At 43.0% G+C, this 144179-nt stretch overlaps 1 protein-coding gene and 1 pseudogene across 3 annotated transcripts; both read right to left on the bottom strand.

Moving 5' to 3' along the window:
• Window positions 1-44032: 44032 nt before the first annotated feature.
• Window positions 44033-143169, bottom strand: ANAPC1 (anaphase promoting complex subunit 1). 3 transcript variants are annotated; one of them, XM_025260581.3, is made up of 48 exons: window positions 142887-143169; window positions 140410-140646; window positions 139332-139493; window positions 135708-135759; window positions 135393-135493; window positions 134716-134798; window positions 133575-133648; window positions 131081-131226; window positions 130222-130442; window positions 129314-129523; window positions 126557-126652; window positions 124170-124260; window positions 124004-124069; window positions 119679-119813; window positions 118186-118323; window positions 117556-117616; window positions 115429-115616; window positions 110465-110539; window positions 105899-106167; window positions 102874-102965; window positions 101924-102072; window positions 98401-98479; window positions 97966-98002; window positions 97815-97885; window positions 95324-95502; window positions 93362-93576; window positions 91494-91612; window positions 89983-90254; window positions 87172-87406; window positions 82708-82799; window positions 81276-81410; window positions 81018-81100; window positions 79886-79964; window positions 79026-79100; window positions 73078-73154; window positions 72423-72513; window positions 72270-72323; window positions 71233-71426; window positions 66241-66327; window positions 64667-64784; window positions 63273-63350; window positions 62852-62919; window positions 61764-61902; window positions 59737-59823; window positions 58186-58281; window positions 56158-56356; window positions 49552-49686; window positions 44033-44407 (listed from the first exon to the last, which is right to left on the bottom strand). In XM_025260581.3, exons 2-48 carry the CDS (start codon window positions 140620-140622, stop codon window positions 44292-44294), a joined length of 5832 nt encoding a protein of 1943 aa, XP_025116366.3. In that variant the 5' UTR covers window positions 140623-140646; window positions 142887-143169; the 3' UTR covers window positions 44033-44291. The 3 variants fall into 3 exon arrangements, with proteins under 3 accessions (XP_025116366.3, XP_044781503.2, XP_044781504.2); XM_044925568.2 differs by having other exon boundaries at window positions 124004-124066; XM_044925569.2 differs by having other exon boundaries at window positions 130222-130421.
• On the bottom strand, window positions 119265-119363 carry LOC112578312 (annotated as a pseudogene).
• Window positions 143170-144179: the final 1010 nt, after the last annotated feature.

The raw sequence follows: 144179 nt of genomic DNA, 5'->3' as shown, positions 1-144179 counted from the left end.
CCTCTGTGAGCGTGTGTTGCAGATATATGCATGAAGGTCCCAGGAAGGAGTGAGGAAGGCGATAGAAATTGTTCCCACTGCATTTATCACATTATGTGTAAACTGTCTCAGTCCATCTGTGCTTAATATGAAAAGATGCATTCTACCTACAGAGGTGAGTCTAGCTGGTTATTTCAAAAATGGTAGTTCCTTCTCCATCCCCCTGCCCCCCACCCAGGGTAATGTTTTCCACCAAGCTGATGAATGGATAAAGCTATGGTACATATATATGATGGAATATTACCCGGCCATAAAAAAGAATGAAATAATGCCATGTGCAACAGTATAGATGGACCCAAAAATAGTCATACTAAGTGAAGTAAGTCAGAAAGAGAAAGACAAATACCATACGATATCATTTATATGTGGAATCTAAACTATGACACAAATGAACTTCTCAGTGAAACAGAAACAGACTCAGAGAGAACACACTTGTGGTTGCCACGGAGGTAAAGGGTAGGGCAGGGAAAGATGGGGAGTTTGGGATTAGCAGATGCAAGCTATTATAAATAGAATGGACAAACAACAAGGTCCTACTGTACAGCACAGGGAACTGTATTTGATATCCTGTAATAAACCATAATGGAAAACGATAAATAAATAAATGCCCTTCCTCTGTTTATTCCTTCCTTTATGGCCCTGAGGCCACCCCTCTAGTCTAGGCCTTTACCATGCCCTATGAAGATCACCACAGTACTATACAACGTCTTCCCAGGCCAGTCCCCCTGCCCCAGTATCTCTAAGAAATTAATTCATTCAGCAAACGCTTACTGAGAAGCTTCCAAGTGCCAGAACGGTTCAAAGTCCTGGTGCTAATCAGAAAAATAAGACAAGCAAAGTTCTTTGCTCTCACGTATCTCCTTAAAAGCAAGGAAACAATTCGCAAGAGTAATGTCAAGTGGTGATAAGTAAAACAGAAATAAGCAGGGTTAGTTAAGGAATAAAGAACGACAGAGGGTTATGTTATGGCAATTGCTCACAAAATGTCGTAGATAACAACAGGCTTCTAATCCTCATCACTGTAAAGGCAGATGAAATTCTTCTGTAAACTCCAGTGAGCTAGAAATTTATTTTAAAAGCTCGGGCAAGTCCCTGGAATAGAAATGTTTTGTTTAAAAGCTTTCCTAAACTTCGATATTTTAATAAAGGCCCCATGATATGAAGCTTATTTCTTGGTTATCAAAAAAAAAAATGAGGGGCTTTCCTGGTGGCTCAGTGGTAAAGAATCCACCTGCCAATGCAGGAGACACTGGTTCGATCCCTGATCTGGCAGATCCCACATACTGCAAAGCAACTAAGCCCATGCACTACAACTACTGAGCCTGTGCTCTAGTGCCCAGTAGCTGCAACTACTGAAGCCCTCAATCCCTAGAACCTGTGCTCTGCAACGAGAGAGGCCACTACAGTGAGGAGCCTGCACATGGCCACTAGAGGGTAGCCCCTTCTCACAACTAGAGAAAAGCCTGCACAGCAACAAGGGCCTACCTAGCACAGTGAAAAATAGATAAATAAAAGTTTTTTTTAAAAAAGGTGAACTTCCCTGGAAGTCTAATAGTTAAGACTCCATGCTTCCAATGCAAGGGCTGCAGATTCAATCCCTGCTAGGGAATTAGATCCCACATGCTGTTTGGCCAAAAAAAAAAAAAAAAAAAACTGATGGAGACAAAGGTACTATTCTTATACAGAGTAGCCCTGGAAAGCCTCCATAAGAAGGGACCTGAAGGGGATGAAAAAGCTAGCCATGCAGATATCAGAAGACAAGTGTTCCAGGCAGAGAAAACAGTGAGTGCAAAGGCCCTGGGGCAGGTGCATACTCTTTGATTGAGGGATGTCGAGCAGTCTGATAAAGAAGGAGAAAGTGAGCAGAGTGATCTGGGTTAGAAGTGAAGTTACAGAGGTACCACAGACCAGACCATGGAGAGCCTTGTAAGCCATAAAAAACACTAGGAATATCAGACTGAGAAGAATGGGGAACTATTTGATAGTTTTGAGCAGAGAAGTGGAATGACCTGACTTGTTTGCAGAGGATGCTGAGGACAGCCTGCGGGGGGTGGGGGGGTGGGAGGGAGGAGAGACACGGGGAGTCCGGCTGGGTATCACTTGCAGTGGTCCAGACAGGGTATAAGGATGGCTTTGAGTGCCAGGTGGAGAGAAGCAGATGGATTCTGGATATACCGCAAAGGTGAAACCAACAGAATCACTGATGGGCCAGGTGTCAGTTGTGAAAGAAAAAAAAGTACCAGAGATGACTCAGAGTTTTCACCTTGAGTAGCTGGGAGAATGCAGTGGTGGGAGGTGGGCTGCAGGAAGAACAGGCTGGGGAGAGAGCTCACTCTGGGGTGTGTCGAGTTCACCATGACTGAGGTCCAGGTGGAGGAGACGTAAAGCAGGCAGCTGGCTGGAGTGTCTGGAGTTCAGGAGAGACTCCAGACTGAAGGCTTATACAGGATGGAAGACAGTGTGTAGTTGGTATTTTTTTTTTATTTTTGGTCTTAAACAATAGTCTTTATTTATACAAAGCAGTGCAGAATGAGGCAGTTCCTCGAAGGGTGACTTGGAGCTAGAAAATCCATCCTGGGTGTGAAAGTGTTAGTGTTATAGGATAGTGTTGGTAAACCCCATGCTACTCTTTGTGACCATGGACTGTAGCCTGCCAGGCTCCTCTGTCCATGGGATTATCTGGCAAGAACACTGGAGTGGGCTGCCATTTCCTACTCCAGGCGGTGTGGGTATCTGATGTTTTGCATGTGGGTGCACGTGCGCACACACACACACACTACAGTGGTAATAGTACAGTTGACACGAACAACATGGATTTGAACTGCACAAGTCCATGTATACACAGATTTTTTTTTCAACAAATACACACTACAGTACTCCACAACCTGAGGTTAGCCGAATCCAAGTCACTAAGTCATGCCTGACTCTTTGCAACCCCCCGGACTACAGCCCAGCAGTCTCCTCTGTCCATGAGATTTTTCCAGGCAAGAATAGTGGAGTGAGTTGTCATTTCCTCCTCCAAGGGGTCTTACTGACCCAGGGATTGAGCCCATGTCTCCCACATCTCCTGCACTGGCAGATGGGTTCTTTATCTGGGAAGCCCAAATCCAGGGACACTGAGGAGCAAACTGAGAAGTCACATACTGCCTGCCAATCTCCTTGTCATTCTAGAAGCAGCCAAATATGTGCCTGACACTTGGACCACTGACAGAACAGAGATGTCTGCTGGTGGGCAGATGCAAGCCGACAGCCCTGAGAAGGAATGTAAAACCAGACTCAGCCGGTCACTAGACAGTGAGCAGAGAAGGAGGAGCAGGCTCTATGAATGAGCCTGGGGACCTCTAGCATGTTTGTCTGAAACAAAGCTTCAGCTATTCACCCCCAGAACCATCCTAGACATCCATTGTCCAAACGCTTGGAGCAGAGTCTGCTCATCCTCCAGCCTCACAGGCCCTCTTCCCTTCTCCTTCATGGAGCCTCCACCAGGCCAGTCCCAGCCCCACTGCCCCCTCACACCATGCCCACCCCACCCCCAGTGCCCGATTGTCCTCTGTAGGCGGGTCTATACTGGGGTGCTCTTTCTGCTTGACTCATTCCAACTAAGACTGTCTAAGCCCCGTGCTTCCCATAAGCACTGCTATAACCCTTACCCCAGGCTTCCCTGGTGGCTCAGTGGTAAAGAATCTGCCTGCCAATGCAGGAGACAGGGTTCAATCCCTGGCTTGGAAAGATCCCCTGGAGAAGGAAATGGCAACCCACTCCAGTGTTCTTGCCTGAGAAATCCCATGGACAGAGGAGCCTGGGGGGCTATAGCCCATGGGCTCACAAAGTCAGGCACAACTTAGCAACTAAACAACAATAACTCCTGCCCGATGGAGTCCCCCCATGATATCCCCTCCCAAGGGCAGGCTGGGACCTCTGGCTTTGACCACTGACCAGGCACCACTCATGTGTCATCCTGTACAGGAACTCTGTCTCTCTCCTTTCGAGGGTGAGAATGAATCTTTGTGTCCTGGCTTCCCTGGTGCTTGGCATTGCGTGGCATTCAGTGGACCTTCGTTCATGACGCTGATGAGAGCTGTGTAGACAAAGAGAAGGGCCATCCATCATGGTGTCCTCGGTGACCCCTGCCCCTAGGTGGCTGCCCCCAGCATCCACGGGCAGCTGCAGCAAGGGAGTCTGACAACAGGATTATTTTCTCTTCCTGATAAGCTGTGCTCAGCCCAGCACCCTCCTGCTCCTTATGAGAGAAAAAGCAGGGGCTTTCTCCTCCCACACCATTACTTCACCCCTCTTGGCAGCTTTGAATTTGGGCAAGAACAAGATCAAGTTCTCCTGGGGTCCCCTGCCCCCGTGCCCACGACCACCCTTCCCTCCCTCGAGGATGAAAGAGCCTTCCTCCAACAGCAAATTATTTCTAAACTGTATATCTTGTTTAATGCATTTCAAAATTGAAAGAAAATACTTCCCCCACAATTACAGTCATTTTGTAACTAAACCCCACAGTTTCCCAGCTCCTTCCAAACCTACTTATTTTAAAACAGAAAAACACTGCCGTTTCCCAACATGGTCTTTACAGAATAAACCAGGGTGCATAGAGGGGAGTGCTTTACTCTCCAGAATTGTCCTGGGACCATTGGATTAAAGATAAATTGTGTGTGTGTGTGTGTGTGTGTGTGTATGCACACACGTGTGCTAAATCACTCAGTCGTGTCCAGCTCTTTGCAACCCCATGGACACCAGGCTCCTCTCATCTGTGGGGTTCTCCAGGCAAGAACACTGGAGTGGGTTGCCATGCCCTCCTCCAGGGGATCTTCCTGACCCAGGGATTGAACCCACGTCTCTTACCTCTAACCTGCATTGGCAGGCAGGTTCTTTACCACTAGAGCCACCTGGGAAGACCAAAGACAAATTAAAAATCTTGAATGCTGTTCTCTTTCAGAGAGATTTTGAAAGCCAGGTTTTCAGCAAGGCAGCTGCTTGTGAACGTACACAGCACGGCAGGCAGGGCCCTTGAGCCCACGAAGATGATGGGAAAAGTTGACCCCATGAAAGACTGGCACCTAGAGGCGGGAGGGCCGTGTGCTAGGGATAGCCTCCCATCGCCACAGGGCCGATGCAGGGGCCTCCCAGGACCTTCTAACCTTGGGACAGGACCCCCATACCTTTTCTAACATGAGCTGTATTCCAGAAAGAGATTCACAGACTTAGAGAACAAACTTATGGTTGCCAGGGGGACAGATGGGGGGAAAGGATAATTAGGGAGTGTGGAATGGACATGTGCACACTGCTGTACTTAAAATGGGTAATCAACAAAGCCCTACTGTGTAGCACAGGGAACCCTGCTCAATGTTATGTGGCAGCCTGGATGGGAGGAGAGGGGGCTTTGGGGGAGAATGGATACACTTGTATGTATGGCTTCGTTGTCCATCTGAAATTATCACAACATTGTCAATTGACTATACCCAATACAAAATAAAAAGTTTAAAAATAAGAAGTAAAAGGCATGAAGTTCAGAAAGGAAGAAAAACAATGAGCTGAAGTCCAGAGGTTTGTGGTGTGATATTTCCTGGTGTCGACTCACTGTTCTCAGTGGGAAAATAGAGACGTTCCTCTCTTCCCACCCCAAACAAGGCTTTAGATGGAGTGACCCTTACCTAAACTTGACCATGGGTCTTAACCTCCATGTGTGTCCCCCAAAGATGCCTGGACTCCCACTCCAGAGCACTCACAGATAAACTAGGGGTTCAACAGCAACCACAGCTCAGAAATGGTGAAAATGTGAGGCAGCATCCTGAGAATTTAGGATAATATGAAAAATCCTTTTTTTTGAGGCCAAATTTTACCTAGTGATGAATAAGTGATGCTGTCTAAATGCCACAAGTCACGTGATCTGAAGACATAACAGGACCACAGACACAGCTCATGCTGCCATGAAATATGCAAGTTATTGTTGCATGAGTAGGATTTCGGTTCAGGAAGAGGAAAAAGTACTGGAGTTGGATTGTGGTGATGGGCTTCCCCGGCGGCCCTAGTGGTAAAGAACCCACCTGCCAATGCAGGAGATATAAGAGATATTGGTTCAATCCCTGGATCAGGAAGACCCCTGGAGGAGGTCATGACAACCCACTCCAGTAATCTTGCCTGGAGAATCCCATGGACAGAGGAGCCTGGCCAGCTACAGTTCACGGGGTCACAAAGAGTTGGACACAGCAGAAGTGACTTAGCATGCATGCACAGTGGCTACAGAACAATGTGAATGTACTTAATATCACTGAACTGTACACTTAAACATGGTTAAAATGGCAAATTTGAGTTATGTATATTTTAATCACAATAACAAAAATAATAAAATATTTCTAAGCTAAAACAAACAAACAAACAATAAGCTGGCTCAGAGTTAGCAATGAAGAGGAGGAAATATCCACTCAAACTCTTGGATCAACTTGGGTTAAATCTCCCTTTAACTTTTCAGTTACTTGAGCCAATACATTTTTTTTCCTTGGCCACATTATGCTGCCAGCAGGATCTTAGTTCCCTGACCAGAGATCAAACCCATGCCTGCAGTGGAGGCAACCACTGGACCACAGGGAAGTCCCGTAACTTTTTTTTAAGTCATCAAATGAATTGGCAAAACTGATTTCAAAAGAAGCAACCATTTCACACTTTGGAAGGCAGAAAGACATGATGTGCAAGCGGCTTCCAAAATACAGTGCCTGGGGTTTCCCTGGTGGCTCAATGGCGAAGAATCCACCTGCCCATGCGGGAGACTTGGATTTGATCCCTGATCTCGGAAGATCCATGTGCCGTGGAGCAACTAAGCCCGAGCGCCAGGAAACAAAATACAGCAGACAAACAGGATCCCAGCGTCCCCCAAGGGCTCTGTAAAACAGCCAGGCACTCAGGTCCAAAGCCAAGTCAAGTGTTTCGGGCCCATAGCTCTTTTTTTCAACTGGGAGTCAGTTTTCACCAGGTGTGAGACACAGAGTCATTGACCCCAAGCAAGCACTTAGCAGAAACCTTGCTTAGCCTCAGACACTTGTCATCTTGGATTTAAACTTGACCCAGCCTGCCCCCACCTCACATGAGATAAAGGTCAGGAAACAAAACAGTTCAGCAAGACATCACTTCCCACCTGATTTGACAGCCTCAGATATTTTTCCCTCTCGCCCGCAGGCATGATCTCAACAAGGATGAACTTGAAACTCTCATTTGAGGCACACACACAAAGCGGACACATGAGTGCTGGAAGGATCCTCATAAGGCCTGACTCATACTCGGACTGTGGCGAGAAGTGTTTGGTTCCCTTGGGAGGACAACACAGACATTCGTACAGCACTCAGAGTTCAACACTCAGAGTTCAAGACATCCAGAGATATGTAATCATCTTTTCCCTAAAAGCCACATACTTAATTACATGTGGGATCCGATAAACTTCTCGCAAATCATTGCACAGATAGAAACCCGTGGATGTCAGGAAGACCAGTTACATGTCCTGGACTATAAGTACCCATTTGGGAAACAAATTGTTCCAGTCACCTTGGAAAACAGTTAGGCATTATCTTACAAAATTAAACATAACATCTACCCTGGGATCCAGCAGACCCGAGAAAAATGAAGAGAGAAGTCCTCACAAAGACCTGTACGTGAATGCCCTCAACAGCTTTATTCCCAATCACCCCAAACTGGAAACACCTTTAACGTCCATTATCTGGTGAGTAAAGAAGGCGAGTGGTGGTACATTCATACAGGGCAAAGCCACCCAGCAATAACGAGGACCCACTGCTGACACCCACGAGGACAGGTTCAGTTCAGTTCAGTCACTCAGTCGTGTCCGACTCTTTGCGACCCCATGAATCGCAGCACGCCAGGCCTCCCTGTCCATCATCAACTCCCGGAGTTCACTCAGACTCACGTCCATCGAGTCAGTGATGCCATCCAGCCATCTCATCCTCTGTCGTCCCCTTCTCCTCCTGCCCCCAATCCCTCCTAGCATCAGAGTCTTTTCCAATGAGTCAGCTCTTCGCATGAGGTGGCCAAAGTACTGCAGTTTCAGCTTCCGCATCTTTCCCTCCAAAGAAATCCCAGGGCTGATCTCCTTCAGAATGGACTGGTTGGATCTCCTTGCAGTCCAAGGGACTCTCAAGAGTCTTCTCCAACACCACAGTTCAAAAGCATCAAGGACAGGGACAAGCCCCAAACAGATTCTGCTAAAGGAAGGAAGCCAGATGCAGAGACTGCACACTGTTTGATCCTGTGTATGTATTTTATTTCTGGCTGTGCTGGGCCCTTGTTGCTGTGTGGCGAGAGCTTCCCTTTGTGACGGCTTCTCTTGTTTCAGTGGGCCCCAGTGCTGCTGTTAGTCACTCAGTCATGAGCGACTCTTTTCGACTCCACGGACAGTAGCCCGCCAGGCTCCTCTGTCCGTGGGATTCTCCAGGCAAGAATACTGGAGTGGCTAGCCATTCTCTTCTCCAGGGCATCTTTCCGACCCAGGGATTGAACCCAGGTCTCCTGCGTTGCAGGCAGATTCTTAACCAGAGCCATCAGGGAAGCCCCTATCTGAAGTTCTAGAAAAGGCAAAACCATCGTGATAGAAAACAGATCACGGGGTTCCGGGGCCAAGGGGTGGGGGTGGCTGCAAAGAGATGGAAAGGGAGGCTTTGGGTGGTGATCACACAGCCACGTATGTGCAACATGTCGTCACTCAGGCGTGTCCGACTCTGTGCGACCCCACAGACCTAGCCCACCAGGCTCCTCTGTCCATGGGATTCTCCAAGTAAGAATGCTGGAGTGGGCTGCCAGGCCCTCCTCGATGCCCACCCAGAGATCGAAGCTGTGTCTCTTACATCTCCTGCACTGGCAGGTGGTTTCTTTACCACTAGGGCCACCTGGAAAGCCACATAACTACACACAATTACCAAAATTCATTAAGGCCACCTTATCTTTCACACAAATTTTATCTAAATACCTTTAAAAGTTCTTCACCTCTGTTCTATAAAAAATTGTGTCTACATCTCAGTCCCTGTCCTTCTTTATTGAACATGTTGTCTGCACCTCTGTTCCGGCAGAAGATTGTGGTTACATGGAATCAGAGGCCAGGAGGGATTCCCTGGTATCCCATCACTTCTAGAACAAGGGGGTCTGTATCAGGACATACCATCAAAAAGCCGGAATGGGACCCATAACCTGGACTCTGGGACATCCCTGGAGAAACAGACAGACGTAAAGCATTCCACCCCAGACAGATGCATTCCATCCCCCCACAGAGGAGGGGACCCCACAGAGGACAGGTTCCCCAGGGGGAAACATTGCCCCAAGGATCAACCCTGTGAGTTCCCGGACTGCCCAAGAAAGGCCAGCGTGATGGTTAGAGATTACCCGGAAATAAGACAAAGGACCCCTGATGAGCCATGAGCATCTGTCATTCAAGGGAGACAGATGAGTCTGTCAGAGTCAGAGGGAAGGGACACTGCAGACGTGAGTACAGACGTGTGTCACCCTGCAGGGCCTAGCCAGATTCTAGAGGACCAAATTTCTCTTTATTCCTCACTAGAAAACAGGCCAGGAAGCTGCTTCTTTAGGGGGCAAGCGGTGAAGGTCACCTGTGTTATTCTGTCAAAGGGACACATGCCCTGAGCCTGGGAAAATTCTTGACCAGGCATGCGAGGCACCCACAGCTGGTGTTTGCAGGTCAGCAAGCTGACCACACTCCCTTCCCCGACCCCACTGTCCTGGAAAGGTGTGGGCAAACCCAGGATGATCAGCACCCCTGGACGTGCCAGCCGTGGCTGCCAGTTTCTGTGAAATAACAAAGACATCAGCCCAGATTCTCTTAAAGCCCAAACCCCGAATAACACCAACCATGCCACAGCTGCCCCCAAATTAAAGGTTGCAACGGCCAGGCATGAAAGGACCACGGAGGCTCGCCCAGCCGTGGCCCTCGCTCTCTGCTGAACGCTGCCCACATTCCCCATTTCACAAGCCACAAGAAGGTGCCCGACCGTTTGCAACCAAACTCCAAGGAATTTGCACAAATAGAGGAGGCTAGCTAATGCCCCGACTCAGCAAAGATTCTACAGCCTTCGAGTTTCTCAGGCTCCCGGTCAGACGAGCTGACCTCACTTTCTGTCCTTCTTCCTCCCAAGGGTTGTGCTTCTCATCTTTGGGAGGGAGGCGGGTTCTCCACACTCAGTAACCCTTCCAGGAGAAGAAAAGGCCAGGCAGACCCTGCCCGTGCTGAGTTTGGAAGAAGAGCCATGACAAAGGGGAAGACATAACCTACAGGGGAAAGTGGGCAGAGTCGTTAGCTCATGAGTGGCCAAATGGGATCAGCATTGGTCATCCTCTCCTGCCTTCCACACCCATAGATACAACGAGTTTGCATTTTAAATCACCTGCCCCAAAGGTGAACTTCTCTCCGGCAAAAAGAGCTTCTCAAACACCAGCAAGTGTATCTCAGAACTGTGAACAAATGAGGACTTCCCTGGTGGTCCATGTGGCTAAGACACCCGAGCTCCCAGTGCAGGGGGCCCAAGTTGGATACCTAGTCAAGGAACGAGATCCCACATGCCACAGCTAAGAGTTAGCACTAAACATCCTACGTGCTGTAACTGAGACCAAGTGCAGTGAAATAAATAAACATTCAAAATAAATAAAAGAAAGTGAAGATGAACTAAAAAGCCTCTTGATGAAAGTAAAAGTGGAGAGTGAAAAAGTTGGCTTAAAGCTCAACATTCAGAAAACGAAGATCATGGCATCTGGTCCTATAACTTCATGGGAAATAGATGGGGAAACAGTGGAAAGAGTGTCAGACTTTATTTTTCGGGGTTCCAAAATCACTGCAGATGGTGACTGCAGCCATGAAATTAAAAGACGCTTACTGCTTGGAAGGAAAGTTATGACCAACCTAGATAGCATATTCAAAAGCAGAGACATTACTTTGCCAACAAAGGTATGTCTAGTCGAGGCTATGGTTTTTCCTGTGGTCATGTATGGATGTGAGAGTTGGACTGTGAAGAAGGCTGAGCGCTGAAGAATTGATGCTTTTGAACTGTGGTGTTGGAGAAGACTCTTGAGAGTCCCTTGGACTGCAAGGAGATCCAACCAGTCCATTCTGAAGGAGATCAGCCCTGGGATTTCTTTGGAGGGAATGATGCGGAAGCTGAAACTGCAGTACTTTGGCCACCTCATGCAAAGAGTTGACTCATTGGAAAAGACTCTGATGCTAGGAGGGATTGGGGGCAGGAGGAGAAGGGGATGACAGAGGATGAGATGGCTGGATGGCATCACTGACTCGATGGACGTGAGCCTGAGTGAACTCCGGGAGTTGGTGACGGACAGGGAGGCCTGGCGTGCTGCGATTCATGGGGTTGCAAAGAGTCGGACACGACTGAGCGACTGAACTGAACTGGACTGAAGAATCCATTAAAAAAAGAAGACGTGAAACTGATTTCTTTTTAAAGCTGTAAAGAGGAAAAAAAAAAAAAAACCAGAAACCTGAATTAAGTAGAGACAGGAGACCAGAAGAGAGCGCCCTCACAGCCTGCAGCCACAGCAGAGCCTGACGGGAGAACAAGGACTCCTCTTCGTTCCTGGGCACGGCATAGCCGGTGAGAAGCCACAGACGCCTATTTACTATAACCATGCCAACTGCCTCTTCACTTCTATGTGTGGCTCACCGTGGTTGCAAACCCCAAATTGCAATTCTCTGCAATAAACTCATTTTTGCTGGAGAAATATCTGGCCGTTTGTTTATTTCAGATCAACAGAACTAGTGCCAAAAACAGAGGTCGACTGACCAGGACTTGGGATGCATGTGCTGTGGGAAGCCATGACCAAAATGAGCTGTCCTCACGGCCTCCGGGCCTGCCCCTCACGGCCCCCGGCCTGCCCCTCACGGCCCCCGGGCCTGCCCCTCACGGCCCCCTGCAGCCTCCCTGCACCCTTAGTCTCAGCCCTGTCTCCCCGGCTATCATCCGGGCACTGTGCTGTCACATGGGTGTGTCACAAAAAAAGAATGAAGTCAGCAAACGGGATACTCCTGCTCCCTTTGGATAAACGTGCATACGCCGTGTCTCTGGCAGGGTTTATTAGATACAGTTAAGTCCCCTGTGTGCACATGAGTTCCTTTCTGAGTTCCTTCATAAGTCCAACTTCTTCATTAAGTCCAGCAAAGTTAGCCTAGGTACCCAACTAACACAACCGGCTATATAGGAGTGTACTGTAATAGGTTTATCATACTTTTTGCACAAATAATCCATAAAAAACAACACAGGGGCTTCCCTGGTGGTCCATGGGCTAAGACTCCGCGCTCCCAATGAAGGGGCCCAGGGTTTGATCCCTGGTCAGGGAGCTAGATCCCACATGCTGCAACTAAGACCCAGCGCAGCCAAATAAATAAGTAAAAGTAAAGATTATTTTTAAAAAACACAAAAAATAAGAAAACATTTTTAATCTTACAGTTCTGTACCTTGAAAAGTACAGTTGTACCAGCTACGTCACTGCTACTTATACTCATGTTTCCAGACATCCTGGGGTTAAACCAAAGATACTGTAGGACTGCACTGCATGACTGTACTCTATGCCAACAAAGACCCATCTAATCAAAGGTATGCTTTTTCAAAAGACCCATCTAATCAAAGCTATGGTTTTTCCAATAGTCATGTATGGATGTGAGAGTTGGACTGTGAAGAAAGTTGAGCAGTGAAGAATTGATGCTTTTCAACTGTGGTGTTGGAGAAGACTCTTGAGAGTCCCTTGGACTGCAAGGAGATCCAACCGGTCCGTCCTAAAGAAAATCAGCCCTGACTATTCATTGGAAGGACTGATGCTGAAACTCCAATACTTTGTCCACCTGATGCAAAGAACTGACTCATTTGAATAGAGCCTGATGCTGGAAAAGATTGAGGGCGGGAGAAGGGGACAAGAGAGGATGAGATGGCTGGATGGCATCACCGACTCAGTAGACCTGTGTTTGAGTAAACCCCGGGAGTTGGTAATGGATAGGGAGGCCATGGGATCACCGTGGCATGCTGCAGTCTGTGGGGTCACAAACAGTCGGACACGACCGAGCGACTGAACTGAACTGAGCTGATACAGTCCCGTACAGTAAAGTACACAAAAGCACAACCCCTTGTAGAGGAGGATGCAAGCACACAACTACATACAGCAGAAACATGGACTAACTCACGTGATTTGCGCCTTTGAAAATTTGCAACTTGAAGATTCAAATGTAGTGGAATTACTGTATTTCAAACTATAAACAGTTAACCGAGATGACTACTAAGAACCAAGTTATAAGCTTCCACTTAATAAAAACCATTACTCATGAATAACCCATTAATTATCAGCCAACAAACATCTTAAACCTTACAACGTTTAATGAATGCTGTGATTTGTTTTCATAATAAAACTGGAACTCTCCTGCTCTTGAATGAATTGTACCTGCCCTGGGCAGCCTGGCCATTGGCTGAATGCAGGAACAGAGCAGAAATCTGGGCAGAGCCTTCAGCTGGGAAGCTGAGCCCTTCCGAAGTCCAAGTACCAGTTGAGTCAGACAGTGGCCGCTCCTGTGTGGGGACTTATCGATGACCCGAGCGGGGAGGGCTGCCTCCCTCTCCCCTCCCCACTGCAGGGAGCACGTCTGCCTGTCTGTCTGCCAGGGAGTTGCTGTTGTCTGTCTGCTGGGTTCCACCAGAGGACCGAGGCTCCCAGTCTCACACCCTGACCTTGCTCCTCTCTCTCCCATCTCGTGCTAAGCAGACAGCCAGAGGGGAAAGAGTGAGAAGGGTGCAGAGAAGACTCTCTGACTCGCTTTTCGTTGTTTTCGCTGTTACAGTCACACAGAATGGCCTGCCTCAGAGGGCCCTGCCCCTCTGCCTGACTGTTAGAGAGCCTCTCTTCAGAACTTGTCCACCTGTGGATGGCAGGAAGGAAGAAATGAACACATCCCCCGCCTGAGGCTTGACATCCTAGAACTAATGGCCTTTTTACTTTGCTTCTTCACCTTCTCCCATCTCTGGTCTAGAAAAGAACCTGGCATCCAGACCCCAATAAGATGGTTATTTTGAGGCTCTAGCCTGCCCTCTTCTTGGTCAGCCAGCTGCCCGACTGAAGTCGTTTCCCTTGCCTCAACCCCTCATCTCTTGGATTCATTGGCTTGGCCTGCGGCAAGCAGGGTGAGCTTGGACCTGGCAACAAGAACACTGACAAGCACCTCTGCTTCTGTCCCAGAGGCCTTCTCTATCCATCATTGCATGCTAAGTCATTTCAGTCGTGTCCAACTCATGCAACCCCAGAGGACCCACCAGGCTCATCTGTCCACTGGATTTCCCAGGCAAGAGTACTGGAGTGGGGTGGCATTTCCTTCTCCAGAGGATCTTCCTGACCCAGGGATTCAACCAAAGTCTCCTGCATTGGCAGACAAATGCTTCACCATAGCGCCACGTGAAAAGCCCATACTTATCAATAGCTCGTCCAAACCTTCCCCCAACTCCAAGATAGCTATCCTCACTTTTGTTTTTGCCCAGGACACAGAGCAAATAAGTGGCCAACCTGGGACTCGGGTGCAGGCCAGCCCGAGGGCACCACCCAGGTCATCCACCACCACAGCCAGCACCCCGATCCTTCCCGCAGAAGCTTGCCACACTGTGCCCTGGGGTCTCCTCCTCCTCCGTCAAGCTCAGCTCTGTGGGGGCAGACTGCCTCTTCCTGACTTGTATCTGCCACAGTGTAGCTCTTAGGGGATGTGCAAGAAAGTTTTAAAAGTAAACAAATCTAGAAATAAGAGACTAACCCACCAACAGACGGCAGTTGACCCTCAGAGAATGCTGCGGGTGACTGAGGGCACGGTGGGCCAACACCTCTGGTGTTTCTGCTGCTTTTGGACAAATGGGCAGGCGCCAGGTTGCTGGCAGTGTTACTGGATGTTATTGTCGAGGCCTTGAGGCGTGCTGGCCAGGAAGAGAGCTTCAAGTTTCCCGACCTCTTCGGCCCCATCCCAGGGAGAGGCTCAGCAAGGAAAGAACTCCTGGAACCGTCCAGCCGTGTGTGGCAGGAGGGTCACACTGTGCAGTTCACAAACCAGCCTGCCTTGTTCCTGTCCCTAGAGGGCCTGCAGCTGTGCCCTCTTCAGCAGTGGCCTGGGGGCACCTCACGAAATCCCAGTGACCTGACATTGGGCCAAATGAAGCTGCTTTCAAGTGGGTCCCTGGGGTAGCAAGGCCGGACTTAGAAGTACCCACAATCGAAGGGCTCTGTGGGCGGAGGCTCCAGGAGGTGGCACGGGGGAGAGCTATCTATCGCAAGACCACCGTCATAAGAAGATATCAATCTGCCTAGGCTGCCCAGGTGCTGCTAGTGGTAAAGAATCCGCCTGCCAATGCAGGAGATGCAGGAGACATGGGTTCAATCCCTGGGCCAAGAAGATGCCCTGGAGGAGGAAATGGCAACCCACTCCAGTATTCTTGCCTGGAGAACCCCATGGACAGAGGAGCCTGGCAGAATACAGCCTGTGGGGTTGCAAAGAGTCAGACACAACTGAAGCAACTTAGCATGCACACACAGCCAACTCAGGAGCAAGTACTAGGAAAAAAAAAAAAAAAGAACAGTGTCTAGTGTCTACACACCAGCTCACACCCATTAGGATGGCTACTATCCAGAAAACAAGAAACAGAAATAACACGTGTTGGGAAGGATGTGGAGAAATTGGAACACATATGCACTGTTGTTGGGAACGTAAAATGGGGCAGCCATTGTGGAATACAGTAGAGCAGCTGCTCAAAAGATTAAAAATAAAACGACCACATGTCCGGCCATCCCACGTGGGAGCACAGACCCAAAAGAATTGAAAGCAGGTCTCAGCAGAGGTATCTGCCCACCCGTGTTCATTGCAGCCTCATTCACAATAGCCAAAATGTGGGAACCATCCAAGCATCCATCGGCAGAGGAACAGATAAACAGAATGTGGTCTACATGTGCAGTGGAGTATCACTCACCCACCAAAAGGAAGGAAGTTCTGACACCTGCTACAGGATGGATGAACCCTGAGGACACTGTGCTAAATGAAAGGAGCCAGACAAGAACAAGCCCTGTGTGACTGCCCTTACACAAGGCTTTTAGAGTAATCGGACTCACAGAGACGGCAAGTGGGGCGGTGGTTGCCAGGGTTCACGGGAGAGGACAATGGCGAGTTTAGGGTTTAATGGATACAGAGTTTCTATTTTACGAGAGGAAAACCTGGGGAGATGGATGATAGAGATGGTTACACTGAAGAGCAGCCAAAAATAAATAAAAATGTTAAAGTACTAATTTTTGAAAAAAATAAACAGTTGCTTTAAAAATGTATTAAATGCCACCAAACTATACACTTAAAGGGCTTCCCTGGTGGCTCAGAAAGTAAAGAATCCGCCTGTAATGCAGGAGACACAGGTTCGATCCCTGGGTCAAGAAGATCCCTTGGAAAAGGGCATGGCAACCCACTCCCCAGTATCCTTGCCTGGAGAATCCCATGGACAGAGGATCCTGGTGGGCTACAGTCCATGGGGTCACAAAGTGTCCAACACGACTGACCAAGTAACACACACATACACTTAAAAGGCTTAAGATGGTCAACTTTTTGCTGTGTATTTCACTACAGTGTTTTAAAGTGTCCACACATATTAAAATTGTTGGCGTTCAGTCACTAAGGAATGTCTGACCTCTGCGACGCTGTGGACTGCAGCACTCCAGGCTTCCCTGTCCCTCACTGTCTCCTGGTGTTTGCCTAAATTCATGTCCACTGAGTTGGCAATGCTATGGAACCACCTCATCCTCTGCTACCCTCTTCTTTTGCCTTCAGTATTTCCCAGCATCAGGGTCTTTTCCAATGAGCTGGGTCTTCGCATCAGGTGGCCAAAATATTGGAGTTTCAGCTTCAACATCAGTCCTTCCAATGAACACCCAGGGCTGATCTCCTTTAGGATGGACTGGTTGGATCTCCTTGCAGTCCAAGGGACTCTCAAGAGTCTTCTCCAACACCACAGTTCAAAAGCATCAATTCTTCGGCGCTCAGCTTTCTTTATAGTCCAACTCTCACATTCATACATGACCACTGGAAAAACCATAGCCTTGACTAGACAGACCTTTGTTGGCAAAGTAATGTCTCTGCTTTTCAATATGCTATCTAGGTTGGTCATAACTTTTCTTCCAAGGAGTAAGTGTCTTTTAATTTCATGGCTGTAGTCACCATCTGCAATGATTTTGGAGCCCCCCAAAATGAAGTCTGACACTCTTTCCACTGTTTCCCCATATATTTCCCATGAAGTGATCATTAGAGTAGCATTATCTGCATATCTGAGGTTGTTGATATTTCTCCCGGCAATCTTGATTCCAGCTTGGGATTCATCCAGCCCAGCACTTCGCATGATGTGCTCTGCTGCTGCTGCGTCGCTTTAGTCGTATCCGACTCTGTGCAACCCCATACACGGCAGCCCACCAGGCTTCCCATCCCTGGGATTCTCCAGGCAAGAACACTGGAGTGGGCTGCCATTTCCTTCTCCAATGCGTGAAAGTGAAGTCGCTCAGTCGTGCCCGACTCTAGCGACCCTGTGGATTGCAGCCTACCAGGCTCCTCCGTCCATGGGATTTTCTAGGCAAAAGTACTGGAGTGGGGTGCCATTAAGTTAAATAAACAAGGTGACAAGATACAGCCTTGACGTACTTCTTTCCCAGTTCTGAACCCGTCCGTTGTTCCATGTAAGGTTCTAACTCTCCAATCCTCACTGCTCCCTCATTGACAAATGACATTTTTTGCTTTGCTGTGATGTGTCTCCTCTTCAGGTTCACATCCATTGAGTATACATTTTATTAATGGCAGAATGAGATTCAAATCGACTGTCTTGCAGAGAAAACACAAACCCAAGAAGCAGGCAACTTGCCAGGACCAAAGGACAGGAAAGTAAGCCAACATCAGTTCGGGAAGTGCGGGCTCTGCCCCACAAGCCTGTCCTTCTGAAATCTGCCCTTGTTGGTGGGGGGTGGGGTGGGGGGCAGGAGGAGGGGCAGGGCAAGGGAGGACCAAGTTACAACCCAAAAAGTGTATTATTACTCTCCTTCCGGGTTCAAAATATTTCTTTTGATGAGTCACAAAGGTTAGCTGAGAGGCTCTTCAATTAAAAACCCACAGAGTTTTCCTTTTATAGACTGTCCTCAGGAGCCCTCTCGCTGAGCGTTTCTTCTGTCCTCACCCCGAAGGGGCAGCTGCTCTAAGCATGTGTGTTTGCAGAAATACCAGTAGTTATTGCATGTTCCTTTCCATGTCATTAGGCACTGCCATAAAGCCAAGCTGGGTTAGAAATAGACCTTTCCTTCTGGGAAAAGCTGAACGGTGGCCGAGCTGGGGGCCATGGTGTGTGTCTTCTGCCACCTGCTGGCCTCTGCTGGGATCACATAGCAATTGCCCGTGGGACGGACAGGGTAGGCAGGACGGTGGGGACTGGGAAACGCCACCAACCAGCTGTCCCACACTGGAGCTGATTTCCAGACCTGTACTCCCTAGCAAAGGGCTCCAAGCCCCTGAGCTAGTGTCTAAGAGGCAGCCCCTTGGGTCTCCCGCTGCCAGTTGAAGGGCACTCCAGGACAAGGGGAACTCACAAGACAGCATGACTCAACACCTGCATGTTTAGACTTGGGGATGAGGGGCGTGCGTGCCACTATGGTCTGCAACGTTATACAACTCGCCAGGTAACTTTTTTGGTGGGGGGAGGTCTAGTTGCTTTACGATGTTGTATTAGTCTCTGCTGTACAATGAAGTGAATCGGCTATACATACACACATATCCCTTCCCTCGTGAAAGTCCCTCCGTGCCACCCCCATCCCGCCCGTCCAGACACCGCAGAGCGCCCAGCCGCCCCCGGTGCCGTAGGCAGCTTCCCCGCCAGCCCTCTGTTTTACGCATGGCAGCATATAATAGGCCAGTGCTACTCTCTCCATTTATCCCAGCCTTTCCTTCCCTCAGCGCGTCCACAGGTCCCCTCTCTACATCTGCGTCTCTATTCCTGCCCTGCAGATAGGTTCATCTGTACCATTTTTCTAGATTCTACAATTAATGTACATTAATATACAGTATTTGTTTTTCTGACTTACTTCAATCTGTATGACAGACTCTAGGTCCATCGACATCTCTACAAAGAACCTACTTTCTTTCCCTTTTATGGCTGAGTAATATCCACAGTATAAATGTACCACATCCTCTTTATGCAATCATCTGAGCCCAGCAGTGCAATTTCAGTTCAGTTCAGTCGCTCAGTTGTGACTCTTTGCGACCCCATGAACCGCAGCACACCAGGCTTCCTTGTCCATCACCAACTCCTGGAGTTCACCCAAACTCATGTCCATTGAGTCGGTGATGCCATCCAACCATCACATCCTCTGTCGGCCCCTTCTCCTCCTGCCTTCAATCTTCCCCAGCAGCATTTGACAAAGGTACCTCTTCTAATCCTCAACCCAGCCGCATCAGGTTTGTTCTTATTTTAGAAGTGAGGAAACCAGGGCACAGAGGGGTTTGATCACTGGGTTAATTACCTTTCTGTTACAGAGAGAGAAAAGTGAAGCATTCTTGGCATACTTGTTGGGAAGCTGAACTACAACACAACTGTAATCCATTGTCTATTTTCCCAAGTAAACACACCAACATAATGATATCTGAGCATCCTCTTAACAGCTTGGAAGATCTCACTTGAAAGTTCCACAAGCAAATGAAGCATCTGTACCTTTGTAACCACCATTCCATCTCTTGGTTCACGTCAACAAACACGGGTTGACCCCCTTCTGGGTTCAACTACTAACTACTCCATCACTGACCTTATGATAGGGGGCACTCTTGAGGCCAATAAAAGTTTGGCTATTTCCCAAATACAGACTAATCTTAAATAATGAAACTTTGCCAACTCAGAGGATATTCATGCTCTGAAGCCTGTTCACAAAGAATTGGAGGCAGATCATGTTCTCCATGGGCTTCCCTGGTGGCTTAGAGGTTAAAGCATTTGCCTGGAACGCGGGAGACCTGGGTTCGATCCCTGGGTAGGGAAGATCCCCTGGAGAAGGAAATGGCAACCCACTCCAGTACTCTTGCCTGGAGAATCCCATGGAGGGAGGAGCCTGGTAGGCTACAGTCCATGGGGTGGCAAAGAGTCAGACAGGACTGAGCAACTTCACTTCACTTCACTTCATGTTCTCCTAGGTGACCACCAGGGGGAGTGGCTGGGTGGCAGGAGCCCGGGGCAGAACATCTTCCAGGGGCAGTGAGGGTGTGAGGGATCTGAGCCCAGGCCCTGAAACAGGACTCTGCTGGCACCATCATCCTGGTGGGCTGATATCCTGAGACCCAGCAAGACCCTGGGACTTCTGGCCTCCAGAAAGACAGGTGATGGGGCCACTGCAGTCACCGGCCTTCACCGGCCGCACAGACCTGCCTGGCGCAGAGGCAGCTGCAGAGGAGGGAGACTCAGGGAGAAGCAGGCAGGCAGGGGTAAGACAGGGGGCTCTTCTCTCATTTTCTGCCCCTCCTCCAGGCCCGCCCAGCGGCCACTTTCCTGCCTTCTCAAGAGCCATGTGTGAAAGCATTTGATCATCGCCGTAGCCAGGTCGGGGGGACGAGGACAGCCACCACGGCACCCCAGCGCCCCGGCCTGGTTCCCATGTGCCCACCGCCTGTGGCTGCCTGCAGCCCCCACAACCTGACCCAGTCCCCGTCCCCTCTGGCAGACCCACTGCGTTCTGGGCTGTGTCCTCCACCTTTACCTCCCACATTGCCTTCATTCGCCCACACTCACCGAGTCTTGGGGTCCTTGCAGTCGACCCCAGAGGTCTGCACAGCTGCCTTGTTTATCAGAATGCGCGCTCACTACCTGTTCCCTCTCTGCTCCATGGACGCACTGCCCCCTTGTGGGAACTCTTGCCAAATGCCATCTTGAGACCGTGATTCGCTTTTATGGTGATTTCTGGGTGCCGGCCTTCTTCTTCCTTTCCCTCCGTCTCCTCTTTCTTCTTCTTCCTCTTCATCTCCATCTCCTCCTCCTTCCTCTACAGCTTTTATAAGAAGCCTGCATGTAGAAACTGAACTCATTTCACGCATATAAATATTTTGCCCACCTGATGTGAAGAGCTGACTCATTGGAAAAGACCCTGATGCTGGGAAAGATTGAGGGCAGGAGGAGAAGGGGACAACAGACGATGAGATGGTTGGATGGCATCACCGACTCGATGGACATGAGTTTGAGCAAGCTCCAGGAGTTGGTAATGGACTGGGAAGCCTGGGGTGCTGCTGTCCATGGGGTCGCAAAGAGTCCGACACGACTGAGCAACTGAAGTGAACTGATATTAACCCAGGCACTTGACGTCAGCTCTTTAAACAAACGTTTTCTTAGTTTAAGTAAATAAAGGGCCAAATCAACTAAAACCTTGGTCTTCCTGCCCCATCAGTGCTTAACAGTAGTCAGAGAGGAAACAACTTTGTATCTGAGGAAGTGATGTCCTTTCTGACCACAGCTATGACCATGCCTTTCAGTGGCCCTCTCTTTGGCCCTGCTCACTGACCCTGTACCTCAGAGACCCCCTGCATTTCTGCACCCACTACACAGGAACACTGGACTGCACGGTCCAGCCAGCGCACTCCAGGACCGCAGCACAGCTTCGTTTAACCTAAAAACCCACTGAAGAGGGAACATTAGCATAGACCCAATCTCTATCGACAAGATAAAAAATACTTAACAACTTCTCTCAAACAGAAGTGGTATTTAGATTAATCAATATCCATAAATACATTTGAGCTTCTAATAAGTTATCCCATAAACACTGCACATTATTTCAAATTAAAATGTTACAAACTTCTCAAGTCATATGACCTTTACACTCTCAAGACACTCTCCATAAGTTACCATGGCAGCCCCTCAAGAGACATGTGCAAAATAATAAACACAATCCCTGCATCTTAGCAATTTAGGGCTTCCCAGGTAGCTCAAGTGGTAAGAATCCGCCTGCCAATGCAGGAGACGCAGGAGACACAGGCTCAATCCCTGGGTAGGGAAGATCCCCTGGAGAGGAAATGGCTACCCACTCCAGTATTCTTTCCTCGGAGAATCTGATGGACAGAGGAGCCTGGTGGGCCACAGTTCAGCGGGTCGCTAAGCGTCAGACATGACCTAGCAACTGAGCACATTAACAATTTAAGACGGTGATTTTTCACAATAATTTTAAAGTACATTTTAAATTTTAAAGTACATTTAAATTTTAAATCCCTTAAGCATTTATGTCCACTAAAGAGGTTGAGTACACTGGCCGGGAGAACTTTTGCCCAGCAACCAAGATGCTCTGTGTTGCTGTTCAGGCTTCCTCTCAGCAGGGGGCACTGTAAGTCAACCTAAGCACATCCTAAGCACCATTGGCGCCTGATACTCACCTGGCTAAGGTCTAAGGAATTTGCAAACCCATCATGCATCAGCCAATCCTCGCAGCAACTCTGGAAGGTAGGCACTGGACTGTGTTGGCCACGATCCCGTACTTAACGCCAAAGTGTTGGTCTAATTACATCCTGGGACAGCAGACCACGTTTGGGGCAGCACTTTCCTCTAAGATGGTCTCCAGCCATGAAGCCCTTCCACCTAAAGTGAAGGAACACATTTGTTTCTGTCTCCCTCTCACAAATCTGTGAAGGGAAGACGAGAGGGGGCCCGAGTAAGACCATACCTGTTCCCTGTGCTGGGGAGACCCGCTGGCCAGGCCTAAGAGGTCACAGAAGGAGGAGAAAGGGCTTGGTGGTCCAGGAGGGTCCTCAGACAGCCTGCTGTCTGTAACAGAGTTATGCTGAGACTTCCTTTTATTATTTTATTGAGCAGTGTTCTGTGCTTCATTTATTTTTTTAGAAGTCATCTTATATCTCTTCTGATTCCATGGATTGACAGAATGTGATTAATGTCACCTCTGCATTTTCAAATTTAAGTATAAAAATGATCAAATGAAAAAGAAAAGAAGTGTAATGTGAAGTTGTCAAGCGCTTTCAGTTTGCATTTTTTCCCCTAATCTTTTGATAATTTGTATTTACAAATGCAGCTTTCAGGGAAACCACTTCCTGTATTGAACAAAGTTTGTTGATAATATTACAAAGACTAGAAGCTCAAAACGTAACAGCAACAAAAAAGTTACTACCCTGGACTTCTGGTTACAGACAAGATGTACTTGTCCATATTCCTTCTGCTAAGAACAGTTATAAAACCTGGATATTATAGATGAAACATGAGAAGATTCTGAAAGGTAGAGAAGAAAAAGAAGATTGGATGAGGACCCCAGGACCTGAGGAACAACATAGCAGTAAGTTTTCCAGGTTCCTTCTTGACTTCTTATATCTCAGACTGGGCTGGAGATGCTAGCAACCTAGAAACACCAGTGGGTGCAGGCAAAAAGCCCCCCAAGATGTGCCAGCTCTTTTTAGTTAAAAGATCAAGAAGATAGTAGCCTAGCAAAACAGAAAACTTCTGGACAAAAACCACCTACTTCAGCCAAACACCATGAAAAACAAAGGGAGGGCTTAGTCCCACACTTGTTACTGAAGGGTGAGTGGAGAACCAGATCCTGGAGAAGGGCATGGCAACTCACTCCAGGATTCTTGCCTGGAGATTTCCATGGACAGAGAATCCTGGTGGGCTACCCTCCATGGGGTCTCAGAGTCGGACATGACTGAAGTGACTTAGCACACATGCACACACAGAGAACCAAAACATCCATCCTCTTCTGGTTGTAACAAGATGCTCTGGCGTTCCCTCCACAGCCAGGATGGTGTCAGAAAGGGCTGAGTGAGAGCCCAGAATTTTCATCCCTGCATGGGGTAAAACATGCCCCACCACTTGCAGCGCTGATGGAAGCTGCATAGAGATCCTGGGCTCTCACCGGCTCCCGGAAGTACAACCACTAAACAACTTACACAAAGAAACACACAAGAATGCTCTACCCCAAATTTGAGTTATAAAGTATACTAAAACAACTCACAGGAAGGCAGGAAAAAAAAAACAGAGGAACAAAAAAGAGAACAGGAAGGAAACGAAAGAGGAAATGTCAGGCTTAGCCCTAATATATAAATCCTGACACAAAGTGTAAATAGTTCATTAGAGAATGATCTTATGGTTGCCGGGGGTGGGGAAGGATGGGCGTAAGGTATAGTCAGTTTGGGGTGGACATGTGCGCGCTGCTGTACTTGGAATGGATCACCAACAAGGACCTGCTGTGTAGCACAGGGAGCTCTGCTCAGTGTCATGCGGCAGCCTGGGCGGGGCGGGAATCTGAGGGGGAAGGGATACATGTATGTGTATGGGTGAGTTCCTTTGCTGTCCACCTGAAGCTATCACAACTCTGTTAACCGGCTATACTCCAATATAAAATAAAAAATTTTAAAAGCAAATGTAAATACTCTAAATACACCTACTAGGGACTTCCCTGGCAGTCTAGTGGTTAACAGTCCATGCTTTCACTTCAGGGGGTATGGGTTCAATCCCTGGTCAGAGAATTAAGATCCTGCATGCTGCAAAGTGTAGTAAAAACAAACAAACATACTAAAAAGACAGAGTGGATTAGAAAACATGACCCAACAATATGCTGCCTACATGAAATTCACTTCAACTATAACAATAGAGGTAGGTTGAACATTAAAGAATGGAGAAAGATACACTTTGCAAAGATCAGTTCAAAGAAAACAGAGGCTACATTTATATCAAATAAAGTAGACTTCAGAGGAAAGAAACTTTCTCAAGAGAAATAACAGGAACTGTTATCTAAATGTTCCCAAAATACCCAGAACAACCCCAAGTTCTTTCTCAAAGTCAAATCTGCGATACTCGACTTGGGAGCCCAATTTCCTCTAACTGCCCAGCTGAGAAGAGAGCAGCTGAGTGTACTCTTCTCCCAGAAAACGGGCTCTTTGAGGAAAAGGCTCAGAGCAGACTGTGTCTCACTGAGGACTCCAGGTGGACCCCAGCTAAGTGAAGAAGCAAGACAAGAGAGGTGCAGGACAAAAAGAGGTGCTCCTCTCAGCTCCCATATACACTCTGGGGATCATACGTTAACAGATGTTGGTCTCAGATACATCAAGAGGGTGGATGGAGGGGAGATGGATGATTCAAGCCTCTTGAGAATAAACAGAGGTTTCCCCCAAACCTTTCATGGTTCAGGTCAATGCTACACGCTCTTTCATAAGATCTGCTCATCTTAGGGGAGCACACGCGGGTGCCCAGCATGGGGACCTTAGGGGAGCACACGCGGGTGCCCAGCATGGGCACCTTAGGGGAGCACACGCGGGTGCCCAGCATGGGGACCTTAGGGGAGCACACGCGGGTGCCCAGCACGGGCAGGAGGCTGCTGACCGTGCGGTCTGGGCTCACCATCGGTGGAGCTCTCCTTGACTTCAGTCCCAGCCAGGTGGCTTCAACATGTCTCCATTCACAATCTAAAAACAATCCCCAAATCTCGCTGGAGCGTCTGCCTTACACCATCCGCCCACTGCAAGAGACTGAGTGTCGTTCTGGGTCCCTGGCCACGTTCCCGAGGGAGATGTTCCTCCTCAGCCTTCAGGCAAAGGAATAGATGTTACCTTCCTAGTGGAAGCTGTGGCTTCTACCTTGTTCTACATCTTTATTCAAATGCTTTATTGGGAGAATGGTATGTATATGCCTTGCTGTGTGGTTCACAAAGGTATCTTCATGGTTATTTTATTATTGTACCTTCAGCATCATGGGCATTACCCGGCTCATCCAGAGTTGCTCAGATTAGTCAGAATGACTCCACTCTAGGACACTTGCCCCTCACTGTAGGTAGGGGCAGCACAGGCTCCATTCTGGGGGGAGCAGCAAGTCCCGTGGAATATGTTTCCATTCATCCTCTGCAGTGCCTATGTGAAATCATGGGTTCTCCTCAGTTGCTGACGGTGTAACCCCAACAAAGGCCTCCTCTAATTTCAGTAATTGAATATGACCTGGTCAGCTGAGAGCATGGGGGAGGTGGGGCGGGAGGATATCTTCATAACCCCTGATAGTGTGTTTCTGAAAAGTTGGTTGCTGTCTCAACATGCAACAGCAGCAGCAATGACCTCTATCAACCATGACTGCCAGGCTTCCCTGGTGGCTCAGTGGTAAAGAAGCCACCCACCAATGCAGGAGACACAGATTCAATCCCGTCTGGGAAGATCCCACATGCTGCGTAGCAACTAAACCCATGTGCCACAACTATTGAGCCTGTGCTCCAGAGCCAAGACCCACAACTGCGGGGCCCATGTGCCACGACTACTGAAACCCTTGAGCCCTAGGGCCTGTGCTCTGCAACAAGAGAAGCCACTGCACCGCAACCAGAGAGGAGCCCCTGCCTCCCCCAAGTAGAGAAACGTCCGTGCAGCAATGAAGACCCAGCCAAAATTAAATAAAATTATGTTTTAAAAATGAATGGTAGCATCCATTCCACAAATAACCATAGAGTCCCTACTGTGTTCTTCAAAGGGCTGCACAAGAGTCACCCTCCTGACTCCCTCTTGGACTCACAGTGGCAAACCCCAGCAGGAAGAACAGCCATCATCCTACCGCCAACACCAACACCTGCAGAGAGAGCCAGGAGGGTTCATAGTCACACCCTATCAAGGAAGAGGGAGAAGAGGAAACCCACAGACACTTTCCTAGCGTCGGCGGCCACAGAGCCCAGCTGCATCCTGCTGCTGTGTGTGTGTGTTAGCAGCTCAGCCATGTCCAACTCTGTGCGACCCCATGGACTGTAGCCCGCCAGGCTTCTCTGTGCATGGGGTTCTCCAGGCAAGAGCACTGGAGCAGGTTGCCATGCCCTCCTCCAGGGGATCTTCCCGACCCAGGGATCGAGCTCTCATCTCCTGCATTGTAGACAGATTCTTTATCATCTGAGCCACCAGGGAAGTCCATTCTGCTGCCAGCAGTCTCATAAAGATGGGAACACGGAGGCTGGTGCCACGGCGTCTCCACCACCACTCCTATGTGGGAAGAGTGACACCATAACAGGAAGGGTGGAAACAGAGCTGGCAGCGTCAGGAAGGGAAGTGGGGAGGACACGCTCATCCCTGTGGCCTCCAGAGTGACCACAGGAAGCTCCACGGCCGTCGGTGCCCTATTTAACACCCACCGACTCAATGGACCTGAGTTTAAGCAAACTCTGGATGACAGAGAAGGACAGGAGGGAAGGCTGGCATGCTGCGGTCCACGGGGTTGCAGAGTCGGACCTGACTGAGCAACTGGGCAGCAACAGCACTGTAGCCTAGCTGGAGAGGGATGTTTTGTTCTTGTTGTTCGGTTTGTTCATTTACTAGCTGTGCTGGGTCTTCATGGCTGCACTGGCTTTTCTCTAGTCATGGTGAGCAGGGGCTATGCTCCAGCTGTGAAGCACGGGGGCTTCTCTTGCTGCTAATCACAGGCTCTAGAGAGCAGGCTTAGTTGCCCTGAGGCACGTGGAATCCAAGTTTCTGGACCAGGGATTGAACCTGTGTCCCCTGCATTGGCAGGTGGATTCTTAACCACTGGACAACCAGGGAAGTCCTGAGAGGGAATGCTTTAAAGGAAAAGCATGACCCCGTCAATTTAGTCTTGCATAGACATGGCCTGATGAATCAAAAGAAGGGACTAGTCCCTGTCAAGCCCCCCCATCACCCTGCCCACGCTGGAATCCCCTGCTAGTGGCTCTCAGAGCTAAATCCTGAAATGCAGAGCCCCTGGGCAGGCTCAGCAGCTACTGTGTTCTGCATGCCCTCCACACAGCACTCCATTTTTTCCATTTGTTGCCATTGTTTAAAATATGCAAGATTTCACTTAATAAAAAGTCTGGTTTCCTGGCTTCTTTTAAAACATCATAAGACCTAGACTTGCAAGAGTAAGAATACCCCACCCAAGTCGGTGTGTAGAACCGGGGTGGGTGACGGTTGCTGCCCAGGACTGACACCCTCGCCAGCCCTCTGGGCCACCAGCTCTGTGCTGGCTTCCCCGTGGGGGTGCCGACTGGTCCCTGAAGACATGTGTGCTGGAGTCCAAGCTAGCGACAGTAACAAACTTGCCTCCCTCCACCCTACCTATGCTGGAGATTCCCAGGACAGAAAAATTTCCAGAATATAGAGACTCCATAAAGAAGCTTCTGCTCCTGTCCCCTTTCACCACCCTCCCTGCCCCCACCAAAAAACCCAAGTTGCCCTCCAAGAGTCGTATCTTTTGTGAAATCTGAAGAATGGAGGAAGCTTCAGGGAAGCTCCGGCTTCAGGATAACTGCTCTGTGGGCTAGAACGAGAGGTGGAGACCACAGACTCAACCCGAGTCAGAGTGTCTGGGTGGAGGAGAGAAGATGCCACTCTCCCCTCACCCTCCCACCCTCTGTCTCCCTCAACTCTGGGGAGGGCATGGGGCGCCAATCAGAGGGAGCCATGGCGGAACCTGTGGTCGCTGCACCACAAATCCTGGCAGCCAGGTGCCCCGTGGAAAGAACGTTTTCAAGGGGCCCGGCCTCTGCCACGTTCTGTGTGCGTGTGGTCCTGGGCTGGACCCTGGTGCGTGCAGGGCCACTGTTTTCTCACTTATCAATAAAGTGCTTAAGATGACTAAGTTTCAAACGGCTTTTAGCAGTGAACTATTCTTTTCAAATTGATTTCTCTACCAATCCCCAGTAAGCAAAACAGACACAGAAGATGAGCGGCTATCTAAAGCTGGAGGTGAGAATGGGGAGTGGCTGCAAATGAGCAGGAGAGATATTTTGGGGGCATAGACACGTTCCAAAATTAGATTGTGGTGATGGTCGTTCAACTCTGTGGAAATGCACTAAAATTCATTGAACTGTATGTTTTAAATGAGTTAAAATTATGCTGTGTAGCATATATCAATAAAAATTGTATACCTTAAACTTATACAGTGTAGAACGTCAGTTATATTTCAGTAAAACCAGAAGAAAAAGTGGTTAAAAAAAAAAAGAGAGGATGAAAAGGTAGCCTACAGATTGGGAGAAAATATTTGCAAATCACGTATCTTACAAAGGACCTGTATCTGGGATATATATCATAAAAAATTCTCAAAACTCAACAGTAAAGAAGTAATTCAAGTAGGAAAAAAACATGAACAGACATTTCACCAAAGAAGATACACGGATGGCAAATAAACACATAAAAAGATGTTCAATATCATTATGGAAGTGCCAATTAATTCCACAATGAAATATGGTTAAAATAAAGTGATAACCCAAATGCTGACAATGATGTGGAGAAAGTGGATTATTCATTTACTCCTAGTGGGGATGTACATGGGCTTCCCTGGTGGCTCAGTGGTAAAGAATCCGCCTGCAATGCAGAAGACGCAGGAGATGCAGGCTTGATCCCTGGGTCAGGAAGATCATCTGGAGGAGGGCATAGCAACCCACTCCAGTATTCTTGCCTGGAGAATCCCATGGACAGAGGAGCCTGGCAGGCTACAGTCTATGGTGTCGCAAAGAGTCAGACGTGACTGAAATGACTGAGCACATTGGGGATGTATAATGACAGGGCTACCCTAGATATGGCAGATTCTTACAAAACTAAATATGCACTTTACCATACAACCATGGATTACTACTAAGCAATAAAAAGGAATAAACTATTGATCTATGCAACTCATTAAATAGTTCTCAAGATAATTATGCAAAGTAAAAAAAATAGATCAGATTATAGTTTCCATTTATATATTTTTGAAACTAAAAAATTACATGGGAGTTCCCTGATGATTCATTGGTTAAGAATCCACCTGCCAGTGCAGGGGACATGGGCTCCATTCCTGGTCCGGGAACTAAGATCCCACATACCTTGAGGCAACTAAGCCTGTGCCCCACAGCTGAGCCCAAGCGGCAATGTCCATCTCCTGTGGTGATACTCTGCTACACACATACAAGTCTGTACCACTGAAGGAAATTTGTTAAAAAGGGTGTATAGTGTCTGTCTATCAGTTTTGACAACTGCATGTGAATCTACAATTATAAATTAAAAAGTCAAAATTTTTAAATCTTAATATATATAATCATGCTGCTGCTGCTGCTAAGTCGCTTCAGTCGTGTCCGACTCTGTGCGACCCCACAGACGGCAGCCCATCAGGCTCCCCCGTCCCTGGGATTCTCCAGGCAAGAACACTGGAGTGGGTTGCCATTTCCTCCTCCAATGCATGAAAGTGAAAAGTCAAAGTGAAATCGCTCAGTCGTGTCCGACTCCTAGCAACCCCATGGACTGCAGCCTACCAGGCTCCTCCATCCATGAGATTTTCCAGGCAAGAGTACTGGAGTGGGGTGCCATTGCCTTCTCCAATATAATCATAGCTAAACACAAATCAAGAAATGTAGTAAACACAAGAAAGGTAGAAAAAATAAACAACTTTATTATGGATATTCATCAATTTTTATCATTTTTGGATATGTGGATGTATCACTTTCATTTAGAAACATGGATTGGTTAGACAAAACACAAGCTGAGTTTCAGAGCTATTACTGGGGCAAGAGAAAGTGATCCCAGTGTTCAGCCTGGGACACTAACTCCCTCCTCCTGAGGCCCAGAGTCTTTTTCTTGAGAGTCTTATAAACCCAAAAGCACTTCCTGTCGGAATGGTGTGACATCATCATAAACTCATGACAAGGGCTCCGGAATCTCAGAAGCCATGGGATCCCGAACACTTGGCTACAGTCCGCGGTCTTCTCCTGCTGCTGTAAGTCTGCATGTTGAGTAAGGGTGGGGGCCTAGGTCTTGAGGGAGCCTCGTGGTGTTCCCTCAGGGTGGGCATCACTCTTTTCTGTACTAAGGCGAATCTTGGGTCCTGAACTGTGTCCTTCCAAACTGTCACAGGGGATGTGGAAGGGGTCGCCTGTGAATTTCCAGATGAGTGACTGGGATGCAGTAGAAATACAAATAGGTCTCAAGTTTGGGGTGCGGGGGGAAGAGAATCAGAGGGGATGTGGGTAAGAGGAGAACAAAATGAATCTGGGGGAAGGGGGAGAGAGAGTAAAGCGATTTCTACAGAGAACTTGCCCTTGAGAACCCTGGGCGCATGTGGACATCATTCAGGGGAACACTGCCCTCAGAGGCACAGGCGGGACTGGACTTCTGGAGGGGGTGCCCTCTCAATCAGCTTCCAGGACTGTTTCAGACGGGCTTGGGCCACTCTGCTCAGACTTTTGCCAGGCTTGATTGCCTGTGGTTTTATAGTGGTTCACAGGGCTTCCCAGGTGGCCAATGCAGGAGATGCCAGAGGTGGAGATTTGATCCCCTGGTCCAGAAGATCCCCTGGAGAAGGAAATGACAACCCACTCCAGTATTCTTGTCTGGAAAATTCCATGGACAGAGGAGCCTGGCAGGCTACAGTCCATGGGTCTGCAAAGAATTAAACACAACTGAGCACACACACAGGTAGAGCTGATAACATAGCATGAAAGGTGGCCCAGTTCGACCCTAATGGAAATGAGACTGAGGCTCAATGGTGGCTGCCACAAGCCATTCTTCCCTTGAGCACTGGTCAGACACGAGGTTTTTTAAGTATCTATTCACTTATTTATTTGGTTGTACTGGGTCTTAGTTGGGATCTAGTTCCCTGACAATATGGAACTCGAGGCCCCTGCATTGGGAGTGTGGAGTCTTAGTCAATGGACCATCAGGGAAGTCCCAGACACAAGTTCTAATCCCAAGTCCAAAGAGCTCTAGCCACAGTTAAGGAGCAGACCTGAGACAAATTACATCATTGCTTCCTCCCCTGTAAATAGGTAAGTTATATACTTTACCTCATGCCTCATTATAAGGACTGAATGAGGTAATTCCCAACCACTAAAAAATATCTGGCTTACTAAGCAGTCAGTAACTGTTAGCTACAGTTATTGCTATTTTAAATATTATTTGGTCTCACAATCAGCAAGTTAAGCAGAAACAAATGGCCTGGTCCAGGTCAAGTTGGTTTCTTTCTTTTCTTTGCTGCCCAGAAAAGACAAGATCCCTCTGAGCTCCTCATTGGCTGCCTCGGAGACAGCTCCAAGCCAACAGGACTCAGCAAAGAAGAAAAGGGTGTGCATGGAAGGGAAGGCAGGTGTGTGGTCATTCGCCCCCCTCTTTATCCCCCGTCTCTGAATGAAGGTGACAGGCCACCATGGCTCCAGCATCAATTCCCTGAACTCTCACGACTGTGCGTCTGCAGGGTGGGGGAAAGGGTGTCCAGGGAGGGGAGACAGGAGGCCACTCTCTTGTTCACTTTTGTAGTTATTAAAGACACCAATGACCAGAGAATTTCACATTTATCTCCATAGAGGAGTCCCCCAGGCAGAAAGAGCCATGGAAAGAGGCCCAGGAGCACAGGATTTCCCCGGCAAAGAAAGGTAATTATTTACTCAATTCCTACCCTCCTTTATGAGGATTCTGAAGTGGTTTAGTGGGTATAGAATCCACCAGCAATGCAGGAGACACAGGAGATGTAGGTTCAATCCCTGGGTTGGGCAGATCCCCTGGAGGAGGGCAAGGCAACCCACTCCAGTATTCTTGCCTGGAGAATCCCATGGACAGAGGAGCCCAGCAGGCAACAGTTCACGGGACGGCAAAGAGTCGAAGCCAACTTGAAACAACCGAGCATGCACACACGCACCCTCCTTCATAGATGAGCACAAAGTGGGTGATGGTCATTCTTATTCTTCAGATATCATATGCAAAGACCTCAAGGTGAGCAAAGCGAAAAGGAAAGAGCCGAGTATTTCCCAGGTGGGTCCCCCACCCTGACCACACAGGGTCCCTCCTCTCTCCAGCAGCTGCCGGGAATGGGAGCCCTCTGGCCTCCAGTCCTGCCCCTCTGGAGGCTGGCCCTGAGCAGAGAACCAGGAAGATGAGAGGCCGGAAGAGGAAGAAACTAACGGATGTGAAGGCAGGTATGTGTCCTTGGCTTCCCTAGCCCTCCACGAAGCATCAGTTACTGCTGAGTAACCACTGTCATCTTGCCCTCGTGGCGGATCTTGGGTGGCAGGATCCCGTCTTCAGGTGAGCTAAAAGGATGGACTCAGGACCTCCCAGGTGGGTCAGATCTTGTTTACACAAGAGTCTTGTGCTCACACAGAGTCTTGTTCCTGCAGCAGCCCACAAGAGCAGCTCCCTGGCCTCCCACCCCAGCTCCTCAGAAGCTGTCTCCGAGTTGAAGTCCTGGAATAAGAGGGAGCATAGGAGGAACATATGGACTGTCGATCACATCGAGGGAACCAAACTCAGGATGAACAAGAAGAGAAGACCTAGCTATCGTCCAGAAGACCAAGAAGCCTTCTACCGACTTCTGGGTGTGTGTTCTGAGCCAGTGGAGGGTCAGGTCTCTTCTTCACCGAGGATCCCAGGGCTCAGGGATTGTGGCCAAGACCCCCTGGGGCTTGGAGCTGAGAGGTGTCCAAGTGGTGCAGCAGCAGATCACCAGGTTTTCATGTTCTGGTTCTGCTGTGGTGCCAATGGGTTTTCCTCTGAGACAAGTTCTTGGAGGGAGAAGAGAAAAAGACTCATGGCTATGTTCAATGATCAAGACAGTTTAGGACAAATCAAGGGGGGAATTCCCTGCCCACATTTATTCCATCCAGTTAAGGTTTTAGAGATCAGTGATGAAAGGATCAACTAGATCTTGCTGCCTTGATGGTCAGAGTGGGAGGAGGCCCAGAATAATTACAAAAGTAAGTAATTTGCCAGTGACAAATGCAGAGAAGGAAAATTCTGGAAAGGCAGTGACACCTGAATATCCATTGGCAGGACTGATGCTGAAGCTGAAGCTCCAGTACTTTGGCCACCTGATGCGAAGAGTTGACTCAGAAAAGACCAACATCATCAGTGACACCTAGGGGCTTCCCAGGTGGCACTAGTGGTAAAGAACCCAGCTGCCAAGGCAGGAGACCTAAGAGACGGGTTCAAACCCTGGGTCAGGAAGATCCCCTGGAGGAGGGCATGGCAACCCACTCCAGTATTCTTGCCTGGAGAATCCCATGGACAGAGGAGCCTGGGGGGCTACAGTCCATAGGGTCACGAAGAGTCAGACAGAACTGAAGGGACTTAGCACACAACACAATGGCACCTAGAGACGGACTGTGGACAAGAGTAGGAGTTTTGTGACACAGATACTCAGGGAAGGTCCGCAGAGGTGACGTCATGACCTGAGGCAGGGCCCAGTGTGGTAGGTTAGGGATCGCAGGTTAGGGTTGACACGGACATGACACTGTCCACTAGCTGCATGCAGTTATTCAAGTTTAACACTGAATATTTAAACTTCTGAAGCTCAGTTTCTGGTTCTTCTCACCAGCCACATTTCATATTGCTCAGTAGCCACACATGGCCAACAATTACTTTTTTTTGCTGCACTGGGTGTTCATTGCTGCATTCAGGCTTTTTGTAGTTTCTGTGAGCAGGCTTCTCCTTGCGGGGGCTTCTCTTGTTGCAGAGCACAGGCCCTGTGCTCAGGCTTCAGCAGTCGTAGCACATGGGCTTAGTTGCCTCATGGCATGTGGAACCCTCCCTCCCAGAGCAGGGATCGGACTCGCATCCCCTGCATTGGCAGGCAGATTGCTGTCCACTACACTGCCAGGGAAGTCCTAACAGCTACCATGCTGGATAGAAAGATCTAGACCATTTTCATCATCACGCAGCTGGGAGCCAGGCTTTCGGCTGCTCCCTGTGTCAGGGAGGGCAAAATGACCCACGATCCCTCCATCCTCCCATCTGCACAAATGTCACTGTCCAGGGTAAGGAGTGAAGAACAAAGAGGATCTGATATTCTCAGGTCACCACTGGAAAACGGTGACCTCCAAGGGATGACAAGTGCAGCCCCCATGAGCCTGCTGGGGGCAGGTGAGGCCAGGTTATTATCTGCAGGAAGTGGCAGAATCCAGGAGAATGAGGGCAGGATGCCCAATGCCCCCCACCCCAGCTTGGGGGAGAGTATGAACTCCCCACCGCCCACACAGGGTGCTTGGTTATCAGATGGGGCAGGAAAGCCTTGCACAGTGTGAGGAAGTGACAAGAAATGTGGTGCCCAGAGGCTCAAGGCCATATCCAAGCTTTGGCTCCAGGAATACTGTGTTAAAACTTTGAGAACCAGGTTCGTATCTCTTTGTGAAGCACACTTATTAACTCCCATGTGTTGAAGATTAAATAACAATAGCAAACCCCCTGCGGCTGAAACCCACTCTCCCTGTGTCAATGGAAAAAACAGCTTTGTCACTCCTGTTAAAACTCTGAGCCTCCCAGTGGGAAAGAGAGTTGCCTGCACTCCCTGAAATACAAGAAGGGGGAGAGGTTTCCCGTCCTCCTCCTCCCTGTGAGCTGAAATCCCACAGCCCCACTCGCTGCTCCCGGGCCATCATCATGCCGCCTTTCCTTTGCAGAGGATCCGGTCATCCAGAGCTTCTTGGAAGCTGATATTTTCCTGAAGGTGTCTGACAAGGTACTCACAGCACTAACATGAGGAGGGACTGAGGGACTGCAGGGTCACCACCCCATGGGCGCAGGGACAGCGGACCAGGCGTCAGCCTGGGCGGAAGCCCTGGAGAGACCCACCCCTGGTGCCAGAAAGGAAGGACGGACAAACTGGCAGTGGCCTGCACCGGCCCTGAGCGTCTCCTCCCTGGCCTCCCGTTGCTGGCTCGTCTCCACATGTCAAAGGGCCAGGAGGCCCCCAGCAAGGCCCACCCTGGGTGGCTCTCCCACCTGGGCGGGGGTGGGGCACATGGCCCATTCAGAATGCTCTCCCTGCCATCCAGTCCTGGCCGCCCTCCCCTGCTCTGTCTCCATGCAGTACCTGCTGTCCATGGTGGTGGAGTACTTCGGCCGTGTGGGGCTGCCCGGTCACCTCTACAACAGGATCCACTTCTTCCTGGCCCTGTGAGCGCTGCCCGAGGGCCCCCAGTGGTGGTTCAAGGCCTTCAAGGGGTCACAGGGTCAGAGGAGGGGAAGGCAACCAGTCAGATCCTGGGGAAATGAATGTAGCCAGGAGACACCGCATGCTGCCCAAAGACAGAGTGACCCAAGGCAGAGTGCCCCAGGGGAATGACGGCAGCCAGAACCTTGCCCTGGGCTGGACAGGCTTGGTGTTGAGCGCCGTCCTGCCGTCTGGATCCAGGAGCCCCAGCCAATGGGGCTCCCCTGGACCCAGGCCTGGATCCTCTGTCCTGGACACTGGCTCCTCGGGGGGACCTCGGCAGCCTCTCCACTGCCCCCCTTGCCCTGAGGCTGGGAGTCCGCGCAGGGCTGAGTCCAGCCTGCTCTCTTTCTGGATGGCAGCTACATCGCCTCCGACATGGAGGAAGATAACCCCACGTCCAAGCGGAGCATCTTCCAGTTCCTGCTGGGCAGGGAGCACTGGCCAGACCTCTATAAGGAATTCCTCAAGCTGAAGGTGGAATTCTTCCATGCGATGGGGCACCGAGCCTGGGTCACCCCCGAGTTGTGCGAGGAGGTCTGTCGGGGATAAGGGCTGGGGGGCCACACCCGAGGTGAGGGGCTGGGCCCTTCCTCAGGGGGCTTACCCTGCTGTGCTTCCCTTTTAGATCCAGGCTCAGAACCCACATCACTGGGTCTGGAGTCGGGCGCGCCAGTGCGCCCCCTAGGTTCCCACGGAAATGGAGTGGGGAGTACAGCTGGTCCAAGTGAGTACGGGGCTTCCTGGTGGGGACAACGCCACCCCTCTATGCCCTTGCAGTCACCTCCAGGGCTGGTGGGCATGAGGAGGAAGTGCCACTGCGTCCCTGGATGCATGATTAGCCTAGTAAGCGCTCTGAGAACTCCCGTGGTACAGAAAGTAATTACTGTGTTTATATTAAAATTCTCCCAACGGATTCCACTACGGAATCATGAACTATGCTGTACAAGGTCCCAATCTGCATATCAATCTTTTTTCTTTTTCTTTTTTTAGGAAAACTCTTGAAAGTGCTGATCTAAGTCATGAAAACCTCTGCAGGGTTTTGATCTGAGTTGAAAATTTTAAATATAAATACATGAAAAACAGTGAGGTCATCCTTTCTGGAAAAGGAGCTATTACCCTGGTGGCTCTTGGGGGGAAAAAAAAAGGAGAAAGATTAATTCCAGCATGTCATCAAAAGTTCTGTGTGCTTTGCTCCCTGGGCTGGGTCCCTGAAGGATGTGGCAGGGCCTAGCCTCTCAAGGATGGAAGGAGCTCCTAGAGCTCTCTGGTGTTTGAACAAATAGGCTCACTGGAAAATACAGCAGCACACACATGGAGCCGAGAGGACAGCTGCAGAGACTCGCACCTGACACGCAGCACACTCTTCAGTATCTGTCTTCTTTGCCTTCAATTTCGTTCTTCTGTGTGGATCTACTTTAAGTGAAGGGAGACCTCCATGAAGGGCATGAGGATCCCCCCCCCCCCGCCTGGGCCGGAACAATCCTGTGAGCTGAGCCCCCACCCCGTCTCACTGCAGGGCGTGGCGGGGTGCACTCTGACCCCAGGAGAAAGAAAAGGAGAGACAGAGCAGGATGGGTGTGTTCTGAGATAAACCGAGTTTGGTATCAAGTTCCATTCATCCCCAGCGTTTTATCTGACAACCAAGCATATGTCAGGACACATATTCCTACCGTACATATCAGGAGTCTTAAAATTCCAAAGAAAACAGCACTTTTACCACAATAATAAACAGAGAACAGCAGTCACTGGGGCCCCTCCTGGGCCTGGCCATGATAAAGACAACGAGGGTAACGAGGATTCTCCCAGAGGCCGTCCTCTGCACACCCGGAGCTGCGGTCCTGACAGCCTCCTCACCAGGGGGCCTGCCACCCACCCTGACCCCACTCTAACTGGGGGGCCTCCTCCCCAGGCCTCGGGCAGCCTCAGACAGACAGAAAGCACTGGATGGGTCTCCAGCTCTCCGCAGGCCTACGGACCATCGCGAACTGAACCTGCGGCGCCAAACCAGCTAGTGGTATGATGGCCCCTGGCCTCCCAGTGGGTGTCAGCCAACAAGGCCCTGAGCCCAAGGGCCCTCGAAGGGCCGAGCAGTAACACAGAGGGGCCCCCAAGGGAGCCGAGACCGGAGCAGCGCCTCCATGGAGACTGAGGGCGGACGGACGGAGAAGGGCCGGGAAGTGCAGCAGCAGGCCTGCACCGCCGGGGAGGAAGAACCTGAGGAGGAGCCCAAAGAAATGCCCAGGCGATGAGGAAAAGAGGTGGAGGCGGGAAGGAGAGAAACCCAGAAGCAGAGAGCACGACCAAGACACCCGGAGCCAACCTGCTGGAGAGCGGCTACATCTGGTGAGACGGGACACTCCAGCTGAAGGGCCGAGGGCAGACACGGAGCACACGGGCGGGGGATCGAAGGCTGACAGTGGGAACAGAAGAGGGGGCTCAGCAGTGAAGAACCCTTCTGCCAAGGCAGGAGAGGAGGGCTCAGTACCTGGGTCAGAAAGATTCCCCTGGAGAAGAAAATGCAGCCCACTGAAGTATCCTTGCCAGGGAAACCCTGTGGACAGAGGAGCCTGGCAGGCTACAGTCCATGGGCTTCAAAGAGTTGAACACGACTGAGCAACTTTCACTTTCTTTCATATGTGCAGCCCCTTTAGATACAAAGTTTTATTACTGAGCGGCTGCTATACGGTATTACTGGGTAATTGCCAGACAGAAACTGTGAGCTCTTCATCTTTTTTTCCCATGAAAATGTCTAATTTTGCCAAGAAATTTCTGCTAAGGTTCCCAGGAACCTCACAGTCAAGTGTTAGAACAGCTGGTCTTGTAAAAAGCCAACTCCTTTCGGGTAGCAATACACTTGTTGTTCAATGCTATTTCATGAAGGTTTAGCATTTTCTTCGCGTCTTCGAACCTTCCAGAAGCAAAGGACCACAGTACTTCCAGCCTGCGACACCCAGTCAGTGCTTCCCCAGAAGGCCAAGGTGGAAGCAGCTGGGCTAAGGGGCGGTTCTCTATCCAGGGTGGCCACTGAGGGGCAAACCCAGAACCGACAGGATTGGACAACAGGCCACACCATGTCCCCACCCACCCTCCTAAGTTCAGTCCTGGGAAGCCTGATTCAAATGGGGCCAACCCCAGAACACTCCAGCGGCTCCGCTAAAAGGCCCCCCGGCACGTGGGAGGTAACCCAAGGCCTCCTGGAGGTCACTGCTAAAAGGCCCCCCCGGCACGTGGGAGGTAACCCAAGGCCTCCTGGAGGTCACTGCTAAAAGGCCCCCTGGCACGTGGGAGGTAACCCAAGGCCTCCTGGAGGTCACTGCCGCTGCAGTGCTGAGAATGGTGCCATCAGCGGAGCTGGTACGGGGATGACAGGATCGCAAAGAAACGTGCGGGTTTCAGAGACTTAGCTGGGCCTGATCATGCAAACGGCAAGTGAACAGCACTGGGAACTCAGGGGAGACTGCCAAGGGGCAAGGGCGCCAAAGCCCAGGGGAGCCAAGTGGTAGGCACTCTGGACAGGCTGTTTGCACCTGGGTCGTTACATCTGACATAGCATCACAGGGTTTGCTCAGGAGCCCAAGCAGAAAGGGTGCTGATAAAAGGAAGCAGATGGAGGGGCTTCTGGGGCAGAGGATGCAAAAGCCCCAGGGCAGGGTGCCACGCAGAGCTGGCATTAACACCCTGCAGCCGGGTGAGGACCTCCACCCTCTTGTCCACCTACAGCAGCTCCGCCTCCTCTCCCTCCTATAGGCCACGCTCGGCGTCTCCAGCTGGCACCTCCGAGGGCATTCTTCTTACCTGGCCCCCATGGGAAATGGGGGTGGAGGCTGAGGAGTGAGGAGGAGGGGGTGAAGATGCCCAGCTGACATCCAGGCACTGTGCAGGGCACAGGCGGTGACCCACAGGCTGGAGTCTGGAGGCGGGTGGCACAGAGCACACCCAGCCCTCCCCTGGGGATCTGCAGATTTCACCTGAGGGCTGGCGCTGCTCTCATCTGATCTTACGGGTGCTAATGACAGTGGATCTGCTCAGGATTCTTCCTTCTTCCTTCAACTCCAGAGTTCTACACATTTACCCAAAAATACCTGCCTAATCTCGGAAATGCTACAGTAAGTAGAATGAAAACATTCCTGATAAATGAAAGATAGGCACACAAATAAACACAAATGAAAGAAACACGAGTGGCCTTAAGTAGCTTTCAGCCACTGTCCCTGTGACAAGTCCCCCAGGAACACGACTTGCCAGGCCAGGATCCCAGCAGTCTGGGTTCTGAGTGCACACGGTCCACAGAGCTCGGCACCTGCCCTTAAGAATCGAGATGGCGCCACTGACTACAGAGACGAGGCGGCGGACCACACCTGACTGAGTCCTGGAGGGAAGGCGGTGAAATCAGGTGCTTATTCACAGATTTTCAGTGCTTTTACTGAACTTAGTATAAAGTTCTTTTCCTAAACTTGCTATTTCATGTTCTAACGTACCAAGGAAGAAATAGTTTTAGCTAAGAGAGAAACAGTTTAAGATGGTTGTTGTATGACTAAGAAAGCAGCACACAGACTAATTCAATAAATCTAATTCCAAGAAAATACACACAAAGACCTCTGTGTTCCCAAAGATGTGCAGAGAAAGCAAGAGTCATCTGCCTGCTTTTTAAGGTGTTCATAAAGTCTGCCTGGTGCAATAGCCAAGTAACTCACACTTCACCAGCCTCTTCCTGAATGTCTACTGGACCAGGAAGACGGGCAGTCGTGGACCAAGTTCTCTGTATGAACAGCATGGCCTGGGTGCCCAGGCTTGTCCGGGCAGCGACTGGGGGTCGTGTGGCCTCGGGCTGGCCACCTCCTGCCCTGACCCTCAGGTCTCAGCTGCAGAACAAGAGGCAGGACCAGGGACCACCCAAGGGAGTGTCTGGTGTAGATGCCTGACCGATGGGCTCCCCTCATCTGGAGCCTCCAGGTCTGGCCCTCTGAGCAGCCCCCACTCTGCACGCGCGCCACACTGCACACCAACAGAAGACGCAGCAAAGCGAGAGGATGGCGGACGGCCAGGTCTTCCTCGTCCACGGGCCAAAGCCACGGATGTGGTTTTAGAGGCTTTTACCAAAGAACACTTTTCGGAAGCTCGCGACTGCACTGAGAAGCAGCCACCCTATTTCAGAGTAGGGGGAGCCTGGTCTTGGAAGCGGGAAGGGACAGTCACCTGGGAGCTGTGGGAACCAGCGCGAGTGTCTGCATGGTGCAGGAAGTGTTGACACCCCCTCCCAGCCTGGGAGAGGCCTCTTAGGAGGCTCCCTTCCCACCTTGCCCCACTCCCTTCCACTGCTGGTTCACAACCACAGACACAGCAGGCGCAGGGCGACCAGATTCTGTCCCCTCTCCCACTGCTGAGCTGGAGAGATCATCATACAGGGAGGCTTCTCCCACAAAACTTGGTCAGGATGAGGATGGGGAACCCAGAAGAGGCCCGCAAACCTTATGAAGGAGGTAACAAAATCTTCTGGCTTGGTCTCAGATTGGCCCACGGCCTTCAGTTTCACCCAGCCCTCAGTGGTGTCTCCCGGTTGGCCCACTCAGGATGGGTTTGGCACGTGCGTCGCTTGGAGTCCTAACACGTCCCTTTCTCTAACAATTCCTTCTCCGCTCCATGGCTCTCGTTTCCAGCCCCCATCTGGGCTCCCACACCCAGGGGCTGCCCAGCAGGTTCACCAGCCTCACACCACCACCAGGCTGAGAGATGCAAGTCCCGCCCCCTTCTTGCCTCTTCTAGGATGTCAGGAGGTCCCCTGAACTGGGACATGCCGCTCTCAGCAAGCTGTGAAGTCGGCTGGTCTTCAGGCAAAGGGTGACAGCGTGGCCTTACTCAAGGAAGACCGGGCAGCACTCAGAAGCTCTGTGAGGCTTCCGCCACTGGCGTCCCTGCTCAGGCCCGGCGACCATGCCTCAGAGCTGCTCCCAAGTTCATGCCTTCACTGCTTTGTAAGGCATTGGAGGTAGGAGCACAGGTGTCAACATCCATCAGGGAAACAGTATTAATGTACTGTTTCTTTAATTACGTCCATCTATGGAGGCAGTGCCACACATTTCCACCCGTGTAAGCAGAGGAGATGGACGGACGGAACTAGCAGCGAGTGAGAAACCACATTATGACAGACGCCACCAAGACGCGCCAGAGTCTGGACCTCCCCTTTGAGAGAGAGCACTTAATGAGGTGGAGGAATTTATTTCCTGCCAACATACAGTAGCAGGAAGTGACAGGGGCCACTTCTGGGCCCACTTGGACCGGGAAGCATTTTTCTCCAACTCTTCCTCCTCCACAGCTATGAGGAGGCTAAAATGTCCTGGGTGGTGGTTATACTCTCGAGATTTTCGGAGAGCCCATGAACAGCTGGCACTGACTTCTCCGATGATTCAGGCATACTTACTCAGGAGTCAACTGTTCAGAACATCCTCTGTCTCCTCAGGAGGCCTGAGATATAAAGTCAATGCTGTTTCCAGACTGCAGCCTTCCAGCCTGCTGAGTCCCTGATAAAGCCTGATCACTGCTTCTGTTGACAACATCCTAATGACCGTTCTCCTTCTACATGACAATTCGTAAGTAACTCAAGTCATTCTTCAATCAGAGAAAAGCTTACAAGTTACAAACAACTCAGAGTGAAGACACCAATAGCTGCCCAGTACTGACTTCTTTAGGTCCTGGCTCAAATGGAATTTTCATAATCTACCCTTGTTTTCTTCTATTTTTAATTAGAAGAAAAACTTTTAAATGTGAAGGAAGCACATTTCAGCCTCTCAATTAGCCACTTCGCCCTTGATTCACACGTGAGGGTAAGACAGTAAAGGTCTGAATAGAACCACTATGCACACTTTTGGGATGCAAGGAGCAAACACCATTTGGGTTTCTGTCAAAATCTCAGTGGAAACATTTCTATTTGCTTTAATTTTAACTTTTAAAATTAACTGTAGAATCTCACAATTCAGGATGTGGAAACATAAAATCATAAGATAGACCTTGCAGCTTTGACTAGTTTAAGGTCCCACTGGCCATTTAAGGAGGCAGAGGGCAACTCAGAATCCAGACAACAGCAAGTTTTCTTGTTCTTAGTCCAGAAACCTGAAGCTGGAGACATCTTATACAAATACCGTTCCTCATCATCTAGTCCAGAAACTTGATGTGGGTGTACATTCTCTAAATCCTGGGTGGAAATGAACTTTTATTTTAAAATGTAATTTCTGAAGACATCTCTGTAGTGAGAATTTTGCATTTTCTCTCTTTAGAGCCGGATTAGTGCTGGGCAGCTCTTTACTAGGGTAGAAGTCTCTTCCTGCTGAAGACGATCCTTCATACTACGGCACTGTCGCAGGATGAGCAAGCTTACAACGGTGACACCTGCAGTTCAGTCCAGTCCAGTCGCTCAGTCGTGTCCGACTCTTTGCGACCCCAGGAATCGCAGGACACCAGGCCTCCCTGTCCATCACCAACTCCCGGAGTTCACCCAAACTCATGTCCATAGAGTCGGTGATGCCATCCAGCCATCTCATCCTCTGTTGTCCCCTTCTCCTCCTGCCCCCAATCCCTCCCAGCATCAGAGTCTTTTCCAATGAGTCAACTCTTCGCATGTGGTGACACCTTAGGAAATGATAAAAGCCCTTTGTTGCTGCAGAAAGTAAAATTATATAACAGCCTTTTAAAAAACAAATACATTACTGTATGTAAAACAGATAGCTAATGGGAAGTTACACAGGAAGCGCAACACAGTGCTCAGTGACAGACGGATGAGATGGAGCAAGGGTGGAGGGAGGTTCAAGACGGAGCAGGTATATGTATGCTTATGGCTGATTCACACTGTTGTATGGTAGAAGCCAACAGGATGTCGTACAGCAATTATCCTCCAATTAAAACTAAATTAAAAAAAAAAAATAGTGCACATCTCTGTAATGCCGCCTGCAAAAAACTGCCTTCCTGAGCATAAAGCCACTTTACCTGAATTACCAGAGCTGAAAGATACAAAAACTAATATACACCCCAGTGCCCACTGCTCTACTCTGAAAAATCTTAATCATCAAGAGTTTTGAAAACAAACCAAAACATTTTATTTACAAAAGTAAAACTTCAACTCATTTTTATATATCCTATCACGTTAATGCCAATAGCAACAGAGTCTCTGGGATATTTGAAACACTTGGATTTTTAAAATACACTGAGGTCTGTGCAGCTCATTCCCTCCAGCTATATTATAAAACTTAGAAAGGTTTCTTTAGCTTTGTTGTTTGGTCACATTTTTTGTGCAGAAGTCACGCTTCAGGGTAGGCTTACCACCAGCCATGATCACATAACCATTGGCTGTGGGTTTCCAAGGAGCAGAGGAGCCAATCTCAGCAAGGCCCGCACTGGCATCTTCAGCTGTTTAAATCTGAAGAGGAGTTCTGCGAAGCTTGTGCTCCCTGAAGAAATGGAATGGAAGGGAAGGGTCACACATCACTCAACAAAGTCAGCCTCTTTCAAGGAGCTTTCAGACACACAATCACTTTTAAAGTTGGTATTCTTCTCTTTGAAAACAACTGCTAAAAGATACTACTTACCTTACGGATTTCCCTCATACACTCTAGGAGATGATTTGATAAAAAACTTTAATTTATTCCATTCTGTACTTCTGAAACTGACTTATAACTATATGCGAAACAATACTATCTACATACACATATTATTTAAATATAATTAATAAATATGCCCAGTGCCTCCTTGGTGGCTCAAATGTAAGGAATCCACCTGCCAATGCAGGAGATGCGGGTTCAATCCCTGGATTAGGAAGATCCCCTGGAGAGGGAAATGGCAACCTGTTCCAGTATTCTTGCTTGGAAATCCCCATGGACAGAGGAGACTGGTGGGCTACAGTCCAAGGGTCACAAAGAGTCAGATATGACTTAGCAAATAAACATCAACAGATTTCCTAAGAGCTCGTTAAAACCAAAGACAGGGAACAAATGCATAAGAGCTATGAAAACACCTCCAATGTTCTGATATACTGTGGACCATTCAGACTTAATGTGACCATCACTATGGTTAGGTTTAAACATTCCTCCTGGTATCTGTTTTCTGTTTGCTCTGTCTGTTCTCTGTTCTCCTTTTCCTCTTTTGGACTGAGTACTTTTTATGACTCCACTATACCTCCTCTGTTGCTTACTAGCTCTAACTCTGTTTTCTTATTTCTAGTGTTTGCTTTTTGATTCATAGTATTATCTTTACCACGGATTACCTTCAAGTGAGATTACACCTATCCACAGGTAGTAAGAGCCTTATGGCTATACTTCCATTTCTTTCCACCCAGTCTTTGTGCTATGATTATACACGTCACTTTTCAGAATTTACAAACACCAGTAGTACACTGTTATTATTTTTATGAGTCAGTTATCTTCTAAAAAGTAGTTTGAAAGAAACAAACCTTATGTATATACTCATGTAGTGACCATTTTCTGCTCTTCATTCCTTTGTGTAGATCCATATTTCCATCTGGTATTATTTTCCTTCTGTCTAAAGGACTTACTATGACATGTCCAGTAGTGTGGGTCTGCTGGTTATGATTTCTTTCAGCTTCTGTGGTCTTTTTTTTTTAAAGATATTTTTGCTGGGTATAGTGTTTTTCCTTTGAGTTCTTTACAGATGTTACACCATTAACTTATCACTGGCCATGCTTCCTATGAAAAATATGCACTCTTATTTTTGTTTCTCTGTAACATGCTCTTTTCCTCTGGCTGCTTTTAAGATTTTTTTTGGACAATTTATTATATACCTTAGCGTAACTTTATGTTTCTCAGACTTTGGATTCGTTGGACTTCTTGAAACAGTTTTCACCAAACTTGGAAACTTTCCAGCTGTTATTTCAAGTATTTTTTTCTGTCCCTCTCCCCAATTTTTCTCTTCAGGGACTTCAATCTCTTGTAAACTGGATACTTGAAGTACCAGAATTTCTTCCTCCATTTTTAATGCTCTGTTCCCTTTTTTACAATTTTTTTCTTTTTGCATTTCATTTTGCATAGTTTCTAATGCTGTGTCTTCAAACTCACAATTATTTTATTCTGCAATGTCTAATCTGCCATCAATCCAATTCAGTGTATTTTTCTCCTCAGAAGTATAGTTTTCATCTCTAAAAGTTCAATTAGATTCTTTTTATATCTTCTATACCTCTTAATGTTTTGAAGTATGGAACAAAGTTATAATAACTGTTTTAATGTCCTTGTCTGCTAACTAACATCCACTGATTTCTCACCTCTTTCATTATAAGTTGTTTTCCTGTTCCTTTGTATGCCAGACATCAATGCGGGGTACTGGATATTTTCATATTTCTGTATTCTTGAACTTTGTTCCTGAATGTAGTCACACTACTTGAAAAAAGTTTAATCCTTTTGTGTTGTGCTTTTAATATTTTTTTAGGTGGGATTAGAACTCTATTTAGTTTAAGGCTAAATATTTCCCATTATTGAGGCAAGATGTTCCTGAGTAAGGCCACTTGAATTGTGAAGTTGTGGGAACAGGCCCTGTTCCTGTTGTTGTTCAGTCGCTAAATTATGTCTGATTCCCCGAGACCCCATGGACTATAGCAGGCCAGGTTTTCCTGTCCTTCACCATCTCCCTGAGTTTGCTCAAACTTATGTCCATTGAGTCGATGACTCCATCCAACCATCTCACCCTCTGTCAGCCCCTTGTCCTCCAGCTCTCAATCTTTCCCAGCATCAGGATCTTTCCCAGTGAGTTGGCTCTTTTCATCAGATGGAAAAAGTACTGGAGCTTCAGCTTCAGGATCAGTCCTTCCAATGAATATTCAAGGTTGATTTCCTTTAGGATTGATTGGCTTGATCTCCGTGTTATCAAAAGGACTCTCAAGAGTCTTCTCCAGCACCACAATTCAAAAGCATCAATTCTTCGGTGCTCAGACTTCCTTATGATCCAACTCTCACATCCATACATGACTGCTCAAAAAACCATAGCTTTGACTATATGCACCTCTGTCAGAAAAGTGATGTCTCTGCTTTTTAATACGCTGTCTAGGTTTGTCATAGCTTTCCTTCCAAGGAGCAAGAATTTTCTAATTTTGTGGCTGCAGTCACCATCAGCAGTGATTTTTGGAGTCCAAGAAAACAAAATCTGCCACTGTTTCCACTGTTTGTGAATCTGCATAAACTGGGAATGTGCCCTCTAATCCATCTGGACAGTTCTTCCCTCAGCCTCGGGAAATTTCTTCACATGCGTGTGCTGAGCAATAAAGACGCTCCTAATATTGGAGGGGGACCGTCTGCAGGTGTCTGGCATTCTCTGTCTGCTGCTCTTTCCTCTCTGGCACTCCATCATGTAAACTCTAGCTCCTTTGGCTCCCTGCATTCTCAGCTCTCGGAGTCCTCCAGGTTCTTCCTGGGTTCCCTCTCCCTGTCTCCCCGCCCACCCTCCCACCCCCACCCCGCCCCAGTCTGGAAACAGTCAAGGCGATTAGCTGGGGCAATCACAGAGCTAATCTCATTGTTTCTCATCTCTTAGGGGTCACTCTTCACTGCCAGATACAAAAGCCATTGATTCATATGCAGTGTCCAGGATTTTCTGCCTTTTTGTTTTTTTGTTTCAGGTGGTATAGTAAATCAGATCTCTGTTACTCCATCCTGGATGAAAAAGGAAGTCTATGCTTAAAATTTTTTTTCTCTGTTTAGTAGCTTTGACTACTTTGCAACTAGGTGTGGTTTTCCTTGCATTTATCTTGCATAGGGGTCTGTCATCCATTTTTCAAAATTCTTAGCCTCTGTCTCTTCAAATGTTGCTTCTCTTTTTCTCTCTTCATTGCGGGATCTTAACTACATGCATGTCTGACTTCACTGTACTTCAAATGTCTCTTCCTCTCTTTTGTGAATTTGATACTCATTTTTCTCTCTGTGCTTCCATCTGTTTACTTTCTACACACCTGTCCTCCAGTTCATTTATCTGCTATGTCTAATAGGCTAACTAACCTACATAATGAATTCTTTTTTTTCGCCCTGCTGGCATGGCTTTTGGAATCTGTTCCCCTACCAGAGACTGAACCTGGGCCATGGGCAACCACTGGACTGTCAGGCAATTCTCTACATACTGAATCTTAGTTATATTTTTCAGTTCTAGAATTTCCTTTAACTCTTTCTTACAGATTCCAAATTTCTGGTGAAATTCTTCATCTTTTCCTCTATTTTCTTGGAAATATTAGTCATAGTAACTCCAGACACTGAAGTAATCTAGGTCTGATAATTCCAATATGTGGATCACATCCAAATCTATTTCTATATTACCCTTTTTCCTCTTATGTCTTTTCATTTTGATTCAGCACTGATACTGTGAATTAAAAATTACAGAAGTTCAAGAGGTATTTTCTTCCTCCTACAAAGGTTAGTTTTTCTTCTATCAGCTCTGTCCTAGACTGGTCTTAGGGCTGGTCTGTCTGGGAGCCTTACCAAAGCCTCCACTGTGGTGGGCTGCGAACACTGCCCTCTGTTTCCTCGGCACTACACTGCCTCTGAAATCGCCACTCGTATTTTAGTGTCCTGGTTTCCGCTAGATTTCCTTAAGTTTTACCCTGTGCACGTGCAGGTTAAGGTTTGATAAATGCCTCAAAGGAAGAGAGCACCCAGGTTTTGAGTTTTTGAACTCCTATGGTTCCCTCCTATCTGGGATTTTGCTCCTTAAGTTCCAGGCCTGGGCAATGATTAATCCAACCTCCGGCTCCTCTGCCCAGCAGCACTGCTGCTTTTTTCTGGGTCTCCACTTCTTCCAGTGAACTTTCTAAGTGCCTTTGGGAGAATGCCAGAGCAAATACGGAGCTTCTTAAATGCTTCCCTTCTCTCAGGAATTCTTTTTCCTCAGTCAAGTCCAGCTAGTAGGGTTGCCACCAATGCCTTTAAGCTTTATGAAGATGTCCACTTTTATATTAGCTTTTTTGTGTGGGGGACAGTCTGTCTAATACAAGCAATTCCACTGTGGCCACAACTAGAGGCCTCTAAACAGTGCATTTTTTTCTGAGGTTTCCAAGACAGCCAGATATCAATAATGTCATTACACTTTAAATGATTAAATGGACAGATTTTGTATCTGATTCTACAGTCTGAAAAATACAGTCAGATGCTAAAACTTCAAACTCTGTTATGGAAATATTCAAATACATACAAAATTAGACTGCTATCATTTCAAAGTTTTATAATATTAGAAATTAATATTACGTGTTTTTAAAAATATAAACTGAAAACCCAGAAAATAAAGAAAAATAACTAGTAAAAGTCAATTAACAGAGAAGAACAATATGAATGTTAGCTTATTAGTATATACCGGTATTTGGGGCCCTGTGCAGAATCTGTCCTCTTCTGAATGGAAATAAAGGTTTATGTATATGGAAAGCTCAGGTAGTTTTATTAGAGCCTTTTGGTTTTGTTTTCTGGGAAAAAAATGTCAACAATAACCTCCAAACATGAATGAAGCCAAAAATCTAACTAGAGAAAATAACGCAGTAGAAGTTCCTCCTATCAAGAAGCTAAACCCATCAGTGGGTAACATAGGCGTGAAGAGAAGACCCAGAAGCAGTTACCTTCTAGGCCTATGGACGGCAGGTGCTGCGGGGCCGGCACGGAGTGGTAGACCAGGAAGCAGGCCAGCATGCTCAGCTGCGACTCCTCGCAGGGCTGCCCGCTGAGGTAGGCGTGCACACACCTGTCACCTCCAGCTGTAAGGGAGACACACAAGGAACAGAGCCAACTGATTACACAATAGAAAGGCACAAGGAACGAATTCTTCTTATTATTTTCTCATCAAGAACTCACTGAGCACCTACCATATATCAGACAGTTCCTATGCTGGGCATTAACGTTACTGCGGTAAACCAGCCAGAGTGCCCATCACTGCAGAATTTAGCGTGTTGTAGGGGACAGAGGTAATATAGACCTAACATCAAACAGATGCTAATTACAAATCAGGATGAGTGCCATCGAGATGCAGTGGTCACCATGGTCATCTTCCCGGACACCCACTCTGCCACCTTTCCCTCCTTGCTCATACGTGAGGGGACTGGATCCTGATTCATCTTGGTCAGAGGTTCTCAAACTTTAACAAGCATCAGAATCACCCGGAGGACTGATTAAAACACAGATGAGTGGACCCCAACAATTTCCTGGATGGGGCCAGGGAAACTGTGTTCCCAGCAAGCTCCCAAGCGATCCTGCTGCTGCTGTTCCAGAACCCATGCTGTGAGAACCCCGGGTCTGGGGCTATCCAGGCAGTGCCACTCCCCAACACAGTGACCGGTTCAGGGACAGGCAGACAGACATTCAGGGAGAGTGACACACTCTGCCCTCAGAAACGATCAAGGAACGTACATGAGTTTCAGTTCAGAGACACAAGGAGATGCCTGACAACATGTCTGCTAGAGGCTTGCAGGAAACAAATTTCTTCATTCTTACAGTAAAGCTCCTAGAAGCAACTCTATTCTTCCTCTAAGCAAAACGTGCAGCTTGTGGCAAAGAACTGTTACTGTTCTGTCATCAGGAAAAAGTACTCTGAGGATAAAGTCATGGCACAGAGCGTAACCGATGGAACCTCAGAGAGACGGAGCTGGAACCACTGCAGTAAGACGTCCCTTCAGCCTACAGTCACTGCTGACTTCCAATTACCTAAGTATGTGTTTGAGCTGGGTTCCTCTGGTGGCTCAGCGGTAAAGAATCCGCCTGCCAATGCAGGAAACGTGGGTTCAATCTCTGGGTCAGGAAGATCCCCTGGAGAAGGAAATGGCAACCCACTCTAGTATTTTTGCCTGAGAAATCCCATGGTGGGCTACAGTCCATAGGGTTGCAAAGAGTCGGACACGACTCAGTGACTAAACAACACTTTTTGAGCCAAGCTGAGTCAGGCCTGCTGCTACTTGCAGATAAAGAAATTCTGATAGAGAGAAAAAGGTTGAGAGAGAGAAAGAGAGGAGTGAAAATGGCAGGAAAGGTGCCTGAGGCAGTGTGGTCACAGAGGCCTGGGAAGAAAGGGCATGTTTACATGGAGGCTGTGAGAATGAGCATGAGTTGGGGAGGCAGAGAATGAGAGGAAAAGGTTCTCGGGATGGGAAGCAGCTCCTGTGGTGAGAAAGAGCTCTGTGCTTTCGGGGAAGTGGAAGGGACCAGGGGGCCTGAGTGGAGTTTATGAGGAGCAGGTGGTACAAAAAAGAGGCTGTGGAGAGAGACAGAGGCCTTGCTGGTCATACAGGGCCTGGTGGCCAAATGGTAAAGATTTTTTTCACAACTGAATCAGCAGCCTTTGCAAGATTTTAAGCAGGAGAGTTAGATCCATTTACTCTTCAGAAGACCACTGTCAGCTGACTAGAGATGGCGATAGGGAGATGAGAGTAAAAAGCAGGAAGATGTGCAGGAGGCTTCAATCGTCTTTGTCCAGGCAAGAACACATCACTGTTCTAGGACAGAAGTGGCAAAATGTGGACTGATTCACGAGATGTTTAAGAGTTATGAATGAAAGGCTAAGGTAATGCATTGGCCACCACAGAAAAGAAGAGAAGCAGAGGGAGGAGGGGGCAACAGTGACTCCCAGAAAGGCAAGGAAGGACAGACCGTGAAACAGGGACGAAACAGAAAGAATGGTCAGAGGTTTTCTGTTTGTCTTTTAACAACTGGGACGTGGGAAAGCGAGCTGTCACAAAAGTCAAGACAGATCACTTTCCTTAAGAAGGAGATGGAGTGCCAGAACACTACCAGAAGCCCACTGGACCTAACAGGAGGATGTCAGCCTGGTGGGGGTGGGGACACCTGGGCGGCAGCACGAGGCCTGATAAAGGCAGCAAGAGAGGCCCTGCTGTGGCAGCTTCTCGGGGAGGCAAGAGAGAACGCAGCCCTCAGCTCCCCGTCGAGGACTTCCTCCCGCCTACTGCCTTTCTGTTTCACTGATTTTCTCTACTGTTTTTCCGTTTTCAATTTCATTGATTCCTGCTCTTAAATGCTTGCTTTGGGTTTATTTTGCCTTTCTTTTTCTAATTTCTTGAAGTTAGAACTCAGATTAGTGATTTGAGACTTTCTCAATATAAGCATTTAGTGCTATGAATTTCCTTCTTGATATTGCTTTAGCAGGAAGATTTACACTACAAAATTTCAAAATTTACTCTAAACCTACAGTAATTCAGAGGGTGTCTGGCAAAAAGACAAACAGATCAATGGTACAGAACTGAGTCCAGAAACAGACTCACACTTACATAGTCCACTGATTTTTAACAAAGGTCCCAAAGCAATTCAATGAGAAAAAAAGTCATTTGCACAAATGGTCCTGAAACAACTAGATATCCATATTTAAAGTTTAAAAAAAAAAAAAAAGGACCACTCCTATCTCACACCATGTAAAAAAAAAATCAGTTTGAGACAAATCATAGGTCTAAATACAAAAAAATCAAACTATAGAGCTTTTAATATTAAACTTAAAAAAAAAAAAACTTCATGACCTAGAGTAGGAAAGATTTCTTAACACCCAGAAAGTAATAACCCTAAAACAAACTGATAAATTTGACTTCATCAAAATTTAAAACTTCTGTTTATCAAAAAACACTCTGGAAAAAATAGGCCAGGCATAAAGTAGGAGAACATAACTGCAAAACATATTTGACAAAGAACTTTCAGCCAGAATATATAAAAACTCCTACAACTCAATAATCAAGACAGCCAATTTTAAACATGGGTAAAGGTTTCAAAATTCAAAGTTTCCCTGGTGGCTCAGCAGTATCTCTGGTGGCTCAGACAGTAAAGCATCTGCCTACAATGCAGGAGACCTGGGTTCGAGACCTGGGTCAGGAAGATCTCCTGGAGAAGGAAATGGCAACCCACTCCAGTATTCTTGCCTGGAAAATCCCCTGGACAGAGGAGCCTGGTAGGCTACAGTCAATGGGGTCACAAACAGTCGGACACAACTGAGCAACTTTACTTCACTTCAGCAGTAAAGAATCCACTTGCCAATGCAGGAGATGCAGGTCTGAGCCCTGGGTTGGGAAGATCGCTGGAGAAGGAAATAGCAACCCACTCCAGTATTCTTGCCTGGAGAACCCCACGGACAGAGGAGGCTGGCAGGCTACATACAGTCCATAGGGTTTCACAAGAGTCTGACATGGCTTAGTGTTAAAGAATAGCAACAATAAAGGTTTGAAAAGATATTCTGCAAAGGATGTATGAGTAACAAATAAACACATACAAAAATAATTAGCATGATGAATCACCAAAGACATGCAAATTAAAACTACAATCAGACACCACTATATATTCAATAGACTGTCTAAAACTAGACTGATAATGCCAAAATCTGCAATGCATCCCACTGCTGGCAGGAACCTAAAATGGCACAATTTGGAAAACAACAGCAGGGCAATGGGAGCTACAGAGAACACAAGAATGGCAGGATGCGGACAATGCTGAAGCTGCCTGACGCGGTTTATGATACTATTATGTTTACTCTGCCTTATGCTTTAAATTTTTCCATAATAAAATGTAAAAGTAAATAAAAATTTTAAGTTCTTAAACTTTAAACCCAATTTTCTTTGCTCAAGATTAAAATCTAATTGAGATAAATCACAAAACAGCAACAAAATATGATCAATCTGCTGCGCTAGTTTGGGTTACTAGTGAGCGGCCTTAAAAGTCCATGTCGCCCGTGATTTCTCTGAGACACAAGCACAAACGACATCCCCAGTGCTGCTGCACAGGCCCTGCATCTTCATTCATTCTACTGTTCACCCCAAAGCTGCCAGCATCCGGGAGAGGAGACCACGTACCAAAGAGTTGTTTAAGTGATGGTCCTTTTTCAATAAAAAAAAATAAAGAAATACACATTGTTGGCAATCAGAGTGGCGAGCCAAATCTGGTGAAGGCTCAGAACAACACTGTAAACCACCAGTCGTTCTAACAAGGAGGCAGGAGAAAGCAAGTCAGGGCTGTTGTAGAGAGCGCTCTGGAGCCTCACTACATTATATGACACTTGCATGTCAGAGAATCTGTGAAGGTTTGGGGACTCATTTCTTATCAACAGCAAGGGCCCGTTATAGGTGAACAAACACGAAACTGAATAAAACCAGAACAGCAACATCTATAAAATAACAGGTATTTTTTCCCAAACATGAGAACAAAATGATTATCATATTTTTAGAAATTCTGAAACTTTATGACCTTTCAAATCTCAAGAGGAAATCACACAGCAGATGCAGGTGTTAAACACGGGGACTTTGAAATTGCTGTTTTCCATATATATATCCCTCAGGCTTCCTTGGTGGCTCAGTGGTAAAGAATCTGCCTGCAATGCAGGAGACCCAGATTCGATCCCTGGGTCAGGAAGAGAAAATGGCAACCCACTCTAGTATTCTTGCCTGGAGAATTCCATGCACAGAGGAGCCTGGCATAGTACAATCCATAGGGTTGCACAGAGTTGGCCATGGCTGAACCAACTAAGCAGCAGCAAGCAGCAGCATATGTATCGTTCACAATCTGGCATACAATTAAATTTTTTCAGAAACTTTTTTAAAGAAACAGCTTGTGTGTTAATTCAGGAGGAGAGATGGGGACAGATGGGAAATGGGGAGCGAGGGGCTCCTTTGGTGTTTGCCAAAAACCACTCCCCCTTACCCCTCCTCTGGGCTGGGGCCCTGGTGAGCTCTCACCCACTCTCGTGCACATCCTTCTCCCTACTCCCTTGAATCCGTTTGACCTTGACCTCCAGTAACTGAACAGAACTTACCCTGACTCTACAGCTGGGTGAAGACAGTCTCAAGCTAACCTTGTACCCTTTCCCCTCATTTGCATTTCCTATCTAAATAAAATAGAGGAAAAGCCAGAGCAGCTGGGACCTTGGAGAAACAAGTCACCCCAGGGCTGGGGGCGGGGCAGGCAGAAGAGCCTCAACCAGGTGCAGTGAAGAGGTAGACAGCGTCAAACATAATCATAGTCAAATCCCTAGGTTTTACCACTTTCTAACAACTTTATAGAATCAAAAGCTGTTACTACTGATATTATGAGGGTTAGCATTTACTCAAAGCAAGTTGCTGTCCAATACGTTTTGGAAGCATCAGAACTGAAAAGAATAAAAAGATCAAGGAGTTAACTACTAAAAATGGATTTCAGGCATATATCACATATTAGACAGCATTCCACACATCAGAAGGCCCCATCACTTCCCTCTGTAATCACTTCTACACTGTCAGGAGTAACTTCACACTCTCCCTGCAATCACAAGGCAGAGCTTCCACTGAGAAGTCCCAGGTCCTCACGGACTGACTCACGGAACTGGTGAAACAAGCATTCACTCTAAACTCACATCAAGTTTTCAGTGTGCACAGGATGCAGGCAGAAAAACAGGTCAGGTAGGGGACACAGCACACCCCTAAGAAACAGGAGAGAGAGGCACTGGAAAGAAACAGGATCTGATGCTGGAAAAGATGAAACAAGTTTCTAAGTGTCAAGTGGTTTTTAAAATGCTACATTATACATTCTCTCCATGATTATACAGCAGAGTTAAATACATCTGTTAAAGAAGTCAGGACTTCCCTGGTGGTCCAGTGGTTAAGGCTTCAAGCTCCTGGACTTCCCTGGTGGCTCTGTGGATAAGAATCCACCTGCCAACGCAGGGGTATGGGTCCGATCCCTGCTCCGGGTAGATTGCACATGCTGTGGAGCACCTAAGCCTGTCCCTCACGACTTCCGAGCCTGTGCTCTAGGGCCCTCCAGTCACAGCTACTAAGCCCTACTGAAGCCTGTATTCCTAGAGCCCATGCTCCGCAAGAGAAGCCACCCCAGTGAGAAGCCTGAGCACCGCCACGAAGAGTAGCCCTCAATCTCTGCAACTAGAGCAAGCCCATGCACGGCAACAAAGACCCAGTGCAACCAAAACAACAGACTCAGAACTCCTAATGCTGGGGGCGCAGGCTGGATCCCTGGTTGGGGAGCTAAAATTCCTACATGTCACACAGCATGGCCTCAGTAAATAAATCCCACTTTCTATCCTCAGAAAATGTTAGAGCAGATAATCAGAGAGTAATTCACCTAACTGGAAACATGACATCTACAGCCATTTGCAATTGTACTAGGACTTAACCTGCTTACCAAGGAAAACAGGTTAAAACAGAAACCCCTGAGACCCAGTAAAGCTCCAAGAACAAGGGGTGCAATGCTGTTCTCACCTTGCAGCCACTGGTCCAGAGTGTTGTCAATAGTGCATTTGACAACAGGGAGGAATTCCGAGTTCATAAAAAGCCCTCGATTAGGCTGGTTCTGCAGCCGTTCCTGATGGCTCCTGGAGCTGAAAAACTCCAGCACCAACTTTATCTGCCAGAGGTCAGATGTCTCAGACATTTCTCTTCTTCCCAGTCTTCTTACAGCCTTGCAGAGAGAACAGAAATCCACTTGAAAGAGTGAAGATCCGTCACTTCCTTGAAGTTGTATACTGGAGCACTTTTTTAATATGGTCATGAGATCAAGGAAGGGCAGGGGGAGCTCGCTCTGTGTTTGATGCAGCCTGCCCCACAAAGAAGCCCTTTAGTGGGTTTAGATACATGGTCATTCTGTTCAAAACGAACATGAACAGCCTTCAGATAAAAAATGGTGAAGGCAAATGAAGCTCATTCTTGGCTCAATGGCTCTGAGAAATGAAGACCTAATAGGTCTACAGCTGGGCCCCTCTGGGAAACCCAAGTTGGTACAATGATTTGTCCGCGATCAGGCCAGGGATCCCAGGGGTCAGGAGGCAAAACCTGTATTATTGACAATACTGTTCTTGGGACCCATCTGCCAAAGTCACCATGGCTGCAGCCAGAGGGATGTTCCACTATAGGTACCTGCCCATGACTGCCAAGAGTTAAAAGTTCAGAGCATAAGAAAAGAACACACTCTCAACCATCATCTGAAAAACACCACTCATGACTTGGTTGCTGTACACAGACACACTGTGAGAAGCAGTACCGGTGTGGACACCACATACTTACCAACCGAAAAAGGTGGATGCCCGACAATAAGGGCACTCTAGGCCCACTTGGTTATTCTGGAACTGGCCTTTTTAATTAAGACTGTTTGTTTGCAAAACAGGTTTTGGGGAATTATTTCCTGCATTTTCCCACTCAGTTCTTCAGTAGAGATTCTTTTTCCATTAGGGATTACTTCCTTTGACACTGAATCCCAAATTCTTATCTGTGAACTCATTATATCATAGTCACTTGAGCTGTTTAAAACTATAGATCCTGGACTTAAATCTCAGAAATTCTGATTCAGTAACTGTGGAAGGGGACTTGAAGATCTGTACTGTCAAGATTTCCCAGATAAATTTTAGCCAAGTTAGAAAGCTACTGCCTTAATTTAATGGCAAATCTGAGTCTCAATGATATGACAACATTAAAAACCCATATGTATTACTAAATAGGACTTCCCAGGTGGCTCAGTGGTAAAGAATCTGCTTGCCAATGCAGGAGATGGGATTTCGACCCCTGGGTAAGGAAGATCCCCTGGAGAAAGAATGGCACCCCACTCCAGTATTCTTGCCTGCAAAATCTCATGGACAGAGGAGCCTAGCAGACTACAATCCATGAGGTCACAAAAGAGACAGACAGGACGTATTAATTAAAGCAACAATTACTAATAACCTAAGAAAATAAATAAGTTCAATCCTTTGGGAAAGCTGTTGAGCATTATCTTCTGCATTACCCCTTTTAGACTCTTAATTTAAAGCAACAATAACACAAAAGAAATTTTAAAAAGAACTCCAGCTCCCTAAACCCCCACATGCTGACCCCGTGACTTCTGTGAGCTTAATCACCAGGTGTAACTGCACATTACTGCCACCGCCAGGGCACTGTTTGCTCACTTGCTGCTCTCTTGCATAAGCTTTTCCAGGAAAAGGCTTTGTCAGGAGGGAGGCAAGAGACCACACAAAGATGCAAGGGGAGAAAGGGAGGAAGCGTGCACTCCTGGTCAGAGGAAGAGGCCAGAGGGGAGAATGGGAACCCTGGAGTAAGAGAGCCCATCTGTCATCATAAATTATAAGCTTCTGGTATATACAGAGCTTTCAACTTTGATAAGAGATTCCTTTTCTGAGATTCTAAAAGCGAATGAGAAACTAAAAAGATGGACATAGAGGAAATCTTACTGTATTGTCTGGCATATTATTTGAAATACAGGATAATGCTCATCAGAATTAGGACAGGTTTTCTGAACCATACCTGATCCATCGCTATGTACGCAGGTAACATCTCGGGGGTCTCCTGAGTCACACATTCATAGAGCACTGAAGAGAAGAGATCCAGAAGCTCCTGTTTCTGTGGAAAGTCAGAATCTTTTTGTAGCACAACAATGTATATTCTAAAATCAAATCAAAGAACAACTGTATAGTCACTATGATGGCCCATTCTTACATTCTGCAGTGAATGATATAAAAGGGTAAAAAAGGCTGCTACTGCTGCTAAGTCACTTCAGTCGTGTCCAACTCTGTGCGACCCCATAGACAGAAGCCCACCAGGCTCCCCCCGTCCCTGGGATTCTCCAGGCAAGAACACTGGAGTGGGTTGCCATTTCTTTCTCCAATGCGTGAAAGTGAAAAGTGAAAGGGAAGTCGCTCAGTCATGTCCGACTCTTAGCGACCCCATGGACTGCAGCCTACCAGGCTCCTCCGTCCATGGGATTTTCCAGGCAAAAGTTCTGGAGTGGGGTGCCATCGCCTTCTCTGAAAAAAGGCTAGGTCTTTATAAAATCAGAGTGCATGCAATATTAAACACCAATAAAAATACAATCAAAATTAAGTTCCAAGAAACAGTTAAGGCTCGAAGTGCTATGGAGGAGAGGAATGAAAGAAGCTGGGTAAAACGAGCAGACAGGACATCACAGAGCTATGCCGTGGGGTGGGCTGGCAAGAACAGGATCCAGAAGGGGTACCCAGCAGCCACCAAGATGCAGCAGAAACACTGAGCAGAACAGGTTTGGGGCGGTGGCATAGCAAGCCCAGCTGGGGTCAAGGGCAGGCGTGGGCCTTCAGCAGAGACCTGTGGCCTTCAGCTGAGCACAGGCCCCAGCCCTTACTGGCTGTGTGACCTTGGGTATGTGACAGGTCTAAGTGGCAGTATTCCTCAGCAGGCAGTACCTACCCCCAGGGTCAGAGTTAAATGAAAAAAATTATCAAGTATACTGAACAGAGTGCCTAACACACAGTGAAGATTCAATAAATAAGAGGCAGGAAGGTTCTGTCATTTTACTTTCAAAACAACAATGTAAGGCAGGTTATATTATAATCCCTCTTTTAGGAATAAGGAAACGACATCTCAAAAAGACTGAAAACTTTTCCAAGGTCACACCCACTTGCAGACAATAGGCCATCAATCCCAGATCATACAATTCCTACATCCAGTCCTTGCCAACTGAGATGATGGATAAATCAAAGAATCTACTAGCAAGCAGCCTTAGAATCCTGAAGAGAACAGCTTTATGACCAAAAAAAGGGTTATAAAATAAAGAGAAACAAGAATCATTACAAGAATACATAAATACCAGTGATCAAAATTAATGTCTTAGAAATCTTAAGTTGTTTCTACTATTAAGATAGGAAATTGCTGAATTTAATAGTTTTAGACTATGAAAAACCTGTATTTGCCAAACAAAAATCATACAATGTGCTTAAGGCGTGTCCTCAAAGACAGATAAGGATATTTTAGATTTTTTTGGTGGTCTGAAGATAGAAACAAAGCCTAGTCTTGGAGCTAAGCAAACCACGTAATACAAACCTGCCCAACGTTCACAGTTGGTTTGCAGAAATATTCAGCAAATGACAGAAGTGCTGGATCAGAAGTGAATGTGGAAATCGTTTCAGGCTAAAAAAAATAAAGAACAAGTATACGTGAGATAATAAAGATTCTTTTCATTACGACTCAAATCGTATGCAGCTGTAATCTACTTTATTTTTTTTTTTTCACACAATGTTTCCACAAAACCCAAGGCTGCTAGAGCTTCATTAACCTATTGGGTTGAAAGTCTTTTTTTTCTTTTTTAGTAATACCAGCTTACTTCTTCTTTTTTTTCATACATGCCCATCCCAAACTCCCTCACTATCCCTTCCTATATTTCTCGCTGGCAACCATAAGTTCGTTCTCAAAGTCTCTGAGTCTGTTTCTGTTTTGTAAGTTCCTTTGTATTACTTCCTTCAGATTAAACACATAAGAGATGTCATACTTAAGAAATATATTGCATAAGCTACCATGAGCTACTGATTTATCAAAGGGCAGATTAAAACCAGGTGTTTCTTATAGAAGTTGCCCCAAAAAGGTTTTCCCTTCCTTCGTAAACTAACTGAAAGGCAAATTAGAAACTAGAATTATTACTGAACAGATTAAGGAAAAAAGATGATCACTCTAACAGGCCACTCACAGAAAGACAAATGCTGTCATAAGGTCACTACAGTCACCAAAGAGAAAGGACAGTGGTGGCTGCCAGGGGCTGGGGAGATGGGGACGGGCAGTGGGTGTTAATGGGGTCAGAGAGGCAGCTCCGCAAGAAAAAGACAGTCATGGAGATGGATGGTGGTAATGGCAGCACAGCGATACGAACGTACTTACTACCAAAGAACTCTACCCTTCAAAGGGTTAAGCCAGTGTATGTTATGTGTATTTTACAACTTTAAAAAAAAAATCGGAAAAAGAGGGTGACAAGGAGTATCACTCAAGGTTCAAGACTGAAAATGGAATATGAAGGTTTTACCATTTTCCACTGAGGTTTATATTTTACTTCTGAACCCCAAGCAGGCAGGAAATGGAGATGGTCTTTTAATTTTCATATACTTGCCCCATGAAAATTCAAGCCTAAACTTATCTATTTTCTTTACAAACTGGATTAGGGTCTTTGAGATGGGCCTTGGTTTATGTCGGGCTTATATCGGGCTTCCCTGATAGTTCAGTTGGTAAAGAATCCACCTGCAATGCAGGAGACTCCAGTTCGATGCCTGGGGTGGGCAGAACCCCTGGAGACAGGAAAGGCTACCCACTCCAGTGTTCTGGCCTGGAGAATTACATGGATTGTATAGTTCATGGGGCCGCAAAGAGTCAGATACAACTGAGTGACTTCCACTTTCATTCACTTTGGTTTAGTGCTAATTAGCAATAGTGCTAATTCAAGTTAAACTTTGCCCAAAAATCCTTTCAAATACTGACAAACAAAATTCACTGATGTAAACTACCTCAATTGATTCTCTGGAAACTATAATAAAAACTCAGTCATAAGAACTCAAAAGTGCTACCTTGCAAAAAAACTTTTTAAATTTTTTCCATGAATTAAGTAAATCTTAATGGATTTGAGGATTAACTATTAAGCTAAAATTTTTTTAGCGTTAAGACATATTTTGCCTGTCCCTGCCACTAAATATAAATCATCCTTTGAGTTCTGGAAGATGGCCTGTATTTTATAACAGTGGTCACATAAACAGCCAACAGGCCCCGGGTCGTTCAGTCTTTATAATCTGCTGTGATTAGTGAGTGGATCTACCTAAACAGTACCATAAATGTTATGACAGAAGTATATGCTTTGGGTGGACTAGTAGGATTTGAACCTATTCCCTCTTGTTGTTCAATTTTGGTTTTTGTTCTAATTGAGATATAATTGATATATAACACTTTATTAGTTTCAGGTGTACAATGATTTGATATTTGTATATACTGGCAAATGACAACCACAAGTCTAGCTAACATCCATCGTCACACTTAGTTTACAATTTTTTTTCCTTCTGTTGAGAATATCCTTCAGTTTTTACCAATCACACTACCTTGAAAGCCCGAGCTTCAGAGTTCCTGTTAGCTACAGTCTGGGCCAATAAACTTTGCCACCCCATTGGATCTTCTTTGTAGGAGAGCTGACCTGCTCTGAGCTTAACATATAAAACTCCATCCTTGGAAAGAATGGACCTGAAAGAAAACAAGAATGGATTTAATACAAGGCATTACTGGGAGTTGTTGCCTGGAAATGTAGTTCCCAATACTATGTTCACATGAGATAAAGTTTTCACCACTTTCTGCTATGTGATTATTTATTGTGTTGAAACTAAACCAGTCCCTACAAGTCATAATCAAGTTCTGCTTTTCTCTGCTGTCAAGATTCAAGGAACCTATTAAATAAGGCAGCATCCTGACTATTTGCTCAAGTATGAATTTCAAAGGAGATATTTAACATGTATTCCCTTAAATATCTACTGATTGGTTTACGGCAAAAAGAAAAAGATGCTACAAATCTAAAGACAGAATACAAAAAAGCAGCTATTTATAGTCTGGGAGAAACAGAAATGAGGATGATACTGTAAAAACTGTTACAAATTGTTAAACTTTCTGCAAACTTAAAGACTTAATTTACATGCTAACTGAAGTATAAAAATTATTAGCACTCTCTGTTCATCAAAGTAATTATCTGCATATGACCATTTGCAACCAAAAGCAATCAACCATCATCTTAATTTTATAAGAGCCATCTAAGCAGAAAATGGTAAAGAGATGCAACAGAAGACGTGGTCTGAAAAACACCAACTGTCACAAAGTTCCCTTTGTGGACATATAAATCAGCTTCATTTTCTAGATTAAATCTTTCATTGTTGCTCCAAAAGACAATTCCATGACTGTCCCAATTTAAGTCACTCAAGTTTCTCAGTGAATTAATAATTAGGGTTTGACTTCTGAATGTAAAATTTTACTTCCTACAAAGAACTTTTTCAAAGAGAGAGACCATCTTCTTTAACACTCTACATATCGTCCTAGATGAGATGAAAGGGTGACAAGGAGCATTTCACATAATTATCATTATTTATACCTTCCCATATATTTCTATTCCCTTCACAGACACATCTGAGAAATTCAATGCACTTACTTCAAGTGTTGTGTTCCCTTGCTTAAATCTATGAGCAGTTCCCAGTATCTTGGGCCTTTAACTTTAATCTGCCAAGATAAATGTAAACAGTCAATCCAATCCTGGGGAAGTGTTAGTAGATACAATGAAACCCACGCTTCTCCGAGGAAATGAGAATAAACTGGGCTAGAAAGAGATGGTGAGAGGTTAACAAGCCCATTTCCAAATGAACACGTGAGTCATTTCTCAGGCCAGCTCGGCACTCAGCAAAGAGCTCCCAGTGGGGAACCTCTCTCCCCGTCAGGACCATTCCCCCTGCTGCTGCTCGCCCACTGCTTAGAAAGCACTGAGAACGCACAGGCTTTTCTTTGGCTATCTGTAATGCTATGTTATTCTGGTTGAATCTACCCCTTGATGATCTCTCTATTCATTTCCTACTCACCTGTTTCAAAAGGTGGAGTTCTGGAAGAAGGGTGGGGGCCATCAATTCTTCTTTGGTTTGCTCATACCACTGAGTGCCCTTCACAAATAGAAGAGTCACCATTTACTATAAAGTTAGGGGAAAAGTACAAAAAACATTCACCACTGCATGCTTTCCCTTCCCCGGAGGTTGGAGACAGACTCTCAACAGCATAAAACCCCCTCTGATACTCAAGTCTGATGGGACTACCGTCTACGATCCTTGGCAGAGCCCGCACCGCTGCCCAGGGCTCCGAGCCCGCGCCTCACCTGCCAGCAGCACCGCGCCTCTGCCCTTGCAGGAGGCCTCTGGCCTTCTGCACACTGTCTTCTCTGCCAGGAACGTGCCCGGCTCGGCTGGCACACCTCAGTCCAGACACCGTGTCTACCATGATGGCCTCCCAACCGCCAGGAGTGTTGATAAGAGCACGTGTCAACTCCCCCCGCCCCACACAAACCTCCAATTATCTCAGGCTACTCTTACTGAATCCAAGCCTGACTCTTCAGTGACAGACATTCCTTAAGGAAAATGACAGTCACCTCAACTTTGTATTCCAGAACCTAGCAGTTTTGGGGTTTGTTATTTTTTTGTTTTCCTGTTTTGACCACACCACATGGCTTATGGGATCTCAGTTCTCCAACCAGGGATTAAACCCATGCCACAGCAGTGAAAGCTCAAAATCCTAACCACTAGGCCCCCAGGAACTCCCTAGCACAGCTGATACACAGAAGGTACCGAACAATTCTCTGAAGGGAGCACGTGCACGCGTGCTCAGTAGTGTCTGACTCTTCGAGACCCCATGGACTACAGCCCGCCAGGCTCCTCTGTCCACGGGATTCTCCAGGCAAGAACACTGGAGTGGGTTGCCATTTCCTTCTCCAGGGGATCTTCCTGACCCAAGAACTGAACCCGCATCTCCTGTGTCTCGTGCATTGCCAGATGAACTCTTTACCACTGAGCCGCCTGAGAAGCCCAAACGGAAGGAAGGACATAATGGCTTATAATCTGTCCGTGCACGTAAATCAAAGCTCTCTCATCACACACTCTGATGCACTAGGCTGACGTCCAGAAATTAACTCCCTTCATTCTTTGGAATGTGACTGTCAGCTACGTAAAGATAACAGGGACATTTACAAACTACAAGCTCTAAAAACCAAAGAGCAGCTGACGGTCCCTAAACTATTACATCTGAAGGCTACAAATGAGCCTGAACGGCCTGGCAGGATGTACATTAACTGTGGAGGCTTCAATTTTTAGAAGAACTCAACTCACTGTTGTCATCTTTTAAAGGACAACGCTTTCAAAATACTTTGATGTGCAAAGACGGCTGAGTGGCAATAAAAAGCAACAAGGCAACAACAGAGGCAGAGAGCTACCTTATAGGTCACTTCTAGGAGGGCGTAGCAGGGCATATTTGTGTCCACATCCACGGGCACCAGCAGTCTGGGTTCTGCAGCCAGCACATACAGGTGCCGGAGAGCCTGGAGGTGATACCTGTTCACAGAAAACACAAAAGGCCGTGACAACGGGAGGCAACACAGCAGCCTGCGAGCTGAGACACGTCAGAGCCGAGCGGCACCCGTCCAGGACGACAGTCCTAAAGGGTGATGATGAGACTCAACCAAAACATGATAGAGAGGCTCTCTTTTTCTACCAGTTACACAGAGGTTCTTGGTGCTTGTCACCAAACTGTTCTGTTTAAAACAGCTGATACTGTGACCAGCACCTCTTCCTTATTGTTGTTCAGTCGCTAAGTCGCCTCTGGCTCTTCACGACCCCACAGACTGCAGCACGCCAGGCTCCTCTGTCCTCCGCAGTTTACCGGAGTTTGTACAAATTCATGGCCATGGAGTCGGTGATGCTATCTAACCATCTCCCTTGTACCCTAATCGATAGCTGACTTCAACAACTCAAAACAATCTTCCCTAAACTTACAAGTAAGACACCATGCATCAGAGTTACACTAATTTTAACAACAATATTCTTATGTACCATCCATCATTAAAGTTTGGACTTTAGGGATTCCCTGGCAGTTAAGACTCAGTGCTTCCAGGGCAGGGGGTGTGAGTTTGATCCCTGGTCAGGGAACTAATATCCCACATGTGGTGTGGTGAGGCCAAAGAAATTTTAAAAAAGAAAGTGCAGTTTGGATTTCACATCAGGCTACTTCTGTGAAAGCGGTCTTCCTGTCATCACTGGCTGCCCGTGACACTGCAGCTCTGAGTGGCGGCTCAGTTACTGTGGGCCTCCCTCTCTTGCTCCTCCCCTGGCAGACCACTAGGGCTGCCTGAAGCTGAGCTCTCAGAGCGTCCTGGATATCACTGGGGCACAAGGGGCTATGTTCTGCCCTTCCTCCGCAAACAGGAGAGACTGGCTGGGCCCGAAACTTGTGGTAGTTCTTTGCGCTCTAAACACAGAGCTGCTGTGTTATCAGATGGCTTCTGCATGCGTAGGGTTCTACTTGTCACTGCCACTTCTAAACTAATTCTTGGCTGCATTTTCTTGTCCCTTTGCCAGTTAAACAAAACTTCTCAGCATTCAAAGAGGAAGTAAACGGAATTCATACAGACATTGCCACTATATCAGATAAATTCCTCTCTCAGAATTAAACACTTTGGCCAAAGCGTACTCAGTTTCTCCTGCTGCTGTCTTCTGCACAGTGAGTTTCCCCTAATGATACCCCTGGTCTGGTCTACTTCTGGCCTTAGAGCAGTTCAACTGACTGGAGAATGGGAGAAGGCTGGTCAGGAATCAGAAGCCCAAAGTTCTCTCTGGCTTAATATTTTGCAATAAAAACTTTTAAAAAAGATTTACCCAGGAAGATAACTAAGTTTAAGAAAAGACTATAGCGAATTTGGAAATGAGTCCGTGGAGCCAAAACACACTCAGATGACTCCCCTCCCCCCAGCTAACTGCAGAAAGGCCGCGTGAGGAACACCACTCGGCTCACCGGTTGTCCGTGCTGTGAGCTGGGAAGTGGGGATAAAGGGCACACAGGAGGGCGGCGATGGACGAGTTCGACGTGCTCAGAGAGTACCTGCAGGACAAGCACGGAGGGACAGGCGTTACTCATCACACAGCGAAACCTTCAGCTTTCACAAGACTTGAGAATCGGGAAATCGGGGTGTTGTGGTAAGGTGCCTTGATGAAGCTAATGCCTTGATCACTGTGGGGGGCGTCAACAACGGGAACGTTTTAGTCAGTCCTTAAGCCATTTCAACATCAGCTACTATTTAAAGCAGAAGCGACACATCACAAATGTTAAATATCAAAACTTAACATTAGTAAGCAAAGTTTTGACCTAAGAGAGAACAGCAGTGAGAACAATGAGCGCAATTGTAGAGATTACAGATATTGAAAAAGTCATGTGTAAACTACACTGCCTTCTTCTCCAGTTTTATATATACTTAATAGAATGCTGAAACTTACTTCTAAACATACAGGGGTTTTTTTTTTTTACTGGGTATCTCAAACACTTTTTTCCTTTCTGTAAAGCATAGACATTTCCTTAGAATGCCAGACTAAATAAAACAGGCAAAAGCTATCATTAAAAAGTTACAATGAATGAACAAACAACTATTCCTTGAAAAACAAGGTTCTGTTCATTATCGGTATGATAAACTTATCTTATATAGGTCATACACTCTTAGTAAAGTAAATTCTTTTGAGATTTTCTTAAATTAATATTTTACTGTTGCTCAAAAACAGGGTGACTAAAGTTTTAGTCTTTCCTACAAATACTTTGAAATAAAGATGATTCTGGACATCACATCACCACTGCGATCACTACTCAATATACATATTTTTTATTATACCTATACATGTAGACATCCCCATATCTCTTTCCCTATCTCTTTTAATAATTAGGGTATCAAGTAAGAATTCAGTATTTATTATACACATATATATTTTATGAAGAAGAGATTTCAAAATTTAAAACACGGAAATACATCTATTTTGACATGAGCATAAGCTAGGCCATTTTCTCTTTACCATTCTGATAAATCCAAAGATAAACATTAGATATTAATGTCAGAAATTTTGAGATTAAGCATAAGGGTTAACTATGCTAAGAGAAATGTAAACCTTGTCACAGAGTGCACACAATCATTCAAAGATAAAACAGTCAGTCACTAGAAGAGCAGCAGCAGGATGGGCAGGACGGGAGAAAAGCTACTCAACATGCAAGTAGGGTCCTACAGCATGTGATGACAAAAGATGAGATTGAATCAGAGAATAAAATAAATAAGAGGCTTATTTGGAAAGGAAAATATATTTTTAAAAGAATTTTTATGATAATATTTCCTTAACCATTCTTAATTTTAAACAATTAAAAGACAAAACTTCTACAAAATGTGTCAAAAGGAAATGAATGCACATCTTTAACAATCTTGACTTTTTGTACTTACAGAAGGGTGTGTTCCAATGTTTAATTCACTCTCAATAGTGTAAAGTAACTACTGACTTATAGATATTGTGTCAGTTGTCCAAGGTCACAAACTCTAGAGCTAAATAAATGAAAGGATACACTACACTCATAGACTTTAAGACTCAACGATGTCCGATTTCAATTCCTTCAAAACAGTGGAAAGATTCAATGCAATTCCAATCAATATTTAATAATGTTATTTAGTTTGGAAAAATCACAAACAAATCCCACCATTTATATAAAATGTAGAGAGCCAAGAACAGAAAAATTTATTTTCAAAGAACATAGCTCACTTTGGAGGATTTACTCTACTGGATATCAAAACTTATTATAAAAACTACAATAATTAAGTCAACTGTGGTACTGTGCAAGTATAGAAAAATAGACAACTGAACATAACAGCCCAGAAACAAACACATGTACATGGACACTGAATCTACAACAAAGGCGGTGCTGCCGAACAGTGGAGGAACGATAAACTTTTTGTTAACAGCCAAGTGTCAATTGGGGCGAGGGGCGAGGGGGGAAACACAGAAAAATCAGTTCTGGGTAGATTTTAAATCCAAATGTGAATGGAAAGGCTGAAAAACTTCTAGAAGATAAATAAGAGAATATCTTCATTTCTGGTGGGTAAGGAAATATTTCATCAAAAGGACAAAAAAGGACAAACCATCAAAGAAAAATATTAACAATTCTGTTCATCAAAAGATAACATTAAGAGAGTTAAAAGGTAAGCCACAGAGTAGAAGATAACTACAACATGAAGAACTAACAAAGGTCTTGGAATCAAAATGATAAACTAATATGGAATAGTCAAATTAACAGAAACAGAAAGTGCAACAGTGTTTGCCAGGGGACTGGGCAAGGGGGTAAATGAGGAGTACTTGCTTAGCGGGTATAGAGCTTCAGAGTACGTCAAGGCTGTATATTGTCACCCCGCTTATTTAACATATATGCAGAGTATATCATGAGAAATGCTGGGCTGGAGGAAGCACAAGCTGGAATCAAGATTGCCAGGAGAAATATCAATAACCTCAGATATGCAGAGGATACCACCGTTATGGCAGAAAGTGAAGAAGAACTAAAGAGCCTCTTGATGAAAGTGAAACAGGAGAGTGAAAAAGTTGGCTTAAAGCTCGTCATTCAGAAAACTAAGATCGTGGCATCTGATCCCATCACTTCGTGGCAAATAGATGGGGAAACAGTGGAAACACTGGCTGACTTTATTTTTGGGGGCTCCAAAATCACTGCAGATGGTGACTGCAGCCATATAATTAAAAGACGCTTACTCCTTGGAAGGAAAGTTATGACCAACCTAGACAGCATATTAAAAAGCAGAGACATTACTTTGTCAATGAAGGTCCATCCAGTCAAGGCTATGGTTTTTCCAGTAGTCATGTATGGATGTGAGAGTTGGACTATAAAGAAAGCTGAGTGCAGGAGAATTGATGCTTTTGAACTGTGGTGTTGGAGAAGACTCTTGAGAGTCCCTTGGACTGCAAGGAGGTCCGACCAGTCCAACCTAAAGGAGATCAGTTCTGGGTGTTCATGGAAGGACTGATGTTGAAGCTGAAACTCCAATACTTTGGCCACCTGATGCAAAGAGCTGACTCATTTAAAAAGACCCTGATGCTGGGAAAGATTGAAGGCAGGAAGAGAAGGGGATGACAGAGGATGAGATGGTTGGATGGCATCACTGACTCAATGAACGTGAGTCTGGGTAGGCTCCAGGAGTTGGTGATGGACAGGGAGGCCTAGTGTGCTGCAGTTGATGGGGTCGCAAAGAGTCAGACACGACTGAGCAACTGAACTGAATTGACAGCGTTTCAGTTTTGCAAAATGAAAAGGCTTTGGAGATTGGTTGTACAACAATGTGGATATATCTAATATTACTGACATTTAAAAACAGTTAAGATGATAAATTTTATGTTATGTACATTAAACCACAAATAAAAATTTTTAAATAAATAAACCAATATGGAAATGGGTAGCAAGAGATTTGGCCATCACCAAAGGAAACTTTCAGTTGGCCATCAAAGCTATAAAAAGGTGCCACATACCAGTATTCAAGCAAAACAAAATGAGATACTACTACCCAATGACTAAAATAAAAGGTAACAACATCAGTGTTGACCAGGATGGGGAGCAAGTGGAAATTTATATGATGCTGATGGGTATATAAAATGGTAAAACCCTTTTGGAGTACTGATGGCATTATCCACTGAAATATAAAAGAAATATACACCCAATGACCCAGTTCTACTCACAGATCTGTACACAGCAAAATCAAAAACACGTACAAGAATGTTCGTAACAGTTTCAAACTAGAAAACAAGCATATCCATCACTAACAGAGTAAGTGAATAACTGGTAAACCATACAATGGGATTCAACAGCACTGAGACATGAATAAACGCCACTGGCAACATGAATGAATCTCAAACACAATGCTGAGCTAAAGAAATAAAGTATGTGAGGACACACAGTATATGACTCTATTCTAATTTCAAAACTAGGCTAACATGTCAGAAGCCTACACGGCATGTATGTTTGGGCAGAATAAAGTAACAGTAAATTGGAAGGGGCACAGCAGTTGGAGATGGGTATTCTGAGTGACATCTTGCTCTATCGAACATCTAAAAGATTCTCAAATTGTAGGTAGTTCATTGAGTCATGCCCCTATGACTTGCACACTATTCTGTAAGTGTATTTTATCCAAAACAGATCATTAAAAGCCAGGGAAGTCATATAAAAGGATGAAGTGGTCAGGAATGGCAGATGATAGAAAGAGAGCAAGAAAATTGAAAACAGCAAATCTCATAGGCTTTGGTGACTGATAGTGTTCATGCCTTTTATGAGACAACAATTTAGTAGAAGAGTAAAATCATTCAAGAGTGAGAAACAAGAAGTGATACAATGAAGTACTGAGTACAGACTCTGCTGAGAAAGGCAGTGATGCCACATGTGTTAGAGAGAGGATGGTACCTCTCCTAAAGAAAAAAAAAGTTAGTCGCACAGTCGTGTCCGACTCTTTGTGACCCAATGGGCTGTAGCCCGCCAGGTCCTCTGTCCATGAATTCTCCAGGCAAGAGTACTGGAGGGGGTTGCCATTCCCTTCTCCAGGGGAACCCAGGTCTCCTGCATTGCAAACAGATTATTTACCAACTGAGCTACTAGGGAAGGCCCCCACGCTGCTGCTGCTAAGTCACGTCAGTCATGTCCGACTCTGTGCGACCCCATAGATGGCAGCCCACCAGGCTCCACCATCCCTGGGATTCTCCAGGCAAGAACACTGGAGTGGGTTACCATTTCCTTCTCCAATGCATGAAGGTGAAAAGTGGAAGTGAAGTCGCTCAGTCGTGTCCGACTCTGAGCAACCCCATGGACTGCAGCCAACCAGGCTCCTCCGTCCATGGGATTTTCCAGGTAAGAGTACTGGAGTGGGGTGCCATCGCCTTCTCTGGAAGGCCCCCATAGTGGGGCATAAATTAATTGATGGTTAAACTATATTACCTGCCTCCTCCCAAAAATAGAAGTCCGAGGGCCATGTGATGGGCTAAGTGGAAACCATAGTTCATTTCACCACCTGTTTTCATGTGTAAGAAGCGACAAAGCTGCAGCACCTTCAGGTTCCCCGAGCCAGCCATCACCATGGCGAGAGACAGCAGCACCACGCTCAGGCAAGTCTCCAGGTTGTAAGGACCTGTCTGGAGACACGGAAGATGCCACACCACATCAGCTGTGCTACATAAAACTAAAGCAGCCAGCATTAGACTACAGATGTTCACAACTTAAAAACTCTGAAAAAACATTTTCTCTGATTATGAAATTTAAGTTCCAGGTGGAAAATTCAGACAATAAGGTATCAAGAAGGAAATAACAATTACTTGAAATACTAAAAGCCATCAACTTTTGGCTTTTTCCCCAAATCTTACCTATAGTATCTATCTTTTAAATGAAACTGAGATATTATTACATATAGTATTTTTAAGTTTTTAATCTATTTTATTATAAGCGATCTTCACTAGTAAAAATTCTTACACAACATGCTGTTGATAGCTCCTTTATATAACAGTGTAGATATACCATAATCCGCTTATTGACTACCTTTAGATTTTTTTGATGCTGCGAATTTTCTAATATAAATAATGTTAATTAAATGTTTTTTTAACCAGGAAATAAAACCTTGTGGTCTTACTATCATCAGAGCAGCAATCCTCAATAGGAACTGTATTTTTTCTAAGTAATTTTTCCAACAAGCAGTTATCAACATTTAGTACTGAGAATGGCATAAGATATGACAATCCATGAAGGTCATGGCTTTTCTTAATTATTCTCTCATCATAAGAAATAAATGCCTTTAAGGGTAGTCACATTCTCAACCAACTAATATCCCAGAACTAAAATACAAAGATGAGCCAAAGCCCCAAACCTCCCATTCTAAATTCAGACTGTACAGATATTTGGTAACACATAAGTAGTTGAATTATCAGTGAATTTTCTTCAAGTTTAATTTTATTCCCAAGGAGAACCATCATAAAAAGACTTACTACAGAAGCATTAGGTGCAGACAAATAAGTCATAAAATCTTTTGCAAATTTATGCTGGAAAAAAAAACAAAAGAAAAAATTTAAGGTTAAAAGACACATACTAAGGCTCTGTAAAAAAGAAAACAGAACAGAGTAGAGGAAGATATTTCTTACCAAACAGTTAAATGCTGATAAGTTTTCTGAGCCAGCAAATCGAAAACCCAGAGACAAACAAGCTCCTGCAATGATGTAGACATGTGCCTGCCTGAAAACAGATCACAACAGATTGAAATACTCTCCTTGTTTTGCTTTAAAATTCATTATTACTATTATCTGGGGACACAAATAATAAATACTCCTGTTCTCTAAATTAGTTTCTTTACTTCTGGGAATGCTCAAGTGTGCCTGTACTCAATCAACTGGCAGGTTTCCGTCTGCTTTCCTTAAGCAGAAGCACCATGTGGCTCTAGCTGATAAAGTCTGCCTCATGCCTGCACTGTCTCATATGCAGCCAAAGAAGATAGTTTCTAACAATCAGAGAATTTTTTTTTAATGAAAAGGATAAAAAAGGAATGTACATAAGTTAAATCTCTGATACAGTTTATGAGGGTAAAAATTCTATGCTTTAGAGAGCTAAATAAAAAAACAAACTGGTGAACATCTGATAAACCATGGTTAGGAACATGGTGGATTTAGAATAATTACTCAAATCAAGTACAGCATTTCTCTTGCACAATATATTTCAACTCATTTTTTTTTTTTTAATTTCAACTCATTTATCTGACAGACACTGGAGTAGCTAATGTGTATTAGATGTTTCAGGACTTACGACAAAGTTTCCAAATTCAAATCCTCTGAGCAAGGCAATTCAATCTCACTGAGAGAGATACTATTTTCTCTTATAATCTGTCAAGACAGAAAGCAGAATACTTGGATATTAACATTTAAGTTACAAGTATCTAGTAATTTGAATAACAACTTACTGCTTATGGTCATATTTCCATAAGCTGTACCAAACCATCTCATTCAAAGGCCTATATTTTAATCACACTGACTGCAATTCAATTTCAGATCTAAGATGGGGCAAATACCTCAATAGGACTGAACAAATATAAACTGGACTGCTGCTGCTGCTGCTAAGTCGCTTCAGTTGTGTCTGACTCTGTGTGACCCCATAGACGGCAGCCCACAGGCTCCCCCGTCCCTGGGATGCTCCAGGCAAGAACACTGGAGTGGGTTGCCATTTCCTTCTCCAATGCATGAAAGCGAAAAGTGAAAGTGAAGTCACTCAGTCGTGTCCGACTTTCTGCGACCCCATGGACTGCAGCCTACCAGGCCCCCCCGTCCATGGGATTTTCCAGGCAAGAGTACTGGAGTGGGGTGCCATTGCACAGAGCAGTAATATTTCACGCCAGTAAACTGAAATCCAACGACGATGGCCACACAGGAGACCTGGGGCAGGAGTGAGGGGAAGCAGTGGGAAAGTAGAAAAAGGCAGTTGGAGAGAACTCTTAACCAGAGACATATGAATGTCTCCACTATTCAGACTCATGAATGTTTCCAGTATTGAGCCTACCTTCCTACCAAAGATAAGGTTAGTTACCATATTAGTCACCCAAACTGTCAATATGTTAATTTGTTAACTATTGTTTAGAAACCCATCCCTTTCCTTTTATATGAACAGGAATTTATTTTTTAAAAAATACAGAGAATATCTAACTTTAAAACCACGAACTGATTTCTCTTCACTTAAATACAAATAAAAAAGATAAAGCTATATATTTTCTAAAACTTATGAATGCAAGCACATAGAAGAAAAACTATGAAGATTTATTCCTATGACTCTTTTTAGAAGACATTTCAGGACGCTTTCTATAATAAACCAGTAAGTATACAGAGTCGCTTATGATACAATCTTCTTATATACTGAGCACCACCAAAAAAAAAAAAAAAAAAACCTTGAAATACCTTCTCCCTTTCATAATCTCAATGTGGTAAGCAATTACGTTGGCTATGTAATACAGGCTGATAACTACTTCCATCTTTCTTCCTCTTGTCTTTATTTTTAATTTGGAATGTATCTACTTAGAAATTGAATGACATTCTGAAAAACTGATATAACCCCAAAGTGAGCAGTTAATATATACATGGATAACCTAATTATAACATTCATTATATAAATTAGCAATAATATCATACAGGAATTAAATATTTCTATTTTGAAAGCAGGCAGTTACAAGCTCCTTTTTATCTTAAAAAGCATATAGCCTGGCACTTAAAGGCCTAGGTTCTAATCGAAGCAGGGCCACACATTAGCCCTGAACCACCTCTGTAAAACAAGCAAAATCATATTCCTACCTTCTAGGTTTCTGTGAGAATTAGAAGACTTAACCTACTCAAAGCTCTTAAAATTAATACCTGGCACATATTCTTTGTGCTAGCTGCTATTATCACTATTATAGATCTGTACCATTCCTATCACAAGACCACACTTGATCATAAACCACTTGAAAGCATCACTAAAAACCTGAGTTATAATAACTGTGTGCAGGGGGCGGGGAACACACTCTTCAGCCTAGCCCTTGTTATTTTTTCTACGGCCTCATAAGTTTAAAAAAATAGTAAAACATTTAAGGCGCAAAGGGAAACATGTAATCACTTATAAGCAGGCTGAGGCACACAGGAATGAACAAAAGACCACCAAACTGCTCGTTTTTTCCCCTAATCTTTATTTATTTGGCTGTGCCAAGTCTTAGTTGTGGCATGTAGGATCTTTCAGTTGCAACATGTGGGATCTAGTTCCCTGACCAGGGATCACACCCGGGCCCCCTGCACTGGCAGCGTGGAGTCTTAGCCACTGGACCACTAGGGAAGTCTAAGACAAAAATCCTGGGCTCTCAGGACTTCCCTGGTATCCAGTGGCTAAGCCTCCACGCTCCCGGTGCAGAGGGCCCAGGTTCGATCCCTGGTAGGGGAATTGGATCCCACATGCTGCAACTAAGAGTCTGCATGTCACAAATGGAGATCCTGCATGCCACAACACAAAGACCGAGGATCCCGCACGCCGCAACTGAGACCCAGCACAACAAAATAAACATAAATAAATAGTAAAAAAAAAAAAAAAGAAAAATCTCAAGCTCTGAAGGCCTAACAGCTAGTTTAAGTTTTGCCCCACCTCTTACTAGCAAGGGTGGTTTGGGACCAGTCTGTCCTCTTTCAACGTAACAGTGAGGTACTGAGCTCTAGCTACTGTGTGCGAGTTGCTAGGAATGAAAGATGGAAAAGATATGGTAACTGGCCTTGAGGTCTCCTGACACACAAATAATCAAAAGTACATCGCTCCCACCCATACACTGGGGGCAATACTTGAACAATTACTAGCACAACAGTGAATAAAAAAAAAAAAAAAAAGAAAGAAAGAAAGAAATAAAAAGATAAACAGGCTGCAGAGTAAAGCTTTTTTATGAAGCTGTTAGTTACTGTATTTGATACATGCCTTAAGTTCAAACAAATAAACAGTTTATAAAGTGACCTTTTTAACCCATTTTTGATGCTAAGTTGCTCCCTACAAGCAGCCCTGCTACAGAATCAATGAGATGACTGGGTGGGAACCAGGAGAAAGTAGAGAGACAGGCATATCAACAATAGAACTGTGAACTTGTTATATATCCTACTGGGTAACCCTAATATAATAAAGACCAAATTTAAAATTATTAAGTCTGAAGGAAAAGGAATGTCAGAGAGATAACTATATTAAAAGTCCAAGGACTACATTTCCACAAAACTTTAAAAATAGAAGTTATATAAAAAAAGAACTTACATGAATTTTCACTTTCCATTTGAAAATAGTTATTTGTGTACATGCTTAACCTCACTTTGAAAACTAAAAAAAAACTAAACTTAGTAAACTAAAGTTTTCTCAAAATCAGTCTGCATGTCAGATGCATCTTAAATGTAGCATGGAATTTAGGATGGTGTCTTGCATTTGCAAAGGATCAACAAACATATGCTGAATGAAGGAATGGAAGAAAAAGTATAATTTCATCCTACAATGTACATTTTAAAGCATACTTTCCAGAAGAACTGCTACTTTTGACATCTAAATATGCAAGGAGTTAAATGTCTGCCTAGCCTACGAATCATATGTGACCAGGGCAGACCCAGGCCCCACAGAATTAAAGAACTCAACTGAGACTACAACTGGCACCCAAGAGACAGGGTTTGACATTTGATTCCAAGTAAATTAACTGCCGCTTTAAAGCAAAATGATTTTTGTGTGTATGTATACATATTTATGTGTTCAGTTCAGTTCAGTTCAGTTCAGTCGCTCAGTCGTGTCCGACTCTTTGCGACCCCATGAATTGCAGCACGCCCGGCCTCCCTGTCCATCACCAACTCCTGGAGTTCACTCAGACTCACGTCCATCAAGTCAGTGATGCCATCCAGCCATCTCATCCTCTGTCGTCCCCTTCTCCTCCTGCCCCCAATCCCTCCCAGCATCAGAGTCTTCCAATGAGTCAACTCTTCGCATGAGGTGGCCAAAGTACTGGAGTTTCAGCTTGTACACACACATAAAGATAAGTATGCATGTATGTACACATGTATCAACACTCCTTAGAGGAATACAACAGGAACTAGAGTCTTTAAAAAGCAACATGCATATTTTTACTCTGTTACACACATATTTTCTAATTTTCCTTGTCATGGCTTCTTAGCCATCATTTAAAAGTGGACATTTAATTTCCAAATACATGGGTTTAAAAAAAAACAAACATGCAGAATGTTTCAAACACAAATCAAAATTACTTAACATAAGAAAAAGAAATGCGACATACTTCCAGGAGAAAAGACCATAGAAAATCATCCTGAAATGACCACACTCTTGGCATGAGAAGAGAAGGATTTTAAAGCAGCTCTTCTAACTGGAAGGACAATATGCTCATAATGAAAAGACAGAAAATCTCATCACAAAAAGTATGAAACTTTAAAAAAAGTTATATTAAAAAAAGAAAAAGTAGAAATTACTTAGAAAGGAAAAATGCAAATTTTATAACAGCAAAGTACAAAAATGAAAATTTTAAATTCACTTAATGGATTTAAATAGGAAAATGAAATGCCTGAAAAAGAGTAAGTGAACATAAATTCATAGAAACTATGCAATCTGTAGAAATGGTATAAAATACAACAGTCATCTGATTTTGACAGAGGAGTCACAGGAATACAATAAGGAAAAGAAGGAATACAAATGATGTTGGTGCAACTAAATATCTATATTTTTTAAAACATGGAAGCCTTAACCCTTAATCTCACATCATAAACAAAATTACTGAGATAAACTATATAATTATACATAAAAGCCAAAACACTGGGTTTTAGAAAAAAATCTTCAGGTTAGTCAAATTTTTTTTCCCAAGGATACAAAAAAGCAATAAGTATAAAATTGAAAACTGATAAATTAGGCATTATCAAATTTTTAAAATTTTATGCTCATCAAAAATGTTACTAAGAAAATGAATGCGCAAGCCATAGGTTAGGAGGGATATCTGCAAAACATTTATCTGATAAAGGACAGGTTTCCAGAATATATTAAAAATTCCAGCAACTCAGTAAGACCCACAAAATTTTTTTTAAATGGGAAAAAGATATAGACACTTCATAAAAAAGATATATGAAGAAGCAATAAGCAAATAAAAACTTTCTCAACATGCAAAATGAAACTACAGGAAGATATCATTATGTATTAACGAGCAGAGCTACAATTAAAGACTAACAGCACCGGCAAGACGGGCAGCAGGCAGCTTTCTCACACACCACTGCTCCAAGGGTAAAAAGGCGCAGCGTCTCCGGAGAAAAGTCTACTGGCCTTAGAACACTAAACATACTGTCCACTCTATGCCTAGGTAGCTCCAATCCTAAGTAAACACTCAAGAGAAATTAAAATATAAGTCCACAAACTATATTTATGGTAGCTTGATAATAACTGAAACCCAGAACCAACCCAGGTGTGAATGGGAAAAGAGAAGAGAATTCTCAAAAGAGAATGGAAAAAGAAACTGTGGTATATTCATACAATAGGATACTACTTAACAACAAAGGCTGAACTACTGATACACTCAGTAGTTTCTCAAAATCATGCTGAATGAAAGAAGTCTTATACAAAAGGGTTTATACTGTGACTCCATTAATAAAACGTTCTACATCAGGCAAGCTTATACAGTAAAATATTAATTGCAGTAGCTAACTGGATGTACTAGTGTTTGTATAACATTCTTTCAACCTTTATTTTGGAATTTTCTTATTAAAACATTGGAGAAGCATTCTAGCACTCTTAAGGATTTATTTTCCAAATAAAACAGTAACAAGGACATGGACAGTTAATTAAAGGGCAAAATTTAGTTACAATATTTACAATATTTGGGGTTTTTACAAGAGTCTGCTTATTCTTTTAACTACTTGGCTTACTGGGTAAATATGCCATAAAATAATTAAAACAACTTATTATATACAAGATAAAAAATTGTCACAAAGTAGTAACTTTGATAAATGCATACTTAACTAGAATAAAAATGTCAAAAACACTTAGGTTTCTTTAAGGAAGGCTGTGGTCTGTGCTCAACATACAATCTTAAAATGAAAGTTCCTGTGTTTTGAAGAAATACCATAATCATCAATATTGTCTTCAAAAGAAGTAGTATTTTACAGGGTTTTAGAAAATCCCACAATAAATCATAATTTTACATGATTAAAAATAAAATAATATTTATCATACGTACGTACTTGAGGAACGTTGCTATCAACCCACTTGGAATTTGGTAAAATATCATCCCACAAAATCAGGCATCGAGCAAGCGTCTTAAAAATGAAATACAAAAAAATTCATTACAGCAGGGGAAGTTCACAGATTTTGTAATGCTAATACCAGTAACAGAACAATTTAAGAATCAGTTCCCAACTGATGGAAATTTTCAAAATAAAGCTAAGTATATAATATCAACCGAAGCCACTCACTAAAACAAACTGAAAGTTTACTGGGTTGGCCAAAAAGCTTGTTCACATTTTTACATAAGATGTTACAGAAAAGTCCAAGTGAAGCTTTTGGCCAACCCAATAGAGGTATCACAAAAAAATCTAAAATTGAGTTGTTCATCATCGAAGTTTGGAGGAGTTGGAGAAAAGTTTTTAAAACTTGCCCCATAAATGAAAAGCCATAAGGAAAAGAATCAGTCTACAGAATTTAAAGCCTATCATATGCTAAAAACATACATTTAAATATCAAGAGGAAAAGTTTGAGGTAGTTATGTCAAACAATTACTGTCACAAATTATACCTTTAATAGTATTACTGCATTCCTAAAAATAATGAAAAAAATGTAAAATAAAGTAGTAATGAAGCCCCACTGAGTCGCTGCTCATTAGGAAGTTTGAATAATAATGTGAAAAGTTAAAATATTACTTCAAGTATTACATATCAATGTGGTTGCTTTATTTAGCAATTCCTACAGCTATATTTGGGAATATTCAAAAGAACACTACCAGTTATACACATACATGATGGATTAACAGTAAAGGCTCGCTTACGGAGACATTTTATATAGATTCCTCAAATTAAGAGAAATGAAAAACTGCGAAGTACCATACCCTAAGCAAGAGGAATTCTGGCTTCACGAAGTCCAGCAAATACATGGTGTCTGGAGCGCGGAGCCAGTCTGCGATGGACCTGTTGGTGGTGGATGCCAGCAAGCATTATTGCTCAAGAAGAGAGTAGACAGTCAAGAATCACAAGACAGATTTCAGGAATTTTCTTTCCACTCCAACTACCGCTCTATTTTTTTCTCACAATACTTCACATCCTCCAAAGTAATATCTGGTACATATGTATGCCTTACTATAAGCTAAGTATTTGTTTTATTCACTGAAACATCTCCGGTGCCAAGAAGGCAATGACGTATACTTTCATCTAAACAGTAGATGAATAAATCTGCTTTTACCCTTAATTTTGCTAACACTCACTTTGTCTAAAAAAGGAATTTACAATATTGAAAAATTTCTTGAATCTCAGACAGTGTTTTTAAATCAAAAGACTCAAAACCCAACTTACTCTTCTATGCAAAATATAAAAGAATAAAATGCCAAACATCAACTTTCAAGTGCCAACACTAGTTATTGGGGTTGGGAAAGCAGAAGGTATGGTCGTTAAGAAAGCTCTTGAATTAAGCAGAAACCATTTTTATGGATGGGAACCAGGACTATAACAATGCTAAGTCTCTCTGATTTCATCAGTTCTCAAAACATGCAAAATCAATGAAAAGGAATTTGGACACTGATTGTCAGTGATGTCAACTATAAAAATGAATAGGAATTGGTAACTGTATTGTCAGATATAAAATAACTGGCCGTATCTAACAGCACTGGAGTCAGGCTGATCTAGCACAGTTTTCCTGAAGATAAACACAGTAAGGTAGTTTAGTGTCGCTACTGAGGTCAGAGCGGGGCTTCCCAGGTGGCTAGTGATAAAGAACCCGCCTGTCAATGCAGGACATGCAAGAGATGTGGGTTCGATCTCTGGGTCAGCAAGATCCCCTGGAGGAGGAAATGGCTACCCACTCCAGTATTCTTGCCAGAAAATTCCCACGGACAGAGAAGCCTGGCGGGTTACAGTCCATGGGGTGGCAAAAGTCAGACACGATTAGGCAATGGAGCAATTCAAAATCAACTGAGGTCAGCCAGGCAGTGACTGTCATGGCAAGGGATGGGTGGGCAGACACGGTACCTGTTATTGGTTTTTAAGTAGATCATGGCCAAAGCGAGAGTGGCACCTGGACAAGTCACATCCACATTTATGGTATCTCCTTCCTATCAAAAGAAAAAGTTTACTTGTGTAAAAGAGCTTTGAATTACTCTACAATCCTTCTGAATGCTACCCATGCTTAAAGTTAACATGTCTACAAATGCTGATACGAAAACTACCATTTCTTAAACTAATTCCTTAGTTTCCAGAACTCTGATCTGTTGCTTGATCTGGACCTACCTTGATCTGGTAACTCGGTGACTTATGTTTCTCTCTGTGCATCCCAGCTTGAAAGCGCCTGTGGCCTCCAACCATGTACTGATAGAGCTGCTCGGGCACGTTGAGGTCCGACATCCCTATCAGGTTGCTGCCGTGCTGGAGAACAAAGGAACAGGGTGTGAAAGGGGATTTTACAGAGTAAGATCCCGAACACACGCCCATGACAAAGCATCGAGTAACTTCAAAGCCAGGTATTCAGGTTTTTTAATCAATTAAACATTTCTCATGAGTTAACACTCAGTCTACTAATAATTCACATTAAAAATTATATAATACACATGCAGACAAATTAATACTTTCATTCCATAAAATACACAGAAGCTTCAAAATATACTTAATTTTACTAACAGCTAAAGAAATTGTTAGGTAAATGAAACCTGAACTATAAACATCTCAATCCCTTCATTATTGTGCCTATGAACTATTTCAACAACAATAACCATAGTAATAAAAATAACTTTCTGAACACTTAACTTTCTTCCAGGCGCAATTCTGTGTGTTTAACATGGGTTCAACTTACTTAATATGACGACAAGCCTATCAAATAGCTGCTGTTTTACAGGTGAGAAAAGGAGGCACCCAGATCGCACCGACGGTCACACGGCTACTAAAGAGCAGCCTGGTCCCAGTCTAGGGAGGCGCTCAACTACCAACAATACGGTAGTTAAATGATGAGACTCTGGTCACAACCAGAACTCAGGTCCCAATTCTCAGTGCGATGCTTGTTTCATTGTATCATCTGCCTCCTCAACTCATGTGTCAGATGTGAAGTGTCAAAAACCTAACTGACAGCTTTCTTTATATAATTTAGTTTCAGTATAACCCTGTATTGGAACCCACAATCTTTAATCAAAGAACCCACATTCCAGCTGACACAGTCATTTAATGAAATGTTTATGGTAATTCTATACTGTGTCTCCTGAATGGGGTTAAAGATGGGTCAGAGTGATACTGCATTCTGTAACAAAACAGCTGCTAGCGGGGCGACCTTCTGGGGTATCAGGGTGCCAAAAGACAACTCTGGTTTATCTCTAGTAACTTCTACAGACTCTTGATGCTTCCCACCAGACTCATGTTTTCACTGGTTTCTGACTAAGAGGGCTGTCACTTCTTCATCTTATGTCTTGAAATCTGTCTAACAAATTTCATTCCTAGGGTTCATTCATAAACACTTACATCTAAGCTGGGGTCAAGAAACCTGAAAGCCCTACTCTTCACTATAATTTCTCTCCATTCCCAAATCTGACACTTAGAGAAACATCCAGAAAGAAGAAAAGAGCTCAGAATCAGGGTCAGCTAAGGCAGAGCAGTATTCAGAGTAATGTGGCAAGGTCGTTTGTCTCGACAAGCAGATGTTGTCACTAAAGCATCTGAAGGCATGAGCTCTGCTTACCCCCAAGCAAACCATGCCCAGGGCTAAACCAGCAGCCAACGAGTAAGATTCTCTGTCGGTGCAGTACTCCATTTCTGGACCAGGGGGCCGTCCTATAAAACACAAAGCAACGCAGGTCAAGCTGGTCTCTTAAGAGCCTAAGTCGTAGAAGTTTTAGAGCTAACTTTCCAGTAAGTTGCCTAAGAGCTATGAATTCAATATAATCCCACTGAGAAAGATCTGACGTTCTCACAAATGTCCACGACTTCTGGTTTACTACAAAATAAAACACAAACACGGTTCTTCTAATTTGCCAATTTGAAAGGAATGACCTTAAAATACTGCAAAACCTTGGGCTTTATAATAAAACCAAAAAAAATTACCAAAAAGTAGGAAGAAATTTTAAATGGGAGGAATGCTCAAAAAAGCTTTAATTTGTAATTTCTTTCCTCTTTCCTTTTGTTCTTGTTTTACTATTTTCAAATCCATTCATTAGATGCGGTGAACACATGTTCAAATACTGATAATGAACAGGAAGGACACTTCAAGTATTTAAGAATTTTAATTCTTAACTATGCAGTTCAGTTCAGTCACTCAGTCATGTCCAACTCTTTGCAACCCCATGGACTGCAGCACACCAGACTTCCCTGTCCATCACCAACTTCCAGATCCAGACACTTATTTTGAATCTAGATAATACTGAGCTTTACTATGATAGAATTTTTCTGTACTGATGCCAAAAGTCTGACTAGATGTAAAATTCACACTTTTAAAAAGTACCCTTTAATTCTAACTCCACCCCCTTTAATGCAGCAAAATGTATTATATTATACATATAATACATCCCCAAAAAAGTTCACATTCCTAGAATTTCATCCCTAGGAAAAAAAAATTTTTTAAGAGAACAAAACAATTACACATGTGCAATCAGTAAAATGTTTATTGCTTAATAGCAAAGAATTAAAAACCACCTAAAACTCCTGAAAATAAGAAAATGATTGGGCAATTTACAGAACATCAACTCAATGAGCTATTATACAATATAAAATTAATTTTAAAAGCCATTTTTGACAATAATATATGAAAAGGGCAGTACAAAAATGGTATGTATATGGTGACTAATTATACAAAGAGCATATACCTATGAATCCACATGAATCTTTTACAGGTAATATACAATCTTCTATATACAAGATGAAAGAGCTAAGGCTGTGAGACGTGTGATACTGGCATTAGATATCATCATGATACAGCCAAAGAATGTATCGCTATTGCTATTGCTAAGTCAGTTCAGTGTCCGACTCTGTGTGACCCCATAGATGGCAGCCCACCAGGCTTCCCCGTCCCTGGGATTCTCCAGGCAAGAACACTGAAGTGGGTTGCCATTTCCTTCTCCAATGCATGAAAGTGAAAAGTAAAAGTGAAGTCACTCAGTCGTGTCTGACCCTCAGCGACCCCATGGACTGCAGCTTACCAAGCTCCTCCATCCATGGGATTTTCCAGGCAAGAGTACTGGAGTGGGCTGCCACTGCCTTCTCCGAAAGAATGTATACTACCCCATAAATGAGTAACTTTTTAAAGTCAGTCCTGAGGATCTTCTGACTATTTCTCAGACCAATCAGTTAAGCTATTATATATTTTGGTAACAGGAAATTTTATTTTGAGAATAACTTATTTCACCACTATAGTAGAAATAGAGGGAAAAAATAGAATGGGAAGAACTAGAGATCTCTTCAAGAAAATTAGAGATACCAAGGGAACATTTCATGCAAAGATGGGCTCAATAAAGAACAGAAATGGTATGGACCTAACAGAAGCAGAAGATATTAAGAAGAGGTGGCAAGAATACACAGAAGAACTGTACAAAAAAGATCTTCACAACCCAGATTATCATGATGGTGTGATCACTCACCTAAAGCCAGGCATCCTGGAATGTGAAGTCAAGTGGGCCTTAGAAAGCATCACTATGAACAAAGCTAATGGAGATGATGGAATTCCAGTTGAGTGATGCACTGAAGTGCCAGTAAATTTGGAAAACTCAGCAGTGGCCACAGGACTGGAAAAGGTCAGTTTTCATTCCAATCCCAAAGAAAGGCAATGCCAAAGAATGCTCAAACTACTGCACAATTGCACTCATCTCACATGCTAGCAAAGCAATGCTCAAAATTCTCCAAACCAGGCTTCAACAGTACATGAACCGTGAACTTCCAGATGTTCAAGATGGATTGAGAAAAGGCAGAGGAACCAGAGATCAAATTGCCAACATCTACTGGATCATCGAAAAAGCAAGAGTTCCAGGAAAACACCTACTTCTGCTTTACTGACTAGGCCAAAGCCTTTGGCTGTGTGAATCACAACAAACTGTGGAAAATTCTGAAAGAGATAGGAACACCAGACCACCTGACCTGCCTCCTAAGAAATCTGTAGGCAGGTCAGGAAACAACAGTTAGAACTGGACATGGAACAACAGACTGGTTCCAAATAGGGAAAGGAGTACGTCAAGGCTGTATATTGCCACCCTGTTTATTTAACTTATATGCACAGTACATCATGAGAAACGCTGGGCTGGATGAAGCACAAGCTGGAATCAAGACTGCAGGAAGAAATATCAACAACCTCTGATATGCAGATGACCACCCTTATGGCAGAAAGTGAAGAAGAACTAAAGAGCACATTGATGAAAGTGAAAGAGGAGAGTGAAAAAGTTGGCTTAAAACTCAATATTCAGAAAACTAAGATCATGGCATCTGGTCCTACCACTTTATGGCAAATAGATGGGCAAACAATGGAAACCATGACAGACTTCTTTTGGGCTCCAAAATCACTGCAGATGGTAACTGCTGCCATGAAATTAAAAGATGCTTGCTCCTTGGAAGAAAAGTTATGACCAACCTAGACAGCACATTAAAAAACAGAGACATTACTTTGCCAACAAAGGTCCATCTGTTCAGAGCTATGGTTTTTCCAGTAGTCATGTATGGATGTGAGAGCTGGACTATAAAGAAAGCTGAGTGCTGAAGAATTGATGCTTTTGAACTGTGGTGTTGAAGAAGACTCTTGAGAGTCCCTTGGACCACAAGGAGATCCAACCAATCCATCCTAAAGGAGATCAGTCCTGGGTGTTCGTTGGAAGGACTGATGTTGAAGCTGAAACTCCAATACTTTGGCCACCTCATGCAAAGAGTTGACTCATTGGAAAAGACCCTGAGGCTGGGAAAGATTGAAGGCAGGAGGAGAAGGGGACAACAGAGGTTGAGATGGTTGGGTGGCATCACCGACTCAATGGACATGAGTTTGAGGAAGCTCCGGGAGTTGGTGATGGACAGGGAGGCCTTGCAGTCCACGGGGTCGCGAAGAGTCGGACACAGCTGAGCAACTGAATTAAACTGATAGCACACTACATGGTTGATCCCAATTTGTTCCTGCCCTGCAGTACTCCTGTATAAACATCCACTCTCCCAACAAAGTCTCCTAGTGTACATGAACACTCCTGACTGGCTTTGACCTAGGAGCCTGGCCGACATAATATAAGCAAAGGTGTAAAATGTGCCTCCATTATTTGGTTCTCCACTTGCCCTTCTGTCATCACCACAAAAGCAGCACACCCTCCAGTCTGGGTCCCAGAAAAAGTCATTTGGAGCAAAGTCTGAGCATCAGACCCATAGATCTAGAGCCTGTAGCCAATAGGCCTGGGCCAATTTTGTGGCTATCCTGAAATACACGTAGGAAGATCCTGAACAGGGCAGAACGAAACATGTACGTACATATCTAAATTACTGAATGCACTAATAATGCTAAGAGCATCTCCATTTGTCAGAAAAAGATGACAACATCCAAGACACATTTCCAAAAAATGTAGACTCAGCTGAAAACACAGAAACTAAATTTCATCACTAACATACCCACTAGTACATAAAGGAGAAAAGGAGGAGTCAAGCACTCCCATTCTGTTAGAAGTGCTGTTGTCCAAGAGAATAAACACTGTGCTTTCAGGGATCAAGTCAACTTTGAATTTTAAGTGCAGACCATTGCTGGACAATGCCTGGCATAGGCAGAGCAAGATAAACAGCACGCTCACGTGTGATTTTAAGAGCGCAGGCGGGAATTCCAGGGCGGTCCAGAGGTTAGGACTTGGTGCTTCCACTACTGGGGTCCTGGGTTCAATCCCTAGTCAGGGAACTGAGATCCCTCAAGCTGCATGGCACACTCCCTTCCAAAAAAAAGACCACAGGCCACCTCATTAAATGGGGCCACGGGAGCGCAATGATGGGCTGGCAAACAGTGAGCATGCAGACTAACCACCTGCAGAGTAACACAAGCCTTGGAAAACACTATCTGTAATTTTTTATTAGTAGTACAGCTCATTCTATGCTTACAAAAGCTACTATTTTTTCCTTCATTCTTACAATCTTACTATCATTTTACTCTGGCTCCTGTGGAATGGGAAATAAACACTGATGAGACCGCAGCGCATGGAAGTCCTACCTATTTCAGCCAACAGGACCTCCGCGGTATGCCTGTGAGCCGTCCCTTGATAAACAAGGCCGATGCCAACCACGGCAGCCACCTGGACATTGTGAGGAACATCAAGCTCTGTGGACGTTGGGGGCAGGAGAGCAGGAATGTGGATGCTAAGAAGCCGGGTAACTGACATATCCATGGTGCCTAGTTTAGCAGCAGCGACACCAAGAAGCAGTCCAATGCTTGTCATCTCATGACCCTAAGACAGAAAAGAGAATGAGATATAAGTCACTACCAAAACAAATATGCAACTTTCATAAAATACTTCCTGCCAGTAATTTTATTAAGTACTTTTATGTGACAGGCACAGTGAGAGGCTCCAAGAATACATAAGCAAAGTAAATAGAAATGGTCCTTGTTCTCATGAAGTTAGTGCCCTTGGGGGAGAAAATGTGTTAAGCTAAAAAATATATATTATTAAAAACTCATTTAATGAAAAAGTAAAGATTACATGAATCTTTCATTACATGTTCATTACATGAACAGAGCCTAATTTATTTTAATTGAAGTACAGTCGATTCAGTGTTGTGCCTAATCTCTGATGTACAGCAAAGTGACTCAGTTATACACATATATACATTCTTTTTTATATTCTTTTCCATTATGGCTATGTCACAAAACTGGATATAGTTCCCTGTGCTACACAGTAGGACCTTGTTGTTTATCTTATAACTGTAACAGTTTGCATCTACCAGCCCCAAACTCCCCGTCCATCTCTCTCCTTCCCCCTTTCCCCCTTGGCAACCACAAGTCTGTTGTCTATGTCTGTGAGTCTAATTCTAACAGAGCCTAATTTAGATGAAGAGGAACCGGGGTATCACTAGAAATCTCTAAATAGTAAACTTACAATAGAATGAGTACAAATTAGCCAAGAAAAGTGGCAAAAGTTGGGGGATGGGTGTCACTGAGATTTAGAAAGTAAGAGAAAATGATGTCAGGTGAGGGAATATATGCAGATAATGCCAAGATGGTTCAAAAATAATGATGCTCACATGACAAGTGTGTCAAGACAATTCAATGGGAAGAGTTTTTTTCATAAAAAGGTGCTGTGTGTAGAGCCACTTGCAAAAGAATGAAATTTCATTTAGTGAAATTCCTTACATTAAACATAAACTTCAAGATGTAAATAAAAGTAAAAAACTCTTAAAAAGCACAAGTGTAAATCTGCATAACAAGTATACACCCAAGTGACCTTGGGTTAAGCAATAACTGATTAGACAAGACACCAAATGCACAGCAACCAAAGAAGAAATAGATGAGTTGTTGTTGCCACTGTCTAGTCGCTAAGACATATCCGACTCTGTGACCCTACGGACTGTAGCCCGCCAGGCTCCTCTGGCCGTGGGATTCTCCAGGCAGGAATACTAGAGTGGGTTGCCATTTCCTCCTCCAGGGGATGTTCCTGATCCAAGGATCAAACCCACATCTCTTGCATCTCCTGCACTGGCAGGCAGATTCTTAACCAACTGTGCCACCTGGGAAGCCTAGATGAACCAGATTTCATCAAATTAAAAGCTTTCGTGCTTCAAAGACACTATCAGAAAATGAAAAGACAACCCAAGAGACAGCACAATGGGAGAAAATTTTGCAAATCATGTACCTGTTAATGGTCTGGTATCCAGAACACATAAGGAACTCTTATAACTCAACCAATTAAAACTAAGCAAATGATTTGAATAGACATTAGTCAAAAGACAACATATAAATGACCAATGAGCACATATAAAGATGTTCAATATCATTAGCCATCAGGGAAATAAATGCAAACCAAAACCACAATGAAATATTACTTCACACCTACTGAGGTGACTAAAATTAAAATGACAGATAACAACAAGTGTTGGCAAGAATGGACAGAAATTGGAACCCTTATGTATTGCTTGTGGGATTATAAAACGATGCAGCCACCCTGGAAAACAGTTTGGTAGTTCTTAAAAAATTTAAAAAGAGTTACCAAATGACTCAGCAATTCTACTCCTAGAAATATACCGAAGAAAAACGAAAACATTCATCCACACAAAATGTTCATAGTAGTATTACAGATAACAGTCAAAAAGCAGAATAAACTCAAATACCCATCAACTGATGGATGGAAAATAAAGTCTATCCATACAATGAATATCTACTCAGCAATAAAAAGGAATGACGAGCTAATGCATGGTATTAATATAACATGGACAAACTTGAAAAGCATTACAGTAAGCAAAAGAAGCCTGCCATAGGAGACCACCTGTTTGGTTTCATTTATATGAAAGGTCCATACTGGCAAATCCACAGAGACAAGAAGTAGATGAGCAGTTTGTCAGGCTGGAGGGAGAGGGGAACAGCTGACTGCTACGAGGTAGGGGGTTCCTTCACGGGGTGACGAAGATGTTCTAAACTTAACAGTAGTGATGGATGCACAACAACAATGCGAATATAATAAAAACCACTCGTTTTAGGCCACGAGAGAGTCTGGTTTGCAGAGGAGCTAAAACAGTCAAGCCCTACGGTTGGAGTGTGAAGAGCAAAGGAAAGAAATGCACAGAGTAGGTTGGAGAAGTGAGTAGGATCACACAGGTCCCAAAAGGCACACTAAGAGCAACAGAAGATCACTAAACAGTTTGAGCAGGAAAGTGATCTGTTCCAATTTACGCTTTAGAAGGATTTCTCTGCCTGCTGAGAAGAATGCACTTAGAGGGACATGACTGAAGAAGAGCGCACAGGACCCTGAAGAGCTCCTGTAACAGCCCTGGGGGAGGAGCAAGGCCAGGAGCCAGCAGCACGAGTTCTCACTTTGGTTAGGTAGTCGTGGATATTGAGAGTAGCCAGCTTGGTAAGGTGCCCGTTAAGGCCCAGGGCCATGAGAAAGCCAGCATACTCATTGGCTAGCTCAGCATGCTTGGGCTTATTGTAGACGATCCAGGCCGAGTCGATCTGGGAGGCAGGGGCTATCTTCAGGCCCGCAGCCACGCCATTGTGGAAGCTGGCCCAGCTGGTCATGTTGGGGGGCACGTCGATATTCCCACTGTTCAAGTCCACTGTCGTGTTCCGAGGAGGGGCCCGCCCTAGTCAAACAAAATGTAAAACAGAGAGTGAAAATTCAGAAAATCAAAATTGTTACACTGATTTCTGAGAACAAAGATCACTTTGCTGCATTCAAAACCCTTAGCCCCATAATATCTGGGGCTACATGAATAATAATTTCAATATGAAATTGATAACAATGATAATAATTTCAAATGTACCATCCTATTTTTCTCTTCCTCTCTAGACGTTAAGAAAACATGGTATTTTCAAAAAGACAAAGACCTTTACAAATGTGCTCTATCTCTTATGTATATGCTAAGTCACTTCAGTCGTGTCCGACTCTGTCCAACCCCAGAGACGGCAGCCCACCAGGCTCCCCCATCCCTGGGATTCTCCAGGCAAGAACACTGGAGTGGGTTGCCATTTCCTCCTCCAATGCATGAAAGTGAAAAGTGAAAGTGAAGTCACTCGGTCGTGTCCGACTCTTCGCGACCCCATGGACTGCAGCCTACCAGACTCCTCCGTCCATGGGATTTTCCAGGCAAGATGTCTCTCTATATATAGAAATCTAATTATATGCTTTTGGTAAAAATTCCAAATTGCATTCAAAGATACCTATATAAAAAAACATCATTTTATACACTTGAGTCACCCTGTGAATCAGAAAAGAGTATTCACTAAATTTAAATCTATGGTCAACTTACTAAAGAGCACATAAACTGTTCATAATGCTAGGCTCTCTATGAATTCCTTTTCTTGAGTGTTTTGATTCTAATCTACACTGTGTACTTGCAAATACTGAATTCTCTGTACATTTTTAATGTTCTATAATAGCTTAAGTCATGGATAAATAGTTAAAATAAATATTCTAAACACTGCACAAAGTTATACAGTTCACTAGAGGTTTCAAACATGTTCTGAAAGTTATGTAAATTTTAATTAGATGCAGTGTCTTATTTGTAAAAGTTTATATACACATACACACACATACAAAGACACAGCATAAAATAAAATATATTTGCATTCTCCATTTGCTTTCTGTACCTAAGAGCTAACTCAAATGCTGGTCTGTGAGAGTACCACATTGGTGACAAGTTCATGACAGACACTTTTACTTTCCCAAAAAGGGCAGAGAGATTAATAATGAAACAGCAAGTAAAATTTCTAAAATGACAGTTCATCACACGCATAAGACACAATACTGATAATGCAAAAAGAACTCCACTAAACATATAATTAATAGTTTTCCTTTCTTACTGACCCAGAGTTTAACATACCAGTTAAATTCAGCTTAGGAATAGGCAACGGTTCTGTTGGAACAGGATGGTATGAAAACAAGGTGAACATTCCTCGTCCTACTGGGAGAGCCATAGTCCGCTGACACAACTGGAGCAATCTATAATTAAAATTAAAGCCATCATGTGAAAAAAAAATTTAAACAGACAAACAAACTGGAATGTAATCTGTAGTGAATATTTTAAAAGCAGCAGTGCTGTGAAAGATGAAGCCACATCAAAGTAAATCCCTACAAAGATGTGGGTCAATCATCTGAACATGGTTATTCTTTTTCATACTCTGACTCCCATTAGAGGGCTTCCTGTATGGCTTAGCAGGGAAAGAATCCTCCTGCCAATGAAGGAGAGGCAGGTTCAATCCCTGGGTCGGGAAGATCCCCTGGAGGAGGGCATGGCAACCCACTCCAGTATTCCTGCCTGGAGAATCCCATGGACAGAGGAGCCTGGTGGGCTACAACCAAAGGGCTGCAAACAGCTGGATACAACTGAGCAACTAAGTACACATGCACTCCCATTAGAAACGCTAAGAGGGAGACACGTTCCTTCTGTTTCATATTCACTTTGAATTAAAACCAGCTTTCTATAAACCAAGCCAACTCTCCCTAAGTATTCAAAAAGAAAAACCTAAAATTCTTCTTTAAATAATGCTAACACTCTCAGAGGCAAACACAGGATTTGTCGGGTTTCCTAACTGTGCTATTGCCAGTTTAGCTGGGAGCCTCCTCTCATCCTTTTTGTGAACACAGCCCTACTGCCACCTCCAAGGCCTGCACACAGGAGAAAAAAGAACTCCTTGTTTTGGAGGTGAATGGATTTCATGGTGTCCCCTGAACATGAAGTCATTTCATCTACTCGATGGCCAGGATTTATGGAACTAATAGCACTATGTCAACTACGTTCAAGGTTAAAATAGCTTCTACAGGCTACGTTTTTGTTTAGTCACTCTTGTTTATCTCACTCTTTTAGGACTGAAGCCCTGCCAGGCTCTTTTGTCCAAGGGATTTCCCAGGCAAGAATACTGGAGTGGGTTGCCATTTCCTTTTCCAGGCTATACTTTGAAACTAATCTACTACTTTTTAACTTGCTTCTATGTTAAAATAAGTGGCATCAAACAGAAATTGTGGAAGTAGGAGCATTTATATCCAGGAAATACTACATGCTAAATCTGAAGACACAGAAATATCCTTTCTGAGGCTAACAAGAAGCTAAAACTCTCTCTGCAGACAAAGCTATTCACAGGCATGCTCTCTCCCTTATTGTAAATATATATACCTGCTTTTCTCATTCACTGGGGAGGAACACTTCACTGTATTAAGATGACTCTTTACGAGAACACTGCCCCACAGTAATTTGTAATCAGGAAAATTCAGAATTAGGCCAGAATGCTACATCCCATAACATTTTTAGCAGAAACAGAATACATAATCCACAAAATTATAATAATGAAAACAAAACCAGTATACCCCTTCCATTTAAGATGCAGCTGATTTTAAGATGCCTCACTATTTCATGAGGTTCTAAGAAAGAAAAAGCACTGCCAACTAAACCGTAACACCTACAGACACCCACAGACTGACAGATAATCTGATTTCAGAAATGTGAAAAGGTTAAAAAAAAAGATCAGCATCATAAAATCAATGACCTCGGATAACAAAATGCCTGACGGCACTGAGCTCCACGATGTGCCCAGCAGTGCTCTAAGCACTAGGCACAAACGGCCCACTTGATTCCTGAGCAGCCCTGTGAGGTGTGAATGAATGCTACCATCGTGCCTGTTCTTCCAGCTGAACAAACTGCGGCAGCATTCAGTAATTTTTACTTAAATTCCGGCAGCTGATGTTTGCCTTCACCTGTTCTCCTTCTCCTCGATGAACTCGTGGTCACTGAGCTCTGGGTACTGCACCACATTGACGCGGACAGGATGTGCACTCTGGAGAAGCCTTCGCACGTCCTGCACCCGTAAGTCTTCACTCCATATTAGCGACATCACCTCCTGATTCATGTCATTCATGCCATCATCCTCCTCCTCTGTTTCTGTTCCTGAAGGAACATCTGATGAGAGCACCTGAGTAACAGACTTGGTTGTAATACTAACTTAAAAACCAACCAACACACATTTGTTGAACATAAGAACGCACAGGGCGAGGTACCAAGTCTACATCAACACAAACAAAAAGCATACGCCAAAGCAGGGCTGGCCCAGGTTCCCCGGGCATATGGGGCTCCTACCTAGAAATCTTTAATTGTATTGCCTACTTGGAAAGATTCTTTACTCACCCAAGGGGAAAGCTTTCAACTTAGAGTAATAGTCAGGAGGCTGATCCCACAGAAAGGAATATTCTAAATAAATTATAAAAATCAAACTATATTCTAAATATTCTGAAGAGGAAACATATTACTGGCAACAGAAGATTAACTCCACACAATGTTACTAAAGAACCGACACCAATTTAAATACTGTCTTTAATTAGCAGAAGAAAACCACCTGGAAAGGTATCAACCAAGGGCTGGAGGAGGTCCGACTAACACTTTCTCACTTCCGTGCTTTAAACAGAATGGATCGTGGTTGGTTTTCCCTTTTCTTTTTTTGTCCTAAGTATGTTCCAAGTATGTTTCTTAAAAGGAAAGGAATTAAATGCAACAAAACAAGTGAGGAGAGTTAACTGCCTGCTTATCATTCTGTCCTCATAAGCTCAGCATGTGCTTTAACTTCCCAGGCCAAATGATTCAATCAGACTTCAGAACAGAAGAAATAGCAGAAATCTTGTTTTCTCTCAGTTTTCTACTCCTTTCACAAAATATTAATTCCTAGATGAAAGGCTAAAATCTTGCAACATTTAATGTGGAAGCAACATTAACCAGGAAAAAGAATACTGGAAGATATGACTAAAAATCAGTCTGACTTTAGATGCTAAAAATTTATTATAATTTCTATGGAATATCTAATTTTAAAAGAAACTATATTCCAATTGGTGAGTCAGCAATAAAATATAGACCCAAACAGCTGATAAATTTGAGACAAGTTACAAAATGTAACCTCAAGTAACTGAACAAACTGAATTTAGCCAGAATTACTTAAAAGGACATATAAATACAGATAAACGATTATCAGTATCATTTGGCTTTAAGGCTAATGATGGTCTCATTCATAGTAACAAAAGAGGTCTAAATGCTAACAACTTAATCTTGGTTGAGGGAAAGATAATCATATTATTAACAAAAAAATTTTGGTTTTCTGTTTAAAATAAGACAAACACTAATTCACCTAAAACTTCTTACTTAAGTGCAGATTAAAAGACAGATGTGGGCTTCCCTGGCAGTTCAGTGGTAAAGAATCTGCCAGCCAATGCAGGAGATATGGATTCAATTGGTGGGAAGGGACAAACCCCTGGAGTAGGAAATGGCAACCCACTCCAGTGTTCTTGCCTGGAGAATCCCATGGACAGAGGAGCCTTGTGGACTACAGTCCATGGGGTCGCCAACTCAACAGCAAGTTAGCAACTAAAGAGCAGCAGCAGTTAATTACTAACGTGGTACAATCAGGGAATCAGTCATGGAAGCTGTCTACTGACTCAACACTTGTCCTGACTCAAGGCAACGAAAGGTGCAGGTAAGAGAGAGCGTTCACAAACCTATTTCCACGTTCAATCTACAGTGAATACAATATACCCTGTTTAAAGCATATCTATCTAGCATATGATAAAAGATCATCTGATACATACACCTGCAAAAATTCTTAAAGGAAAATGGAGGGAGGCTCTACTCTAAGTCTACTGAGGCTAAAACTGAACATGGACTTTCCTGATACTCACAGATTTTCCTTTGGGCAAGTTTCCTTCGCAGGCCTGCTTGGAAAGATCCTGACGTCCAATCAAGAGGCAGACAGCTTCCGGCCAGTCTGAAGCAGGCTGCTCCCGACAGTGATAAATCGCATCTCGGATGGGAAGAGCTATTCCAAAGGGAAGCGTTTCCAAGTCTCTTAAAGTGAAACCTTGTGACGGAGGGAAAAGAGAAAATTCTTCAGTCAGACTTAACCACTGTCCCAATCCTCCGAATAAAGTTAGTAAACTCTACCCTAACAAATAGCAAGAAACCGATTGTATTCATTCTGCTACCAGACCAGCATCTTGACATGAGTATTCTTTAGGGGGGAAAAAAAATTCCTAAAGACTTTGAAGAAAAAAGCATAAACAATCCAAGAGGAAAATCAAAGGACAAAAAGACACTTCCCTAAGAGGAAACACAAATGGTCAATAAACATACGAAAAGATGCTCTGTCCAATGAGTGATCAGGGAGATGCAAAGTAAAACCACAAGGAAATGAAAATTCATACTCATCTAACAGACATATATAGAGTCAATCAATACTGCTGCTGCTGCTAAGTCGCTTCAGTCGTGTCCGACTCTGTGCGACCCCAGAGACGGCAGCCCACCAGGCTCCCCCGTCCCTGGTATTCTCCAGGCAAGAACACTGGAGTGGGTTGCCATTCCTTCTCCAATGCATGAAAGTGAAAAGTGAAAGGGAAGTCGCTCAGTCGTGTCTGACTCTTAGTGACCCCATGGACTGCAGCCTACCAGGCTCCTCCGTCCATGGGGTTTTCCAGGCAAGAGTACTGGAGTGGGGTGCCATCGCCTTCAATATTAAGTGTTGGCAACTACACAGAGCAACAGTAATTGTCTTCCACAGAGGATGGTGGTGTATACGGGACCAACCACCTTGGAAAACACAGGTATAGTCAGGTTCACCCTTACAGCCCGTCAGTAGCCATACAGAAACTCGCGCCCAGGGAACAAGGACATAAGCATTAAAATATTCATTAGCAATCGTTCATTATGGCAAAAAATGGTAAGTCAGGAAAGAGTCCAGTTTCCATCATCAACAGAACAGATAAATAAGTCGTGATATATCCAAGCCGTAGATTATATAGCAGTGAAAATGAATGAATGACCTTCTGCTACGTGAGTCAACATGGATGAATCTGTAAATAATATTGAGGAAAATAAGGTAGTAAAAAACATATATCTACACTGAGCTACATAAAGTTAAAAAACATACAATACTAAGTAATATATGAAGGTGATAAAAACAAATGGCAGATGGTAACACAAAATTTAGGATGGGTGCTGCATCAATGGTTACCTGTAGCAGTAAGGCGTGTGAGAGAAGGACATACAGGACTAGACCCGCAGGGCTTTCTACTACACTGACAATGCTTTATTTCTAATAGTGGGCGACCAGGACATCAATGCTCATTTCACTATTATTCTCTAAACACATTTCATATACTGTCTTCTATATATACCATATTTCATTTAAAAATTTTTCACAGCCTCAGGTTAATTTTTTCTGAAACTATTTTCTAAATTTTATAATATTTTACAGTATTTATTAACATAGAAAATTGGTTAATTACAGAGGTAAAAATGTTACCTTATTTGAGAATGACAGTTATACTAAATGCTATGTAATATACAAATGAATAGAACTCATCCAATATTTTTCAGCATAAGTATCTTATTGGTAATACTACATGACAATTACTGGAATTTTCAAGGAAGCCTAACAAAAAAGAAGAGTGAAAAACTCAAGTCATTTAGAATATTCTCTAAATAAGAATTCAGAAACCTCTTGTAATATTCATTAAAGCACTACTTTCAACATACTACTTTATAACATCCTCATTTTTTATGTTTTCATATTGTTAATATTTTTGAAACATTTTAGTTCATTTTTATAGAAAGTTTTGGTAGTTTACTCAGCTTAAAACCCAAAGGCACAATCTTTAGGAAGAGAGAATAAACTCTTTGCCTTCCTTTCCCTTGTCCCAGGTGAATCTGCCTCTTGGTGCATAAAATCCCTGGCCTGTATCATTCAAAAGCATACTTTAAGATATACACACATTACTTCTAGATTTTGCCAGAAATAATCATTTCTGGTATCTGAGTATTTAACAGCTTCAAATCTGAATGTGTAGTGATTAGCAGTCTCCATTCTGGGGCCACTCTACAAAGCCACAGCCTCTACTGGTCTCAGAGGAAAGACAAAGATTTTCCACCCACCAAAGGAGAAAAGGCTGGTACCCAAGATATTAGTAGAGGGAAGCTGTGAGACCGTCAGGCAAAGAAAGGGTGGCTCAGGAGGCCATCATCTCAACCCTGTGGGATCCTGCTGTAGAGCCAGAGGCCCTGCCTTCTCATGCCTCCCAGCTCTAGCGAGCTCTGAGGACACAGGGCCTGGTTAGGAAAGAGCAGTCCAAGGAAGGGATTTCAAAGACACATGAAAGGTAACAAAGAAGACCTTACCTACATTAGTCATCCAGACAACTAATCTCTCACCCAGGCTAGAAACCGATGCAGAATGCCTGAAACTAAACCTGCAAGAGAACAAACACGAGGCTGTTAGACATGAAGTCGTGAAACAGACAGTGTAAAAGTACAACTGAATAAAAGTCACCTGCTCTCCTCTTGTTCTGCTTGTGGCTTCGGGGGAGCTAAAACAGAACAAAACTTTATTTTGATAGTTATCCTGGTAAAGAAAGCAGGCAACATATAGAAGACATTTGGAAAGAAAAATTACAGATAAAGAACTCCTAAAAAACAATAAAATAAGCAGTACTCTGGCAGGTTGGAAAGTATAATCATTTCCCTGGGGCTAAAACAGCCCTTTTTAGACATATTGAAAATGTAGTTTGTCAGATTTTAAGTAATCTTGGTCTCTGAAAGTGAACTGTGGACTCAAGACTAGAACTGTGTGATTTTGTCACCTCTAAAATGAAGCAAGACACGGCACCTGAAGTACACTTAGAAAAGTTTTAATTTTTTTATTTCAACTCTGATACCGACATCTATAAAAATTTGTTTGGGGAAGCCTAATGTTAGACAGACTTACCTATACTTATTCTGGATAAATACTGTGAGGATTCATCAGAAAGAGAGCTTTCGTCACCAAGTATGTAGAGTGCAATACTCTGCATAAGGAGAAACTTAACATTATTTTTTAAACTCTTGAGGCATAAGCACAGACAGGAAAATTAGCCCATTTTAGATACAGAGCTCTGTGTTTTGACAAACGTTATACAATCATATAACCACAGTCAGGACACAGAATGCTTGCATCACACCAGAAAGTGCCCTTGGGAATTACTGGGAATAAACAACGCATCTTTTTTCTCTTCCTGTATTTTGCTTCTTCTTCAATATCATGCAAATGGAGTCACAGAACATGTTGCCTTCTGTGTCCTATTTCATTAACTCAGCAGTTCTGTGAGATTCATCCACATTACTGTGTGTATCAGCAGTTTCTTTCTTTTCACTGCTGAGGGGTATTCCATTAGAAATATGTACCAACCTCTGCGTATCTACTTACAAACTGATTGACATTTGGGTCATTTGTGTTGAGTGGATGCTGAGTCCTTTCAGTCATGTCTGACTCTTTGCGACCCTAGGGACTGTACCCCACAAGGCTCCTCTGTCCATGGGATTCTCCAAGCAAGAATACTGGAGTGGTTGCCATTTCCTCCTCCAGAGGATCATCCCGACCTAGGGATTGAACCTAGGTCTCTCAGGTATCCTGCACTGGCAGGGGGGGCTCTTTACCACTAGTGCCCCAACTTGGAGTGAGGTAAACCCTAACTCTCTACTCCTCTAGGCCCTTCTCCACTTCAGCCTTCAAAGTTCTTTGAGTGTTTGCTATTACCACTAAGATCTGCACCTACAGCTTTTTTTTGGAAAGAAAGTGGCAGCACGATCGTATCAAAATCTCAGCACAATGCTGGAGGGTCTTCAAGTCCTAACTCTAAACCAGTATAGACACTACAAACGATAGGCTCCTGAAAGTCGCTGACATCGTATCTAAGAAAGGTATGATATAACACGAATATTTGTAAGTTGACTAGTGTAAGCTGGACACGGAACGCCTTTGGCTTATTCATATATCTCTGGCTCCCTCTTGGGTAGCTATAACACTGAGTCTACCCCCATTTTAGCGGAGTTGTACAGAACCAAAGTATCTGGTGAATTCACCTAAATGTTTCCACATAAGCGTCAAGGAATGAAAAAGTATTGCGCTGCTCTTAATACACTGTGAATGGACTGACTGCCACTGAATCGTACACTTAAAAACAATTAAAATAATATTATGTTATATATATTTTATCATTGTTTTTTTTAAAAAAAAGCAGAATCACCATTCTGCATGTCTATTTCAGAGCTGTGGCAGGTACTGAAGCCTTTCTCAACATGAAGGAAGCGGAACGTAGAGTACAGGAGGAGCAGGTGGGGAGCAAGAACATTTACCTAGTCCAGTGATATCTGAGACAGGAGACAAAAGATCTGGTTCTCCTATAAGCCTGGGAAAGCCCCATCTCAAGAAAGGTCCACAGAAGACCTCTCGGCAGGCTACTCCAGTATAAGGGGACCAAGGGACGTTATTGTGAAGGAACTTACCTTTATCGACACCCTTTGGTTCTATCTGAATCAGCTCTGATCTTGGATTAACTATGTATTAATAACGTTGGGTTAATTTTTTTTAATAAAAATTATTTCTTTAAAAAAATTTCAAGTAGGATTTTTTGTAGCTATGGACAAGCTAATTGTAAAATTTAAAGGAAAAGGCAAAGGAATTAAAATAGCTAGAATAATTTTTAAAAAGGAAAGTAATGGAAGGAAGAGTCATACTAACCAATTTTAAGACTGACTATAAAGCTACAGTAATCAAGAGTGTGTGGACCACAACATAGACCAATGGACTAGAATAAAAAGTCCAGAGACAGACCTACAAATATGTCAACTTATTTCTGAAAAAGTGCAAAAGAGAAACAATAGTGTTTCCAACAATTGATGTTAAAAAAAACTGATCATTCAAATGGAATAAAAATTTCAACATAAACCTCACATCTGATTTTAAAAAAATTAACAAAATGGATCGTGGATCTAAATATAAAACTGTAAAATTTCTGGACAAAAACAGAAGAAAATCTTCCTGATTTGGATAATGAGTTCATAGACATGACACCAAATGCACTATCCATACAGAAAAAAGTGGATAAACTGGCTGGATAAAAATTAAACATTTGTGCTCCACAAAGGAAGCCTTAAGAGAACAACAGGACATGACAAACCACAGGAGAAAATACTTCAAACCCATGTATCTGACAAAACCTCCTATGTAGGCACATTTAAAATATCACTAGCCATTAAGAAAATGCAAATTTAAACCACAGTGAGTTATTACTGCACATCTATAATGAGAAAATTTACAAATCACGACAATACCAAACACTGACCAGAATGCATGCAGGGAAATTGGAACGCTCACACACTGATGGTGGAAATACAGATACATGAAATTAATGAATGCTTCCTTCTTGGAAGAAAAGCTATGACAAACGTAGACAGTGTATTAAAAAGCAGACACATTACTTTGCCAACAAAGGTCGTATAGTCAAAGCTATGGTTTTTCCATTAGTAATGTACAGCTGTGAAAGTCTGACGATAAAGAAGGCTGAGCACCAAAGAAACGATGCTTTTGAATTGTGGTGTTGGAGAAGACTTTTGAGAGTGCCTTGGACTGCAAGAAGGTCCAACCAGTCAATCCTAAAGGAAATCAACCCTGAATATTCATTGGAAGGACTGATGCTGAAGCTGAAGATCCCATACTTTGGCCACCTGATGCAAAGAGCCAATTCACTGGAAGAGACTCTGATGCTGGGAAGAAGGCAAAAGGAGAAGAGGGTGGCAGAGGATAAGATGGTTAGATAGCATCGCTGACTCAATAGACATGAATTTGAGCAAACTCTGGGAGACACTGAAAGACAGAGGAGCCTGGCCTGCTGCAGTCCATGGGGTCGCAAATAGTTGGACACAACTTGGCAACTGAACAACAATGACAATAACAGAGACTCTGAAAAACAGCTTACAGTTTCTTAAATATATTAACCTTATATATACTTGCTATATGGCCATCAATCCCACCTCTGGGTACCTACCCTAGAGAAATGAAAACTTTTGTTCACACAGAAACCTAGACTTGAATGTCTACAGCAGCTGTATTCATAACTGCTTAAAAACTGGAGTCAACTCAAGTATGTTCAGTGGATGAATGGATAAAGCAATGTGATATATATATCTATACAATGTATAGCCAACACTCAGCAATTAAGTGCAATGAACTGCTGCTACAGCAATACTTGAATGAGTCTCAAAAGCAGGAGGGAATTCTCTGAGGGGGTTGATAGAACCATTCTGAATTCTAATTATGGGAGGGATTACATGAACTCAACATTTATTGAAATCCACAGAGCAATACACAAAATGGGGGGGGGAGATAATTTTTCTATATGATAATTTTTTACATTACATTGAAAGTTAAAAAGAAAAAAACAAACAAGTTTGGCAACACACTGAATACATACCAAGACTACAAGTCTGCCACGTTCACATATTCCGGGGAGGTAAGGATAGGGGGGCACTCCTTCCCCCTTCAGACAGGAGCTCACCCACTGATAAATACTAGGTGGCTCAGGAGTGAAAAATGACGGGTACTGCATAGATCCCGTTTGACCTTCAGAAAAAGATGCAAGAATACACTAAAACAATACTGTTTTAATTCAGAGGAAAGATAATCAACAATGCCTGTCATTTGAAAACAATCAGAGTAACATTTTTTCCATATTCTCCAAAATGCTTCATGTTTTCTGCCACAGTAAGTATCTGATTACATATGTGGAATTTAACTTATATTTTATCCGATCCTGGATGGAAATTTAGCAAATTCTTATGTTCAAGGCATATAAAGAATGTCACCAAAATTTTCTGCCCTAACTCTAATGATGAGAAAAGACAAGACATCCAGAATTCTGCTCTGTTTTAACAACTGGGCCCCAATCTAGAGTCCGTTTAACTCAGGGTCTAAGACAATACAATGGTTATGAAACTGTTCTGTATCTGTACTGTTCAATACGGCAAACACCAGCCCCATATGACCGCTGAGCACTTGCAATGTGGCCAGGGCAACTGAGGAAATGAGTTTTTAGTTTAATTAACTAAAATAGCACACAGTGGGTGGTTACTAACGGGACCACAAAGGATAGCAAAGCATCCTTGGCACTGGAAGCTCTAAGCTTTTGCAAGGCAGAACCTTGGGGATGAGTAAAATCCACCCCCAAACCCCCCACACTGAAGAAGCTATGGCTTACTGCAAGTCAGAGATCAAACACTACAAACTAAAATCTGCCTGGTGGAAAGACACTACCCGTGATTTAGAGGTTAACAGTAAGAAATATATCCTCTGCTATTTACCAAGAAAAACACAAGCAAAGGTCAGTACACTGTTGAGAAAACTCTTTAATAGCAAAACACTTACCTTGGTCAATCGCACACACCTGTCCAGTGGTTCTGACAAGTGCTGGGTAGTCTCTATAGTAATGATCTATGTAAGGCTCCAATTTTAGGTCCCTAAAACAATGGAACATATAAAAGGAATTAACAAGCAAGGTATTATGGCATTCTCCTCCCAAACAGTTAACAAGACTCATCAGTTGACCTTTTTAATTTAAAACATTTACTTAGGAGAAAGAAGACAACCACATCTAGAGTCTCTGTATTTTATTTCTGGACTTTAAAGTGCCTAGTATGACAAATGCAACCAAAACTCCTTCTGCTAGATAAATTTTGAGGGTAAAATTACTGGGAAATCTGTGGTCCAATTTCTCCTCTGTTAATTTATTAGCTGTGTGACCTTCAGGAAGTCAACTTTCTGAATCTCAGTAATTTTTCTTCTAGAAAATGGTGAAACACCAGTCAACTCACCCTCAAGCTTTTAAGATTAAATAATATGTATGAGAAATACCTTATAAAGTGTAAAACATTATACCAATTTTACCTATTTCGAAGAGCCATGATTAGGGTTTGAAAATCATTTCATTACAAAAGTATCTTCCTCAAAGTAATGCCTTGTCATTAAGAGACACTAACCATCAATTAAAACTGCCGTGTCTCAGAAAAGAATTTCAGTATCTCAAGGAAAGTAACATAAATCAGAAAATATACTACAACCTTAACTCAGAGGTTGGCATTTTAATTCAAACTTAACTTTATCACCAAGGGTCACAAAGGCTCAAACAAGACCTAAGTATAAACATTTTGAGTTCAGTGCCAAACACAAGGTGCTAGAAAAGACTGTTAAAAACACCATCAGATGGCTAACAAACACATGAAAAGATGCTCAAAATCACTCATTATCAGAGAAATGCAAATCAAAACCAAAATGAGGTATCATTTCACACCAGTCAGAATGGCTGCGATCCAAAAGTCTACAAGCAATAAATGCTGGAGAGAGTGTGGAGAAAAGGGAACCCTCTTACACTGTTGGTGGGAATGCAAACTAGTACAGCCACTATGGAGAACAGTGTGGAGATTCCTTAAAAAACTGGAAATAGAACTGCCTTATGACCCAGCAATCCCACTGCTGGGCATACACACTGAGGAAACCAGAATTGAAAGAGACAGGTGTACCCCAATGTTCATCGCAGCACTGTTTATAATAGCCAGGACATGGAAGCAACCTAGATGTCAATCAGCAGATGAATGGATAAGAAAGCTGTGGTACATATACACAATGGAGTATTACTCAGCCATTAAAAGAATACATTTGAATCAGTTCTAATGAGGTGGATGAAACTGGAGCCTATTATACAGAGTGAAGTAAGCCGAAAAGAAAAACACCAATACAGTATACTAACGCATATATATGGAATTTAGAAAGATGGTAACAATAACCCTGTGTACAAGACAGCAAAAGAGACACTGCTGTATAGTACAGTCTTTTGGACTCTGTGGGAGAGGGACAGGGTGGGATGATTTGGAAGAATGGCATTGAAATATGTATAATATCATATATGAAACGAGTCGCCAGTCCAGGTTCGATGCATGATACTGGATGCTTGGGGCTGGTGCTCTGGGACGACCCAGAGGGATGGTACGGGGAGGGAGGAGGGAGGAGGGTTCAGGATGGGTAACACGTGTATGCCTGTGGCAGATTCATTTTGATAAATGCCAAAACCTATACAGTATTGTAAAGTTAAAAAATAAAATTAAATTAAACTAAAAAAAAAAAGAAAAGAAAAAAAAAAAACAATACCATCAGAACAGTCTTATTGTGGATCCACTACAAGAGCCTGAAAGAAACAGGGAAGACAAGACTGGGACAACCAAGGACCAGCAAAGAGAACCAACATCTAGTAAATGGCACCTGTTCTTAAAAACAAACTTGAGAGGCTTCCCTGGTGGCTCAGTGGTAAAGAATCCGCCTGCCAATGCAGGAAACACAGGTTCCGTCCCTGGTGCAGGAAAATCCCACATGCTGCAGAGCAAATAAGCCTGTGCACCACAACTATTGAGCCTGTGCTCCAGAGCCCAGGGGCCTCAGCTACTGAAGCCCACACACCTAGAGCCCAGGCCCCACAATAAGAGAAGCCCCCAAAATGAGAAGCCCGCACAGCAAACTGAGAGTAGCTTCCACTTGCCACAACTAGAGAAAAGCTCAAGCATCAACGAAGGCCCACCATAGCCAAAAATAAATAAATAAATAAATAATTTTTTTAATGGTCCACACTAAAAAAAAAAAAGTTTTTCCCCCCAAAACTTAAGCATGTTTCCTCATCACTGGACCAGGGATTGTAATACCTAATTTGACAATTTCTACATGTAAAGTACAGTTTTGTTAGTTTAAATCATGACAGGTCGGTTAGTAAAGAATTTGCTTAAAACCCAAGGGACTCCAGTTCGATTCCTGGGTCGGGAAGATCCTCTGGAGAAGGGATAGGCTACCCAGTCCAGTATTCTTGGGCTTCTCTTGTGGCTCAGCTGGTAAAGAATCCGCCTGCAATGCGGGAGACCTGGGTTTGATCCCTGGGTTGGGAAGATCCTCTGGAGAAGGGAAAGGTTACCCACTTCAGTATTCTGGCCTGGAGAATTCCATGGACTCTATGGTCCATGGGGTCACAAAGAATCGGACATGCCTGAGCAACTTTCACTTTGAAACACTATTTGAATCTAAGGCATCATTATAAAAACAGCAGGTGTCATTATAGACTTTCCACCACAATCATGGTGTCAAAATGAAAGCCAAGCAGGTTATCCTCACTGTGTAACACACTCTCGTGCCTTTTCCACTCATCTGAGGACAAAACCCTGCAATCCCAACCTGACCCATGGCCCTTACACAATGGATCCCTTCTAACAGTTCTGTGGCTTATGGAAAATGCTCCTTTTTGTTGAGAAGGCAAAATTCAGAAATTTATTTGCAAGGTTCCTATTTGACATTCATGGCCAAGAATTAAGTCACCTAATGACCTTTTTGAAATTTCTAATCTATAAACAATATTTACCTTGCCAACTGGACGAGAAGTTCAACAAGTGAACGAACCCCTTCTCCCATTAGAGTGTTCAACTTGAGTTCCTCATAGACGAGGTGAAGAACAAAAAAAATTGCAGGTATGTGAGTGAAGAGAAGTGTAGAAGAGTCCAAACTGAGATTCTGGGAAAAATCCTCATCTTTCATCTGTGAAACTTCCAAAGGACTCAAACACAATGATCTGTTCAAGAGATGACGCTCAACATTCTGGTGGTAGTCTGAATTTAGTAAATATTCCCAGTCCTAAGAAGAATAAAAAGGATATTAACTTTCTAAATAATTGTAATGTCACCATTAAAAAAGAAGATCAAATTCACTTAAAACAACTCAAGTTCCATTTTCACATTAAGTTGTTAACATTATTTAAAAAAAAAAAAACCACCATACTGAAAAATTGAAACCAATACCTAACAGCTAAGCAATTTCCAAGTGCCAGGAATAAATATTAAGACAAGCCACCTTTAAAAACCACTTGAATCATACCCTTTTAAGGAAGAGACTTTAGTAGAAGAATTCTACTACTTAAGCAGAGATTGAAAGAGAAAAATTTAATATTATTTTGGCAATGTCTCATGGGCCACAAGAAAAGGAAAGCCTAGAAGTGTAGACAGGCAGGTGTAGGGACCACTAGACTGATCTGGGTTTGGGTAAGAGAAGAGGTCTACTTGAATCCAGCTGATATACATGTATTTCCATGTTGACAAGATGCTGAGGCCAGTAACATGCCTAATAAGCAACTGAATTTTATATTTGAACTATACTACACTTTACAACTATTGAGTCTATTTTAGTTTCTACTTCATTTGGGGGATGGTCTTGATCCCTGTCTCCTGTACAATGTCATGAACCTCCATCCATAATTCATCAGGCACTCTATCAGATCTAGTCCCTTAAATCTATTTCTCACTTCCACTGTATAATCGTAAGGGATTTGATTTAGGTCATACCTGAATGGTCTAGTGATTTTCCCTACTTTCTTCAATTTAAGTCTGAATTTGGCAATAAGGAGTTCATGATCTGAGCCACAGTCAGCTCCTGGTCTTGTTTCTGCTGACTGTATAGAACTTCTCCATCTTTGGCTGCAAAGAATATAATCAATCCGACTTCAGTATTGACTACCTGGTGATGTCCGTCTGTAGAGTGACACTGTACAGGAGAGAGGGATCAAGACCACCCCCAAGAAAAGAAATGCAAAAAAGCAAAATGGTTGTCTGAAGAGGCCTTACAAATAACTGAGAAAAGAAGAGAAGCGAAAAGCAAAGGAGAAAAGGAAAGATATATCCATTTGAATGCAAAGTTCCAAAGAATAGCAAGGAGACATAAGAAAGCCTTCCTCAGTGATCAATGCAAAGAAATAGAGGAAAACAATAGAACAGTAAGGACTAGAGATCTCTTCAAGAAAATTAGAGATACCAAGGGAACATTTCATGCAAAGATGGGCTCAATAAAGGACAGAAATGGACTGGACCTAACAGAAGCAGAAGATATTAAGAGGTGGCAAGAATACACAGAAGAACTATACAAAACAGATCTTCACGACCCAGATAATCACGATGGTGTGGTCACTCACCTAGAGCCAGACATCCTGGAATGCGAAGTCAAGTGGGCCTTAGGAAGCATCACTATGAACAAAGCTAGTGGAGGTGATGGAATTCCAGTTGAGCTATTTCAAATCCTAAAAGATGATGCTGTGAAAGTGTTGCACTCAATATGCCAGCATATTTGGAAAACTCAGCAGTGGCCACAGGACTGGAAAAGCTCAGTTTTCATTCCGATCCCAAAGAAAGGCAATGCCAAAGAATGCTCAAACTATCTCACGATTACACTCATCTCACATGCTAATAAAGTAATGCTCAAAATTCTCCAAGCCAGGCTTCAACAGTACATGAACCGTGAACTTCCAGATGTTCAAGCTGGATTTAGAAAAGGCAGAGGAACCAGAGATCAAATTGTCAACATCCGCTGGATCATCGAAAAAGCAAGAGTTCCAGAAAAACATCTACTTGTGCTTTATTGACTATGCCAAAGCCTCTGACTGTGTGGATCACAGCAAACCGTGGAAAATTCTGAAAGAGATGGAAATTCCAGACCACCTGACCTGCCTCCAAGAAATCTGCAGGCAGGTCAGGAAGCAACAGTTAGAACCAGACATGGAACAACACACTGGTTCCAAATAGGGAAAGGAGTACATCAAGCTGTATACTGTCACCCTGCTTATTTAACTTATATTCAGAATACATCATGAGAAACGCTGGGCTGGAAGAAGCATGAGCTGGAATCAAGATTGCCAGGAGAAGTATCAATAACCTCAGATATGCAGATGACACCACCCTTATGGTAGGAAGTGAAGAAGAACTAAAGAGCCTCTGGATGAAGTGAAAGAGGAGTGAAAATGGTGGCTTCAAACTCAACATTCAGAAAACTAAGATCATGCCATCTGGTCCCATCACTTCATGGGAAATAGATGGAGAAACAATGGAAATCATGACACACTTTATTTTTTGGGGCTCCAAAATCACTGCAGATGGTGACTGCAGCCATGAAATTAAGAGATGCTTACTCCTTGGAAGGAAAGTTATGACCAACCTAGATAGCATATTAAAAAGCAGAGACATTACTTTGCCAACAAAGGTCCGTCTAGTCAAAGCTATGGTTTTTCCTGTAGTCATGTATGGATGTGAGAGTTGGACCATAAAGAAAGCTGAGTGCCGAAGAATTGATGCTTTTGAACTATGGTGTTGAAGAAGACTCTTGAGAGTCCCTTGACTGCAAGGAGATCCAACCAGTCCATCTTAAAGGAAATCTGTCCTGAATATTCATTGGAAGGACTGACGCTGAAGCTGAAACTCCAATACTTTGGCCACCTGATACAAAGAACTGACTCATTTGAAAAGACCCTGATGCTGGGAAAGATTGAAGGTGGGAGGAGAAGGGGAAGACAAAGGATGAGATGGTTGGATGGCATCACCGACTCAATGGACATGAATTTGAGTGAGCTCCAGGAGTTGGTGATGGACAGGGAGGCCTGGCGTGCTATGGTCCATGGGATTGCAAACAGCCAGATATGACTGAGCAACTGAACTGAACTGAAATAGTTTCTACTTGTGATTTATTGTATTGTGTTGAGACAGTCTATGGTTGTATTGTGTACAGTTGTATTGTGTTGAGATAATCTATGGTTTCTTCAGAACTTGGAATTTATTGGTGTTTCTGTCAGGCTTAATACAGTGTATTATTCTAACTTAAAACTCTTGCAATAGACATAGAACCAATCATAAAAATTAAAAATTTATAAGTCAGACAACCAAAATAAAAAACTCTTCTCAGCAAAAGATACTGTTAAGCCACATAGTGGCAGAAAATATTTCCAAACACACATATGACAAAGAACTCATATCTAAAATACATTGAGAACTTTAGATCAATAAATATTTTTAAAATCCAATTTACACCTGAACAGAAACCTCACAAAAAGATACGTAAGTAGCTAATAAGCATGTGAAATAGTGCCTAACGTGATGAGTCATTTAGGAAAAGCAAATTAAAAGCACTTAGAGAAGCTACTTTGTACACACTCCAATGGTTAAAAGGAGAAACACTGACAGCAGATGTTGGCCAACTCATGTACGGCTGGTCAGAGTATAACACGGTACAATCAATTAGAACCCAGCAATGACCCAACAAGTGCACTGCGAGGTATTCATTTAGCCAAGAGAAATGAACATATAGGTCCACAAAGACTAGTTACTGAACGTGGGCACCAGCTTTCTTCATAATAGTCAAATAATGGCAATATACATCCGCAGAAGAATGAATATAAAAACCATGGTATAGTCATACTACTGTCCCAGTAAGGTACAGACTACTGATATCTGCAACATCAATGAATCTCAAAAGCATTATGCTGAATGAGGGAAGCTTTACACCAAATACTACATACTATATTATTTTACTTATATTAAGTTTTAGAGTTGGCAAAACTAACATATGATAGAAATCAAATCAGTGGATGGTTTGATTAAAAATGGCTCAAGAGAACTGTATAGAATCACAGAAATGTTTTGTCCTTAACAGCAGTGTGGATTACATGAGTGTCTATTTGTCAAAACTGATCAAACTGTAAATTTAAGATCTAAACATTCCATTTATGCAAATTATACCTCAATTTTAAAAGAATGTGTTGAAACACAAGAATATATCCATGGAATCTGGTATGTTTGAGAACTTAAACTAAAGAAACACTGCATAATAAATGCTGTCACTTAAGGTGATGAATTGGCAGTAAAACATCTATAAACTCAAATTTATAACATGCAGCACTATGTATATTTAGTAATTTTAAGATGATCATTAAAGAGAAAAGTAAATAAATAATCAGAAAACTTAACAGGCCCTATCCTTCAAAATAACTGCCATTCAGTATTAAAATAAGCAAAAGCTGTTAGAAATATGCACAAATCAACACGAACACCACAAATATGGGTGACTGGTACATGTATCCACAAATTAATTTGTATCAGCAAGAAAAAACAATACTTACATCATCAGATCCCGTCTCAGAAGGCCTTGCCTTTTTGGGTGCAATGACTGGGGAAAGTGATCCTTCAAAGTCAAACTGGAAAATAACCCCAAAAGAGAAGACAAAAATCATTTAAATTTATCACTTACAACAGATCAACTTAAAGGACTCAGTAATCAGTTCTACCAATTATGGAAACTGAGGAATGACATCAAAATTCATTTTCTCATCTGGAAAAACATGATATGAATACCCTTCTTCTAGGGTCATTGTGAAGATTAAATGAAATCATCTATATAAAGCATCTAGTCTGGTGCCTGGGCTCATAGGTTCTGCAACAGTAGCTTCCTTTCCTCCTCACTTCTCTCATGACATAGATCTTCACTCCATTGGTAGAACAAGGACCATTAGTCATATCCAAAACACACCCAGTCTCAAAGAATCAACCCAATGTTAGCCAAATGTCAGAGCTAAGCAAATATACATTTAGACATATATTTGGAGTCTGTCTATAGTGACAGCCCAACAATTCTCTGGCAGAAATGGGTGCTCTCCAAAATCTAAGTTCTCCTCTTTCTTCTGGACCCACAGCCAGGCTGCTGTATCCCAGCCCTCACAGTGAGATGTGGCCCTGTGACAGTGACTATCAATGAGAGTGGACGTCATCAATGCCAGACTAGTTCATGAAAACCTCCCATGCGTGCTCCCCTACGCTCTATCCCTTGCATCTGACTGGGTGGTGTCAACTCTAAGGTGATCTTTGAAGCCTCAGGTTCAAGAGGACAGATGCTCCATTAGCCTGGGTCCCTAATTAAACCATGTGGTCTGTTTACCTGCTAAGCACTGTTAAAGGAACAAGATACACATTTCTGTTGTGTAAGCCACTGTATCTTTTAACGGCTTTCTGTTATAACAGCCTATCCTAATACAGTTACATAAAAGCAGTTTTCTAAAAGTTCAGCCTAATTCAATTTTCTCTGGCATAACCTTAGCCCCTTCTGCTACTTTGCACAGGCACTGAACTATTAGTTCTTCAATCATAACCGTATAAAAGGAAAATGGTCTATTTTCCTATGCTATAGAAACCTACATATTTATCAATCTCATTCATCTGAAAGTTGATTTATATATAAAAACTAAACATAAACAGCAATATTTAAAACTGAATATTTAAATATAAAACTGAATAAAGTTAATTTTTAGAACTGATCAAAAGAACAGGTTTTCTTATGAAGTATTCAAATAAAACAGCCCAAGAAAAAGACAAAATACTGTATGATATCATTCATTGTGGAATCTGAAATGTGACACAAATGAACCTATCTACAAAACAGAAACAGACTCACAGACAGAGAGAACAGACTTATCGTTGCCAAGGGACAAGAGAGGAGGGAGAGGGGTGGACTGGGAGTCTGGGGTTGGTGGATATAAACTATCACATTTAGAATATCGAAAGGACAAGGTCCTACTGTACAGCAAAGGGAACTATATTCAATATTCTGTGATAAACCATAATGGCAAAGAATTTTTTTAAAAGAATGTATTAAAAAAACACAAAAAAACTGAGCCCAACTTATATACAATATTATCAAAAGACAAAAATGACAAGAGTAAAATCAAAGCAACAAATGAAATGATTTTACCTGAAACTTTAACCAAATACAGCATGCATACACATACATAGTCTAAGACCCACAATCAGAAAGAACACCCCTGTTATGGTTATCAAATTCATTAAGACCTGGAGTTACAGGAAAGAACAGTGGAAACTGATACAGATACCTTTTTGTCACACATATGGATGTTTTATTTTCATTGTTTTAATATGTCACTGCTTAGCCAACCCTGTTATATAATCCTGTGGATCACTGACCTTGATCTATCATAATCTGACTACAAAATATTCATTTATCTGCTTTCTCCTGGGACAGTCCATTCAATGGGAGGAACTATCTGTCTTGCCTAATGTTTATCTGAAAAGCCTGGCTTCATGCTTCGCCCACAGCAGGGACTCAATATCTGATGAAAATATGAGCATCCCAAAGGACAGAAGAGTTAACCTCAGATGCAACCACTCACAGAACCTGTGAACCAAAAAGAAACATCATCTGGCCCAGAGCCGTCATTTAACATCAGTAAATTCAGGAAGGCCCAAAGAAATTCCAGAGTCACATAGCTGGTCATTGGCAGAAATTCTGTACTCTGTACTCTCCACCCTATTACTTTATTGAAAACAAAGAGGATACATCTGGACAAAACAAAATAAAAACTATTTGCCACTGAGGGCCACTTCATCCTGAGCTTTCATTGTAAGGACAGCCAAGACAAGGTTTAACTACGCAGTCATCCAAATAAATGTCAAAGCAACTCAGTCTCAGGGCTCATTTCCTTGTTCCTTCTCTTAGGGCTACCACGCAACAAATTAGTCAGAGAGTCAGATTCTTCTTTACAAAAGAAATAAGCAGCTGCGTACTTGGTCCTCTCTACAACAGGAAACATGAGGGGCTACTGGCCCTCTGTGAGGGAACGAGGCACAGTGATGTGGATTCATCAAGTCCTGCAGGACAGCAACACGCAGAAACTACAAGAAGCTGAAGCAGACTTATTCATATGTAGAAACCTTCAGTTTCTGTAAGGCTCAACTTTTTCATATTTAATAAAGAATGGAAAAATCTGGACTGAAGTAGCATTCACGCAATTGTTTGGAATAAGAAAACTGTCTATTTTCCCAGTAAAACTTTTCCCAAGGAAACTGCAGAAGGCAGTTCTTTCATATGATACAACATATATAAACTCTTAAAAACAATACTTCATTTAGATGGACAAGGGCTTTCATTTAGCACATGTTCACTAGGCATCCATCCTTGCCCGGCACTGCTATTTACCTTCCTAATGGGAGCAGAGACACACAAAATAAGTAAAATACACAGCATAGCATATTTAACGAGTGCTAAGAGAAAAATAAAACAGGTAACGAGGATAATAAGTGGGAGACAAGGGGTAAGTACAACTCTACACAGAAGAGACACGGCAGGCTGCGCTGAGGCGACACCTGGCCAGGGCCTCAGCTTGTCTTGCCTGATGGAGGCATTTTCTCCAGCGTGCCTGTGCGCTCAGTCGGGTCTGACTCTGCGACCCCATGGGCTGCAGCCCACCGGGCTCCTCTGTCCATGGGATTTCCCAGACAAGAATACTGGAGTGGGTTGCCATTTCCTTCTCCAGGGGATTTTTCCGATCCAGAGATCAAAGCTGCGTTTCCTGCATTGCCAAGAAGATTCTTTACCACTGAGCCATCCGGCAAGACTGCATTTTTTCCAGAGGGAAGAGCAAGTGTGAAGACCCTAAGGTAGGAACACACTTGGACACGTTTGTCCTTGTTCAGGACAAACAATGGAAACCAGTGTGCTGGAGACAATGTGAGCGAGGCAGGGATGAATCAGAGGGTAAAAAAAAAAAAAAAAAAATTGGAAAACCATCCTCATTTACCTATATAGAAATAATAAAAATTCTGAGTTGGCAAAGGTTCAGCACACCAAGAATAATCTGGGTCGTGAAGCAGGCACTTTTAAATGACACTGGTGAGAATGCTGATTGGACAGACAGTCCTTTTTGAACATTATTTGACCCAGTAATTCCTCTTTTAAGGTTCAATTCTTGAGAACTGACTAGAGATCTAAAGATTTGTGTATAGAAGAATGTTACTCAAATTACTCATAAGAGAAAAAACTGATTCAGCAATGTTCAATTATTAGCTATTGGGGCCTCCCTGGTAGCTCAGATAGTACAGAATTTGCCTGCAATACGGGAGACCTCAGTTCTATCCCTGGGTTGAGAAGATCCCCTGGGTTGAGAAGATCCCCTGAGAAGGGAATGGCAACCCTCCACTCCAGTATTCTTGCCTGGAGAATCCCATGGACAGAGAAGCCTGGTGGGCTACAGCCCATGGGGTCACAAAGAGCTGGACACAAGCAAGCGACTAATACTTTTACTTTTTCACAATTATGACAAAGCCACATTGTAGCCTATTATAATGATAATCGGGGGAGGGAGGTTGAAGAATTTTTAATATGGGAAATTTTCATTGATATGATGTTTATGAGAAGCAACAATGAAAATGTTTACAGTGGTTATCTCTTAGTATTATCTTCTTTTTGATCTCTCCATTTTCCAAATTTTCCTCAGTAAGCACATATACTTGTATAATGAAGAAAAACAATGACTTTTTTTTTAATGGATTTGCTGGTATGAAACCCAAATGTACTGACAGGTACAGCTGAGTTACCTAGAGAAAGGTAAGTGTGATCTAGAGAGATTTCTTCAGAGTGAACCAGGCAAGGCTGTCCTGGGAAAGATCTCCAGAAGCAAAACGAAAACACCAAGACTGAAGTCCCTACCCTGCTGATTTGTAAATAACCTATGAAGGACCTGTAAGAAAGTTTCTCGGGAGGGAGATGAGGAGCTTAGTTTGTATCATTGACAGACTAGATATTTAGGCTAAAGTACTTTAAATCCCCTTCAAAATTAAACCTTCCTCACAGACCAAGCAATAATGTGGAAAAAGAGAGTCTGGGCCTCAAGAAAAGAACATTAAACCATGAGTCAGAAGATACACCGTAGGCCCAGTTTTGAGCAAATCTCTAGTCTGTGATCTCCTTGTGACTCAGTTTCTTCATCAGTAAAATCAAGACTACTCCTAATAATCTAAGCATAATTTACACCCATGTTACAACGATGAAATGAGAAATAACAAAGTGGTTTACGTTATAAAAACATAATGATTCTAATTACAAAACATTATCATTAAAGTAATATTTGACTTACAATGCATAGATACGATAAGCCTTAGCATTATTCCATTTTGATGACTAAGGTATGCCTACTAGTACACTGGCGTGTTACATACTCTGAATGTTGTATTACCAATTACGCAAACATTACACTGATAACCATGTATCTCAGGAGGAAAAATGATCATATGTACTCACATTTCTTGTCCATGCTAAGCGGTCTGTGTTATAACCCATCATGTTCATGAGACACGTCACAAATAAGTTCCACTCTGAGTGATCACTGGGCCCTCCTGGGGCACTGTGGACACTGTACCACTTGACGAGCATCTGAACCGCTATTTCTTTCGGCAGAATGAACTTAATCGCTTGCAAACAAGTTTGTACTATTGAAAGCAAAGATTAGTTTTAGTATGCTTTCTAGGCATGCATTTCTTTTCCCCTTTTACTACGGTTTTTAAATCACTGCTATATAAAGGTCAAGCACTATGAAAAGGGAACTGCCATTAAAGAGCTGGTGGGACACAAACCTGACCTAGCCAGTCATCTGACTCTGAATTTAACAGGGCTTGTGAGAGGTCTCAGAGCAGTGTTTTCGTCATCAATTTTGGGTCAGAAATAGAATAACCACATAGCCCAGGTTACCTAAGACAGAACTGACTGACATCTGTGGCCCCAACAGCTTCCCATTTTTGCTCTCAAAAATGTCCTAGTTTGAGCAATGAATTAAAGATCATTCTAACAAAACCACACAATTTCTACATTTGTAAATTCATATAAAATAGTTTCAATACTTCAGTAAATATAGAATAATCAATACATACATCCTCAAATAAAAACACCCACCTAGCTTTAAAATATGCTGTAAATGATTCAACATTCTGGTTAACCAAAGCTTTATAACTTTTCATTATTTCTGACAGCCCTGTTTCTATGGTGTTTTACATACTCTCTGTCTTAAACAGATCAGTCAATACCATGTAGTCTACATCTTTCTTAATGGCTCGATACCATTAGTACGACAATCAGTTACAGCGCTACAGTGTCACACAGCGACTCCCTCGGGGGGCAAGGGCTAACGCTATGAAGAGGCCTAGGTCTGCTTTTAGCAGGAAACGGCCCCGACCTGCAATGTTTTTGTATACCCACATAATCTCTTTAGAGGATTTTTTCCTTCCCTTCCCAAATTCACTGTTACCAGGGCCCATCCTTAGCAGTATATGCTTTTTCTCATCAATTTGCTATATGTGTGCACACACAACCAAGGCTGGAATCAAATGAAACCAGTGTCAGAAAACCAGATAACCAAGTTTGTCATGGTTGAATCCAAAATCAGTGTAAACCAGATACCAACTGAGGTGCTAAGGAAAGTTTTATCAAGTACAAAACCTTCTGTGCACGAACTATGTGACTTCTATTTGCTCCTGCAAGAGTTAAGATTTCACTTTGCTTTTATTTATTTTAACTAATCCATTAATTGTTTTTATATATTTTGGTTAGGCTTATACTTCTTGAGATCACTGGCTATACCTTTTAGAAAAGCAAGGCAGTTCCATACCAACTCAGAATATCATCTACCACACTGATGAAGAGTACTTCCTAAAATGATAAAGGCACTCCAGCCCACTTGGCAAATTCCAGAGATCACAAAATCTGCCAACATTCTGCACTGGAAGTTGGATTTTGAAACTAACAGACATCCTGAATTTTCTTATATCACACAGGCATTGTTTTCTTAACTTACATTTGTTGGCAAATCTTTTTGATTACATGGTTTTCTTTATTCTACGTTCAGAAATATTCTCCACCTAGTACTTTCTAAATTGCATTTCAATAATTATTCAAGCAGACTCTGATTTTATCAAAATACTTCTGAGTATATTTTTGCTAAAATGTTAAGTTTTCCTCAAAGGCAATTATGTTAATTTCTCAATTATTCTTAACAATTGAGAGATTATTTTTGGATTAAAAACCATCAAATATGCCAAAATCTGTTTTGGTTGCTTGGGCTTGTTTCTCAGACTTTCTTGCAAGAGGCGTGTCCATATGCTGTGATCTCACTGCACGGCTTCCTCCCCGTGAGAAACCTCACAGAACTGGAACCAGCACGCGCTCCCGGGCCCCAGCCTTGGCGCACACACGGATGGCCGCACACAGTGCTCGGCAGCGCGTCACTGCTTCTCAGCGCAGGAAGAAGGCCCATCCCGCGGCTCCAAAACAGCAAAACGTTTAAAGCCCCAATTACTAATGTACATCAGCAATTACTCCAAATCTTTTAAATCAAACTAAGAACACATGAACGTGAGGTTTGATCCTCAACCATACCTAATTCAGAGGTGGCAATTTCAGGAATAGTGATCCTCACCATGGAGCCATTACTCAGTTCCTAGGGAGAAGATGGAAACGAATAAGGGCAAGTGAATAGAATCTGTTCATTCTAAATCTCTCGATGTCTAAAAAATAGCTGATGCTTAGCAAGACTGTTTGCCTGTCAAAGAAAAATGCAATAAAATAAATGAAAAATAAGTAGTATTTTCAAACAGAACTGAGTACTTTGAAATTTCAGACAGAATAAATGTGTTTATTTGTAGAACATTAACAAAAACTCTTATCTTTAAACAAAGTGGCTAATTTTCATATAGACACTAAGAGTCACCATCACCAAAAGTCTCACTTTTAACAACAACAAAAAAATTGTCTATATTAAAATTGAACTGAATGAACAAGCTTTGTTTCCAATACACTTTTTAATAATATAAAAACTTTAGAAAAAAGCTGGATGAAACTAAAGAAAAATAGGGCAAAAAAATGATGTATTACAAGTGCTTTTAAAAAATCACATGAAATATTTGTTTGCACTTTTCAGAAAAAACTCTGCATTCTGACAAACTTTACATGACAGCCATAATTCTTGGAAAGCTATTCTACCTTTCAAAAATAAATGTGCACACTTACTAGCGTTACCCTGTTACGGACAGGGTCTCTAATAGAATGAATGTAAGTCCCGAGCTGTTGGAAAGTACAATCCTCAGTATAGAGAGAATCATGAAGCTTTGAAGAATCCCTCAGTTCTGGAACTGGGGACACCAGAACCTGTACAGGGTCATAAATACAACACGTGAAGCATTTTTGAGAAATTAGGATGAAGAAATTACATGTCTTTTTTGCATATGGTCTAACAATTGTACACAATGATTTTACACCATTCTGTTATAAGTATGACTAACTAGCCTTTCCCAAGGTCCCCACCAAGAGCAGCTATAAAAAGTCAATAAAAATAGGACATCTAATCGATGGCACTGGAGAGTTGTGGAGATAACCTGGACTTGAGGGGCCAAGATCAAGAGAGAAAGGAATCAAAAGTAAGTGGCCCCACAGTTTAATACCACTTGGGATCTAATACCACTTGGTCTATCTTTAATCCCAAGATAAACCCATCTGAAACACAAATCCTAACATTCTTAACTGCAAGCTCTAAAACCTATAATGTCCTACTGACTGCATTCAGAATGAAAAACCTTTTTATCCTTTATTCTTTAAGAGCATGTCAGGTGGAGTATAAATCCTAGCTCTACCACTTATGAGCTGTAAGTTTTTAGATAAGTAACCTCCTTGTATCTCCATGTACGCATTTGTAAAACAAGGATTAATATTTTCCTAATAAAGCTGTTTTAAGGGACTAAATGAGTTAATACACATATAGTGCTTGGAACAGTATCTAGTACACAGATAATACTAGAATATCCCACCTCTTGCCCTGCCTTACCCAACAGACCACATGGATTTTTAAAAGTATTCATTCATTCCACAGACTTGTTGAGTCTTAACTTGTGTGCCAAGAGGTGGAGGTACAATTATATGTTAGCAATGTTCTGCACTGACCTGCCTCCACGCCCACACCCATGGGATTCCTCTTTACCCGAATGCCCCCTTCCACCTGCAAATATTCTATTTGTCCTCCAGGTCCAAACCAAGTCAGACACATCTCTCAGAGTTCCCTGTGCTACAAAGTAGGTTCTCATTAGTTATCTTTTAAAAATATGGGACGTTTCACGAATTTGTGTGTTATCCTTGAGCAGGGCCCATGCTAATCTTCTCTATATCATTTCAATATATTGCTGCCGAAGCGAGCATTAAATTATGATTTCTTAAAACAGACAGTACATCTGATTCACGCAAGTAAATTGTGAGATCCCTAGATGAAAAAGAATGCATCCCTCTCCTCACTGTAGCATCCTCAAAAAGCACCTCACACATCACAAGGGAAGTCACTGTACGTTTACTGAATCATTTGTGTTTGAAAATATTCATATTCTACAAGCATTAGCTAAACTTCCAATTTTACAGTTCTTAAAACAGAAAAAAAGTTAACCATGGAAAGAGCTAATATTTGACCCAACTTTTCTAAAACACTATCAATTTTTGACAACACCTATTCCCCTTCTCACCTCATCCAGGGATCCAAGCAGCTTACTCAGAGGGTTAGTAGCAGTAACGCCGTCAAGCGGGGTGCTGGGCCGAGGCATCGTGTTGGACATGGTCAGGGAGGGAGCTGGCAGCCCAGGAATAAAAACCTTCCCCACCTGAAAGAAATTTAAAAATGTGGGGAAAAAATATTAGCTTTCATGTATCATGTTCTTGAATCAAACATTAAGGCATGTAAGCATGTATTTCTTTTGCTATTTCAAAGTTTATGCTCACCACACACAACTAAAAAACAGGGAGAATTAAAATTTTAATAACGTATCAAATTCCACCATCCAACAACATCTTGACATAAATTCTTAGTCTGATTCCTTCTTTTCATTACTAAGAACTTTTTGAAGGCAGGAAACGGGGGATATATTAACACAGTTAAGACACTAAACAAAATTCAAGTATACCACACACTTTTCCACCTTATTGGAGGTAAAGGCAGCAGGCACATTAAGCTTTCAGAGATTATAAGCATCAGTCTTATTAAGTCTCCTGGCAGAAAGAAAAAAGTGTCATTTATGTCTCGGGGCCAAAAGAAATTAAGCTGAAGTGACACTCAAGAAATTAAACCCAACCTAGTCCAAACTGTGCTCTCCAGCTTGCAATCCATCATAAACTCTCAAACACTTCTTCCTCAGGAAACTAGGAAAAAATAAACTCCTCACTGACCTTAAAAGAGTGATTCAAAAATCACGCTAATCACTCTTTCTTTTAACTATCCATAGGATTCTCAGAAAAACCACACAGAAGTTCACGTCCACACAGTCTGAAAACCTTTTTTCTTTTTTATTTATTTTTAACTGGTGGCTAACTGCTTTACACTGTTGTGTTTGTTTCTGCCATACAGTGTGCTACTGCTAAGTCGCTTCAGTCATGTCCGACTCTGTGCCATCCCATAGACAGCAGCCCACCAGGCTCTCCCATCCCTGGGATTCTCAAGGCAAGAACACTGGAGTGGGTTGCCATTTCCTTCTCCAAGGCATAAAAGTGAAAAGTGAAAGTGACGTCGCTCAGTCGTGTCCGACTCTTAGTGACCCCATGGACTGCGGCCCACCAGGGTCCTCTGTCCATGGATTTTCCAGGCAAGAGTACTGGAGTGGGGTGCCATCACCTTCTCCGTCATACAATGTGAATCAGCCATAAATATACAAATGTTCCCCCCTCTTGAACTCTCTCCCAACCCCCTGAAAACTCTTGATAAGACTAAAAGGATATTCAGAACTAAAGTGGAATTTTAACAATATACATATTTATGTATATGTACATAAATATACTATCTGAATATACTACGTGAAAACTGATAAAAATTACATAAGTTGTCCAATAAAATCCTTAGGATTAAAAAATAAAAATGACAGTCAGAACTAGTATGTGGAGGTTTTAAAAAAAAAAAAAAATCAGCAACCACCCCTCCAGATCATAAAAATATGGAATCAGCACATTCTATGCTATTACTCCCACTAACTACCACCACCACAACAGGATCTGCATGAATGTGTGATACAACTAGCTAAGGGCTGTAGAAGGTGAGGAACGCTGACAGGCTGGGGGCCTGAGAATCAGGAATGAAGTATGAACCCCCACCTTTCTGTTTTCCTTTCTCTACCTCTCTACTTGAGCTCCCCTGGTGGCTCAGATGGTAAAGCGTCTGCCTGCAATGTGGGAAACCCAGGTTCGTTCCCTGGGTTGGGAAGATCTCCTGGAGAAGGAACGGCAACCCACTCCAGTACTCTTGCCTGGAGAATCGCACGGACAGAGGAGCCTGGTAGGCTACAGCCCACGGGGTTGCAAAGAGTCGGACACAACTGAGAGACATAACCAGGACTTGCACTCTTGAGGGGCCTGCAACCCAGAAATGCTCTCAGGCACAGAACAAAAGAGAGCCCACAAATACCCTGCTCTTTTTGCCAAAACTTGGTCAGGAAGAGTGGCCAAGCAGGGAACAACCACGTTCGCCACATCTGCCCCACTTCAGTCAAATACACAAAACAAGCCACAGCCCTGGTGCCCGCCCCATCCAGACCTGCGGATGGAGACAAGGGGCGGGATCCCTCATCCCACCTTACTGGGACGAGGCAATGCTCTGCCCCGGGGCAAAGCCAGGAGGCCAGGCCTACCCTCTCTGAGCCCCTGCTCTGCAGTAACCAGGCAGCATGGCCTCCCCGCCAATGGCTCTGCAGCTGCACAGACTGCAGACGAAGCCCTGCTCTCACGCCAGGCATATGCCCCTCACACCTCCCCACAGTGCAGCAACTGTCGAGGGGGAGGAGCCTGGCTCTCATCCTCACTCTGTAAGAATAAGGTGGCCTACCTCTTCCCACCCTTCTTCCACAGACAGCCCCACCCTGTAGTAACTAGGCGGTAGGGAGTGAGGGGAGGGATGGGGAGGAAGGAAATAGAGAAAAGGACTTTCTAAATATGTGTATGAAATCCTGTGCAGGCCTCTCAGTGACCCCTGTGTGACTGACAAAGACAGAGTAAAACATTTGAGAACTAAACACCATTTAGTTCTCAAACTGGCCTCAAGGTAGGGTGGAAGTTCAAGCACACCACAATTTCACCACGGGAGCAGACCCCAAAAAAAGACCCAATCAGGAAAGGAGTAGCTTAACAAGCTAGAGAACTTTTAGACAATAATCAATCTACCCCAGACAAACACTGAGGAAAAATACTACCGCCTGTGAACAAAGGCCAGGTGGGAGGCTGGACCTCCATTCTCACCTGGCTCTAATGAGGCACTGATTTGGGGGAAAAAAAATAGTACTTTGGATTAGCAATAATGTAATGAAGACTGGGGCTTCCCAGGTGGGAAGCTAGTGGTCAAGAATACACCTGCCAATTCAAGAGACGTAAGAGATTCAGGTTCGATCCCTGGGTCGGGAAGATACCTGGAGAAGGAAATGGCAACTCACTCCAGTATTCTTGTCTGGAGAATCCCATGTACAGAGGAGCCTGGCAAGCTGTGCTCCATAGGATCACAAAGAGTCGGACATGACTGAAGCGACTTAGCACTAACACTAAAGAAGCTTTGAGAATTCACACACTGCTGGAGGCAAGGAGTACAACCTTGCAACCTTGATACAATCTACACTTTGGAAAACAATATGGCACCACCGGGCTAAGTTGAATATGCATATATTCTAAAGACTAGGAGATACATGTTTTTTAAAAACCCTTTTAAGCATTGTTTAATCAGAAGAAACAGCAGAAACAACAAAAAAATCCTCATGGCTGGTACAGTTCTGGTGTAATCATACAATGGAAAACTGTGTAACAGGGAGTCAACAACGGCTTTGTGCCTACAAAAATATATCTAAAAATATTCAATAATATGATATTGAGCAAAATAGTCAAGTCAGAGAAGAGTATATGGTATGTTTCATTTATATGAAAATTCATATACAAAGAAACAACTTATTCTTTAGTGATATAATTGCAGAAAGTAGGAACAAAAAACCAGGGACTGATTTATGGCAAGAAAAGACACTGTCTACCTCTGGGGGATGAGGATGACAGGGGAGAGAACACCAGGAGACTAAACTATGGGCAACATCCTATTTCCTAACCTGGGTAGAGGGCATATGAATGTTCACTTCATTATGCTTCAAATTGTGTATATTTAAATTTCATACTTTACACGTGTAAAATTTACATTGTTCTGTATATAAATTTCACAACTGTTTAAAAAGAGACAGCCAACATACTACATAGTATACATTTAACGTAATGCAACTTTACTAAAGCTCTGAGAGTTAACAAGCTTGACCATACATTAATTTTAAAACTACATTTTTTTATAAAACTTCAGTTAACCTTTTCTCCTTTTATTAAAAAATAATTTATCTACATTCATTGAAGCTTCCCCAACTGCACTGTGTTCATAATACCAATCCATCTAATGACCATGAGACCTAGACCTCCAAGTTGCTGTTGCTTAATCGCTAAGTCATGTCCAACTCCTCTGCAACCCCATGGACTAAAGCCCACCAGGATCCTCTGTTCATGGAATTTCCCAGGCAAGAATACTGGAGTGGGCTGCCATTTCCTTCTCTGGGGATCTTTCCGACCTGGGGATCAAGCTTGCATCTCCTGCATTGGCAGGCTGGTTCTTTATCACCACCAGGGAAGTACTCCAAATAAGGTTCAACCTAAACCAAAGGGTTCATTTTCAACTCTTACAGAAATCTTCTGCCAAATTCCACAGTCATGAGGTAACAAATTCTGAATATCAAACTAACACTAAAAAATAACAAAGAAGCAGTCCTACTAACAGCATGGGGTGCTATGAGCTACTTACCCGCACCACCCCTGTATACAACACCAGGTTTCCACTGCTTTCCAGGACCAGCATAGTGTCTATCTTCTTGAAAAAAAAAAAAAAAGGCAAAAAAATTTTTTTTCCAATTGTGCAAATTATAAAGTACAAAGATTTTCAACTTCTCAAGAAATATGCCTGCATTTACCTCCACTGGCGCTGCATCCTTTGCCTGGATGTTGGTGACAGAGCCAAAGATGAGCTGTGTTTTATCATTACTCTCTTGAAACTTTACACATCTAAACATTCAAATTAAAAAACAAATACAGTATTGATACATGCAACAAACCTGTACTTATATTTAATTCAAGGGTATTAGGCTGACTGTTAAATGCCCATTTCAGAAGGTTACTTACTGTTGGGTTCCATATATATAACATCTTCAATGACAAATGACAAAATTACAGACAGAACAGATTAGTGGCTGCCAGGGATTGGGGACAGTGGGAGGTGGGTGTGATGTGCATGCTTAGTCGCTCAGTCGTGTCCAACTCTTTTGCAACCCCATGGACTGTAGCCCGCCAGGCTCCTCTGTCCACGGGATTTTCCAGGCAAGAATACTGGAGTTATGATTTCCTCCTTCAGGGGATCTTTCCAACCCAGGGATCGAGCCTCTGTCTCTTGCATCTCCTGTGGCAAACGGGTTTCTTACCAGTGAGCCACCTGGGAAATCTAGGGTGTGCAGCATGTGACTCTAAAGGGTAGCTAGCATGAGGGAGATCTGCGAGGTGATAAAGAAGTTCAGAATTTCGATTGTGGTGTTACACACAGCAACACGTGAGAAAACTTCATTGAATCATACATACACACACACACGCACATGAGTACATGTAAACCTGATGGTTTGAACAAGGTCTGTGGACTGTACTGATGTCAATTTCCTTGCTTTGGTAATGCACTGTAGTTACATAAGATGTTACCTCTGGGGACAAGTACTACATTACAACTTCCTATGACCTGTAATAATTTCAAAATTACAGGGTCAATACATTGGCAAATATATGAATACATATTTCACCTAGGAAGATAAACAAATGGCTAATCAGTGCATGAGAAGATGCTCAACATCATAAGTCATCAGGGAAATGCAAATTAAAACCACTTCAAACACATCAGAATGGCTACAATCAAAGAAAATAACAATATCAAATGCTGTCAAGGATGAAAAATTGAACACTCAAAAATTGTTGGGCGGAATGTAAAATGGTGCAGTTTAGTTGGAAAACAAATTTGGCAATTTCTTTAAAAGCTGCCAATGAGTCCTCTTTCCAGCATCTTTCCGTGCCACCAGAACGGTGCACATGAGTGTCCTGGCTGAAGCTCTCAAGAGTATCAACAACGCCGAAAAGAGAGGCAAACGCCAGGTCCTTATTAGGCCGCGCTCCAGAGTCATCGTCAGGTTTCTAACTGTGATGATGAAGCATGGCTATGGGCGAATTTGAAATCACTGATGATCACAGGGCTGGGAAAACTGCTGTGAACCTCACAGGCAGGCTAAGTAAGTGTAGAATGATCAGCCCCAGATTTGATGTGCAACTCAAAGATCTAGAAAATGGCCGAATGACCTGCTCCTATCCCATCAGTTTGGTTTCGTTGTACTGACAACCTCAGCTGGAATCATGGACCATGAGGAAGCAACGAAAACACACAGGAGGGAAAATCCTTGGATTCCTTCTCTAGGGATGTAATACATACAAATAAAATGCCTCAGAGGACAAAAAAAAAAGCTGAAAATGAATTTATCATTTGACCCACTCCTAGCTATCTACCTATCTATGTACATGAATCACGTATGTCCACACAAAGATTTTGGCTCCAGTGATCATAGTGCCGTAACTCACAACGGTCAAGAGTAGAAACAAACCAAATGTCCATCAACCAGTGAACACAATGTGGTACGTTTATATAATACCACACAGTAAGAGGAATAAAATGTTTACACATGTTACAACACGGGGGTCCTAAAAAACATGCCAAGAGAAAGAAGGTTGCAGACACAAAAAACTATCTATTGTATTATTCTATTTATATACAATATCGAGCAAAGGCAAATTTGCAGGGGCAGAAAGCCTATATTCTGGTGGTCTGAGGTTGGGAATGGGAACACTGACTAAAGTCAAGCACAAAAGATCTCTCAAAAGTGATAGAGGAAGTTTTAAAACTGGATTGTGGTGACGTTGCACAATTGTAAATTTACTAAAAATCATTTAATTATACACTTAAAACATGTTAACTTCATGGTATATAAATTATTTCAATAAAGTTATTATGCAAAAAAAAAAAAAAGAGAGAAAGAGAAAAAGAAAAGAAAGAACAGCCCTAGAGACAGAAGCACAGGTTCGACTCCTGGGTCAGGAAGATTCCCTGGAGAAGGAAATGGCAACCCACTTCAGTATTAACTGGAGAATTCCATGGACAGAGTATCCTGACAGGCAGCAGTCCACAGAGTCATAAAGAGTCAGACACAACTGAGCGACTAAGCCCTAAACACAAATGTATTTACACTGATTAAATGAGAAACATAAACACACTTACCGTAACTGGAGCTCGGACTCTACTAAATAGCACAAGAACTTCTGCCCACATAGGTCAGATGTAATAAAGACTTTGGAGGCCTGTGAATTTTTCTTCCTGTAATAGATATATTAATAAAGAAAATGGTGGCACTGGCTTAAAAACCTACCTCAGATATTAATAAAAAGTCTTTGAAAATACAAGAAATACTAATTGGGCCAAGCAATAACTTTGAAGACACAAAAGCACTTCTAAGAACTGAACTTCATCATCTCTAAGATTCCTCTCAGCTCTGATTCTGAGTCCACTACATAGCTTTTTAGGGGAAAATTCCAATAAACGTAATCATTACCTTTTTAATTCTACACTATGCTAGTTGCCTACTGCCAAAGTAATGCAAACTTGAATTCCTATCTCTTACAAGGTCTAAGGGGTCAGACTTTTTATAACATGACCTCTCCAATCTATCCTTACTCTCTAAGATTAGGTTCCACTTTACCTCTCTTTTTTTAAACCATACCCCAAACTTCTCTATTCTCAAAAGTTTCTTTGCAGAGCGGTGCAGAGGACTGGAACTGTAAAATAAGCATCTGCAATATATCCAACTTAGCAATAAGGTATTTAAGGAGAAATGACTTTTTTTTTCTTTTAGTGACAGTATTTTCTTTCCATTTACTTATTGTTTTAAATTTCGGGCCATACAATGCAGCACATAGGATCTCAGTTCCCTGATCAGGGATCGAACCTGCGACTCCAACCCCCACCCCACATTGGCAGCATGCAGTTAACCACTGGATCACCAGGGAAGTCCCAAAACAAATGATTTTTAAATACAGGGAATTTTTATGTTATATACAAGGAACAAAAATGGAACCTACTTCAAGCCTGTACTCACATCTTCACTTTCCTCCAAGTATCACTGACCTGCTGGCCTAAGAGCACGGGTGTGGCCTCCATCTCACGGGAGCCCCAGTGCGGCCTATCTGATAATCATCACCTTCTTTCTCCCCAGGGCCAATCTCTGCTCCTGAGTGCCTGTCTGGTTCCTTGTTCCATCAATCACTTCCTCTTCCCCGTATTTTCAATGCTCTCCTGCTCTGGGTGTGTAATCTTTGCAGCCTACTGTCTCACTTTAAAATGAGTCTTTAAATACACAGATGTACTAAAACATCAGATTATATGAAGGACTTACTGGTCGCTTAGCTGACTGTAAAAATGGTAGTGTGGTTCGGTAAAAAAAGCGTCCTTACTTTCTAGAGAAACACACTGAGGAATTTAGGGGCAAAGAGGAAGATGAATTTTCTCTAATATAGTTCAGGAAAAATGAAACCCTCCCTGGACCCTGAGGTGCCTCCAGCTAGTTTTGGACCCTCATTCCCACTCAAAGGACTCCGTGGACAGTCTGTGTATCCATGCTCACCCCTCCAGTCCCCACTGACTTTTTCCACCCCATCCTACTACACCCTACCCACGCAAGGTGCTCTGGACAAGGTCACCAGGGAACTCACTGCCAGCAGGTACCGCCTCTGAGCCCACCCTCACTGCCACACTTCACCGGCATCTGACGACACCGACACCTTCATCTCAAGCCTCCTTTCTCATGTTCCATGATTGTCCTGCTGCTTCCCCCGCCTGACCTCCCTTGCTGTCTGTCTGCAGCAATTTTATCTCTTTTCACCAACCTCCTCCCCAAACGTTAAGTTCCCAGGACTTCAGTCCCTAGCCCTTTTTGATTCTACACAGCCTGCTTTTAAGTATTCAGAGGTCACAGACTGGGAATCTAATGAATGTTAAATCCTCTCCTAAAGAAAAGGCCTAGACACCACACGTACCTTTGATTACTATCTTTGATCCCAGAGGGTTACCAGAACCCCTGTTCATCCACAGGCCCTCCAGGAACCCCAGGAACCCAACCTCTACACACTCCATAAATTCCAATCCACCTGCCTTGCCTCAGTCCCCACTGTTAAGTGACTACTCCTCCCCCTGTCCTTATGACCCACACATAAAGCACCTCCTTACAGCTTTTATGAGACAGAACAGCCCCAATGGCTCTCTCTCTCTACCTCCTCTTTCACAGCCCTTTCCCCTTCTCCTACATAAACAAATTGACAGTATTTTTAATTCCTGGAACATACCACACATTCACACTTCCTAACTTTTCTCCTGATCCCCTCTAACGACTGTGCCTTCTCCACTTACCCACCCAGAAAATACCCAGCTGTCTTTTCAAAGTCCTGTCTGCAGATCTGCAGAGCCACCACCCTCCAGATGTCTCTTTTTGAGGACAGGGACAGTGACCTGCTTGCTGATAAACCACAGCCACTAACACACACACTGGCACTGAATGAATGAATGATTAAAGAGAACATAAAAGGAGGAAGGTCGTGTAGAATGGAGGTCTGAGTGGTGTTTCACAGGAGAACAGCTGATACTCAACTAACAAAGACAAAACTTAAGAAAAATGCTATAAAACCCCAAGTTGCCTAAACTACACAAATTAACTGTTTTTCCCTAAAACAGCAAACACTTCAAAAGGGAGAGATTACTACTACAAAGTTAAGGAAGAAACAGCAAATGACAAAAGAATATTTTTATGATCATCTTAATATCACTAATATTCTCTACTGAAACTTAGGTAGCCTTTAATATATATTTCTATGCATTTTTGTAAGTATTTGTAACTGCTTATAGCAAGAAGCTTTACACAGAATATCAAGTGTTTTCTAAAACTTTTAGCATCATTTTTCTCTCAATATAAAAATATATCCTCCAAACCTCAGGCGAGTAATTGTTTCAGTCCATAAGTGGTCGATACAAAGCTCAGGAACAATGGGCTCTGTTTCTGGCGCAAGAAAGGAGCCATTAGAATTACTACTTGGAGAATGAGAAAAACTGTGTCTCTTTGGAGACTGATTATGGCTTGAAAGGTTGAACCTTTGCACCCCTGAAAAAGAGTACACTCCTAAGGCAGGGGAATGAGCACGACTGCAAAACAAACAGAAAAGAGGGCACCATAATTAATAACGCAGGCTGAGACGACACACTTTCCAATAAAGCTTTCCAAACTCTATGTATTCATGCAAATATTCAAGGCAGAAACCCAGTCAGAAATAACAATTAAAAAAAAAAAAAAAAGAACAGCTACTTAAATGGTTTAACACGCTTTATTATATTCTAAAGATTTAGAACTCCTGCTGGAATAATTCTTTTTTTAACTGAAAATCAGTTCATCTTCTGCCTCAGAAAAGGAATCGCTTAGATTATTCAAAAAAGTCTAAACTATGTTCTTAGGTACTCAGACATACACATATGAACAAAACCCAGATTATATAGATACTAATAAAAACAAAAGCTAAAGCAAACTAAGACAAAAGAAAACAGTACCAAAATATCTCAGGAATTAATATTCACCAAACTGCTGCCAAGCAGTGGTAACAATGCGGCACTCTTAACAAGAATTGGCAGCTTCTAAATATGACTCACTGGCAAGGCAACACAGTAGGCCTGGAATCTTGGTAAAAATAGCTCAATAGGCATACTGCTTTTTTTCCTAAAAGGTACTCAGGAGCTGTCAAGAGAAATTTTAAATCCTTCCAATCACAACAGAAAGTTTAAAAAGAAGGTATCTTTTTCTTGAGACATCTTGTTTAAAACCAGGAAACAGGTCCACACTGAAGTCCCACCTGAGAGCTGCCATGTTGGAAATGGAAGGTGAACGGGAGTGCAGGCTGGGCGAGGAGGTGGAGCGGCTCTGGCTGTGGATGGAGGAGTAGTTCTGGAAGGGGGAAGCCACGGGGGAGTCGCCCTTGGAGAGGCTTCTGAGGTGTGCTGTGAGCGAGCTGCTAGTAGCCACGTTCTGGGGGGTGCCCCCCTGTTCAGAGAACTTTAAAACAACATTCCCTTCCTTAAGTCAAAATGAAGGGGAATGGGGAGGTAATAATTAGATTAGAAGGGCAATTTCCTTGCAGGGTAGTTGCCAGTTATTAAAGATATAACATTTTTTTCCCTAAGATACTCAATTTATTTCACGAGTCTTCTAAAAGCATACAAACAAATATCATACGTTAGCACACATATATGGAGTCTAGAAAGATGGTGTGCTGCCAGTGAGTCTATTTGCAGGGCAGCAGTGGAGAGGCAGGCATGGAACAGACTGAGGACACAGTGGGGGAAGCAGAGGGGGACGGGTGGAGAGAGTAGCATGGAAGCATATACGCTACCACACGTAAAACAGAGAACCCGTGGGAGTTTGCCGTGTGACTCAGGGAGCTCAAACTAGGGCTCTCTGACAACCTAGCGGGGGTGGGCTGGGGTGGAAGGAGGGAGGCAGGTTCAAGGGGGAAGGGACATATGTATACCTATGGCTGATTCATATTGATGTATGGCAGAAACCAAGAGAATACTGTAAAGCAATTATCCACCAATTAAAATTAAACAAATTTAAAAAATAATTTTTAATGAGTAGCCAAAAAAAAAAAAAAAGGCAAATTTTCAGTATTAACTATCTTTTTCTGTTAAGAAGTGACTTGCCTTCACCCTTACCTCTGTTTTGACTCTCCGGAGAGCCCACACAGAGTGCAGACCTTGAACAGTGTCATAGGTCATGACAATGGAGGGATCGGTGTGGAGAAAGACAATTTTCATTGCATGATCTACAACATACTGTACCCGTGATGAACCAAAAAGACCTTAAAGATAAAACAGAAATGATCAAGTACAGGACAATGGGCTTCACAAGACTTGTTTATGAAGTGACTTCTTGCAATTCCTAAAGACACAGAGAAATGAAGGTAATTAAGGCATAAAATCCATTAATATATTAATATGACATAATTAACTCTCCATTTTTAATACATTTACTTTGGGCATCAATTTCTTCAAACATATTAAAGATGAGAATGTTATGAGCTTTTATATCACACACATGTACTTAAATGTTAATGAATTTAAGCCATTAAACTCATCAACCACAGGTAAAAGGTCCATGATTCCTTTAATAACTGACTTATTCATAAATTTTAATCAACTATTCTGCCAAATTTGACTTCCTCAGTGGTTCTTTTCTTCTGTATGAAATCTGTCCTCGATGGTAACCATTCAAACAGTGCTGAACAATACACTGTTGTTTCTGTTTTACTGGGAAGACACACAAAAATAAGTTTTTTCCTAGTGAGTTCAGCTTTTATATCTATAGTACTACAAACAAGTTCCTATTTCCTTATTTGACAGTTTCCAAAATGTTTTCCTCTCAACATATTTAAAAAATTTTAAAGAATTGGGTTATAAAATTAAGAAGTACATTATAAAGAAAGAAAAATCACTCATAATTCCACTCAAAATAATTATTACTAAAATTTTTAGGAGCATTCCTCCTAGTTTTGTTTTCCTGTACATATTTTTTGTTTTTACAAAATTAGAATATTGCATTTAGTTTTGTACCTTACTTAACAAGAATAAGCAATTCCTGAGATTATCAAATATTATTCAAAAATTTGAGCAATAATGGCCGCATACCATTCAACCATATGCTCTGACATGTGTGCTTAGGTTGTTTGTAGTTGTTAGCAGTATAATATAGAATTATCAACAAACTTTTCTGTATAAGGCCAAAGAGTAAATAGTTTAGGCTTTGCAGACCACAAAGTGAATCAGTAGCGTAATTTATTTTGTTTTTTCCTACAACCTTTTAAAAAGGTTGAAACCACTCTTAGCTCATAAGGCTTAGGAAAATAAGCTGGATTTATCTGTAGTTTGCCAAGCCCTGATAGAGAAGATAAAAATCTCAGTGGTATTTCAGAATATATACTTGGGACTATGTCCTTAAAACTGGTTAAAAAACGTAATTTTTTTTTTAGCCTTCAAGTATCATTATTCATAATAACCTATGTTTGATCACATTTAAAATTTTAAAATAAGCATCTAGAAATACGTCTAGAAAATATTAAAAAATTGAGTCCCAGAAAATTATATTATGAGCAGGGTAAATGAAATATTAAAATTTATACCGTAAAGGTCTAAGGCCCTCCATTTCTTTTTTCCAGAAAAAAGAAACAACTTTTATTTTATCTAAGTCCTGTTGATTTATTATTAATTACTGAGAAACAGAGTACAGAATCATCTACAGCTAAGTTAGAAAATCTATCACTATTCCTGGCTCTATTTTTACTAAAATAAGAGTTGTTTAAAGTCAATACCAGGATATTCAATGAAGTAATATGAATTATTTTCATAATTATTTTTTAATGCTTAAATTATTTTATCTTTATAAGACAAATCAAATTTTCATAATGATCCAGCAATCCCACTGCTGGGCATACACACTGAGGAAACCAGAAGGGAAAGAGACATGTGTACCCCAATGTTCATCGCAGCACTGTTTATAATAGCCAGGACATGGAAGCAACCTAGATGTCCATCAGCAGATGAATGGATAAGAAAGCTGTGGTACATATACACAATGGAGTATTATTCAGCCATTAAAAAGAATACATTTGAATCAGTTCTAATGAGGTGGATGAAACTGGAGCCTATTATACAGAGTGAAGTAAGCCAGAAAGAAAAACACCAATACAGTATACTAACGCATATATACGGAATTTAGAAAGATGGTAACAATAACCCTGTGTACGAGACAGCAAAAGAGACACTGATGTATAGAACAGTCTTATGGACTCTGTTGGAGAGGGAGAGGGCGGGAAGATTTGGGAGAATGGCATTGAAACATGTAAAATATCATGTATGAAACGAGTTGCCAGTCCAGGTTCGATGCATGATACTGGATGCTTGGGGCTGGTGCACTGGGACGACCCAGAGGGATGGAATGGGAAGGGAGGAGGGAGGAGGGTTCAGGATGGGGAACACATGTATACCTGTGGCGGATTCATTTTGATATTTGGCAAAACTAATACAGTTATGTAAAGTTTAAAAATAAAATAAAATAAAAAAAAAAAAAAATTTTCATAACCTCCTTTATTTCCTCCCAACTCCCAAACTCAAATAAGAGTCTGCGTAAAAGAATTTATAAAAATACACTTACTTCCAGATTTGCAAACTAGTGGTGTAATTTCATCCAGTGGATGCAGCATGCTGAACAGAGTGGGTAAAGGTTCTCTAGTAAGGACAAATAAACAATCAATCACCAACTCCATTTGTGCACAAATTTTGAACATTCCTTGCAAACAAATGTCTTCTGCAGACTAGCAACTGGAAACCTACAGTCTTGAAGAACAACCCTCTAAACTCTGACATACCGTTTTTCACAGTATCTTTGCTTTTCTTTCTAGAAATCTCTCTAATGCAGAGTAAGTCTACACACACACACACACACACACACACAGCACAGAATCAGTGTAGCCCAGGGAGGACCCGCAACCAGCTGTCACCACCTTACAGACCAACCGAGAGAGGGGCGTAAGGCAGTCATTTTTAAAAAACACTTTTCTTAGTGGCACTGTGTCTGACAGCTAGGAAAGAAATTTAGTCCCCTAGACCTATTTACAAAGGCATGTACTTTAAAAAGGAAGAAGAATAAATGCTTCAAGTAAATTAAATGGCTGCTTTTTAAGGAGTGACTGAAAAAAAAGGAAAAGAACGGACCTTCTATCTGAACACGGAAAGAGATCACAATCTGTAAGCAATCTTCTCCAAACTTAGTACCTACTCCTTGCAACACACTGACAGGTAACTGGACGTTCCTGCCCTTTGGCGAGCTGAGAGCTGATTAGGGAGACAAACTAAACACATTACCACTTATTACACACCTACGACTAGGAAGCCCTATGTCAAAGACTGTACACATTAGCTCATTAAAACTCTGCATAAAACCTAGCAAGTAAAGACAGTATTCTTCCTTTAACAGGTAAGGAAACTAATGCCAAAGCTAATGATTTGCCCAAAGTAACATGATGGAAAAAAATGGTAGAGCTAAGAACTGAGTCTTACTATCTTTAAGCCAAGAGTTCGCTCAGTTTTACTACCTGGGGGACAAAAGCTGAGATAATTAAGTGCCAAGAGAGAAGTACCAATAGAACTCACAAGTGTACAATGATGAGGTGAGAGAAAAGGCATCTATCTGGACTGACAGCATGGAAATTATCATCATCCCAAACTTTTGGGCAAGCAATTTTACCTAAGAACCAACAGAAAAAGCCCAAGGAATCATATTCTGACCTGCATACCTGGGTGGGCCTGGAGGAACCTCACATGAAGAGCTGCTTCGTTCGAACAGCAATCCATACTTGGTGGGCCAAACATTTGCAACCTATTTGGTAAAAGGGTAAGGAAAAACAGAAGTAAAAGAAATGACTCTTTATAACATGTTTTTATGAAACAATATAGAACATTAGATTTTTCTTCCAATATAATAAGAGCTTTGCAGACTAACAATCTATAATTCTAACAAGGAAATCTAAGAGAAAATCAAATATACGGAAGCGAAGTTTTATCTAATATTCCCACCAGTGGCTAATATCAGTACCAAACTGACAATGTGATTAAAGTGTAAAGACTGCATTAGGGCATGAAAAAAGACGATGAGAAACAGGAAAAAAACTAATATTGCTCAAATGGTTGAGTATAACCAATGTGATTTCTTACAAATGTACTTAAAATGGGAAAAAAAAAAAAAAAAAAAAAATTCCCAGAAAAGATTTCACAATTCACTTCACTAGATAATTTACCTTTTAGGCAAAGGATGGAAATGGCAAGCAATTACAGCTGCTAAAATTTAGCTATTTTATTTCAGTAAAAATAACATTTGTGATTACACGATGTGAGAGCAGCAGTACTTCTGAAATCAATTAATTCAAGAATAAGCTCCAATAAAACACAAAAAGATTGAAACACTCAGACTTACCTGAAAAGGTAAAGAAGCTATGTAATCCTTTCCTTCTATGCTATGCATGTTGATACATGAGCTTTGCAATATACATATGCATCTTTCCACTTCATCACTACCTGAAAAGGGAGTACAAGATACATGCATTTTTTTTTCAAAAAAGGTTCCCAAATACAAGTTACAATTTCCAATAGCACAAATTCTTTAATGACCAACATAAAAATGCTCAAGTTAAGCCACTATTATTAGTGGCTACTTATTTTGACTGAAAAAAAAAAATGAGATAAACATTTGGAATCATAAGATCAAATAAAATTTCAAAAAGAAACTTACTGTAGTCCTTATCAGACTTATCCTGTGATATAATGAAGTCACACCACAATGCCTAAAATCAAAACAAAATGCTTAAGAAAATGGTATCTAAATAATAACCTATTAATTAATAATATCTAAATAATAGTGTCACGTACATAACTGTCCCACCTTATCAGCTCAACACATACATATGGGAATAAGGAAAAATAAGATAAAATTAGACTAATGATAACTATTTTCAGATAAACTATGTCTGCTAATAAAGTTTATGAAGAGAAAAGGGAAGACAAAAATCAACAAACCTACTAGATAGAAGCTTTGAAGGAGAAATGAATTCAAATAGAGATTCAACCTATAGTAAACCCTATATCCTATACAAAGCTAAAGATTATTGTAAAAGCTGAAAACTGCCAAGCTATTTCATAATCTCCAGATTCACCTAATGATTTTATCACTCTTTGACACACCTAGAAATCCCTCATTAAACGCTCATTTTAAAAATATGTGTGTGTGTGTGTACGTACATACCAGGAAAACTTTTAAAAACCATTAAACTTTAACTGGCATGCTTGACAATCACATTGAAATTATCTAAAGAACACTAGACTGGAACAAACACAAGCTGGAATCAAGATTGCCAGGAGAAATGTCAATAACCTCAGATATGCAGATGACACCATCCTTATGGCAAAAAGTGAAGAACTAAAAAGCCTCTTGATGAAAGTGAAAGACAGTGAAAAAGTTGGCGTAAAGCTCAACATTCAGAAAACTAAGATCATGGCATCCGGTCCCATCACTTCATGGGAAATAGATGGGGAAACAGTGTCAGACTTTATTTTTTTGGGTTCCAAAATCACTGCAGATGGTGACTACAGCCATGAAATTAAAAGACGCTTACTCCTTGGAAGGAAAGTTATGACCAACCTAGATAGCATATTGAAAAGCAGAGACATTACTTTGCCAACAAAGGTCCGTCTAGTCAAGGCTATGGTTTTTCCTGTGGTCATATATGGATGTGACAGTTGGACTGTGAAGAAAGCTGAGCGCCGAAGAATTGATGCTTTTGAACTGTGGTGTTGGAGAAGACTCTTGAGAGTCCCATGGACTGCAAGGAGATTCAACCAGTCCATCCTAAAGGAGATCAGTCCTGGATGTTCACTGGAAGGACTGATGCTGAAGCTGAAACTCCAGTACTTTGGTCGCCTGATGTGAAGAACTGACTCACTGGAAAAGACCCTGATGCTGGGAGGGATCAGGGGCAGGAGGAAAAGGGGGCAACAGAGGATGAGATGGCTGGATGGCATCACCGACTCGATGGACGTGAGTCTGAGTGAACTCCGGGAGTTGGTGATGGACAGGGAGGCCTGGCGTGCTGTGATTCATGAGGTCGCAAAGAGTCGGACACAACTGAGCAACTGAACTGAAAGGCATTTTCATGTGCCTTTTTAATTGTGGTAAAACATACATAAAATTTATCATTTTAACAATTTTTCAGTGGCATTAAATACGTTTACAATGTTACATGGGGGGAAATAATCATCAAAAAGATCACTGGCTTCAACACTCCTATACAGAAATGCTTTCACACATCGTCTGAAATTTGGGAATAATTCACTTTACCCTTCCTACTAAATTGTTATAAGAGTACAACACTCATCATAAAATAGTTAACGGGGAAAAAGGGCAGTGTCGAGATATGATTTCAGTGTTTACAAATAAAGAACTTCACATGAATAAGAAGCCTCTAAAACCTTCTGTCAATAGGCTAACAATTAATTCAACTACCAAAAATGCTTTCATTTTCCCCCCAACTTGATATCCTAAAATCTTTCAGTAAGAAAAGCTGAAATGGTACAGTGAACATCTGTCTCACCTAAATCTGACGGTTGTTACTAACCTTTTGTGTATCTGTTTATGTGTGCATTCCTATACAGAAGGATGTGGGGAGTGGGGAGGTGCTGTTTGAAAACTGCACACAGCATCACTTCACCCCTAAACCCGTCATCTTGTATTTCCACCTCATCATCTATTTCCTAAAACTGAAGACGTACTCCTATTAAACCTATAGGTTTAACCTATAAACTGTCATACCACTTGAGGAAAAAAATGTAATTTTCTACTAGCACCTGATATCCAGTCCATTTTCAACTATTTCAGATTTTCTCAAGAATGTCTCCCCTTTTTAAAAATATAAATGTATTTCTTTTAATTGGAGGCTAACTACTTTTCAGTACTGTAGTGGGTTTGCCACACACTGACATGGGTCCGCATCGGGTGTGCCTGTGTCCCCATCCTGAACCCCTCTACCTCCCTGCCCGACCCATCCCTCAGGGTCATCCTCGTGCTCTGGCCCCAGCTGGTTCTCAAACCAAGATTCAAAGTTCATTTAACGACATTCAAAAAATACTGCATTTGCTGATGTCCTTTTAGTCTCTTCTAACCTAGAACAGCCCCATCTTTCTTTCCTGCTTCTTGACTAACTTTTTAAAGAGGCCAGAATGTAGACTGTTCCATATTCTGAATTCATACAATTGTTTTCTTGTAGTGTTTTTTTTCCTTCTATTTTTAATTATGGAAAATTTCAAATACAAAGTAAACAGAATAACATAATGAATACTCATTAGCCAATAATTATCAACCTCTGGCCATTCTTGTTTCATCTATACCTCCAACCCACGCCTCATCTCACGATACTTTAAAAATGTACCCTCTAGTCCCCATACTTTCTATAACTGGAAGGTTGAACTAGATGCTCACGTTATATAATCTGGGGAAGAAACTGAGAGGATGACAACATATACTGCATCGTAGCTGGAGTCTAGTGTGCCTTTGTTCCACTACTAATGATGGCAAAGAATCACCTGGTGGAAATGGAGACCAACAGATATCTCTACAATAGAGATACATCTGTTCCTTTATACTAGCAAGTGATCCACAGAGTAATACCCTGGTGCATGCTCATGTCTTTTCACCCAAGAGTGTTACTATTCATTAACAATCCTTTTCTGAATCAATTATTACAACTGGAGGTTACAAAATGATGATTTTTTTTTTTTAACTCTATCCTTCTATTTTTATTAGTTGGCACTCTTCCACAAATAAGGGAGATAAACTGCATGTCTTCCTAAAAAGGAAGGGCAAATACTTAATTCCTTCTCTTTAATTACTAAATATCAGAACAGATGTAGGTGTAATATCGAACTGCAACGAGACCAAGTAGGTTTTTCTCTCTCTGATTGTCACTAGGAAGTAGGTATTATTGAATACCTGCAATCAATTATAATCAGCGTGTGTTAAAGTATTCTTTGTACCCTCAATGTCTTAGAAATTTTTAGCGAGTAATGAATCTTATCACTCAAGAACAGTGTTTAAAGACTCATTAAACTGACAAGTTCAGTCGCTCAGTCGTGTCTGACTCTTTGCGACCCCATGGACTGCAGCATACAAAAAAGGACAGTGGGAAAAACTGACTGACAAAGGACAGTGGGAAAAAGGTGATGCTACAGGAAACAAACGGAACTTTTAACATGTACACCCGGCTGCTGGGATCACTGTGCTATTTTTATTATTTCTGTTAAATTTTAGGACAAACATTGTTTTTAAGTGTTAAATAATCAAATGCTAAAATTCAAATCAACTCACCTGTTGAACAGGACTGTCAACTGTAAATGCTTTATAAACAGCCAATGCCTGGCTTTTACTTCCTTTGCTCCAGATAACCATGTTTCCAGCCATGTAGAGTTCCTCATCGTAATCTACTTCTTCTCCAATTTCACTGACACCTTTCCTTAACTGCCAGCTCTCCTTAAAAGTTAATACATACAAGACATGTTTAAGCACTTTTTCAATAGTATGGAGCAAGATTTACTAATTAAATCAAATAATTATCCAGATACAAGTCTCCTACTCTCTCTTTGCCTGTGGAGTAAGACACAATCCAAGCCCAACTTTTAGAAACTCGATGCCACTGATTAACAAAGTGGGGTGTCTGGGTATGTGCATTATATATCTTATAGGATGTTTCATGTTATACTATCATATTATTTGTCCAAAACATAAACATGTCTGCAGATCCCAAAATGAAACCAGCATGCCTGGGGAAACTAAAAAGGTATATTAAGTGTAGGGAGAAGTGATGGAGAGGGGCAGTGAGGTGCATGTGGGAATCACTGAGGGAGTTTATCCACAGGGCAGACTTCCCTGCTTCACAGCTACATTCAACTTCTGTCCCTGGGCATTAAAATTAAATGGGAGAAAGAAAGGTTTAGATTTCTAACTACACAGACTTTCCTCTCCCTGAGATTGTGGTATCCTAAGTGGAATAAGGTGGGAAGACTGATTTTCTGACACGTTAATGTCTCATTCCCCTATTTAAGACCTAGGAGACACATGTAAGTTTTTTTCTGCAGCAGGGACCATTCCTAACTCTACCATCTAATCAAACAACATGATATCTGGTCCCCACATACTAAGTGAAGAGAAAGAATGGACCATAACCATAATACTTACTATAAAACCATGAGTTACATGTCTAAATAAATGGTTATGACACCATAATACAATGAAGTCATTATTTTAGTCTTGACTGAAATTACCAAATCTTAACCACTACCCTAGAAATACCATTATACTCCTTTCTCAGTGGCAGGTAGTCTAAATTACAAGTAGATCGCAACATTCTACATTTCAAAAATATTATGGGAAAGAAACTTAATGGAACCTTCTGTTTCTCATGGATGGTAACCTCCTGAAGGGATCCCACTAGGCCAGCAGCACCATCAGAAGACCATAACTCGGAGGCTGGCTGAAGCTGGCGAAGCTGGAGGTTCAAAGCATTAGGGTGGTGCTTGCAGTGGTCTCGACCAAAAGGAACAAATTCCTGCAAATCCCCGGCTGCAATCATTGTTGCCCTTTCTTCATAGAAGTTCGACATGGGTTCCAAATATCAACATTATTTCTGTATGAATTCAAACACATTGTAGTCAGCTTCTGGAGTCAAAACCAGAATAAAATGCCATAAAAGTTTACAGAAGAGCCATTAATTCTTAGATGAGTGTCAAATAATCCTATTATATTTTAGTGTACAAGTAATTAATAACATCGAGGGTCGTTTCAGACCTGCCTCTCGGATGATTCGTCATCAGCACATTTTAGTTGGGCCCACAGAAGGTTAGCACTGAAGGCCAGCACCAGGCTGAAGTGAGCACTATGTCCCACAACACCTTTCCCGTGTTTCACACTACACACTAGCTTTTCCACATTTCACACATGAAGCATTCAGACAAGGTGCACTTTATAGCCCCATGACTGCCCAGCTTCTTAACATTAAAGGTCATTTCTGTTCATTTCCGCTGAAACCTAATTTGAAAAACACATTTCAAGGATCACTGGCATGTTGGAATGAAACAAACCAAAAAACCCAAAACCTCATATTACCTCTAATTCGTCGTAAGTTGAACTACTCCTTTCAGCTGACCAAGCCATAAGTGAAAGTCAAAGTCACTCAGTCGGGTTCGACTCTTTGTGACCCCATGGACTGTAAAGTCCATGGAATTCTCCAAGCCAAAATACTGGAGTAGGTAGCCATTCCCTTCTCCAGGGGATGTTCCCAACCCAGGGACTGAACCCAGGTCTCTTGTACTGCAGGTGGATTCTTTACAGTCTGAGCCACCAGGGAAGCCTGATCAATCCACAAAAGACCTAATAAACTGTCAAATGTGACCAACAGTTATGACACCCCAGTCGACCAGAACATATAACTACAATCAATTCCAATTTGAGGGCCAAACACAGGAAACCAAGGCATGAAGAACTCTGGCCATGGGACAGCCATACTTGTAGCAAATTGAAGAGTCCTAGTTTTTAATACAATGTATTTACAGTACAGCTCATCACCATAAAGATGTGGATGAGCTGTGGGTGGAAACATGCTTCTTTACTTCCAAAACATTTCTACATACAGTAATGGACAGCCAGTAAAATTCACTGTGTGATATAGTAGATAAGGTAGATGCTAGTTTTCTCTCCAAGACAATACCTATCCTAAAAATGGATTTTGTGGCATGTCGAAGCTGAAATCCTCAAACACATATATCAAAACCAACATTCAACCATAGTACCATAAACAGTGTTTGGAACAGCACTCACAATTAAAAGTTTAACTATATTTGACATATCTCTCATCCCATCTGAGGTCTTTTTGGCATCAATAGGGTTTTTTTTTTTTTTTCCTGCACTATCTCAAAGCCCCTGTAATTCCTATGCAGCTCTTCCAGGGTCAAAGTTATTTTGCTGTGAGTTAAATGCAATTCCTGACACAACTGTATGTCATAATCAAAACACTTATTTTTCTCCGCTAAAATTCAGAACTGAGAAGACTTGAACTTGGGATATAACTGAAATAGTACCTTATAAAACTTACAAGAAAACAACAAAATTCATTTGGTCTGCCTATCAACAGAATAACAAACGTTTAAGAACTGACCGGAGAGTTTACGCTACTTCAGTTTAGCAATTTTGGAACGTTATTCTATTAAAACTTAGAAAATTACAAAACTATTAATTATAGTTATTTTCACAGTACAATATTTTTGTACTATTTACGAGAACATATTTAATACTTTTGCAATCTCAATTTTTTACGTGTTTTTACTTATCAGGGGGGCAACATAAAGAGCTACAGATGAAAATACTGTATTAAACTGATACGCTATAAATCAAGATATCAGCCTTGCTTAATAGCAATAAAAACTACCCTGCCAGAGGTAACCACAAAGCTGCTTCAAGAGTAAATTCGACTAAATCCAAGTGCACACACAAGACAGTTTGAGCCTCTGCAAAAACGCAGAACTACCCCGGCCCCTCTAGAGTCAGGAGAATCCATCAGGCTAAGAGCTTGAGCCTCAGAACTTCGTTTAAAGAGGGCAAGGGGCCGACCTAGAAGTTGAGACCCCCAGGGAAGCTGAGACCCCTTTCGCGCTGAGCTCAGCAAAGCAGCCGGCGCGGAGCGTAAGAGAGAGATGCACGCCGGAAAGCACAGCCCGCAAACTGGGGTCCCCATGGCTCCAGCGCGCGCTCAGGGACCGTCCCGAGCTCCCAGCCCTCCCGATCAGGGAGCGGGTGTTAGGACCTTGGGACGAATGTTAGGACCACGGGATACGCGATGAGCCACCAGGCGTGGCGGACCGGGGACCACACCTGTGTGACTCGGGACGCGTCAGGCGCGGCGAGCCCCGGCTGCTCTCCGGAGGCGAGGGGACCGAGAGGGCCCAAGAGTAGCGGCGGGGATGGTCACGGTGACTCCTCGGCCACTGCAGCTTCTCATTCCCTCTCCCTCCCCTGTTCCGGAGGAAGACTGGGCAGCAGCTGTGGACAAGACTGCTAACAACAGGAAGGCGTGCTGGAGAACCTCTCACCCGAGACGTTCAAATGGTCGCGTCCATCTTGACTTTCCCGTCGTGCCTCGCGCCGGGGTGGGGCTTCGGCAGGAGCGCGGCGAGCCTGCGGCTGTAGCGCCTGCGCAGTTGCGGGAAGGATGCTTTGGCCTCCCGAAGGCTCTGTGGGTGAAGAATCCGCCTGCAATGCAGGAAACACAGGAGATAAGGGTTCGATCCCTGGCTCGGGAAGATCCCTGGAGAAGGAAATGGCAACCCACTCCAGTATTCTTGCCTGGAAAATCTATGGACAGAGGAGTCTGGCAGGCTCCAATCCATGGGGTCGCAAAGAGTCGGATGCGACTCAACGACTAAGCACAGGCACCTTCTGTAGCGTAACCGCTGTGACCCAAAGCAAGACTACCTCTGCTAGGGTCTGTGCTGGAATAGGACCTTCCTGGTGTCCAGGTCTCCACGTCGTGTCAATACGAACCTGACCTGCCTCCTAACTATGAAAAAGATTTTCTGGCCAGTTTCCCTCTCCTCTCCTGACCCCCAAATGGGAGGTATATGCCTCCAGGCTTGAGGAAGGGTGGGGAGTCTACTCATTTTACCCTTTACCAGTGCACTTTAACCCTTCTGACGTCTGGACCCTTTGAAAAGTTGATGAAATGTATGGTTGTTCTGCAATTCATGGGGTCTCAAAGAGTCGGACACGACTGAGCGACTGAACTGAGCTGAACTGAACTGATGGTTGTTCAAGCATTCAGTCGTATCCAACTCTTTGCAACCCCACGGACTGCAGCACGCCCTGCTTCCCTATCCTTCACCATCTCCTGGAGCTTGCTCAGACTCATGTCTATTGAGTCGGTGATGCCATCCAACCATTTCCTCCTGTCTTATCCCCTTCTCCAGAGGTCCTCAATGAAAACATTGCTCCTAATATCTGAGCTCCACAAAACATCCCCAAGCGATTCGTAGGCCCAAGTTAAAAACCTCTGCTTCACCCCTTCCTCCCTGTCTATGGAATTAACTGTAGAATATCAGGCTTGTGAAAACAACAACTTTCTTGAGCTGTAATCTCACTGTGTGGCATTGCTAGGTTTAAAGGACTAAT

Source organism: Bubalus bubalis, chromosome 12, assembly GCF_019923935.1.
Source record: "Bubalus bubalis isolate 160015118507 breed Murrah chromosome 12, NDDB_SH_1, whole genome shotgun sequence".
In the NCBI taxonomy this organism is placed as follows: Eukaryota; Metazoa; Chordata; class Mammalia; order Artiodactyla; family Bovidae; genus Bubalus; species Bubalus bubalis.
The sequence above is the reverse complement of the archived record's forward strand: the minus strand, read 5'-3'. Positions and strand labels throughout refer to the sequence as shown.

Bases quoted from the DNA above. Each gene is read 5' to 3' on its own strand.
- ANAPC1 (XM_025260581.3), bottom strand. From the start codon at position 140,622: ATGTCGAACTTCTATGAAGAAAGGGCAACAATGATTGCAGCCGGGGAT. The intron at 135,760-139,331 runs GTGAGTTGATTT...TTTTGATTTTAG, and splicing joins TTGACAGTCCTGTTCAACAG to GCATTGTGGTGTGACTTCAT. The intron at 44,408-49,551 runs GTAACTGCTTCT...CCATTTCTTCAG, and splicing joins GCCGTCCATAGGCCTAGAAG to GGAGCACAAGCTTCGCAGAA.